At 45.3% G+C, this 122,103-nt stretch overlaps 2 protein-coding genes and 1 long non-coding RNA gene across 3 annotated transcripts in view; 2 read left to right on the top strand and 1 right to left on the bottom strand.

Moving 5' to 3' along the window:
• The first annotated feature begins 9,514 nt into the window (after positions 1–9,514).
• Positions 9,515–55,941, top strand: LOC122930812 (interferon alpha/beta receptor 1-like). The gene is made up of 11 exons (XM_044284429.1): positions 9,515–9,716; positions 22,561–22,678; positions 24,741–24,907; positions 39,984–40,114; positions 41,357–41,510; positions 41,802–41,907; positions 43,444–43,616; positions 44,977–45,137; positions 47,623–47,764; positions 51,257–51,411; positions 54,685–55,941. Exons 1-11 carry the CDS (start codon positions 9,647–9,649, stop codon positions 54,886–54,888), a joined length of 1,581 nt encoding a protein of 526 aa, XP_044140364.1. The 5' UTR covers positions 9,515–9,646; the 3' UTR covers positions 54,889–55,941.
• A 2,815-nt stretch (positions 55,942–58,756) lies between these two features.
• On the bottom strand, positions 58,757–62,671 carry LOC122933016. The gene is made up of 2 exons (XR_006388367.1): positions 62,316–62,671; positions 58,757–62,170 (listed from the first exon to the last, which is right to left on the bottom strand). It is a non-coding gene; the product is annotated as an uncharacterized LOC122933016 (long non-coding RNA).
• Positions 62,672–118,138: 55,467 nt separating this feature from the next.
• LOC122930811 (interferon alpha/beta receptor 1-like) overlaps positions 118,139–122,103 on the top strand; it is a 35,306-nt gene continuing 31,341 nt past the window's right edge. Inside the window, exon 1 of the mRNA XM_044284428.1 lies at positions 118,139–118,399. Within this exon, the coding sequence (XP_044140363.1) occupies positions 118,318–118,399 (82 nt within the window). The 5' untranslated portion in view covers positions 118,139–118,317. The remainder of the gene's footprint in view (positions 118,400–122,103) is intronic.

Here is a 122,103-nt window from a genome sequence, read left to right as displayed (position 1 = left end):
GGCCTTAGGGACCAGAGTAATTTTTTCTTTTTGCTTCAGGATTCTGGAGGTCACATTCTTTTTTATTAAAGGCGTTGTCTCACTTCAGCAAATGGCCTTTAACATGTAGAGAAAGTTAATACAAAGCATTGACTAATGTATTGTGGTTGTCCATATTGCCTCCTTTGCTGGCTGGGTTCATTGTTCCATCACATTATATAGTTCTCGTTTCCATGGTTAAGACCACCCTGCAATCCATCAGTGGTGGTCGTGCTCGCACACTATAGGTAAAAGCACTAGCCTATGTGCTCTTCCACGGTCCCAACCACCAAAGAGGCTGGCGCTATTTCCTATATTGTGCAAGCACAACCACCACTAATAGATTGCAGATTGGTCGTAGCTATGAAAATGAGAACTGTATAATCTGATAGAAAAATGAATTCAGCCAACAATGAAAGCAATATGGACAATAATAATACATTAGTACAAACCTTGTATTAAGTTCCTCTAGATAATAAATTTGCTGAAGTGACACAACCCCTTTAGAGGGGTTGTTCCATGAAAAATAGTCCACAGTTTTCAAACCAGCTCCTGTATCTGAATACTTTTGTAATTGCATGTAATTAAAAATTTTGCATAGCTGCTGAGCTATTCAATAAAATGTATCTGTATAGCGCCACCTTCTGTTTGTTCTGTTTCTAATTTCTTTGACCTGCTCACTGAGATGGCCTTACATGCTCAGTTTCATCCTTCAACTGCCTTCTGAGCTGTGATAGGCAGAGCATGGACACGCCTCCCGAGCTGCAGCGGAAAATACACGCCCCTGAGCTTCCAACTTGATATAAATCTAGCAGAGCCAATGAATGAGGAGATCTCTGGATCCATGTGAGGTACAGGGCTGGTTCTAGCTTTGTTAGAAAGACGGTGACATGTACTGTATGATGTCTGATTTTCATTATTTACATTATTTATGGGATAACCCCTTTAAGTATAGGATGATCTATTTATATGAGGCCTTTTTTTATGTTTTATTTTGCTATTATTTTTGGGTACGTATATTTTAGTAATTAACTCTTTCCCAACTAGCACCATAATAGTACGGCGCTGGCTCGGTCTTTAAAGATGGAGCCCGCTCCTGAGCGAAGCAGGTACCATAGCAGCGGGTGGGCTGCTTTTTTTTTTATAGCAGACATCCGCAGCTAGTGTCCGCAACCGGCAGTAATGCCGATTACGGACATTTAACCCCTCAGATGCCGAGGTCAATCCTGACCATGGCATCTAAGCTCGTGAAACACCGGAAGCGCGCGCTTCCGGTGATGCTTCGGCTCCCCCGTGTGGCGATCGGAGGAGCCAGAGCGTGCTTGCAGCAGCCCCGTGTTTGTGAATGACAGAAGCCTGCTGCATAGTGTTTCCTATTTTATCACTATCAAAACGCAAGAAAAACTATACATATAAGGTATAGAAAATTTATATTTTTGCTATTTTTTGCCCCTTCCCACTACATCATATGCAATATTAAATGGTGGCATTGGAAAGTACAACTTGTCCTGCAAAAAACAAACCCTCATATGTGAACAGACAGGTTCTGGAAAGGCAGGGAGCTCAAAACGAAAATGCAAAAACAAAGAAACCTCTGTGGTAGAAAGGGTTAAAAGGAATGTGTCATCAGTAAACAACCTGCTGTTTAAATCACTTTTTTATGTTTAACACATTTTAAATCACCTCCTGACCTCCTCCGACCATTGACTATAAACATCTGGGTGGTTGGGCTTAATCTCTGATTGGCGCCACAGATACTTTACTGCAGTTAACTTATTCTAATCCTGCCTGTAATGATATCACCTCTGTGTATAGATAAGGCAGGATCCTCCATTCACTATAGGTGATTGTCAGAGCTTATCTATTATTTCCTTGTACAGTCCTGAGCAAAAGTTTAAGACCACTTGAAAAATGGCAAAAAATCCTATTTAGCATGGCTGGATCTTAACAAGGTTCCAAGCAGAGCTTCAACATGCAACAAGAAGAAATGGGAGTGAGACATTTTTTGAGCATTCAATTTAATGAAAACAACTAATAAACTGAAACAGGCTTTTTCAGCTGATCAAAAGTTTAGGACCACACCTCCCAAAAAAAACTACCCCCCCCCCCCCCCAAAACAGAAATCCAACTTCCAAACATGAACTCAGTAATGAGTAGCTCCCCCGTTATTGTTTATCATTTCCAAAATTCGTTTCGGCATGCTTGATGCAAGAGTTTCCATAAGGTGAGTGGGAACATTTCTCCAAGTGGTGAAGACGTCCGCACGAAGGCCATCTACTGTCTGGAACTGTTGTCCATTTTTGTAGACTTCCCTTGCCATCCATCTCTAAAGGTTCTCAATTGGATTTAGATTAGGGGAATACGCAGGATGGGCAAAAAGAGTGATGTTATTCTCCTGGAAGAAGTCCCTTGTCCTGCAGGCATTGTGTACTGTAGCGTTGTCCTGTTGAAAAACCCAGTCGTTACCACACAGACGAGGGCCCTCAGTCATGAGGAATGGTCTCTGCAACATCTGGACATAACCAGCGGCCGTTTGACGCCCCTGAAGCTCCATTGTTCCACTGAAGGAAAAAGCACCCCAGACCATTATGGCGCCCCCTCCACTGTGGCGCATAGAAAACTTCTCAGGTGGGATCTGAATGTCCCATGTTTGGTGCTCTCTTCCAAAGTCCAAATGAGCAGTTCTGTGGCGTTCAAGGAGACGAGGTCTTTGAAGACGCTTTTTGTTTTTGAAGCCCTTCAGTCTCAGATGCCGTCTGATGGTTATGGGGCTGCAGTCAGCACCAGTAAGGGCCTTAATTTGGGTCGAGGATCGTCCAGTGTCTTGACGGACAGACAATTGGATCCTCCGGCTCAGTGCTGATGAAATTTTTTGGGGTCTTCCACTTGACTTTTTTGTTCCATAACCCTCAGGATCATTTAAGAAATTCCGACTGTCTTACTGCGTCCCACCTCAGCAGCGATGGCGCGCTGTGAGAGACCCTGCTTATGCAGTTCAACAACCCGACCACGTTCAAAAAGAGAGAGTTTTCTTTGCCTTTGCCATCACTACATGTGACTACCTGACAGAAAATGACAATGAATCCACATCTTTGCACAGATTTGGCCTTTTAAAGGCATGTGGTCCTAAAATTTGGATCAGCTGAAAAACAGCCTGTTTCAGTTTAATCGTTATTTTCAATTAATTGAATGCTCAAAAAATGTTTTGTCTCACTCCCATTTCTTCTTGTTGCATGTTGAAGCTCTACTTGGAACCTTGTTAAGATCCAACAATGTAAAATATGATTTTTTGCCATTTTTCAAGTGGTCTTAAACTTTTGATTAAGACTGTACAATGACCTCTGCACAGGTCACAGAGCATGCCTAGAAAAGTCTCCCATAAAAGTTAACAGGGTCCCCTCTAGACCATTGTGTCCCACGGGGCTGCCGTAAAGCAATTTTCTTGATGCCTTCTAAATGCCATTAACCACTTCAACCCCGCTAGCTAAAACCCCCTTCATGACCAGGCCACTTTTTACACTTCGGCACTACACTACTTTCACCGCTTATCGCTCGGTCATACAACTTACCACCCAAATGAATTTTACCTCCTTTTCTTCTCACTAATAGAGCTTTCATTTGGTGGTATTTTATTGCTGCTGACATTTTTACTTTTTTTGTTATTAATCGAAATTTAACGATTTTTTTGCAAAAAAATGACATTTTTCACTTTCAGCTGTAAAATTTTGCAAAAAAAACGACATCTATATATAAATTTTTCGCCACATTTATTGTTCTACATGTCTTTGATAAAAATGTTTGGGCAAAAAAAAAAAATGGTTTGGGTAAAAGTTATAGCGTTTACAAACTAAGGTACAAAAATGTGAATTTCCGCTTTTTGAAGCAGCTCTGACTTTCTGAGCACCTGTCATGTTTCCTGAGGTTCTACAATGCCCAGACAGTAGAAACACCCCACAAATGACCCCATTTCGGAAAGTAGACACCCTAAGGTATTCGCTGATGGGCATAGTGAGTTCATAGAACTTTTTATTTTTTGTCACAAGTTAGCGGAAAATGATGATTTTTATTTAAAAAAAATTTTTTCTTACAAAGTCTCATATTCCACTAACTTGCGACAAAAAATAAAAAATTCTAGGAACTCGCCATGCCCCTCACGGAATACCTTGGGGTGTCTTCTTTCCAAAATGGGGTCACTTGTGGGGTAGTTATACTGCCCTGGCATTCTAGGGGCCCTAATGTGTGGTAAGTAGTTTGAAATCAAAATGTGTAAAAAATGACCTGTGAAATCCTAAAGGTGCTCTTTGGAATGTGGGCCCCTTTGCCCACCTTGGCTGCAAAAAAGTGTCACACATCTGGTATCGCCGTACTCAGGAGAAGTTGGGGAATGTGTTTTGGGGTGTCATTTTACATATACCCATGCTGGGTGAGAGAAATATCAAGTTGGCATTTGACCAAGATATTTTTCTCACCCAGCATGGGTATATGTAAAATGACACCCCAAAACACATTGCCCAACTTCTCCTGAGTACGGCGATACCACATGTGTGACACTTTTTTGCAGCCTAGATGCGCAAAGGTGCCCAAATTCCTTTTAGGAGGGCATTTTTAGACATTTGGATCCCAGACTTCTTCTCACACTTTCGGGCCCCTAAAAAGCCAGGGCAGTATAAATACCCCACATGTGACCCCACTTTGGAAAGAAGACACCCCAAGGTATTCAATGAGGGGCCTGGCGAGTTCATAGAATTTTTTTATTTTTTTTGCATAAGTTAGCGGAAATTGATTGTTTTTTGTTTTTTCTCACAAAGTCTCACTTTCCGCTAACTAAAATTTCAATCTTTCATGGACTCAATATGCCCCTCACGGAATACCTTGGGGTGTCTTCTTTCCGAAATGGGGTCACATGTGGGGTATTTATACTGCCCTGGCTTTTTAGGGGCCCTAAAGCGTGAGAAGAAGTCTGGGATATAAATGTCTAAAAATGTTACGCATTTGGATTCCGTGAGGGGTATGGTGAGTTCATGTGAGATTTTATTTTTTGACACAAGTTAGTGGAATATGAGACTTAGTAAGAAAAAACAAACAAAAAAATATATATATTTCCGCTAACTTGGGCCAAAAAAATGTCTGAATGGAGCCTTACAGGGGGGTGATCAATGACAGGGGGGTGATCACCCATATACACTCCCTGATCACCCCCTGTCATTGATCACCCCCCTGGTAAGGCTCCATTCAGACGTCCGTATGATTTTTACGGATCCATGGATCGGATCTATGGATACATGGATCGGATCCGCAAAACACATGCGGACGTCTGAATGGAGCCTTACAGGGGGGTGATCAATGACAGGGGGTGATCAGGGAGTGTATATGGGTGATCACCCCCCTGTAAGGCTCCATTCAGACGTCCGCATGTGTTTTGCGGATCCGATCCATGGATCCGTAAAAATCATACGGACGTCTGAATGGAGCCTTACAGGGGGGTGATCAATGACAGGGGGGTGATCAATGACAGGGGGTGATCAGGGAATCTATATGGGTGATCACCCGCCTGTCATTGATCACCCTCCTGTAAGGCTCCATTCAGACGTCTGTATGTGTTTTGCGGATCCGATCCATGTATCCGTGGATCCGTAAAAATCATACGGACGTCTGAACGGAGCCTGACAGGGGGGTGATCAATGACAGGGGGGTGATCAATGACAGGGGGGTGATCAGGGAGTTTATATGGGGTGATCATGGGTGATCAGGGGTTCATAAGGGGTTAATAAGTGACGGGGGGGGGGGGTGTAGTGTAGTGTAGTGGTGTTTGGTGCGACTTTACTGAGCTACCTGTGTCCTCTGGTGCTCGATCCTAACAAAAGGGACCACCAGAGGACCAGGTAGCAGGTATATTAGACGCTGTTATCAAAACAGCGTCTAATATACCTGTTAGGGGTTAAAAAAATCAGATCTCCAGCCTGCCAGCGAACGATCGCCGCTGGCAGGCTGGAGATCCACTCTCTTACCTTCCGTTCCTGTGAGCGCGCGCGCGTTCACAGGAAATTTTGGGTATCGCGGGGGGACGCGTATATGCGTCCACCCAGAAGAGCAGGGCCGCCGGCAGGATGCAATCCTGCGTACGGCGGTCCTGTAGCGGTTAAGAACAGCTCAGGCAAGATGGCCGCCCCCGTAATCATGTTCGGGAAAGATGGCCGCCCCTATAATAATGTTCAGGAGATAGAATAAAGAAATCTATAATAAGAAAATAAAAACTGATTACAAAAAAAAGGATATGTGTTACTATGTGATTTGAACTTTTTTTTCACCATTCGCCAATCAATTTTATATAATGCAATATATTGTTACTATGATGATACCCAATATGTATTTTTTAGTTGTTATTTTGGTCCTGTTTTATATTAAAGTGTAATATATGTATTAATTTTGCATTTATTAATTTTTGTATGTATTAATTTTTTTTACATTTATTGTACTCATTTTCTTACTTTATATATTTTTTTTTAAGGGGCTTGTCCACTGAAGTTAAAGGGCTTTTCTGAGTAATAGTTACCTCTTCTTAGGACAGGTCATCATGAGATTCAGCCTGTGCCCTCTCTGACCATCTCTGCTTCATCCTTAGCCACCAGGCTGGCATCATCACTTGCCAGGACGCGGGCACAGGTAGATCACCTTGCTGCAGTCGAAGTGAGCTCTTGAAGTCTCTCTCAGGATGGTCCTGGGGTTCTGCAGATGCAGTGACTTTCTCTTAGGTTGCAGTACTCTGCACTGAGGTTGGGTGATGCCCACATCTCAGGGTATGCAAGGGTGAAACATACTGCAGATGTGAAGAGATAATGCTCTGCAGGATTGTGGGCCAGGACTTTCCCTGCAAAAGAGTCAATGCATGTGGATTAGATAATGATGTTTCAAAGAACACCAGACTGGTGAAATGCTCTGCAACTTCTGTATCCAGTCCAGATAGTGTTCTACATCCAACCTAGAGAGGCAATTCTCTGCAGGTAACATCTGCCACATTATCTGTACTCAGAGAATTATCACTGTATTATCTGGGGTGTTACATAGGACTGCAGGTGACATCTACTGACATCTACTAAATTATCTGTACTCAGAGAGTTATCACTGTTATATGTGGTGTTACATAGGACTGCAGGTAACATCTATTACATCATCTGTACTCAGAAAGCTATGACTGTTATATGTGATGTTACATAGGACTGCAGGTGACATCTACTACATTATCTGTACTCAGAGAGCTATCAATGTTATATGTGGTGTTACATAGGACTGCAGGTAACATCTATTACTTCATCTGTACTCAGAGAGTTATCACTTATATGTGGTGTTACATAGGACTGCAGGTGACATCTACTACATTATCTGTACTTAGAGTTATCACTGTTATATGTGGTGTTACATAGGACTGCATGTAACATCTATTACATCATCTGTACTCAGAGAGTTAGCACTTATATGTGGTGTTACATAGGACTGCAGGTGACATCTACTACATTATCTGTACTCAAAAAGCTATGACTGTTATATGTGATGTTACATAGGACTGCAGGTGACATCTACTACATTATCTGTACTCAGAGAGTTATCACTGTTATATGTGGTGTTACATAGGACTGCAGGTAACATCTATTACATTATCTGTCCTCAGAGAGTTATTACTGTGTTATCTGTGGTGTTGCATAGGACTGCAGGTGACATATATTACATTATCTGTACCCAGAGAGTTATCATTGTGTTATCTGTGGTGTTACATAGGACTGCAGGTGACATCTGCTACATTATCTGTACCCAGAGAGTTATCACTGTTATATGTGGTGTTACATAGGACTGCAGGTGACATCTATTACATTATCTGTACTCAGAGAGTTATCACTTAAATGTGGTGTTACATAGGACTGCAGGTGACATCTGCATTATCAGTACTCAGAGAGTTATCACTGTTATATGTGGTGTTACATAGGACTGCAGGTGACATCTACTACATTTTCTGTACTCAGAAAGCTATCACTGTTTTATGTGGTGTTACATAGGACTGCAGGTGACATCCACTACATTATCTGTACTCAGAGAGTTATTACTGTGTTATCCGTGGTGTTACATAGGACTGCAGGTGACATCTACTACAGTATCTGTACTCAGAGAGCTATCACTGTTATATGTGGTGTTACATAGGACTGCAGGTAACATCTATTACATTATCTGTACTCCGAGAGTTATCACTTATATGTGGTGTTACATAGGACTGCAGGTGACATCTACTAACTACATTATCTGTACTCAGAGAGTTATCACTGTGTTATCTGTGGTGTTACATAGGCTTGCAGGTGACATCTGCTACATCATCTGTACCCAGAGAGTTATCACTGTTATATGTGGTGTTACATAGGACTGCAGGTGACATCTATTACATTATCTGTACTCAGAGAGTTATCACTTAAATGTGGTGTTACATAGGACTGCAGGTGACATCTGCATTATCAGTACTCAGAGAGTTATCACTGTTATATGTGGTGTTACATAGGACTGCAGGTGACATCTACTACATTTTCTGTACTCAGAAAGCTATCACTGTTTTATGTGGTGTTACATAGGACTGCAGGTGACATCCACTACATTATCTGTACTCAGAGAGTTATTACTGTGTTATCCGTGGTGTTACATAGGACTGCAGGTGACATCTACTACAGTATCTGTACTCAGAGAGCTATCACTGTTATATGTGGTGTTACATAGGACTGCAGGTAACATCTATTACATTATCTGTACTCCGAGAGTTATCACTTATATGTGGTGTTACATAGGACTGCAGGTGACATCTACTAACTACATTATCTGTACTCAGAGAGTTATCACTGTGTTATCTGTGGTGTTACATAGGCTTGCAGGTGACATCTGCTACATCATCTGTACCCAGAGAGTTATCACTGTTATATGTGGTGTTACATAGGACTGCAGATGACATCTATTACATTATCTATACTCAGAGTTATCACTTATATGTGGTGTTACATAGGACTGCAGGTGACATCTACTACATTATCTGTGCTTAGTCATCACTGTTATCTTTAGTATTACATAGGACTGCAGGTAGTTAAAAAAGGGGAGTGTCCCCAGTTTAGGGCTCCCTATACCTAGCTTGCACCAGCAACCCATGCTACGCCACTGCTATAGAGACATTTGTTTCTTCCATTAATATTACCCCCACCCCTTTTTTTTTACCCCATAATGGCCCGATGCAAAAATACTAGATGGCGGACGTCTGAATACGGCCTAAACTGGGTGTTTTCCTGGGACTGATTGGAAGCACTGTGACATATAATAAAGTGGTGTGGGTAAAGCCTCCTCTGCCTAGTCAAAACGAAACCGAAACCCTGCATAGTAAACCTAGAGCTTAATTTGCTTGCTGTCCCTATCTTCGCCGCCATTTTCCCGGAGCCAACTCCATACACTACAATTTATGTTTTGGCTTCAACAAGATGGCCGCTGCCTCAGAAGCCGGAAGACACAGTTGTGGGAGGCTGTGGTCGCACTGGTCGGAGTAATGAGACTAGAAGAGTGGCTTGTGATGTTAGTCATAGCGAAGATCCGAGGAGGATGAGGAGAGAAAGACATGGCGCGGCCGCCCATCACCCTCCTGCTGCCTGTTATCTGCATGGTCGTTATGGCATCTGGGGAAGAAGGTCAGTCACATTGAGAATGTATGTGGAGTGTGAGTGTGCTGCCCGGCGCCCACTGTACTGCTGCCAGTGCCTGCAGCGCCCCCCTGTGACAGTGTCTGCTCCCCATTTACTACAATAGTCTGTTGTAATCAAACTCTGCAAACTGGATTGGCTGTCCGTACCAACCAATCAGATTGCGGCTTCCATTCTGTAGTCTGACATAAGAAAAAAATGAGGTGCCAGCTGATTGGTTGCTGTCTTCATTAAACATGGTTTTAGTGACGTAGTCGCCCAGCTTTCTTGTGTTATTTCTTAACCCTTTCATGACCAAGCCCCAAAAAGGCCTGAATGTCCAGGCAACTTTTTGTGCACGTGGCAGTTTAGTGACTGTAGCTTTTTTTTATTTGTTTGATTACAAAAAATTTTTTTTTTTATTGACACTGGACTTTTTATTAGAATTTTATTTTTAGTTTTTTCGATTTATTTTTTTTCCTTTAGTTTTTATTTTGGAGGAAAACTGCAAAATTTTATAAAAAAGTATATATATTTTTTTTTAATTATAGCTTTTTATTTCTTAAATATTAAAACAGACGCAAAAATTAATTATTGCAATGGGTTCCCTATTTTGTGACGATCGTTTTCATATGTAACATGCAATGGTGACTGTTTCTGTTAGTGACTGCATTCTTAATAAAAAAAGAAATAAGTATATATATAATTTTTATTTCTATTTTTTTTTTTTTTACTTTTTTGGGCACATATGTCCCCCAGTAAGTCATTAAAAGACCTCTGGAGAACACTGACTTTAAATTTTTTATTTTTTCACTGTTTCCACTGTAAAGCCTCATTCACACGTCCACGTACGTGCTCAAATCCGTGAGCAGGTGGTCAGTGATGCTTCCGTGAAGGATCCGTGTTGGGTCCGTGTGTTCGTTTTTTTGCTGTCCATGTTTCACTGACCCTGAACAGCTGAAAAATAATTTTCAAACCTTCTCTTCTTAATGATCCGTGAATCATGGTTGGCATCCTTGTTGTATCCGTGGTTTTCACGGACCCATAGACTATAATGGGCGTGATGAATCCGTGAACACGGAAAAAATAGAGCATGCATGCTAAAAACACGGACCCACGGACAGTGCTAAAACACTGATGTCTGAATACACACATTTAAAATGAATGGGGACGTGAGCTGTCCGTGAAACACTGACGTGTGAATGAGGCTTAGGCTACTTTCACATTAGCGTTTTTGTGGCTCCGTCGTGGATCTGCAAAAACGCTTCCATTACAATAATACAAACCGCATGCATCCGTCATGAACAGATCCGGTTGTATTATGTCTTATATAGCCAAGACGTCTTAAACACCATTAAAAATCAATGGGGGACAGATCAGTTTTCTACTGTGTCAGAGGAAAACGGATCTGGATGGCTCCACTTCGCATTGCATCCGCACTTGCTTGCGGATGCGATGTGATTTTAACGGATGGTTGCTAAGAGATGTTGTTTGTAAACATTCAGTTTTTTATCACGCGTGTGCAAAATGCGGTAAATCGCCTTAGAAGTATGGTATAAATGAATGGGGTTGTCTGTGTGTTTAATACTGATGGCCTTTCCTCAAGGTGGGTCTTCAGTGCCTGGGACCCCCGCCGATCCGCTGCTGCACTGCTTGAGGTTGCAGACCGCTGGTCTACAGAATGTCTCTTCCCCCTCAGTTTCTTAGCAGCTATTGGAGAGAATTGACCTATAGGGAGTCCCTCATCAGACCCCAGGACTTTTATCGGCTGCTCGGTCACAGGGTCTTGTTGGTTGCACAAAGACATTAATTTGCAAAACCTTTTTATTTAACTCAAGAATTGCTCCCCTTCACCTAAAATGGGCCCTAGACACCTGCCTACTAGTCAGGCCGGCTCTGGGCTGTACCAACATCTACAGGTTTTGTGACATATTGACAATGGCTTGCAAAACAATTCACCCCTCTGGTATTTTTCTGGTATTTGGTGTTTCAAGAAAGGTAGGAATTCAGTCTTCTGAGAGAGAATGGTCAAAATGTGCTATTTCTGCATTGATGACATTATAGAGGAGACTGGTAATGGTTTCCGTGCATGAATAGCAACCCCATAATGTTATGATGTAAGCCTATGTAATATACAGTCAGGTCCATAAATATTGGGACACCAACACAATTCTAACATTTTTGGCTCTATACACCACCACAATGGATTTGAAATTAAACGAACAAGATGTGCTTTACCTGCAGACCGTCAGCTTTAATTTGAGGATATTTACATCCAAATCAGGTGAACGGTGCAGGAATTACAACAGTTTGCAGATGTGCCTCCCACTTGTTAAGGGACCAAAAGTAATGGGACAGAATAATAATCATAAATCAAACTTTCACTTTTTAATACTTGGTTGCAAATCCTTTGCAGTCAATTACAGCCTGAAGTCTGGAACGCATAGACATCACCAGACGTTGGGTTTCATCCCTGGTGATGCTCTGCCAGGCCTCTACTGCAACTGTCTTCAGTTCCTGCTTGTTCTTGGGGCATTTTCCCTTCAGTTTTGTCTTCAGCAAGTGAAATGCATGCTCAATCGGATTCAGGTCAGGTGATTGACTTGGCCATTGCAGAACATTCCACTTCTTTCCCTTAAACTCTTTGGTTGCTTTTGCAGTATGCTTTGGGTCATTGTCCATCTGCACTGTGAAGCGCCGTCCAATGAGTTCTGAAGCATTTTGCTGAATATGAGCAGATAATATTGCCCGAAACACTTCAGAATTCATCCTGCTGCTTTTGTCAGCAGTCACATCATCAATAAATACAAGAGAAGCAGTTCCATTGGCAGCCATACATGCCCACGCCATGACACTACCACCACCATGCTTCACTGATGAGGTGGTATGCTTAGGATCATGCGCAGTTCCTTTCCTTCTCCATACTCTTCTCTTCCCATCACTCTGGTACAACTTGTCCTTGGTCTCATCTGTCCATAGGATGTTGTTCCAGAACTGTGAAGGCTTTTTTAGATGTCGTTTGGCAAACTCTAATCTGGCCTTCCTGTTTTTGAGGCTCACCAATAGTTTACATCTTGTGGTGAACCCTCTGTATTCACTCCGGTGAAGTCTTCTCTTGATTGTTGACACACATACACCTACCTCCTGGAGAGTGTTCTTGATCTGGCCAACTGTTGTGAAGGGTGTTTTCTTCCCCAGGGAAAGAATTCTTCGGTCATCCACCACAGTTGTTTTCCGTGGTCTTTTGGTGTTGCTGAGCTCACCGGTGTGTTACTTCTTTTTAAGAATGTTCCAAACAGGTGTTTTGGCCGCGCCTAATGTTTTTGCTATCTCTCTGATGGGTTTGTTGTGTTTTTTCAGCCTAATGATGGCTTGCTTCACTGATAGTGACAGCTCTTTGGATCTCATCTTGAGAGTTGACAGCAACAGATTCCAAATGCAAATAGCAGACTGGAAATGGACTCTGGACCTTTCATCTGCTCATTGTAACTGGGATAATGAGGGAATAACACACACCTGGCCATGGAACAGCTGAGAAGCCAACTGTCCCATTACTTTGGGTCCCTTAACAAGTGGGAGGCACATATGCAAACTGTTGTAATTCCTGCACCGTTCACCGGATTTGGATGGAAATACCCTCACATTAAAGCTGACAGTCTGCAGGTAAAGCACATCTTGTCCGATTCATTTCAAATCCATTGTGGTGGTGTATAGAGACAAAAATGTTAGAATTCTGTCTCTGTCCCAATTTTTTGGGACCTGACTGTATATATAACTGCAATTTACTCCTCCTCAGGCAAAAATTCTCCTAAAAAATGGTAAGAGGAGTATTTTTACTCTTCCGGAAAAAATGGTAGTGCGACCTCTGTTTAAAGGGGTTGTCCACTTTTTTTAATATACACCCGGCTCCCCCGCTGATCAGCCGTTTGAAGAAAAAGCAGTTCTCTTACCAGTGCAGCCTGCACTTCATTGCAACCGCAGAGATGAGCAGTGTAATTACAAGAAGCTGTCCCATTTACTTCAAGGGGACAGCTCCTTCCTATTGAAGTGTCTACTACAGAGCCGTCACATGGAGGTGAATGGGCTGTGGGCACGATGTGCGCACAATGTATGCCGCTCTGGGACATATGGCCCGCTCACGGACCGTATGTCTCGAAAGGAATGGGGTCGTGTGCATGAGCCCCTAGGCTGATGTCATCAGTAAGTATATAAGGCAAGCTGGACAGATTTTGATAAAGTGATCTGTTATAGTGCTATCAGTTTTGAAACTTAAGAAGGATAAACGTCTATGTGTTACCGATCCAGACAATTTCTGCTACATGTGGCAAATACACTACTTATGATCAGTGCAAGAATCTGACAAAGCGAGTGCGTCTTTCTTGCAAGTGTTACTTTGACTGTAAAATTGGAGATCAAGATAAAAGCTGGGCACCTCATGTTTGTTGCTTTGTGTGTTAACGCACTGGTTGAATGGTAAAAGGAAAGGAATGGTTTTTGCAGTGCCTATAGTTTGGCTTGAGCAGAAAAAATTCACAGAATATTCAAAGAGAAACAAGTCACAAGTTGTGTACCCTGACTGGGAGTCTGCTCTTAAACCAGTACCACATGATGTAGAGAATCCAGTGCCTGCCCCTCCCACAGCAGGAACGGCAATTGAAACAGACGGTTCTGATTCTGATGAAGAAGATGTTGATTGTCACAATGTATTTCCTGATCCAGAACAACTGGAGGATCAGCCGCACTTGCTGAGCCAATCAGATTTAGATGATCTGATAAGAGAACAGTGCTCCAGACTAAAAAAAATACCTGGTAGCCATTGGCTACTGAACTGAAAAATTTAGGAGCCAAATCTAATTTTTAGTCGCCAAATCGAAACCGAATCAAAATTTTGGTATCGTGACAACGCTACTCCGATCAGATCGGCATAGGGTTGTTTTGATACCAAAATTTTGATTCGCTTTAGTCACCATAAAGTATTGCGATACTCAATACCGCGCAAAAAAAAAAAAAAAAAGCCGCGTGCATTTTGCATATTATGAAATGTTCGGCCCATAATAGAGCAGTCCTATCCTATTTTTTGGGGTGACAAGGTGACTAAAAAATGGTGAATGCTCACCGCATAGGAGATTTTTTTTAGAATTTAATAGTTTGGACAGCGCTATGTAATATGTTTATTTATTCTTTATATATTTTATATGTAAAATTGGGAAAGGGGGGATTTAAACTTAATATTTTAGGGTACTTTCACACTAGTGTTTTTCTTTTCCGGCATAGAGTTCCGTCCTAGGGGCTCTATACCGGAAAAGAACTGATCAGGCATATCCCCATGCATTCTGAATGGAGAGTAATCCGTTCAGGATGCATCAGGATGTCTTCAGTTCAGTCATTTTGACTGATCAGGCAAAAGAGAAAACTGCAGCATGCCTGAATGCCGGATCCAGCATTTTTCCTATAGGAATGTATTAGTGCCGGATCTGGCATTCAAAATACCAGAATGCACCCGCACTAAATCCGGACCCATTCACTTCTATGAGCGGTGATTTTCACACATCACTTGTGCGTTGCGTGAAAATCGCAGCATGTTCTATGTTGTGCGTTTTTCACGCAACGCAGGCCCCATAGAAGCTAATGGGGCTGCGTGAAAATCGCAAGCAAGTGTGGATGCGGTGCGATTTTCACTCATGGTTGCTAGGATGAAAGTCTATTCACTGTATTATTTTCCCTTATAACATGGTTCTAAGGGAAAATACTAGCATTCTTTAATACAGAATGCTTAGTAGAAGGTCAATATAATAAACATTGGTGGCGCAGTGCGGCCCCCAACACCCCAGTATGATAAACACTGGTGGCGCAGTGTGCGCCCCCAATATAATAAACATTGGTGGCGTAGTGCGCCCCCCCCCACACCCCAGTTTGATAAACATTGGTGGCGCAGTGCACCCCCCCAATATAAGAAACATTGGTGGCGCAGTGTGCCCCCCCCCCCCCCCCCACTCAATATAATGAACATTGGTGGCGCAGTGGGCAGTGCCAATGAGGGTTAAAAAAATCAAATAAAAATTAACTCACCTCCTCCAATTAATCGTCTCCTGTTCTTTCTTCATGACCTGTCAAAGGACCTGTGGTGACATCACTGTGCTCATCACATGATACATCACATGATTCATCACCATGGTAATGGACCATGTGATGAGCTTAGTGACATCACCACAGGTCCTGAAGCAAGAACAGGAGACCGGCAGCTACTCGATCAACTGGAGGAGGTGAGTTAATTTTTTTTCAATTATTCTTTAACCCTCATTGGCACTTCCCACTGTGCCACCAATGTTTCTTATACTGTGGGGGGGGGGCACACTGTGCCACCAATGTTTCTTATGTTGGGGGGGGGGGCACACTGTGCCACCAATGTTTCTGATACTGGGGTGTTGGGGGGGGGGCACACTGTACAGGGAGTCTAAGAAAGAATCGAATGAGTCACTAACTAAGGCCCCATGCACACGGCCGTGTTTCACAGCCGTGTGCGGGCCGTGGAACCGCGGCCTGGATCCCTCCTGAGAGCAGGAGCGCACAGCGTCACTGGTTGCTATGGCGCCGTGCGCTCCCTGCTGCCGGCACAGTACAGTAATACACTGGTATAGATCATACCAGTGTAATACAGTATTGCGGCGGCAGCAGGGAGCGCACGGCGTCATAGCAACCAGTGACGCCGTGCGCTCCTGCTCTCAGGAGGGATCCAGGCCGCGGTTCCACGGCCCGCACACGGCCGTGTGCATGGGGCCTAAGTCGGATCTTTAGTTCTTTCCACCTGTGACTCATTCGATTCTTTCTCCCTGTACTTGTCAGTGACTCAGAGCTGCTAGTGCTTGCCTTGCCTCAGCTCTGATTGGTTGGTGGGCGGGGAGGGGAGGGGCTGGCAGAAGCAGCTTCCACTCTAGGATCAGATTACACTCCTCCCAGCCCCTCCCCTCCCTGCTGCCAGCGGCTCTGTGTGCTGTGACCGAGCTGACTGAGACTGAGGAGAACATCGGCAGCGGGGCAGAGAACTATCAGCTCCTGTGCCCGCTGCTGTTCTACTGCAGAGCTGCCGCGGAGGGTCTAGTCGCAAATGGCGACATAACTAAAAAGTCTTGTCGCCATTTGTATATTCTAAGTCGCATTGGCGACCATTTTGGTCGCCATCTGGAGCCCTGGAGAACTGTCATTATCTAAAGAAAAGTCAGAACTGCTAGCCTCTAGACTTCAGGAATGGAATTTGCTACAATGAGGCACCACAACTTCACATATTCGTCATCCACACACCAAGTTAGCTGCGTACTATGCAATGGAAAGCGATGTCTGTTTCTGTACTGATGTAAATGGTCTTATGATGGAGTTGCATGATGCACATGTTTCTTCCGATGAATGGAGGCTATTCATAGACTCTAGCAAAACACGTTTGAAAGCTGTCTTGTTGCACAATGGTAACGAAAAACCATCTGTTCCATTGGCTCATGCGGTTGGAGTGAAAGAGACCCATGCATCAATGGAGTTAATTTCGGAAATGATCAAATACTCAGAACAAAAATTGAAAATTTGTGCTGACCTGAAAGTGGTAGCACTGCTGCTTGGCCTACCGTTAGGGTACACAAAGCATATGTTTTTCTTGTGCCTATGGAACAGTCGTGATGACAACAATCATTACATAATGAGACAGTGGCCTCTCAGAGTCGGGCACACAGTGGGTCAGTACAATGTACAACACAAATCACTGGTCGATCCACTTCAAGTTCATCTTCCACCTCTTCACATTAAACTCAGTTTAATAAAAAATGTTGTAATTGCACTTGATCGTGATAGAAATGGTTTCCAGTATTTGAAGGAGAAGTTTAGCACACGGAAAACTGATGCCAAAATAAAGGCCAGGATTTTTATTGGCCCCGAAATCAACAAACTAATGCATGATGACCCATTCAGAACAAAACTCAACCCTCTGGACCTTGTAGCATGGGATGCATTTGTGCTCGTAGTGCAGAACTTCCTTGGGAACAGACGAGCTGCAAACTATGCTGAATTGGTAGACAACAAGCCTACAGCACATGAACAACTCGGCTGCCGAATGTCATTGAATGTGCATTTCTTACATTCCCATCTTGACTTTTTTCCACCCAATTTGGGACACGTAAGTGACGAACCTGGAGAGCGGTTCCATAAAGATATTTCTACAATGGAGAACAGGCATCAAGGCCGCTGGAATCCCAACATGATGGGGGACTACTGCTGGTTATTGCAACGGGAAAATGTGACCGTTCACAAACGCAAAAGCAGATGCCTGAAGCAGTAACCGTACTGGGCCGTGCTCAAGTAAGACATTTAAACTGAAAAACGAGACTTTCTGAAATTTTGTTATTCCATTACATTTTCATGCACTGTTTACTACGCAAACTGATGTAGATCAGGTAATTGTTGGAGTAAAATCCAAGTGCTTCACTCAGTCAGGCGTACTTATTACTTATGCAGAGCTACATTTTGTGACGTGTTACAACAATTCTGACTTCAGATTTGTATTTCGCACACTCGATTTAGTATAGGACAAATGGTTTTTGCCCAGTAGCAGACGAAAAGTTATTTTTTTGTTGTTGCGTGTTTGGGTTGGATTTTTAAATTCCATTTTGCATTCAGGGTGCTTTGCTAGAACTTGTGCCAAATTTTTCAAAAGCCGCCCGTTGATACATTTTGCACATTTTTAAACTTTTCTCTACAGCTGTGACTCCTGTCTTTTGGATGCCACCCTCATACTGGAGTAAGGGTGCAGTCCGACTGGCTGTGCATGGCCAAGCCACTCTCATCTGTAGCAGCGAACGGCCTCATAACTTTGCGTTAAAATGGTGCAGCCAGTGACTGCCGCTAGTAGACTTTAGGGCTGCAGCTAACTATTATTTGAATAATCGATTAGTTGCCGATTAATTTCTACGATTAATCGGCAAAAACGACAAAATTACAAAACAGAGGTTTATATGATCTTACTTGAAAAAATATGTTCAAAGGCCATATTAAAACAAATTGTGGACGACACTATTATGGGGGATCTGTGGACGACACTATTATAGGGGATCTGTGGACGACACTATTATGGGGGATCTGTGGGCGGCGTAGTTATGGAGAGGGGGGATCTGTGGACGGCGTAGTTATGGAGAGGGGGATCTGTGGGCGGCGCAGTTATGGAGAGGGGGATCTGTGGGTGGCGCTGTTATGGAGAGGGGGATATGTGCATAACAGTGCACAGATCCCTTTCCTCATAACAGTGCACAGATCCCCCTTCCCATAGCAGTGCTATACACAGACCCCCCCTCCCCATAGCAGTGCCATAGACAGATCCTCCCCCCTCCCCATAGCAGTGCTATACACAGACCCCCCTCCCCATAGCAGTGCCATAGACAGATCCTCCCCCCTCCCCATAGCAGTGCTATACACAGACCCCCCTCCCCATAGCAGTGCCATAGACAGATCCTCCCCCCTCCCCATAACAGCCCCGGCCCCGATGCTTATAAAGTCGGACTAATCACGTCTGCATCTTTATTTTACCTTTTTACAACGACGCTCCTGTAACAGCCAGGCAGAGCGGACGGCGGCGGAACGTCACTCACTCACGTGACGCACCTGCTCCGCCCACCTCATGAATGAAGGAGGCGGAGCAGGTGCGTCACGTGAGTGAGTGACGTTACGCCGCCGTCCGCTCTGCCTGGCTGTTACAGGAGCGTCATTGTAAAAAGGTAAAATAAAGATGCAGCGACCGCCCGCCCGCATAGCAACGAATCGGCGATTATTCGATAACTGGATTCGTCGACAACGAATCCAGTTATCGAATATAATCGATTACATCGATTAATCGTTGCAGCCCTAGTAGACTTTGCCTGGCTTCTCCTGGCAAACCGCACTGTTGTGGGTTGTTTTTTTTTTTTTTTCCCCCATCTTTGTTTAAAAAAAATAATTAATAAAAAAGTCATTTGATAAGTCTGTTGAGTGCCTAAGGGCTCATGCACACGACCGCATCATGTTTTGCGGTGCGCAAAACATGGATGCTGGCCGTGTGTGTTCTGCAATTTTTGGAATGGAATGGGCAGCCCATGCTAGAAATGCCTATTCTTGTCTGCAAAACGGACAAGAATAAGACATGTTCAATTTTTTGGGGGGGGTCACAGAACATTGCACTGTCCGCAAAAAATGCTGCTCTGGTGACCCAAACAACGGCTGTGTGCATGAGCCCTAATTAACATCGCTAACCCCTTGCACTGTGCAGTGAGAGAGTAAAAACACAAAAATGTCACTTTTTTTTTTTTGTTTTTACACAATAGTGAGAGGCCAAATTTGCTCCCTTTTTTTTTTTTTTTTTTTTTACAATGATACAGTTCCCCCTCCCCATAATTAGGGATGAGCGAATTTCATATTTTGAAGTTCGTGTGCGGGTTCATGTTTTGGTATTTACTGAATTGCGTTATGTATTCCGTTACCACGGACCATGACTGAATGCCTTTAGAGGAATTCCGTTACTCATTCCGTCATAATAGAAGTCTACGGCCTGCATAACAGATCCTTCCTCTCCTGCATAACGTAAATCGGACGGATCCTTACCCATAATGCATAGAATAACTTTTTATAAGCTTTTTCGGGTTAAGGACCTGACAAGAGGGGCTCCAGCGTGTTTGAACCAGTAATTATAGCTATTATTTTTACCCCTTGGCTGCCATTTAGCGATTTATTTATAAAATATATATATATATATATATAATTTTATTTTTTTATGCAGACAACCTCTTTCATGCGATTTAACACTATTCTGAGCGGAAACGTCCCAAATGCTTTCCTGTTCAGAAGTTTGTGGCTGTGGTCCCTTCCGCTAACAAGCATATTAGAGAGAAGGGTAATATCTCCAGCCTGAACCTGCGCACACTTTACTGGTATCATGTTTTTTAGAGTCAGTGGTTAGTAATGGCAGATAAACGGCGACGAGTGTGCGCTGTTACATAGCTGCTCGTGCAGCCGACGTACTGAACATGACAGGAGCTGCCAGGTAAACCACAAAAGTGGTTTAGTTCCTCTCCTGCTGTGTAGTGTATATGGTATCTTTTGGCACGGCCTTAAAGGGGTTGTCCTATTGAGACATCTTAGTCTGATCGTCGGGGGATCTGGCTGCTGAGGCCTCTGCTGATCATGAGAACGGAGGCCCATACTCCCCCATTTGAAATGAGAGGCCCCCCCATAGTGTTGTATGGCACAGCGGACATGCTTTGTGTCTACTGCTCCATTCAAATGCTGAGCACAGGCCCCCGTGATTGGCAGGGGCCCCCAGCAGTCAGACACTTATTCCCTATCCCTTAGGCCTTACGTACACAACCATATCCATTTTGCGGTCCGCAAACCACAGATCCGCAAAATACGGATGCGGTCCTTGTGCCGTCCGTGGACTTCAAAGCACATGGATGCGGTTATGTGCATGAGGACCTTGATAAGGGCTCATGCACAGGACCGTATGTATTTTGCGGTCTGCAAAAAACGGATCCACAAAAAAAAATGCGGATGACGTCCATGTACATTCCGTATTTTGCGGAGCAGAACAGCTGGCCCTTAATAGAACAGTCCTATCCTTGTCCGTAATGCGGGCAATAATAGGACATGTTCTATTCTTTTGAAGAATGGACACACAGAAATGGAATGTACATGGAGTAACTTTTGTTTTTTTGGCGGACCCATTGAAATGAATGGTTCCGTATACGGTCTTCCAAAAAAAAAAAAAATGAAGGGACACAGCAAATGTGTTTACGTGCATGAGCCCTAAGACCGAGATTTGATCCTCTGACAGTATTTTAGCTGAAAGACAGACAAACCGATAACTCGTCTACTTCCTGTGGCGGTACGGATAACGATGTCCTGCGATTGTGTTTCCTGTCTCTTCAGCGGTTTCTTGCCTTGGCCAGATCTATTCCATACTCTGCGTCCTGTTCCGGATTCTCAGACGCAGTATCGGAGGACTCTGCTACAGTGGAGCTAAGGTTAAAGGGGTTGTGGCCTCTCACTAGGATACACCAACAAAATTAGATAGGTGCGGGTCCCCCAATGTGAAGGAAAGTCCACCGCGCATGCACGGCCACCCTGCATTCACCACTCTAGGAGTTCCAAAAATAGCTGAGTGCTGGCTCAGCTGTGTCTGGCAGTCCCATAGACGAGCAGTGGCCGTAAACACGCTCTACATTCCCTGCTATGGGACTTCCGAAAATAGCCGAGCATGCTCGCTGGGCTGTTTTTAAGAACTTCCATAACGGTGAATAGAGAGCGCATGCGCAGTGCACTCCTTCACTTCGTTCTAGAGATAGGTGCGGGACCCTGAGGGGGGAGATATCCTGTGCCATCAAAGTGTGAAATGAGACAACCCCTTTTAAAGGGGTATTCCCATCCGGACATTTATGACTTATTGACAGGACCTAGAGTTATCTCAGGAACGGGGCCTTGACGTCCATGAAGAGCACACTGCACATTCGCGGCCACCGCCATGGAATTTCTACAAATAGCGTATCCAGCGCTTGGCTATTTTCAGTAGTCCCATAGCAGTGAATGGAGAAAGCCAAACATTTGCGGTGTCCTGTCCATTCACCTTGGGGCCCCTGTATTGTGATAGGAGCGGGTCCCATAGGTGGGACTTGTACCTTTTGGACATTTATGGAATGTGACGTATATTTTCGCGCTCCTTCACAAACAGATTCGAATCAACAGTGGTGGGAACCATTGTAATATGTATACCACGGGGGTCAGGAAGATGCATAAAATAATCAGAAAGGGAGTAAAATAAAAATAAAAAATCATTACCCTTATTATTTTGCAGATCCGGGAACAATCACCATTCGCATCACAAAATCTGTTGACGGCTTTTCAGCAACGTGGTCCTGGGATGACCATTGTCTGGAAGAGGACGACGTCGCCTTTACAGCTGTTTATAAGAAGTATGTTGTCATCCCTGTTATATCTGTTATAGTCTGGGGGTGAAAACAATGGTGACTTTTTTTTTTTTAAGCCACCCCTTCTTTTGTGTTGTGGGAGGGGCTACGTGAATTAGACGGTGTGTGCGCCATTTTTTCTTTACAGTCGTGTTACACTTGATGAAATCTGACCTAGTGTTCTCAAATTTTATCCACAAAAAAATTCATGCAAAATGCGGTAGGTCCTCCTGTAGAAGGATGAAACTTTTTGTGGTGCCACCCATAGGTAGCTTTCCTGTAAGGCCGTCTATGACCCATCATAGGGTGTGGAGACATGACTAGGGGTAGCAGCCAAGTGTAGACATCAGCGTTTTGGAGGTTTTGCACCTCCTTGTCTGGGTCAGATTTCTTTGAAGCATCTATAGAAAAATCCACAAAAAATTAAAATAAAAAATCTCGAACTCTTGCAGTTTTCACACTGGCCCCTAGAGCAGACACCATCCGCTGACACTTCCTGTTTTATCTGGCGTGTCTTCATCCTGTCTAGTCTAAGGGGGTAGATTTATAGAAATGGGTGTAAAGGAAAACAGGTTTAGTTGCCCATAGCAACCAATCAGATTTCACCTTTCATTTTACAGAGCTCCTTTGCAAAATGAAAGGTGGAATCTGATTGGTTGCTATGGGCAACTAAACCTGTTTTCCTTTACACCAGTTTGGATAATTTTTACTATATGTTTTCACTACTTATTAGTTGGCTAACTTTATGCCAGAACCATGCCCCTGAATTTTGGTACATGTAAAGCCACGCCACCTCTACCTCTAAGCCACGCTTCTTATCCCTGCCTTTGTCAGCCAAGGCAAAAAAAAAGCTGCCGTACATTCCCTTCTTTAGAAATCTGGCTCAATATAAACCAAGATTCTGGAGCATTTCTAATAGCCCTTATTTTTTAGTTATTTGGGAAAATATGTTGATCTATCCTCGATATCAGATCCGCAGGGATATAACACCCTGGGACTCCCATCAATCAGCTGTTAGAAGGGAATGGGCGCTGCAGCCTCTTCCTAGATCAGTGATGTCACTGTACGTCGGTCACGTGGCCTCGCTCCTGCTCAGCCCCCATTTAAGGGGGCTCCATCAATGGGGCTGAACTGCAGTACCAAGCATTGCCACTATATGATGTACGGCGCTGTGCTTGGAAAGCTGCCCAGATCCCATTGTGCTCAACAGAGCTTCGTTGAGCGCAGCAACTCCCTGAAACAACTGATGGGTGGGGGTGCCGAAGTCGAACCCCCGCTGATGTGATAATGATGACCTATCCCGAGGTTAAGTCCTCATTATCTTTTCCAGGATAATCCTGGAGACGTTCGCTTTAAATCAGTTAAGGATTATGTCAGAGCCCTTTTTGTCCCAACTGGACAGCTCCTGACTTTAGTTCCTATCCGGATGTTAGGACATCGTATATGGGGTTCCACCTTCAGGACTTCCTTCCCCTCTATGTATCAATGGTGACTGCTTAAAATACGTGCCCCATTCAGAGGGACTAATCTTGCGGTTTCCAAGCATAATCCATGTTGGGAATGGCTGAGTCCATTCTCGATGTGGTTTTAAATCCACGTGGGAAAAAAATGAAAAACAATGGGACGTGGATTTGCCACGGTGAAAATTAAGCCGGGAGAGCACGCCCTTAGGATATAACTATGGGTGACCTGTCATCCTAAGAATGGGTCATCTGTAGGTACAGAGGTTCTCCAACCCCCATGGTAAAATGAAAGAAGGGCGCAATGCATTTAAAATAAAAATGAAAGCCACTCACCTGTTCACTCGTGTTCCTTCCCAGCACTGAGGGTCCCGTCCCCTGTGGGCTAGAACTTGGCTGTCCCTTCTGTGACCACGTCCACCCATGCAGTCATTGACTGAGCCTCTGTGGTCGTATGCTGTTCAGAGACGTCACCACTGATGCCAGTGAATGGCTGCAGCAGTGCACGTGATCACAGACTGGATATCGCACTTGTGGTCCACAGGGGGGACAGGACATTGTAAATTCATTTTGGTCCTTATTTAATTCATTTTTACTTTGTTGTTAAGGGTGGGAGCGCCAGACAACGAATCACAGGAATGTGTGATCACTGAAGATTGCTTCTGCAAGATCCCCCCCGATCTACTTGATTACAGTCATAATTATACTCTACTGATCTCGGCTACAGCACCTGGAGAAAACCTGACTAACTCAAAAGACTTTGATCCCAACTGTAGTGAGTAGATCACCTTCTAAATCTCGCTCTTCTTTCTGTACATGAGATGTTCTGTTCCCATTGTCATAGTCTACACAGTTATAAATGAGCAGCAGTTTGTGCTCCTGAGCTGCTCTTCCTGTAGAATCTATGGTATTAAAGGGGCTATCCCATCAATATAAAACGTTTTCTTTTTTTACTCATACATTTGAAGGACTTTTTCTTCCCTTTCTGTGGGTGGGCAGCAGCACCTCCCAGTATGAATTGCAATTAGTTCTTGTTAATCTGTTCATTACCTGCATAGAAAGTAGTCCCTCACATATAGCCCAAGAGATATGTATGATATGTAATGCCCCTTCCCCCCTCGTTTCTCCACTGTCTGTAGAGAGATATAGCTACAGTCAGGTCCATAAATATTGGGACATTGACACAATTTGTAACATTTTTGGCTCTATACACCACTACAATGGATTTAAAATGAAACAAACAAGACGTGCTTTACCTGCAGACTGTCAGCTTTAATTTGAGGTTATTTACATCCAAATCAGGTGAACGGTGCAGGAATTACCACAGTTTGCATCTGTGCCTCCCACTTGTTAAGTGACCAAAAGTAATGGGACAATTGGCTTCTCAGCTGTTCCATGGCCAGGTGTGTTATACCCTCATTTTCTCGTGCATGGCATTGGGGGACACAGCACCATGGGTATATGTCCAACTACCACTAGGAGGCGACACTAGACATAAAAAAGTGTTGGCTCCTCCCCGTTGGGCTATACCCTCTCCACAGACACTAGGCAGATCAGTCTTGTTCTAGTGTCCATAGGAGGCAGACCTGGCCTGCTTTTTTGTGCAGGTCGTCCTGCTACTTTTTTCTTTTATTTTTTCTTTTATTTTTTCTTCTCTTCTCTGCAGGTTCCGGCCTGCGGCAGGGGTGGCTCCATCGTGTTCCACTTTAGTTGCCCCCCTGCGGGCGCGTACTCGGGTACCTGGCAGCCACCCAGTCCCCAAATCTGCTTCCGCAGTGGAATTCCGGCACTCCCACGGTTCCCGTGTTGAGTCCGCCGAGGGGGTGGTTACTGCTGCGCCTGAAGACGTCTGAGGGTGAGTATGTTAGATTAGGGTCTCCCACCCTCCTTCCCGGGCCTGGGCACCTTCCCTCCTCTCCTCCCTTCCCGCATACCTAATACAGCTCCATTGCTGTGTGGGAAAATGCCTTGCCTCTGATACAGCAGGTTGTGGGTTCAGGCCCCAACAGACACTTTTATCTCTCAGCTGTATCCTGGCCCCAGAAGCCCCCTGGCCTTCAGTTTTTCACTCTCTGGGGGTCGCTTCTTCTGTTCTCTCCCCCACCTGGCCCCCGTTCGTCGCGGCTGCTCTGGGGCACTATCGTGATCACGGCCATTCGTCCGGCCTCGCTCCACTAATTTAGTCCCCGGCTTTTCGGGCCTACTAGGCCGCAACTCCCCGCCCACTTTCTCCCTTCCCGGGCTTACTCCGTCCCCTCCCCTCCGGGGAGGGAGCCTGGGAGGGGCCTCTCCTGCCTGCCAATCCAGCCCCAGGTTCCCTCTCTCTCAGAGGGGCGCTTCTTCCTCCGGCTGTCGGCTCCTGCTCTCTCCGGTCGCCATCTTCTGGTCTCCTGCTTGGGGTGCGCTGCACAGTTACTGGGGTTTGGTAGGCAGTCTCTGGCTGAATTTCTCCGCAGGCTCTTTTCCCTCCCTCCCCTCTCTATTGCTGCATTCTCCTGCAGCCCTGCCACCTGCTCTATAGCTGCTGCAGCACCTCTTGGGGGACGTGACATCCGGGGACAGATAGGACAGCCCTGCTGCTCTATGGTGTTCTCCTCTCCCAGCCTCTCTATCGGATCGCCACGTATTTCACGTGCGTCCATTGTCTACGGAGGTTTCTATGTGGTCGCCTGCATGGTGGTACCTACCCTACCCAGGTTTGGTACCCCTCTAGTGGACTTTCGTATGGCGCTCTCCTGCCTGCACAGGTAATTACCGCACAGGTAGGGCAGCTGTCACTGTGCTTAACAATGGTATCTCTGGTACGTACGCCCTCGTAGGCTGTACACGACAGACCTTCCTGGTTCCCCTATCCAGGGGCTATGTTCTGGGCTAGCTGATAATTCAGACAGACGCCACTTGTAGGGTTGGCAACCCTTCTCGGCCTCTAAAGGTTCTTTTGTAGTGCCTGTACAAGAGAATACAGGCCAGCTTCTATGCCGTGGCGATTACATCTGTCTGTTTCCAGCCGCCTTGTTACTTTCATTGGTAGAGTTCCTACACCTACTCCAGATGCTGTAGCCATTTCTCCTGACTGGCTCTATGGAGTCTATGGTGTTCCATGCGGCACTATTTCCCCCTTCCGGGCGAGATATACAGGCCGCCTTCAATTGCCATAGCAATTACAGCTGTCTGTTTCCAGCCACCTTGCTCCCTTAACAGGTAGAGTACCTACACCATTTCCTGATGCTGTATCCAGTATCCCTGGCGGGCTCTATTGTGTTCCGTGCGGCACTATTTCTCCCTTTCCGGCGAGATATAGAGGCCACTCTCAATTGCTGTTGCAATTGCCTCTGTTTGGTTCTAGTGGGCACCAGGCTGCCGCCTTGTTCCCTTCATGGTAGAGTACCTTCTCTGTCTCTAGAGGCTGTTGCCGTTACTCCCGTCTGGCCTTATGGTGTACCTTGCGGCACTATCTCTCCCTTACCGGACAAGATATTGAGGCCATCTTGTATTGCCGTGGTCACTGTACCTACCTCATCATAGTGTGCACCAAACAGCCACCTTCCTCCCTTCTTAGGTAGAGTTCCTGCACCGTCTCTGATGCTGCAGCCGTTACATCCGTCTGACTCTATGGTGTACTATGCGGCCCTGTTACCCTCTTTTCTGGTGGAATAGAGGGCCTCCTTCAGTTGCCATTGCACTTACTTAATTGTGGTGTGCACCTGTCGTTCTTTGTGGTACTGTGCGGCCCTATTTTCCCCTTCCCGAGCGGAATATAGGTACCTTTGCTAAGGGCAGCCGTTGCACTTCTCTGGTCCTAGGGTGCTCCATGCAGCCACATCGCTCTAATCTTAAATCTAGTACCTCTACCATCTCCAGATGCCTTACCATTGCACCTCTCTGGTCGTATCTCTACACTACACAGACGTATTTCTACCTTACAGGTTGAGGACCTGCTCCCTCCAAATGCAGTCGCATTCCCAGATGCTGTGGCTTTGTTTCCACTCTCCTTAGAGTGCAACATGCAGCCACTTTACCTCGGTTTTAGGCATGTATTTTTAGTACCCACATGCTGGGCCCTATGGTGCAATCTGTGGCCCATACAGTTTCTGTATTACTGGGTGCTTCCTTCCCCGGGCTCGAATCTGTGCTGCGGATGTTGGTTACTTCCCTTTTTGTTTTTTCCAGACATCTGCCACTCCGTTACTGTCATGCTCCTTGTACTTCTCAAGGCACTGTCCACAACGGCCATCCTGTTTCAGCATGTACATGGTAACTGTCACGGATGATCCGTGAGAATATTGAACTGTCCTCCCAATATTATCAATATTACTCTGCCTTATTAAACAGTAATTATTTCCCTAGGCCCCAGAACCTACAATTTGATTATTCAGAGCGTCTCCTTCTGTCCTTCTGTTGTACCCAGAGAACAACATAGTCCTTTTGTTCAAGTCAGTCAATAGATGCCCAGCAGATAACGCAATTACAGCTGGCTTCCTCAGGTTGACAAAAGAACTTCCCTTCCTGAAGAGATATCACAGCTAGGTGTGAAGACTGCACCTGGGGGGGGGAGACATTTGGTGTCGCTGCCATAAGGGGTCTGTAAGCTGGCTTGCTGCAGACAGGCCGGCACCAAGGTTTCCCAGACTGCAACATGAATCTGAGATATGATTTTTACCTTTTTAAGAGAGCCCATGCATCTTACGGACGTAAAAATTACATCATCGTGTCACTCAGAATTCACTGGACGTTTACATAGGACAAACATAACTCTAAGATGTGCCCAGGTAAAGTTATGGTGTTACCCCATCATAGAACCAGTTATAATAGTAATATTTGGTATCCCTGAACTCCATATTTTGTGGGGAATGTGAATATGTGCTTGTTACTTGTGTACAGCGGAGACATCCCGCGATATGGCACATGCCATATTTCAGAACTGACATTCACCTCAGGAATACAGCCTGCCCAGCAGGCGGACTCTCAATTCCCCGCCTTGATTCTAGGACCCTTTATAACACAGACCTAGAATCTGCTAAAGGAGTTCTCCACTTTTAACAACACCTAAAGAGGGCCTCAGCCAGAGAACCTGTGGGCTGTAGGCATATTCGGATTATTACACTGGACAAAGGTTTCTTGGACTTTACCCCTGCAACGGACTATTTCACCAACAGACATCTTTTCTGCGGAAACTAAGTATTTTCTTTCTTTTCTCTCTTTTTGTTTATTGGACTATACTTTCCTTGATTATTGTGTTTAATAATTACTGTGCATCGTGATAATTTGTATTGTATATAGATATATAATAAATGACCTCCAAGTCATTTCTCTAGCCATATGCCTGTTTTCAAACACTGCAAAAACTTACCCTAGCCTCTCCGAAGAGAAAGCTACTCGGTTGTGTTATCTAGATAGTGGGGTCCTTGCTCCCATAAATTGTGAGGTGGTGGCAGTTAAACTACCCTGTGTGTAGTTCCGGTCGCAGTTCGTCGCACGCTTACTTGCGGTCAATCGGAGGTCCACTCCCTGTGCTTTCAGCCTATCGACTGTACGGACTCAAGTTAGACTGTCGGTGTGCTGAAAGTGGCTGGGAGGCCTGTTTGCGGATTGACCACTAGGGGCGCTGTGACGGTTTCGTGACATATTGTGGCCGCGGCGGTCGCAGTTCGTCACATATTGGTAGGCAGCTACTGGGATTCTTTTTTGCATGTGTTTAGAACATCTGAACAGAGATTAACTAATTTACCTCTGTCAGAACCAAACCAATTTGGTGGTGGTGTGGCTGAGTGCAATACATTTATCTGTGTGTACAGAGAGACTGTGTAGTCCAGTACCCTCCCCGAAATCTTGTTTTCTTTATCTATCTTTTATTTGGTGTGAAAATGTCCGGGGAATACAAGGAAATGGCTTTGGCAGATCTGGAAAATCTGTGCCAAGAACGGGGCATTGAAGTCGGTCGCAAGACGAAGACCGACCTGATAAAAGACTTGTTCCGATGGGATAACCAACAACTGCGGCTGTTGGATGTGTCTACTGCGGGAGACACCGGCCCATCTGACTCAAGTCCTGAGGAACCGGAGACTGAGAATCCTGACTACTCGGAGGAGGAACATCCTGCGGGCCCTGTTGGCCCCCCAGCGCAGTATTTCAGTACGGATCCTAATTTTTCTTTAAGTACTCGCCCGGAAGCGGCCAGTACCGGACTATCTATTTGTACGGACCCTATGATGCAGCAGGCCCTCCAAAAACTAATGGACACTGACCCGGTAAAGTACCTGCAGTACATGGCGGAGCGCGAAGAACGCCGAGCTGAGAGGGAGGCCGCTGCTGCAGAAAGCCAACGTCGGCATGAACTGAGCATGGCCAGAATACATCAACCCAGCCGAAGCTCATCACCCAACTCTCCTGCGGAAGGAGCAGCATCACACGTGAGTGCAAAATTTAAATTTGCTCCCATTGAAAAGGACACTGACATAGACTTGTTTTTGCGATCCTTTGAGAAAGCCTGCCGTCAGTATCGTCTGCCCCAAGAGCAGTGGGCCAGACACCTGACACCCCTGTTGCGCTACAAAGCGCTGGACGCGTTTGCGGAGTTATCCATGGAGCAGGATGAAGATTATTCCGCCATAAAAGACGCTATCATTGCTAAATACCAGCTGACCCCTGAAGTCTATCGGAAAAGGTTTAGGTCCTTACAAAAGGATCGTACTGACTCTTATCCGGATGTGGTCAGCAGCTTACGCACTACATTCCGGCAGTGGACTTTAGGCCTAACAAAAGGGTCTTATGACATCCTAGAGGACTTGATGGTGCTAGACCAGCTTCTTTGTATTTGCCCTGCGGATGTGAGACAATTCGTGCTAGAACGGAAGCCTGCGTCAGCAACCGCTGCTGCAGACTTAGCTGAGACTTTTGTAACAACCCGAGTGCCCGATCTGCGTAAATCTGCGCCATCTCCCTGGAGAGGAGGTCCGCCCAATGTCCGGGCAGACCCCCCTGCCTCTGTGGGCCGTCCACCACAGAGACCACCAAGTGCAGCTACTGCTTCCAGACCTGGGGCACCTAATGGAATCACCTGTCACTACTGCCGCAAGCCTGGACATATGAAATTCAACTGTCCTGAGCGGAGACAGCCACAGCCAGCATCTGAACCACCTGTACCTCGCCCATGACAGACACAGCCAGCCAGCGCATCCCAGCGTGAACCATCATCTTCAACTGTTTTGTTCGCCGGTGGGGAGGAGTTTCACCCCATCACCAGCAATCACCAGCTTGTTACAGTGAATGACCAGCTAGTCACCGGTTTCCGGGACACGGGAGCCGATGTCACCCTGGTGCGTCCGCACCTTTTTCCCACAAAGGACATCATCCCAGACAAGTACCTCACCCTCACTGGGGTGGGGGGCACTCTTTCTCACATTCCCCAAGCCCGAGTTTCCATCGACTGGTGGGTGGGTGTTCAATAAAAGGTAGTTGGTATCCTAGACCAGCTACCAGTTCCTGTTTTGCTGGGGTCCGATCTAGGCAAGCTGGTATCCTATTATGAACCCGCCACGAACCCCTCGGGATCCCAGGGAGGGGGTCCGCCCTCTGCCCCCACCCAGGTGCTTGGCACCCGGGGGCAAAAGTCTGGGGGAGGGGGGTTGAATGTATCCAATATTAATGTTGATGATATGCATGACGTACCTGCTAATGTGATTTCTACATGTGATATTGAAAATGCTAATCTGCCTTGCTCCGAAGTCATACCTGTCCTAGCTGTGACTCGGAGTCGGGCCCCCCAAAACTTGAACTCAGAACAGGAGGAAGAGGCTCCGGTCTCCTCCCACTCCTCTGACCCCAGGGAGGGTGACTGTCAGCCACAGGCCTCGTACGCCACGGGCCAGCTGGCTGAAACGGATCAGGCGGCCTTCGAGCACGCACTTCAAACCGATCCTAGCCTCGAGGGTCTCAGAAGACAGGCTGCTGAGCCCCTCGCGGATGGGGCCGGGTTCAAAGTGTACTGGGAAGGTGGGAAGTTGTATAGTGAGGCGATACAACCCACCGAAGGCGAAATGACCGTGAGTACCAAGTCGCTTGTGGTACCTAGTGCCTTCCGGGGGCATGTGCTGAAATCCGCACATGACATCCCCTTGGCAGGGCACCTAGGAATTCGCAGGACACTTGACCGTATTCAGGGGCATTTCTACTTGCCTAGAATGAGGATAGATGTCATCAATTATTGTCGCTCCTGTACGGTTTGTCAGAAGGTTAAACGAGCTGGGAATCCGCGCAGGGCTCCCCTGTGTCCACTGCCAATCATAAGTGAGCCATTTCACAGAGTGGCAGTCAACATAATTGGACCTCTGCCCATTCCCAGCCGCAGCGGCAAGAGGTACATCTTGACGCTTGTAGATTACGCGACTCGCTACCCCGATGCGGTCGCCCTCTCCTCCCTGAGGGCAGACAAGGTAGCAGACGCGCTAATTTCCATATTTTCCCGTGTAGGGTTCCCTGCGGAGATGCTCACAGATCAGGGACCCCAGTTTATGTCTGAACTGATGGATGCCCTGGCGGCAAAGATCCAGATGACGCACCTCGTCTCCAGTCCATACCACCCGCAAACCAACGGCCTCTGCGAGCGCTTTAACGCGTCATTAAAGCAAATGCTGGCCACATTCGTTGAGTCGCAGGGTGGGGACTGGGAACGGTACCTGCCTCATCTGCTGTTTGCCTACAGGGAAGTACCGCAAGAGTCCACCGGGTTCTCCCCGTTTGAACTCCTGTATGGCAGGAACGTCCGAGGGCCACTACAGCTGATGCGAGAGACGTGGGAAGGCAAAGGTGATCCCACGGATGTCTCTGTAGTGGATTACGTCCTGAAGTTCAGAGACAAAATGGAGTCACTCTCTGCCATGGTAACGGAGAATCTGGCCCAGGCCCAGGCCAAACAGAAACTATGGTACGACCGTACCGCGGGAGACCGGGCATTTGAAACTGGAGACAAGGTCTATGCCCTTCTCCCCATACGGCACAATAAGTTACAGGCGGCATGGGAGGGGCCATACACCATAGAGAAGCGTTTAAACCCCCTGACATACTTGGTGAACATGGGGGGTAGAAAACAGAAGGCCTTTCACATTAACATGCTGAAGGCTCACCACGATAGAACCCAGTATGTACTCCCAGTGTGCAGCCGGTTAGAACAGGGTGAGACAGACCCTCTGGTAGATCTGCTGGCTGACACCCGGGAGACGGACGGGGACATAAATGTCAACCCGCAGCTCTCCCCGTCCCAGAGAGAGCAGTTACAGGAGGTGTTAGGTCGGTACCACCGGACCTTCTCAGGTATCCCGGGACGGACCAATCTGGTCGCTCACCGGTTAGATACCGGAGCACATCCCCCCCATCAAGCAATCCGCATATCGCGTCTCTCCGGAGGTGCAGGCGGACATGCAGCGTGAGGTGGGGGAAATGCTAGAACTGGGGGTCGTTCAGCGGTCCTGTAGTCCATGGGTGGCACCCGTCGTCTTGGTACCCAAGAAAGACAAGACAACGCGGTTCTGCGTGGACTACCGGAAGTTGAACGCTGTAACCACTACGGACGCCTACCCCATGCCTCGCATCGATCAGATGCTAGATAAGCTGGCGGCTGCCAGCTATCTATCAATCATGGATCTGAGCCGGGGGTACTGGCAGATCCCTCTTGCCCCGGACGCGCGGCAGAAGTCGGCCTTTATCACTCCCTTCGGGCTCTTCGAATTTACGACGATGCCCTTTGGAATGAAAAATGCGCCTGCCACGTTCCAGCGGGCTATGAACGACCTGCTGGAGGAAATGCAGCCGTTCGCTGCAGCATATTTGGACGATATTGCGGTGTTTAGCCCCACCTGGGAAGAACACCTCAAACATCTGTCCCAGGTACTGCAACGGCTGGCTGCAGCCAATTTGACAGTTAAGCCAAGTAAGTGTCAGATCGGCATGACGGAAGTCCAGTATTTAGGGCACCGAGTGGGAGGGAACACCCTGAAACCGGACACGGGAAAGGTTGACGCCATCTTAGCGTGGCCTCGGCCTATCATCAAGCGACAGGTTCAGGCATTCCTGGGGACCGCGGGCTACTACAGGAAGTTTGTACCGGCCTATAGTGCCATCGCGAAGCCCCTGACGGATGCCACTGGTAAGAAGCACCCGAAAGTGTTTATGTGGACCCCTGAGTGTGAGAACGCCTTCCGGGCCTTGAAGCAGGCGTTAGCTAGCGCCCCTGTGCTTCAAGCCCCAGATTTCAGCCGTTGGTTCATAGTGCAAACCGACGCATCAGATTACGGTCTCGGCGCTGTCTTAAGCCAGGTGGATGGAAAAGGGGACGAGCATCCTCTTCTGTACCTGAGCCGGAAACTTCTTCCCCGAGAAGTCTCCTACTCAACTACAGAAAAGGAGTGTCTGGCGATTGTGTGGGCCCTGCAGAAGCTTCAATCCGATCTGTACGGCCGCTCCTTCACAATCATTACGGACCATAATCCTCTCAGTTGGCTGAACCGTACTGCGGGGTCCAACAGGAAGCTCCTACGTTGGAGCTTGTCGCTGCAGCAGTACGATTTTACCATCCAGCACAGGGCAGGCAGCAGACATCAAAATGCGGATGGCTTATCCCGGTGCAACAGCGATCCAGACCGATCAGCGCAGGTTAGCGGCGACGCCACCCGTCTTGCGGACGGATGTCTAGCCACAGACGCGGGGGGAGGTGTCACGGATGATCCGCGAGAATATTGAACTGTCCTCCCAATATTATCAATATTACTCTGCCTTATTAAACAGTAATTATTTCCCTAGGCCCCAGAACCTACAATTTGATTATTCAGAGCGTCTCCTTCTGTCCTTCTGTTGTACCCAGAGAACGACATAGTCCTTTTGTTCAAGTCAGTCAATAGATGCCCAGCAGATAACGCAATTACAGCTGGGTTCCTCAGGTTGACAAAAGAACTTCCCTTCCTGAAGAGATATCACAGCTAGGTGTGAAGACTGCACCTGGGGGGGGGGAGACATTTGGTGTCGCTGCCATAAGGGGTCTGTAAGCTGGCTTGCTGCAGACAGGCCGGCACCAAGGTTTCCCAGACTGCAACATGAATCTGAGATATGATTTTTACCTTTTTAAGAGAGCCCATGCATCTTACGGACGTAAAAATTACATCATCGTGTCACTCAGAATTCACTGGACGTTTACATAGGACAAACATAACTCTAAGATGTGCCCAGGTAAAGTTATGGTGTTACCCCATCATAGAACCAGTTATAATAGTAATATTTGGTATCCCTGAACTCCATATTTTGTGGGGAATGTGAATATGTGCTTGTTACTTGTGTACAGCGGAGACATCCCGCGATATGGCACATGCCATATTTCAGAACTGACATTCACCTCAGGAATACAGCCTGCCCAGCAGGCGGACTCTCAATTCCCCGCCTTGATTCTAGGACCCTTTATAACACAGACCTAGAATCTGCTAAAGGAGTTCTCCACTTTTAACAACACCTAAAGAGGGCCTCAGCCAGAGAACCTGTGGGCTGTAGGCATATTCGGATTATTACACTGGACAAAGGCTTCTTGGACTTTACCCCTGCAACGGACTATTTCACCAACGGACATCTTTTCTGCGGAAACTAAGTATTTTCTTTCTTTTCTCCCTTTTGTTTATTGGACCATACTTTCCTTGATTATTGTGTTAATAATTACTGTGCATCGTGATAATTTGTATTGTATATAGATATATAATAAATGACCTCCAAGTCATTTCTCTAGCCATATGCCTGTTTTCAAACACTGCAAAAACTTACCCTAGCCTCTCCGAAGAGAAAGCTACTCGGTTGTGTCATCTAGATAGTGGGTTCCTCGCTCCCATAAATTGTGAGGTGGTGGCAGTTAAACTACCCTGTGTGTAGTTCCGGTCGCAGTTCGTCGCACGCTTACTTGCGGTCAATCGGAGGTCCACTCCCTGTGCTTTCAGCCTATCGACTGTACGGACTCAAGTTAGACTGTCGGTGTGCTGAAAGTGGCTGGGAGGCCTGTTTGCGGATTGACCACTAGGGGCGCTGTGACGTATTGTGGCCGCGGCGGTCGCAGTTCGTCACAGTAACCATATCTGGCAGGGGTGGGCCAGCCCAACCCCCTCCTCCACCTTGTCGGTCTAGTGCTATTTCTGGTGTTCCCAGTATAGGACGGATCTGATCTGATGGGTGGTCCACATACAACCACGCTCCCTACACCATGGCCAGGTGGTTGTTGGCTTTTGTGCTAGGGTTGCTCCTGCCATCCCTATCAAATACTACTGTCTGCTGCACTCCGCGTTCCCCATGTTATAAAGGAGTACCCGCATTGTTTTCTATTACAGGGCGGACCATTCCTGGTGGAGTACAGTGATCCCCACTGGATCTTCTCCGTGTTGGGGTACGTAGCTTGTTCTGCACCGGCCGCTGCAGCAGTTTTTTGGCCATCTCTGGATTTCCTCCCTTGCTGGACGTACTCCCTGATGAGTTAGGGACAGAGCCACTGAGCGCCACACACCTGCCTGGTAGGTGAATTTTCTGCTGATTGCTCTGGCATCGGACAGGGTTCCGTAGTTCCTTCTGGGTCCGGGTGTACCCTTATATTCTCTGCTTAGTTGTACTGTCTAACAGAGGGCAGTCCCCTGGGACCTTGCTATTGTCTGCGCCCGTCTGGTACTCTCTCCCCCTGGGAGTCTTCTGTATGTTGGTCGCAGCTGGTTTCTACATTTCGTAGTCACTCCCGTTTCTTTTATGGCGACTTCGCCAATCCTTATGCATATGGGTGTCTGTTGTTTTAGGGGTACAAACCAAGCCGCTGTACTTGCCCTCCCCAGGACAATGTATGCAGTTTGCTAGCCATGTTCATAGTTGTCCATGGCCAATTCCTTCCCATATGATGGTTCTTTTCATTTTTTCTTGGATATTCTGGGCTGATTGTTCCCCTTGCGGGTTCCAATAGCCTTGTTGACCTCTTGGGATTTGTGATCTATCTTCCCATCCTCCCACGTCAAGTACCTGGTGTTGAGTGGTTTAGTGCTACGGTCTGCATTCCCACCTTATGGTCTCCTTCGGGAGGGACTTCCTCCTGTTTGTAGAACCTTCATCCTTAGTCTGTTGGAAGCGCTCTCCTTCTCCTCCCATGTCTCTCAGTCTAGTGTGTCCCGGCTGAGTTTCCTGGGCCTGCATCTCCCTAATACTTCATTTGGCGGAGTTTCTCCGGTCTTGCGCTTTTCAGCGATATTTTGTGTTCAGAGGCTCGTTCCTCGTCCCCTGTTTTGGGATGCAGGGCTTATCTTATCTTATCTTTTTTCCTGATGTGAGCCTTGCTATGGCTCCCCTCACTCCAGTGTGCCCCTGCTGAGATTTCCTGGGCCTGCATCTGGTCGCCTTTTTTCCCTGATACTTCATTTGGCCGGAGTTTCTCCGGTCTTGCGCTTCTCAGCGATATTTTGTTTTCAGAGGCCCGTTCCTCGTCCCCTAGTTTGGGGATGCAGGTCTTATCTTTTCTCTTTTTCTGGTTTTTACTTACAACCCCCTTTCTTTCAAAGGGTTGGCGATTTCCCTTAGCGCCTTTGGGATTTTTTCCTTTCAATTTCATGCCCCTGGCCAGTCAGGGGTTGGCCTCAGGGTGTTTGTGCTTCACCTGAGACTATTAGGAGGTTATGTGGCTCCAATACGCGATGCTGTCCTACTTTCTCTCCAGCCTTCGGCTGAGCTCGGTTTTCCACTTTGCCTTCTCCTTGCATTTGGGTCGTTCTCCCAGGCATTTGTCCTGGGGTGCTGGCAGTCGTCACTGTGGCTTCCTTGTTTTTTTTTTTCCCGGTTATGTGGCTTTCTGCCTATTCCGTGCTTTCTCCTGTTGGGTCACATGGTTCTTCCGCACCTGTATGCCCAACAGGTGGCATGGCTGTTCTTTTCCCACCCTCGGGGACTGCTTTGGGACGTCCCATGGTGCTGTGTCCCCCAATGCCATGCACAAGAAAATTGGATTTTTTTGTACTCCCCGTAAAATCCTTTTTTCGTAGTAGGCATTGGGGGACACAGATCCCACCCTATGTTTTTACTTTTACTTCCGTTTCTCCGGGCTGGTCTCTTGATCTTTCCCGGTACGGGAGTTGTTGGTTCCTTGCCTTTTTTCTCTCTCCTACTGCTTTTGGTACAAACTGATCTGCCTAGTGTCTGTGGAGAGGGTAAAGCCCAACGGGGAGGGGCCAACACTTTTTTATGTCTAGTGTCACCTCCTAGTGGTAGTTGGACATATACCCATGGTGCTGTGTCCCCCAATGCCTACTACGAGAAAAGGATTTTACGGTGAGTACAAAAAATCCAATTATCCCAATTACAATGAGCAGGTAAAAGGTCCAAAGTTCATTTCAAGTGTGCTATTTGCATTTGGAATCTGTTGCTGTCAACTCTCAAGATGAGATCCAAAGAGCTGTCACTATCAGTGAAGCAAGCCATCATTAGGCTGAAAAAACAAAACAAACCCATCAGAGAGATAGCAAAAACATTAGGCGTGGCCAAAACAACTGTTTGGAACATTCTTAAATAGAAGGAACACACCGGTGAGCTCAGCAACACCAAAAGACCGGGAAGACCACGGAAAACAACTGTGGTGGATGACCGAAGAATTCTTTCCCTGGTGAAGAAAACACCCTTCACAACAGTTGGCCAGATCAAGATCACTCTCCAGGAGGTAGGTGTATGTGTGTCAAAGTCAACAATCAAGAGAAGACTTCACCGGAGTGAATACAGAGGGTTCACCACAAGATGTAAACCATTGGTGAGCCTCAAAAACAGGAAGGCCAGATTAGAGTTTGCCAAACGACATCTAAAAAAGCCTTCACAGTTCTGGAACAACATCCTATGGACAGATGAGACCAAGATCAACTTGTACCAGAGCGATGGGAAGAGAAGAGTATGGAGAAGGAAAGGAACTGCTCATGATCCTAAGCATACCACCTCATCAGTGAAGCATGGTGGTGGTAGTGTCATGGCGTGGGCATGTATGGCTGCCAATGGAACTGGTTCTCTTGTATTTATTGATGATGTGACTGCTGACAAAAGCAGCAGGGTGAATTCTGAAGTGTTTCGGGCAATATTATCTGCTCATATTCAGCCAAATGCTTCAGAACTCATTGGACGGCGCTTCACAGTGCAGATGGACAATGACCCAAAGCATACTGCAAAAGCAACCAAAGAGTTTTTTAAGGGAAAGAAGTGGAATGTTATGCAATGGCCAAGTCAATCACCGGACCTGAGTCCGATTGAGCATGCATTTCAATTGCTGAAGACAAAACTGAAGGGAAAATGCCCCAAGAACAAGCGGGAACTGAAGACAGTTGCAGTAGAGGCCTGGCAGAGCATCACCAGGGATGAAACCCAGCGTCTGGTGATGTCTATGCGTTCCCGACTTCAGGCTGTAATTGACTACAAAGGATTTGCAACCAAGTATTAAAAAGTGAAAGTTTGATTTATGATTATTATTCTGTCCCGTTACTTTTGGTCCCTTAACAAGTGGGAGGCACATATGCAAACTGTTGTATTTCCTGCACCGTTCACCTGATTTGGATGTAAATGCCCTCAAATTAAAGCTGACAGTCTGCAGGTAAAGCACATCTTGTTTGTTTCATTTCAAATCCATTGTGGTGGTGTATAGAGCCAAAAATGTTACAATTGTGTCGATGTCCCAATATTTATAGACCTGACTGTATGGGACTGTTCTGCAGTACCAGGCAAAGCCACAATCGTATGTACGGCGCTGTGCCTGTCTATAAGGTTTGTTGTAATCTTTATGCTAAATCATCGGCCATCATGTTTTTTTTGTTTGTTTTTTTTTTTTTTAGGAATGGAACCTCCACCTGAAATCCATGTGAAATCCATGGATGCGTTGGTTATTCTATATATTTCAACCCCAGGTAATCTAGGTGAAGAAGAATATAACTTAAGTCTCAGAAGAAATGATTCCACTGAGGAGGTAAGTGGCCCTCAGGGTCTTGTACTTGATATGAGCATCTGTCAGCAGATTTGTACCTATGACACTGGCTGACCTGTTACATGTGCACTTGGCAGCTGAAGGCATCTGTGTTGGTCCCATGTTCATATGTGCCCGCATTGCTGAGAATAATTATGTTTTAATATATGCAAATGAGCCTCTAGGAGCAACGGGGGCGTTACCATTACACCTAGATGCTCTGCTCTCATTGTAACTGCCGTGCCCTCTGCACTGTGATTGACAGGGCCAGGTGTGATGAAATTTTTTTTTTTTTTACTGCCTAGTCCTGTCCATCAAAGTGCAGCGGGCGTGGCAATTGCAGAAAGAGCAGAACCCCTAGGTGTAATGGTAACGCCCCCGTTGCTCCTAGAGGCTCATTTGCATATATTAAAACATCATTTTTCTCAGCAATGCGGGCACATATGAACATGGGACCAACACAGATGCCTTCAGCTGCCAAGTGCACATGTAACAGGTCAGCCAGTTTCAAAGGGACAGAACTGCTGGCAGATGCTCTTTAATATGGTTGTCCACCTATTTTTAAGTGATTGACTGACTGCCTCACAGGGAGCAGTGCTGCAGTGACACGCTCAGTCCACTACAAAGTAGATGGAGCCGTCTGCATCCGGCACTGGAGCTATTTCTGAATCCATGAGAATCGACCATCACTCGAAGGTGTATTCCCATCTGGGACATTGATGGCACGTCGCAAGCATATTCTATCAGTGTCAGATAGGTGCGGGTCCCACCTTTTAGGTCCTGCTCCTATCTCCAGAACAGGGCCTCTAAAGTGAAGGGAAAGCAGCCATGCATTTGTGGCCACCCTCCGCTCCTAGCTTTGAGGGTTCCGAAAATAGCCAAGTGCTGGATATGAAAGCATCGCATGCTCAGTGTTCTCTCCTTCACTTTGGGGGCCCCGTTCAACTGGTGGGATTTGCACCTACCTAACACGGATGGCATATCCTGGCGATATGCCATCAATGTCCCACATGGGAATACCCCTTTAATGAAAGAAAGGAAGCAAACGGACGTTCAAGTTACCTACATGTAACACCCCATGAACGGGGCCGCCATGTAAATCCAACTCGCCGTTGTTGTTGCTGCTCCTGTTATTCCCAATTTTACATTTCTCTCCTATATTAGAGTATTGGGATTATGTCTACAATTCATACAATAATGTAATTATCATAAAGCTTAATTGTTATTATTTATTTTAATTTTTAGAAATCTGAATCCATCAGAGTGCGCAATTATATAATTCCACCCAATGCCCTCTCTCCGGGGCAAGTGTATTGCCTGAAGGTTAATGTATATAACATTTTGACAATGGCCTTTAGTCCATTCAGCCCAGAAGAATGCTTCACGGCGCCTGCTAAAGGTAACGTGTCCCGTTTGTATACTAGACTTGCCTTTCTTTTTGTACCACTACTCGGAGGGGAACCTTTTATATGTAGTGTTTTATCATTGCCAAAATATTTTGTACTGAGGGACTTGTATTCAAGACTGGAGACAGGTGATGGAGCTCGGCGGTAGATCCTCCTTCATTTGGGTTTTGCCACAATTCCTAAAATCACAGATGAGAAAACCACGTCAATACCTGGGACTAGCCATAGTTTCCCTCTAATAAAGGCCACACGTTTCTCAGTAAAGTCCTTCTCTTCTCTTCCAGCACCGCCGAATAATCTGAGGATGGAAGCGCTGGACTCAAGATACCTGCTGAAGTGGGACTGGGATTTTGATCAATCTCCGAATGTCACGTTTTCTGTGGAAAAGTGGTAGGTGATCAAAAAAAACATCACCTGGTAATAAACAATTGAAGACTTATCTTTTATCTTTCTGTGTTTCTAAGTCACAGAGATTTTGATATTGATGGCCTATCCTCAGGATATCTGACTGGTGGGAGTCATACTCCGGGCACCCCTGCCAATCAGCTGTTTGAAGAGGCTGTGAGACACTCTTCCAGTGCTGTGGACTCCTTGGAGCATACAAAGCACAGCGCCGTCCATTGCATAGTGGTTGTGCTTGGTATTGAGTAACTAGTGTAGGTACTGGCACAAGGTGAAGGCATTGGTGTAGATACTGGCACAGGGTGGAGGCATTGGTGTAGTTACTGGCACAGGGTGGAGGCACAGGTGTAGTGGCAGGCATAGGATAGAGGCGCCAGGAGAAGTGACTGGCACAGGATGGAGGCATCTTTGCAGTGAATGGCGCAGGGTGGAGGCGCCAGGGCAGGGGCTGGCGCAGGGTGGAGGCGCCAGGGCAGGGGCTGGCGCAGGGTGGAGGCGCCAGGGCAGGGGCTGGCGCAGGGTGGAGGCGCCAGGGCAGGGTGGAGGCACCAGGGCGGAGGCGCCAGGGCAGGGTGGAGGCACCAGGGCAGGGGCTGGCGCAGGGTGGAGGCGCCAGGGCAGGGGCTGGCACAGGGTGGAGGCGCCAGGGCAGGGGCTGGCGCAGGGTGGAGGCGCCAGGGCAGGGGCTGGCGCAGGGTGGGGGCTTTGTTCTAAAGGTTGGGCAGATAGATGAGCCTGGCTGCTGGGTTCAGGATAGATTGGAGAGGGGAGGGGAAGACAATTAGTAATTAGTAATGAGTTACAGCAATCGAGAATGGATCAAGGCAGTAAAATACAATATGGATTCTGGAGATGTTCCTGAGGTGCAGGTGACACGAGCAAGTGAGTGATTCAGTATAAGGAGTAAAGGAAAGCTCTGATACAAGCATAACCCCAAGACTATGGGCGTGCTGCCTCATTATAGTCGTACCACACATGGAGATGGAGATATCAGGTTTAGGTAGGTTAGTAGATGGCGGAAACACTAGAAATGCGGTCTTTGAAGGATTAGATTTTAGAGAGAACAGCGGACAGACAGTCACTGGTGCTACCACACTGCCCCATGTCCTCCTCTGCGTTGGGCCCCCCAGGGATGCCGGGCCCGGGGCTACCGACCCAAACGACCCTATTATAATCCGCCACTGTAGGGCACGGGTGATGTCATATAGTTGGGTGTCATCCGCATAGAGATGGTGCCGAGAGGCAAATCTGCTGATAGTCTGTCCGATAGGGGCTGTGTAGAGAGAAAAGAGGAGAGGACCTAGGACTGAACCCTGAGGGACCCCAACTTTGGATACCAATTAATATATATATATTTTTTTAAAGAGATTATTGGTGCAGATTCCTACCTGACCTGTATGTATTGAGACCCGCTAGATAACAGAAGCTTAGACACGGACACACAGTGTGACTGCCGCCTGATATGAATATCTCATCCACTTGTATGAATGATGATGAACTAATAACAGTCCCCTTTGTTTTCAGCCATAACTATGATGGCCGCTGCACTAAAGTAAAGGGATGTGAAAATATAACCGCTACCCGGTGTCGCACAGCATTGCCTTTTAAAGGAGACCATATCCTCCGCGCTTCTGTCTATGACAGCCAAAGAGGAGAAAAAAGCTCAAGCGTTATACAGTTCTCTCCATACTATGATAGTAAGTGCGGTCATCAACATCTCGTAATGTAATGGGAGGGCACAGACAAAATAGGGCAGGTTTACTAATCCTTTAGACGTATAACCTGAGACTGGCGGCCTAGACCGCCACCTGATTTATCACCGTGGCTCATGCTAGATAATCTCTGTCGACAGGGACGGGCATCTCGCCTGGCCCTGTCAATCTCATGCCTGCAACGTTGCTCTGAGGAGGCTCTGCTATCTGGGTAGCGCAAATGCCGACTGTGCATGCGCCGATGCGCTTCCAGGTGTAACCAGGCGTGTAGTTACCAGAGTTAGTGCCCGAAGATAGTGATTTTTTTCACATAAGCTGAATTATCCTGATCCAAAATACAAGGAACGATCATGGGTTGGTGCAGGACAGGTTGTGGGTCCAGCTTATGTGGCTAGTGATATCTTTATTTATTTATTAGTAATTCTAATTTATTAGCCTTAAAGGGACACTGACAGGCCCGATAAACATATTTAGTTATTCCTATGCAGTCATAGGTCTATTAAAGTGTATTCCAATCACATAAGAGTACCCCCTGTCCGCATTGTAAACCATGTAAAAACAACTTTATAATCATCTATCAATCACCTTTCTTTATGCCCAAGGGGCGTTTTTTCACATTTCTCTATGCCCAAGGGGCGTTTTTACTCCTACCTTTGTGCCCAACCACGCCCTAACTGTCGCTTCCTAGCACCGCCCAGCTCATTATTATTCACTGCGCTGGGCGGCTTTTATAGTCGCTGGCATTGAATAAGGGACGCAGGCGCACTGCGAGTGAGGGTGCCCGGCAAGTTATCCAGCGCATACAAGTGAGTCCAATGCAGCAGGAGATCCTGGCATTGAACTCACTTGTACCTTCTGCGCGTGCGCCGGCTAACTTGCCTGGCACCCTCACTCGCAGTGCGCCTGCGTCCCTTATTCAATGCCGCCTGCGCCGGCTCGGGAGGATCGGGGACTGTAAAAGCCGCCCAGCGAAGTGAATAATAATGAGCTGGGCGGCGCTAGGAAGCGACAGTTGGGGCGCGGTTGGGCACAAAGGTAGGAGTAAAAACGCCCCTTGGGCATAAAGAAATGTGAAAAAACGCCCCTTGGGCATAAAGGAAGGTGATTGACAGATGATTATAAAGTTGTTTTTACATGGTTTACAATGCGGACAGGGGGTACTCTTATGTGATTGGAATACACTTTAATAGACCTATGACTGCATAGGAATAACTAAATATGTTTATCGGGCCTGTCAGTGTCCCTTTAATTCAGTGAAAATTAATTAAACTTATTAAAAATTGGCAGGTTTAAAAAAAGGTAACCAAATGGATGTGAATGGTTGCGATATCTCTCTCTCTGACAGCGCATATCGGGCCGCCCAAAAATGTGACCATGCGTATTGTAAACAAGGAACTGTTCATTGATGTGAGTGCGCCCGAAGGATTCAAAGATGAAGATATAGATGGTCTCTGCGGCTGGCTGACCCACCTGGAATATTGGACCAATTCAACCCACAATTCGGAGGTAAGCTTGCTGATGTATAAACAGGAACATGATCTCTGTACTCGCATACAAAGTCACTGTGCTGCCTTTTGAGGTGGCTGTACACATGTGAACCTGCTTACTATCTAATGTCTACGAAGCCTTCCAAAGGGCTACAAGAGCAGCTCCCTGGCGGATTCAAGGTGAAGCAGAGAGCCTGATAGTCTGTACATACATTAAAACTGAAAGCTATAGAATAAAAAAGTGTTGAAATTATTTAAGGGGATTTTCCAGGCCCCATCCTAAGGATAGGTCATTAATACTTGATCAATGAGTGTCAAATTAGCTTTGCCTGGTTGATTAGGGTGGATTTGCTGATTGTTGAGCCTTTATATATCCAGACCTAACCCCATTCTGTTTGTTGGATATAGCATTTGCTAGCTGCTTTTCCTTCCAGATATTTTGTACTTTGTTCTGTATCCGGAATATGCCGATTTTTAATCTTGTTTAGTTTACTTTTTTCTGTGTATTCTGGGACCTGTAGTTTCACGATCTTTCTTGCGGTGTCTGGGATTTGTTTGTTTGTTGTGCTGTTGTATTGTCCAGAACGTGAATCGTGTGATGTAATAAGTATGAACGATTCAAAGACGAGCGACAAATCGATCTTTCAGCATGCTAAAAAATGATTGCTCCTCGTTAATAGATCCGTTCATATAATATGGAGTCCTCTACTCGCTAACCATCTCGTACATGCCTTTTGACAAGGCATCTGTCCCCCATATTTACATGTGATGACGAACGATTAAAAAGCAAACAAGTAACGACCTCAAGTACGAACGATTATGTGTATAATAAGCTAAATTTTCGTTGTTAACGATCATTTATCTTGATCTGTATGACATCTGCTGGTGTAACATTACCTTTAGGGAGTGGGAGAGTAGAAGTCCAGTTCTGTGGTCTGTGTGCAACCAGCTTTGTAAGCCCGACTGAGAAGATGTCAGCCAGGACAGGTGTTCTTTTATGTTTCCGATCTAGGAGGTGGCACCGGAGGTGTCTGGCAAGAGTTAGGCTACTTTCGCACTAGCGTTCGGGGCTCCACTTGTGAGTTCAGTTTGAAGGCTCTCACAAGCGGCCCGAACGCATCCGTCCAGCCCTAATGCATTCTGAGTGGATGCGGATCCGCTCAGAATGAATCAGTCTGGCAGCGTTCGGCCTCCGCTCCGCTCAGCAGGCGGACACCTGAACGCTGCTTGCAGCGTTCGGATGTCCGCCTGGCCGTGCGGAGGCAAACGGATCCGTCCAGACTTACAATGTAAGACAATGGTGACGGATCCGTTTGAAGTTGACACAATATGGCTCAATTTTCAAACGGATCCGTCCCCCATTGACTTTCAATGTAAAGTCAAAACTGATCCGTTTGCATTATCATGAACAAAAAAAAAAAAGGTTTTTTTTTTGTTCATGGTAATGCAAACGGATCAGTTCTGAACGGATCTAAGCGCTTGCATTATAGGTGCGGATCCGTCTGTGCAGATACCAGACGGATCCGCACCTAAACGCAGGTGTGAAAGTAGCCTTAGGGTACTTTCACACTAGCGTTTTTCTTTTCCGGCGCTGAGTTCCGTCCTAGGGCCTCAAATCCGGAAAAGAACTGATCAGTTTGATCCTAATGCATTCTGAATGGAGAGCAATCCGTTCAGGATGCATCAGGATGTCTTCATTTCAGTCTTTTTGACTGATCAGGCTTTTCAGAAAACCGTAGCATGCAGTATTTTTACCTCCGGCCAAAAATCCTGAACATTTTGACTGAACGCCGGATCAGGCTTTTTTCTTATTGACTTGCATTAACGCTGGACCTGGCGCCGTGTGTTCAGTCAAACCGGATCCGGCTTTTGCATGTTAAACCCGAAAAATGTGGAAAAAAAGTTTGTCCATGAATGGCGGATCAGTTTTTTCCAATGCATTTTTACATTGTGATCAAAATCCTGATCAGGATTCAAATAAAATCAGTTTTCACATGTTTTTCCGGATCCGGCGGGCAGTTCCGGTGTCGGAATTGAACGCCGGATTTAAACAATGCTAGTGTGAAAGTAGCCTAAAAGAGTTTGTCTGAACTGAACTTACCTGCTACAGCGAAAATCAGGGACAAGGAGTACTGCATCAGCTGAAGGTTTTCAACTAGTTTGTTCAGAGCGAAAAAGTGACAATCGTTTTCCAAACGAGAAATGCGCTCTGAGCAGTTGTCACTTCCCTCCCCCCCACTGTTATCTATGGAGCCTGTAAAGCACAAGATCAGCATCTGTCAGGCACCAGTCATGGCTGTCAGATTAGGAATCATATTTATCTGACTAGTGTCTTATGTGTTAGGCCTGTATTACGTGAACATATTATCTGACCAATATTTGTCTAATCAGGCCAATAGTTGGTGTGTGTGTATAACAAAAGATCTGTGGGTGTAATAGGCTGTCTGACTAATGATTGGTCAGAAAATCTGTCGGTGTAATACAGCCCTTACCCTGTGTTATAGGTAACAGTTAAAGAAGAGAAGCGGCCATTTTTTAAGATCGAGTCCCTGGAAGAGTCAACCACTTACTGTGCAAAGGCAAAGATGAAGTGCGAAGACCGTGACAGGAGCAGCCTGTACAGCCAGGTTTATTGCATCACAACAGGTACATAAAGAAAAAGAAGAAAATTCAGCTCTCTCCGGTGAAAAAATGAAAAACTTTAATCCAGCAAGTTTAAAATCCATACAGGTGTACAAATAGCAGTCAACGCGTTTCAGACCTCAGAGAAATATGGGTCCTTCCTCATGACAAACGTGTTTATGAAATGGGAGCTCCCTCTTAAGTAGCACAAACTATCCCCAGGCTGATAGGTATCACCTGGGAGGTGGAGACCCAAGGGGGCGTTCCCATGCACATGACACAGAAGAAAACCCTTTTTAATCAAGGGCAAACACTAGCAAAAAGGAAAAAAAAAAAAAAGAGAAAAAAGGAAAAGAACCTTACATACAGGTAAATTAAATCACGATGGCTACTTTCACACCTGCGCTCGGAGCGGATCCGTCTGGTATCTGCACAGACGGATCCGCACCTATAATTCAAACGCTTAGATCCGTTCAGAACGGATCCGCCCGCATCACCAGGAACAAAAATAAAAAATAAAAAAATATGTTTTCTCTTTTTTCTCCCTTCTCCCCGGCAACGCAAACGGATCCCGCCCGACCCCACATCGAAAGTCAATGGGGGACGGATCCGTCCGAAAACCGAGCCATATAGTATCAAATTCAAACGGATCCGTCCCCACCGACCTCCACTGCAAGTCCGGACGGATCCGCCTGCCTCTGCATAGCCAGGCGGACACCCGAACCCGAATACTATGAGCTTTGCTGAACTTGTCCATTGTAATTTTCTTCAAACTGGTACTAGGGATGAGGGGGGTCATGTTAATACCTCTGTGTCCTTTAAAACACATAATAGGGATTTTTACCCTATTCAATCTCGTTCAATTGCCTTAGACAAATACCAGGAATTGGTTGAAAAAGAATTATGTCTTTTGCATGATACTTCGAGGACACAGAGTTATTCCAACATGACCGCAGTGGAAAAAATTGCCTTGCGTGATCTAGGAGCAAGGGAGGATATCATCATTAAGAAGGCAGATAAGGGGGGGTCAGTAGTTGTATTGGATAAGGGCCTGTATGGATCCCTTGTCACCACTATGCTGGATGATACTAATGTTTATGTTCGCTTGCCCTATGACCATTGAGGAATTTTCAATCAGAAATGAAGAAACTCCTGGACTGTGGGGTATCATGTGGCTGTCTTAGTGTTAGGGAGAGGGAATACATCTTTGTGGAACATCCTATAGCACCTATTTTTCATGCTTTGCCTAAAGTCCACAAGGATGTATTCCCCCCACCCCTCAGACCCATTGTGGCTGGTATCGGCTCATATTCTGAGCGATTTTCTGAGTGGGTGGACTCCCTATTACAGCCCCTGAAACCACACATTCCAGGGTTTCTTAAGGACACTAGGGCGGTGCTACAAGCCTTTGCTGAATTTAAGTGGAAGGATAACTACTCGTGGATAACAGCGGATATTACATCCCTATACACTAATATTCCCCACAATTTGGCCATCATTGCGCTGAGGTGGTTTTTTGAATACTACAGTGACTACACCCAGACTTTGAGGGAATATGTTGTCCACGTGGTGGATTTCCTCCTCAGGCACAATTATTTTTTGTTTGGTGAGAATTTTTATCTTCAGGTGTCGGGGGTGTCGATGGGGGCTAAGTTCTCTCCCTCCATAGCTAATATATTTATGGCATGGTAGGAGGGATGCTTTCTCCTCATCGACACCCTCCCACTCCTGGACCACCTACTCTGGTATGGACGTTACATTGATGACCTGCTGATGGTGTGGTCTGGTGATGTGACGTCCATACCGGAGCTTATGAAATATTTTAATTCCAAGGTGGATGACATACAATTTGTTTTTCATACTCACCGAACTGAGATACAATTTCTGGATCTGTGCCTGAGGGGGGACCCCTCCACCAGTGCAGTTAATACACTAACTCACCGCAAACAACTAGCAGGTAATACCATACTTCTGGCCAAGTCATGCCATCCCTCCCATACTATCCATAGCATTCCTAGGGGGGAACTTATACGTGCCCGTCGTAACTGTTCCGATCAGAGAGCTTTTGAGATAGAAGCCTCTAATATTACTAATAGACTGTTACGCAGGGACTATTTACAGCAGGATATACAACACGCTAAAAAAATGGTTTCACAAATCAACAGACAGTCATTGATTTTTCCGGAACAGTCCCAGGCACGCAGACCACTAGTGAACTCCACTCACTGTCAGCAAGCAACTTATTTTGTGACACAATATAGCCAAGAGTTCTCTTGCTATAATTTTGCCATATGTAAAATTATGAAGAAATATCTGAATATACTCAATTTTGATAACGAATGGTCTGATATTGTGTCCAACGGAATTAAATGTGTAGCCAGGAAAGCACCCACCCTGGGTAATATCATTAGTCCCAGCTTTTTTTCAGTGTCCAAAAAACCACAAGCCATCTGGTTACAGCATAAAGGGAATTTTAAGTGTGGTCACAAAAAATGCATCTGTTGCCAACACATGACCACTGAGAAAACGTTTAAGTCCATGAACAACGAAAGGGTATACAATATTCAGTCCTATATTGTAATACCAAGCATGTGGTGTATCTTATTACATGTACACTGTGTTCCTTGTTGTATGTGGGCTGCACCACCACTCCTTTAAAAAATCGGATCCGCAGACACATTTCCGATGTGCCTCATTATAAGGACCGGAATGTCTCTGCGGTCAGCCTGCATTTTGCAGTGGTACATGCTGGTGATGTATCCCACCTACAGGTTAAGGGCATAGAAAGAGTTTTTTTGCTGCCTAGGGGGGGAGATCACAGGAGGAAACTCCTTAACAGGGAGGCCTTCTGGATCTTCCAGTTAGAATCTCGCCAGCCCTGTGGGTTGAATAGACGCCATGATCTCATTTTACAGTACTAATGTGGGATCGTGCCGTCTTTTTTCTTACACACATTCTTTGCCATTAGTATTTTTGCTCTCTTTGTATTTGTATTTTTATATATGATCACAGTTTTAGGCTACTTTCACACTGGCGTTCGGGGCTCCGCTTGTGAGTTCCGTTTAAAGGCTCTCGCAAGCGGCCCCGAACGGATCCGTCCAGCCCTGATGCATTCTGAGTGGATGCGGATCTGCTCAGGGTGCATCGTTATGGCTCCGTCTGTCCTCCGCTCCGCTCAGCGGGCGGACACCTGAGCGCCACTCAAATCTGCATCAAATCCCCAAGTAAATCCGCAACATACTTGTCAGCTCCGATTTAAACTCTGTTGAAAGTAGTGGACAAAATCCCCAACTAATCTGTAAGGCAATCGCCGTGCTGCAGATTTGAAAGTCTGATCCGCATGAAGAAATCTGCAGATGGGGATCGGAACATCCCATAAACGTGTATCATACTGTACTTTACTGTGGATATGTGGTCTGGAATCTGCCCTGCAAATCGGCGAGAAATCCGCAAAGTGTCATCTTTATTCAGCCTTGTTCAGATGAAATAAACGTGTCGTCTTCTCCTTCCTCCTAGATCCCAAGTCCTATCTGTTCGCATGGATAATCGGATGCACCATTGTGGGAATCGTCCTAATATCATTCGGTCTCTACATCTGCTTTTGTCCCTTAAAACGTTGTATAAAGCATACGTTCTTCCCATCCAACAGACTGCCATCAAGCATTGAGAAGGTAAGAGACTAGATAAAGAGCAGAGGAAGCAACCTGTCGATGGGACTACTGGAAAGAGCCAAGGCATCCATAAAAAGTGAATGGAGCGCCAGCGCACATGCTCGAACTTCTGTTCCAGTCATTCGGGGGAACAGGATGCCCATTCTCTTGATTGGTGGTCAGATCCCCACCGAGCAGATACTTATCCCCTGTCCTGTGGGAGAAAATTTGTAAATTTGCATTATTGAAAAATCCCTTTAAAGGGAACATTTCACCATAAAAATGCAGTGTAATCTGCAGACACCATGTTATAGAACAGGAGGAGCTGAGCAGATTGATATATAGTTTTGTGGGAAAAGATTCAGTAAAATTTGTATTTCATTGATTTGGATTGCTGCACATTCTGGGCTTTGAAGTCCAGGAGGCGGTCCTATCAGTGATTGACAGTTCTCTTTATATACACCGTCATAGAGGGCAGGCTGTTGGTCACTGAATATATATATTTTTTTGTGGAATTGTTTTCATGGTGTTCCCCGTGTGGTAAAAATAACGTAATTTTATTATGTGGGTCCGTACATTGATGATAGTGTCACATTTCTATGTAGTTTTACTATTTATTTATTTTACTATTTATCTACTATTTATTTGTTTTTCTCTCCTCCTGCAGCCTGTCAGCTCTGCAGCTGCTCCCTCTCCTCCAGACTGAAGTGGAGGGGGACAGCTGTTTATCTGCCCATATCTCTAGTTTGGCACCAGCTAAAGATGTGGGCTTTGTACTGCTGTAAGCCAGGACTGTCCGCTTTCAAACAAGAACAGTTGCATGTTTCTAGCTGCTGCCATTCAGGAGATAGCAGCATCTAAAGCAGCCCTTCCCCTCCACTTTCTGCCCGAGCTCAGCTAGGGCAGAACAGTTAACTGCTTTTCCCACTGCCCGAGCTGGACGCGGGCAAAACAGTTAGGTGGTTAAAGGGAATCTGTCACCAGTTTTATGGTAAGTTAACTAATGGCAACATTAACTAGTGACAGATCACCTTAGCAAAATGCTGGGTCAGTTTCTTTAATTGACCCAGCCATTTTGCCAAAATCTTGTACTGAACAGCTGCAGCGCATGCCGAACGAGCCCCCATATTCATGAGCGTCTGGCTTTCTCCGGCCATGTGCTGCTGATTCAGATAGAAAAAAACCTGTCAATCAGACTCATTGGCGTGCACTGGAGATGTTAGGATTTAAAAGTGAGAGCAGCAATAAAATGGTGACGGATTCCCTTTAAGTACAGAAAAAAGGATTCTGAATTTTTTTTTTCTTCTATAACAACGCCTATAACATTAATCACAGCATCTGAGAGCTTTTCTGGAAAAAAAAAATAAGAAAAAAAAATACCTCCATTCTGTATGTGACAATCGGAGAGCAAGTATGCCTTCTGATTGATAAGAAGGGGGTGATAACATGAACAAAGTTCATGTTATCCCCCCCCGACATCCCTTTGGGGGGGTCATCTGAAGTTATATAGGAAGGAGAGGAGGATCACAGATCCTCCTCCTCGCCCTGCATGCTGTCGGCATGTTCCGCACTGGCACTCCCTTGTAAGTATAAGCAGCTCCCTCTACATTCTGCTATAGCTTGGGCTGGTAGTCTTGGCTTTAAAGGGGTATTACCATCACAGACAATGGAGGCATATCGCTAGGATATGCCCCCCATTGTCTGATAGGTCTGACCCACACCTGCAACGAGAACGGAGCGGGGAGAGTTGTGGCTGCTCTCATACAAGTGAATGGGAGTGCACTGTGCATGCGCGGCCCCTGCTCCCATTCATTTCTATGGGACAGATGGAAATAGCCTTCACTACTTTCCCCGTTCTGTTCTCCATGTAGGTAGCGATATGCCCTCATTGTCTGTGATGGCAAAACTCCTTTTAGGCTACTTTCACACTGGCGTTTTGGTTTCCGTTTGTGAGATCCGTTCAGGAGGTGGACATTAAAACGCTGCTTGCAGCGTTTTGGTGTCCGTCTGACGAAAGGGAGCCAAACGGATCCATCCTGACACACAATGTAAGTCAATTGGGACGGATCCTTTTTTACTGACACGATATGGCACAATAGAAAACTGATCCGTCCCCCATTGACTTTCAATGGTGTTCAAGACGGATCCGTTTTGGCTGTGTTAAAGATAATACAAACGGATACATGCGGTTGTATTATCTGAACGGATGCATTTGTGCAGATCCATGACGGATCCACACCAAACGCGAGTGTGAAAGTAGCCCTAAATGTGGACATCTTTGAATGCATTTTATTTTATTGTTGCATTGTGTTTCCTATAAATCTAATAAGAATTCAGCTTGAGTGTATGAGCGGTCATGAGAGATAACGGTTACCGAACAAGCCATTAGAGATGCACTCATGGATATTAATAGGAAACTGACAGGGCAGTCTGCACTATATGTGAACTTCTGCAGACTGTGGAAGAAAAATGGTTGGAAATTTCATTTTTTTTTAAATATAAACGCCAATTTAAAAAATGCTTTTAAGACCAAAATAACAATGCAGTAATAATAAATAATTAAATTAAATACATTTATTTAAATTTAAATAAATTAAACAAAAATGCACCACAGGGTCCATAGTCTTTAAAAGAAGACCAGGATCACAGCTCTAGCTGCAGTCTAGCCTGAGCTAGAGCCTTTCATATCGGCTTTTTCCGCAGTGTCAATACTGCCCCGACTAAACAATCTTGTCCTTTTTCCAAGCACCAGTAGTGATGCGTTAAAGAGGGTGTCCACTTTCTGGTTACTTTTGACCAATGTGTTTGTAAGATGACTAGATGGAACTGACTAATATAGCCTTTGTTGAAATTGTGCACCATTTTCTACCGTTCATTAGGTATTTCCCCTTTGTTTGTCCACACAGAGGTCCTGTCCATAAGATGGCCGATGATGGAGGGTCATGTGACCAGGCAAATCACCTCCATTCCAATACACAGCACCTGCCATCTATAGTTGCACTGTTGGGAGTTCAGTGCAGTGTATTAGACTGAAGGAGACCTCAAATGGAGGTGATTTGCCTGCTCACATGACCCTCCATCAGCGGCCATCTTTGTGGACAGCACAGAAGCAAGGAGGCATGATTTCTGAAATATGATAAACAGGACAGGATATCAACAAAGGCTATATTAGTAAAGCGATATAGTCATCTTACAAACACACTGGTCACGAGCAGTCAGAAAGTGGCCAACCCCTTTAAGGGGTTGGTTAATATTATATTTGACTTGAAATTGTGTTTTTTGTTTTTTTCCCAGGGTTTTGGAGAGTTGCCATTGGATTGTATCAAGCATCCATTTTTACTACATGAAGAAGAGACCATGGACCAGTGCTACATTGTCCAGAACTCCCATACAGAATGTTTGGTGCAGGATAACTCCTCTCAGGACAACAGCCAGGAGTCTGGAAACTATTCAGACACGGGTCAAACCACAGGGGAGGCTGGAACGTGTGCCCAGTGATCCTTGGGTATTGGGCAAGTTATAGCCATGGTTGGAGACTGGAGAGTTGTCCTGCTTTTTCTAGAGGCGATGATGGAGGAGGTCCATGACAATTTTGCCACCCAGGACAGAAGAGCTCCTTCACGCCCTAACCATGATTCTGTGGCCCATTTCCCACCTCCTTGTTGATAACCATGCAGATCCTCTGGAGAGGGGAGAGTCGCACAGGTTATCGATACCCAGTGGTAGACATGATGGAAATGACTAGGGCTGTGCCATGGGCCCTGTAGCATCCTCGTGGTCTACCTCTGTGGTACTTGGATACAAACACATTGACTTTCGGGGCACAAACTTTTCTTGGTGTTACCATGTAGTGACAAATGTATCACCACCTCACCTTGCTATCGGGTGCACCGATTTGTCTGCAACACAAAGTAGAAGAAAGAAGGGTGAATGGCCAGCTTACACGTCTTAAAATCAAATTTAGACTTTATTAGAAGGTACCAATGCTTGCGCGTTTCGACTGAGCACAGCAGTCTCCGTCATAGCAGGTAGTGAGGTATGGAAACCTTTGTACACATGACTGTCATCTCATGCCAGTTATATACACAGGCCACCGATCACCCTTACATACAAGATCGGTGAGTCCTCTTCTACACTGGACAGTGTCTAAATACTCCCAACATTTACTACTGGCGGAGGGATAAGCAGGCAAGTCATTGGCGGAACAACCCCCAGTAAATTCATGTGGGCCACGCCGATTGTTTTCCTTTACTTTTTATCATTGTATAAATTTTTTTAACCCCTTAGTGACCACCCATACGCTTTTTTTTTTACAGCGGTCACTAAGGGGCCTTGGGCCGTTTTTTGATGGCGGTCCAGTCTAATTGCTGCAAGGGTCCCCCGTATAGGAGTGTCGATCTGGGCTGTTTAACACATGCCGCGGGAGAGTGGACTCCCATCGGCACCCCGCAAATATGATCGCGGGGTGCCGATGTGTGTGTGAAGGCTGGCAGGGGTCTGATGTAGGCCCCAGACCAGCCTTCAGTAATTTCCAGCAGGCTGCACATTTCTGGCGCAGCCTGCTGGTCAATGTTAGAATAGCATTGCCATTAAAAGGCAATGGATTATAGGGATAGTGCATTGCATTTTAATAGCAATCAAAATACTGTCTGTTATAGTCCCCTTGTGGGACTATTAAGTGGTAAAAAAAGAAGAAAAAAAACATTTATTAAATAAAAATTCCATTAAAAAAATTACGCAGTTTTTTTCCATTGAAAATCCGCTTTTCAATGAAAAAAATTGCAAAAATAAATAAATCTCCCCCATATGTTTGGTATTGCCACGTTTGTAACGACCCGGACTACATAAATATCACATAAATTCTTCTCTACGGTGAATGCCGTAAAAAAATAAAAAAATAGACAGAATTGCAAATCTTTTCTTAGTTGCCACCGAAAAAACTTAATAACAAGCGATCAAAAAGTGCCATTTACTCCAAAATGATACCAATGAAAAATAAAAGTCGTCCCGCAAAAATTAAGCCCTCACACAACTCCATAGAAAGAAAAATACTAAAGTTATGGGTCTTGGGAAGCGGCAATGCAAAAACATTTTTTTCTTTAAAGTATAACTGTCATTTATTTCTTTATTTTTTGGGGTATTGGATTGTGGTGATTAATATCTCCTTGGTGGCCCTATTTAAACTTTTCACTGTGTATTCAATTACCCCTTAATTCCACAGTTTTGTTCCCTGTACTGCCTACATTTACCTGTGCTTAAAATCAGGTTGCTATGCAGGTCCTTCTATGTGTTGAAGGGCGGAGGATGCAGAAGCAGGCAGCGTGCAAGGTCAGAGTACAGACAGGCAGGGACTGTAAGTAAATGATTAAAGCCAGGTCCTCCCCAGCAGCTGATAACAGTGCCTGGGCTGTGTGCACTTCTCCCTGTCCCTGCGCTTGGCAGATGCTCCCTCACTCAGCAGAGCTGGAGAATGCAGAGTGGAAGCAGCGCAGACCAGGGAAGGGAGATCTGCCGTCTGCTCAGTGTATAAATGAAAGCAACATGTGGCAAGAGGACCCCTTTGTGCTGCAGGAGATTAACCCTTTAGGGGGAGGGCTCTGGTTACTGACACTTTTGGGAGGCTATTGCTACTGGCTAGTGAGGGCAGGCGGGATTAGCCTCAGGGTGAGGGCAGTGGCGGCCATCTTAACTGAATAGTGAGATTGCAGTTTTATGCAGACTGGTTGCTAAGGGCTGAATCTTATTAAATATGGGGTAAGTCAGTCTGATAGTAACTGATTCTGGAATATCATGTTATTAGTAACTACATATATGAAAATGTAAATTAGGGTCTAAATTTTCTTGCAAAAAAAATAAACTATATGTATTTGGTATCACTGTAATCGTACTGACCCAGAGAATAAAGATATTATGTTATTTATACCGAAAAATGAACGCTGTAAAATTTATAACGTAAAAACGCAGTGGCAGTATTGCTGTTTTTCCCATCTCCCTCCCAGAAAGAGTTAATAAAAGTTAATCAGAAAATTATGTGTACCCCAAAATGGCGCCATTAAAAACTACAACTTGTCCAGCAAAAAACAAGCCCTCATAAAGCTATATAGACGAAATTTTTTTTTTTCTTAGAACGCGACGATGAAAAAAAAACAAAAACGCTTGGTCAGTAAGGCCCAACAAAGGCTGGTCACTAAGGGGTTAAAGGGGTTGTCTAAGATAGAGACTCGAGCAATGGCCCAGAATACTATAAAATAAAAGATGCTTACACACTTGCCACTTTTTCAAGCTCTGGAAGTTCAGTCCTTTTCCCGTTGTTTGTTTACTTGCAGGTTAACAGTATGTGACTGCTGCAGCCAATCACTGTCCTGAGTGGTGTACCGCACCTGACCACTGAGGACCGTGATTGGCAGCGGCGATCTTGTTATATACTTACATGTCACAGTCTGTAAACAAACAGCCAGAAAAGGACCAGACTGTTGGCGCAGAGAGCAGCGCTGGAGAAAGTATGTAACCTTTTTTTAAAATTTCTGAAGTGTTTTGTGGCGCACAGTGCCATTTTTTGACACATAAGTGAGTTTTGCAATTTCTGTTACATAATGTAGACATGTAGAGATGAATGGCATCCCTTAAAGGGGTCTTGTCATGAGATATGTTGCAATGAAACCGTCTCACCTCAGAAATGTGCGCTTGACAGTGGAACATCATGGTCCCATCTTCCTAGGTGCTGCCATTCTTGAGAAAAATTGGTTTCTAATATGCAAATGAGTCCCTAGGCCCACCGTTGCACCTCGTTCCTCTCGGAGGTTCTACTCGCTGATCTTCATGCTGCGCCCCCTACCACTGAGTGACGGGGCCAGGCAACAAAGACGTATTTACACCTGGCCCTGAAGTATTGTTGGAACTCATTCATACTCGCATACAACACGTACACTGTAAGTTAGGTGGCTGCTACAATTGTTCTCAGCTGCATGGCGGACTTCTGCCCCATGCCCTTATGGTCAACTCTAAGTGCCAGTTCACATGGAGGTTTTAGGTGCTGATTTTGGAGAGTCTCTGCCACATCAAAATTGGCTCCCAAAAACGCCTCAAAACAGCCTCCCATACATTTCAATGGGAAGCAACATTTAGTTTTTTACATGTGTAGAAAAGAAGCAGCCTGCCCTGTCTGAAGGCAGAATCGGCACTGAATCTCCCATTGAAATAAACAGTTGAAAAAACAGCTCCATGAAAGTCCACAGGTTTTTTTCAACTTTTTCACCCGTGAAAATTCAGCTTTGTATTGAACACCCCAAAAAAAATGATGCATAAAAAAACACGAAAAAATTCACGCTGAAAAAAGTGGATTCTGCGCTAATGTTTTTCAAAATCAGTCGTGTGAGCTTTTGACCACACAGCTATGTCATTTAGAACTTCTAAAACTTAAAAAGGAGGGACGTGGCCAGCAGCCAAGATGGCTGGACGTATGCTAGTGAAGCTCCGTGGCTGGAGCTACAATTCTGGACAAATCCTGGTTTTAACAGGCCATTTAAAAGGCAAAGGAAGACCCCTGACTAAGCCCTACTGAATACAGAAGAAGTCGCTTATCGGACATTTCCTGCGGAAAGCGCCGGGAGATCTGCATCGGGAGCTGTGTGGGGAGCAGGACCACGTGAGCAGCGAGCGCACAACAAGCGGCAGACCTGAGATGTAATTGAACACACCAGACCTGGTGAGGTGTACAGGTAGAGGAGCGGGCGGCGGGAGACAAAATACTCAGAGCAGTAGGAGAGAACCCTGCATACCCTGAAGGTCCCCTCAGTTTCCCACAAGTCGGCCATTTTGGTGGTTCACCTGCGGCTAGAGGAAGGAGCACAGAGCATAATAGGCTCCTGCAGCACCAAGTCGTTTACCACCTCCCTATTAAGTGTAGACACAATCCTATGTGTATAATCCCTGGATGAACAACTGGGGGCTAGCTAGCCTGATATACAGTTTGAAGGGTAGTCACAGAGGCATAAGACAACTCCAGGATAATATCCCCTGGCAATTCTGACAGTCTTACTACACAAGACAATATAGAGCACCACCTAAAGTACTGGATCCAGCTTCACCTGCACATTATCTTGATATATGGGGCCGCAAAAAACGCAAAGCGCCGCTGAAAAATGTAGAGAATTTGCCAGACAACCAGATGACGGTGCACGGTCACCTTTACCACAGCGGAATGTGCATACCAGGGCAAGCACCGCTTCAGATGCTCCGGCCTCTACAAATCCTCCTGAAGGAGATAATGAAGAGCTCACTCTTAAACAAGTATCAGCTAAAGTCTTGGAAGCTATGACTGCGTGTAAGACCTCTCTCACAGGGAAATTAGACGAAGTCATGATTGACCTGAGACTACTGCGTCAATATTTGCACAACCTGCGAGAAAGAGTTCAACACACTGAAGAGCGCATATCACACATAGAAGATACTACCGCTTCGGTTCCCAGATCCATCTCCGAGCTTTACACCAAAGCGGAGCTCTGGAAGCAAAAAGCAGATGACCTAGAAAAGACTCTGCAGAAACATTAGAATCATCGGTTTGCCAGAAAGAGCAGGTCGGGCATCAGATGAGTTTATTGAAAAATTGATAAAATAACTTTTCCCAGATGCACATTTCTCTTTAGCATATGTGGTGGAAATAGCTCATAGAGTACCTGCAAAACCACCCCCACATGGGGCCCCACCCAGACCTATGCTAGCCAGGTTTCTCAACTGCAAAGACAGAGACAAGATACTGGCCCTAGCCAGAAGATGACAAGAAATTAAGTATGACCGCCAGAGTGTCCATCTTTCCAGACTTTTCCATGGAATTGCAGAAACATGGAGCCACCTTTTATGGAGGTCAAGAGACACCTGAGAGAAGCCAACATTTCCTACTCCATGGGTTATCCGGCAAAACTCAGAGTGGTGGACGGCGATAGAGCTGTGTTCTTCACCTCACATGGAGAAGACTCGGAATGGCTGACCCTACGGAGAAGATCTCGGCACTACCCAGGAACAGATCTAGGGCCTAAATACCTGCATACACTTATTTGAATGGCGATATCATTACTGTAGCCACACACTATCATAGGCAGAGGCATCCTGGTCCTACTGGCCAATTCCCTGGACTGAGAAACCAGTTCAGGCCCAACACTATAACTGCAGAAATTGCGAAGTTAAGAATTTTTTTTTATTTTTTTTTCACGGTTTATGATAATTATGCATTATCAGATAATTATAGTTACCCATACAACACTGTTATATGCATATATACCTACTCATTATGTGCTACTCCAGAGAACATGTATTTGTTCTGGAATCCATGGCTGAGCTAAAAATCTTCTCGTGCAATGTTAGAGGACTAGGTACTTCGCAAAAGAGATCTATGGTGTTTGCTTTTATTAGAAACTCTAGCCTCAAATCTTGTGTCTTCAAGAGACGCATCTTATTGCTAGCACTTCTCAGGTCCTAAAGAAACCCTGGGTTCAGTGGGCCGCACACTCTTACCAGACCTCCTCTTCAAGAGGGGTATCCCTGTTGGTACACAAACAACTACCCTGGGAGGTAAAGGAACTAGTCATTGATTCAGAAGGCAGATATGTCTTTGTTCACTCCCCCCCCCACACTCGACGGCTATTTTTGCGGCTGCCTATCCACATGCCAAAGTAATATGTATGGGAGACCTAAACATGATGTTAGACCCCTCTCTGGACCGCTTTCTAGATGAGGCGGTCCCGACAGGTGTGGGGAACCCCTCAAGACTCAACAGGTTCCTAACAGAATTTAGATGGATTGACCGTTTGGAGGGCTAAACACCCCAGAAAGAGAATATACTCCTGTCATAGTAGTAGCCATAACTCTAACCAGGATAGATTTTATGTCCCGCACTCATAATATCATATGAGTGCGGGACAATTGTCCCACGGGCGGCCCGATGCGCACAGCATCATAGTAACCTATGATGCTGTGCGCACGATGTATGCCGCTCCGGGACATATGTCCCGCTCACGGACCATATGTCTCGGAGGGCATATGGTCGTGAACATGAGCCCTAAGAGAAAGGACACGAAATGGGCGTAGGCTGGGTGCTGCAAGCTGAATCTCCTATTTTGCTGTATACTCTTTGCAATTGTGGTGAATGCTGCGATTTTGAAAAAAAAAATTTTTTTTCCAGTTTTGGTTAGGATTACTGAGCATATGCCGATGGTTGAATGTACGGCACAGGCATGGGTTTACAGGGTCAGGTGAGAGGATCCTGATGCCACCCACCCCTCTGAGAGGACACTGAGGGTGCAACCCTTGGTGCACTGAAGGCATCATTTGCATATAAATAAAAACACTGGTGGGGGTCATTTATCAAAGAGAAATACGCTTAAATTAAGTGCATTTCTGGGGCAGGTTGCAGCGCAAAGATTGCAGATGGCAACGCAATTTGCGACTTTTCCACGCTCACGCCAGGTCTAAAATGGTGGGCGTGTCATGGAAGGGGACAGGACAGCAGGCCCGTCTCCTTTACCATTTTCTACGCCTGTTTTAGGCGTAGAAAATGGTCTAAATGTAAGAGGCTTTATTAACACCGACGTCTAAAACGCTGGTCTTAATAAATGTGCCCCACTGTTTTCTACACAACGGCACAACAGACTTTAAAGTGACCCTCTGGTTAATGGCAGAAGCAGCAGCGGTGCCCCCTGTGAATGCCCCCTTACATGGTGCCCTTCTCAACTTTTCAGCTGCAGTTATGCCAATTCCAAAATGGCCACGCTTCTTCTCCGACTACCTAATGCAGTGTTTCCCAACCAGCGTGCCTCCAGCTGTTGCAAAACTACAACTCCCAGTATGCCTTGACAGCCTTTGGCTGTGCGGGCATGCTGGGAGTTGTAGTTTTGCAACAGCTGGAGGCACACTGGTTGGGAAACACTGACCTAATGCACACTGTGCCTATGGTAGTCCAAGACACTTCCCGCTGCCCTCGGATTGGCCAGCATTCTCGTGTGAACAGCTGGCTAATCTAAGAGGCCGGCGAGACAAGGAGGAAGTGTCTTGGACTGTCAGTGCACAGCATGGATCATGTAGTAGAAGCCGTGCAGCCATCTTGGACCAAGAAGGTCATCATGTAAGTGTTCTGTTTGTTCCTTGGTTAATGTGAATTTTATTTCTTGACCTGGAGGGTTGCTTTAACAATACAGCCCCTTGCAGACGAGCGTTTGTCACGCTCCGGTCCTGACCTCCCAGCACTGCCGGGGTCACATAGCATTATATTGATTTATGATGCTATGTAATCCTTACAGTTCTGGACTGTATTGTATAACACTGACTGCGTTATGTCAGTGTCATCTAATACATTCCAGAACTGTAAGGGTTACATAGCATCATAAATCAATATAATACTATCCAATCCCAGCAGTGCTAGGAGTCCAGGCTGGGAGCTGCGCTGCGGACTCGCAGGGTGACACGCACTCGTCTGCAAGAGGCCTAAGGGTATGCTTGTAATCAGCAGGATCGGCCCTAGCAGTCAATATGCTTGGTTTAAATAGAGTTGATCCTGCTGAGAGAGGCTCTTTAAAAAAATATGTATTTATATTAGGATGTCCTGTACATAGGTTTTGTATTTGTATGTGATATTACAACATGCTCACCAAAAATGTGTAAATAACTTTATTTTTATTTTTTATATTGCTTTTGAATATATTTGTCAATAAAAATAACCAGTGTGATATTCTGTATCCATTCCTTTCCTTGCTATCAGGCTGAAAGACAATGCGGAGGGCAAATAAACATGGCTTGTCCATGGACTGTGTCAGGGACTGCAACTTTGCTTTATTTTAAGTGAATGCAATAGCAGAAACCCGATGGACAAGGTGGAAAGCAGCCATGTGTTTCTAATTTCATACAACAAATTTGGAGGATATTCCAGTGACAAACCTTAACGGGTTTATCCAGAATTTTGATATTGAAGGCTTATCGTCGGTATAGGCCATCAATATCAGATCGCTAGGGGTCTGACACCCTGCACCCCCTGCTGATCAGCAGTTTAGTTGTAGTAAGAGAGAGAGAGCCATGTACAGACTCTGTTGTGCTGGCGAACCATGCGTGCCGCATCACTCACCACTAAGGTCCTTTTATTCCTCGGTGGCTCACACCTGCTTGCTATTCCCTGGTTGCTGGTAGAGAACCTGGCCACCAGCGTCCGTCATGCATCTTTTCTCACAGCATGAGGCCAGCTTGTCTGTTCAGCCACGCTCCCAGCACCCGTAGGGCATGTGCCTGCCCCTTTTTTAACTCCTATAAGGGCCAGCAGCCGCCAGTCCCCATCTTCACCAGCTAACGACTGGCAAGTTGAGGGTGTTTTACACGCCTTCCCCATGAGGAGAGTGTCTGAGCTTTAGGTAATCTAGTCAAGGAATAGACATTAGACCAGTGGAAATCTGTGCTTTGGTCTGATGAGTCCAAATTTGAGATCTTTGGTTCCAACCACTGTGTCTTTGTGCGACGCAGAAAAGGTGAACGGATGGACTCTACATGCCTGGTTCCCACCGTGAAGCATGAAGGAGGAGGTGTGATGGTGTGGGGGTGCTTTGCTGGTGACACTGTTGGGGATTTATTCAAAATTGAAGGCATACTGAACCAGCATGGCTACCACAGCATCTTGCAGCGGCATGCTATTCCATCCGGTTTGCGTTTAATTGGACCATCATTTATTTTTCTACAGGACAATGACCCCAAACACACCTCCAGGCTGTGTAAGGGCTATTTGACCATGAAGGAGAGTGATGGGGTGCTGCGCCAGATGACCTGGCCTCCACAGTCACCGGACCTGAACCCAATCGAGATGGTTTGGGGTGAGCTGGACCGCATCTCTGGGAACTCCTTCAAGACTGTTGGAAGACCATTTCAGGTGACTACCTCTTAAAGCTCATCAAGAGTGTGCAAAGCAGTAATCAAAGCAAAAGGTGGCTACTTTGAAGAACCTAGAATATGACATATTTTCAGTTGTTTCACACTTTTTTGTTATGTATATAATTCCACATGTGTTAATTCATAGTTTTGATGCCTTCAGTGTGAATCTACAATTTTCATAGTCATGAAAATAAAGAAAACTCTGAATGAGAAGGTGTGTCCAAACTTTTGGTCTGTACTGTAGGTGTGCTCTTCTGTTTGCTTGTGTACTAACCTCTGACTATTTTATGACTTTGACCCTCTGCTGCCTGTCCTGACCATAGCTTGTTTACCATATTGACGCTTTGCTGCTTTCCCTGATCTTGGACTCGTTTTTACAGACTCGCACGTACTCTGCTCAACTTGACCTTGACCTGTTTTCTGACTGCCAGTATTGCCTGATCTCTGGTGCTCTGCACTAGTATCTCTGACTCTAGTGGGTCAGCTGTCAACTACACTGAGACTATTCCAAGAGGTAGTGACTTTGTGGCTCCCTGCAGTGAAGTCCACATCCTTGTATAGGGGGTTAACGGGTGAAAAAGGTTTGATACTACCATGCAAGACGAGTCAGGAACTGTAACCTATTGACTAACTTTACTATCCTCGAGTTGTGGGACACAGTGATACTTTTAAAGTCTTTTCACCTGAGTATAATGGAAACTGATAAACAGATCGCGTGAATCATTTGTTTGTTTGAGAAGTTTTGCAAGCTCCGTCTTGTAAGGAAAGTATGGACTGCTGTGGAAGGGCTTCATACATCAGCAAGATCTTTTAAAAATTCAGTTTACTCAAAGCATTTATTAAAGGGGTTTTTCAGGTGTTTAACATAAATATCAGATCAGCGGGGGTCCGACACTTAGCACCCCCACCGATCAGCTGTTTGAGAAGGCATTTATTAAAGGGGTTTTTCTGGGTGTTTAATATTGATCCTACCAATACCAGATTGAAGGACATTCCCCAACGATGAGCTGTTTGAAGAGGCTGCGGTGTCCCAGTGAGCAATGAGGCCTCCTTACAGCTTACCAAGCACAGCATCAGGAAAAGAAAGTAAAGTACAGCCCCCATTAGACAGACTCGGGTTCCAGGATGCACATCTTCTTAGGGGCAATAACGACAAAAAAACGGAAAGATGAAGACAGCATCCACTAGTACCGGTGATGACGTTCTTTAATCCATTAAAAAATTGTATTAAACACCCAAATACATGCAACCTCATCACCGCTACTAGTGGATGCTGTCTTCATCTTTCCGGGGTTTTTTGTTGTTACCAAGCACAGCACTGTACATTGTATAGTGGTTGTGCTTGCAAGAAAAAGGGGGTCAGTCAGCACATCTCAATGCACAGGTGCACACTGCCATGGGTAGAAACATGAAGAAAAAAAAAATACAATGCAACAGCACTTATAGAGATCGCCTTGACGTTTGGCAGACGGGCCCAAATAATTTTGTACAAAATGTATTTGCCAAGAATATCAAATTTACAGAATAAGCGTAGCATTAGCACCAGAATATTTCCTATAACTGGCATTTTTGTACTTTACTTGGTTTGAAGAGTGCTGCTGCATTGTAATTTTTTATTTTTATTTTTCTTAGTGGTTGTGCTTGGTACTGCAGCTCGGACTTATTCACTTGAATGGGACTGAGCTGCTCCCAAACCATGTGACATGGGGAAAAAATCTAATAAAAAATCTAATCAAAATGTCTTATGTACCCCCAAATTTTACCAATAAAGCTACAGCTCGACAACCACAAAAAAAGGCCCTCGCATAGCTCTGTAGATGCGAATATAAAAAAGTTATGGGTGTCTGAGTATGACCATGGCAATCTGTATTTTTTTCAAAGGTTTTTATTGTGGTAAAACATAATAAAAAGAACAAACCTGATAATTACCCTGACTCTCAGAATAAGGTTGCCGTGTATAGTGCCCAGCGAATGTAGTTAAAAAACCCAACACACACACACACAAAAAGTCAGAATAGATTTTTTTTTTTTCAATCTGACCCCACAAAGAATTTTATTTTCCTATTTTTCAATACATGAGGTAAATATCACAGTACAGAAAAGCTCCTATGCTAAAACTTCACGTTCATTGGTAGTTCTAAGAATAGGATTTTTTGTGCTTAATTGTAGTTCATTGGGGGACAGAGGAGACCATGGTATAGCTGCTTGCCACTAGGAGGCAACACTAAGCTGAAAAGTGTTAGCTCCTCCTTTCAGCCAGTGGCGTACATAGAGACGTAAGGGCCCCATAGCAAGGATCAAACCAGCCCCCCCCCCCCCCCACAGGACAGAAGGGTTTCTGCCTAAACCCCTTTTAATGCCCCTTAGGCCATTTTTCCACTGCCTCATTTGCTTAAAGTTGTTCCTTTAGACGGTAGAGTCCTGACCAAGTTTTCACCTCCAGTAGAAGAGGAGATAATCCCAACTAAGGGCTCTTTCACACCTGCGTTATTGTCTTCCGGCATAGAGTTCCGTCGTCGGGGCTCTATGCCGGAAAAAATCCTGATCAGGATTATCCTAATGCATTCTGAATGGAGTGAAATCCGTTCAGGATGCATCAGGATGTCTTCAGTTCCGGAACGGAACGTTTTTTGGCCGGAGAAAATACCGCAGCATGCTGCGATTTTTGCTCCGGCCAAAAAAACTGAAGACTTGCCGCAAGGCCGGATCCGGAATGAATGCCCATTGAAAGGCATTGATCCGGATCCGGCCTTAAGCTAAACATCGTTTCGGCGCATTGCCGGATACGGCGTTTAGCTTTTTCTGAATGGTTACCATGGCTGCCGGGACGCTAAAGTCCTGGCAGCCATGGTAAAGTGTAGTGGGGAGCGGGGGAGCAGCATACTTACCGTCCGTGCGGCTCCCGGGGCGCTCCAGAGTGACGTCAGAGCGCCCCAGGCGCATGGATGACGTGATCACATGGCACGTCATCCATGCGCATGGGGCGCTCTGACGTCATTCTGGAGCGCCCCGGGAGCCGCACGGATGGTAAGTATGCTGCTCCCCCGCTCCCCACTACTACTATGGCAACCAGGACTTTAATAGCGTCCTGGCTGCCATAGTAACACTGAAAGCATTTTGACGACGGATCCGTCTTCAAATGCTTTCAGTTCACTTGCGTTTTTCCGGATCCGGCGTGTAATTCCAGCAAGTGGAGTACATGCTGGATCCGGACAACGCAAGTGTGAAAGAGGCCTAAGACTGGGCCCCCTCTTGCCCTGGGCCCCATAGCAGTCACATAGTCTGCCGCTATGGTAGTTATACCCCTGCTCTGTTATACCCCTCCTGCAGACACTGAGCTAATCAGTTTGTACGAAAGCAATAGGAGCAGCCAAGAGAAGCCAACAGAAACCAACTGTAAGAAAGAGAGCTCGAAATGGGTCAGAACCAAGAACATGTGGGACCCATCATAAAGAACCAGCAATGTACTTTCTGGGTGGGAGTTATGTCCCCCAATGAACACGGGAAGAAAAACGATTTTACAGGTAAGCACAAAAAATCCAATTTTATCACTCGTATCATTGGGGGACACAGAAGACTATGGGACGTTCTAAAGCTTTACCATCAGGCGGGAACAAAAGACAAGAATAAAACTAAGGCTGGCAGTAAGGTTCAGCACAGAAACGCGGGATAAGAATGCACATGAAACCCCCGATTAGGACAAGAAGCTCATGTAACAGGAAGGCCAGCCAGAGAGAGAGCGTAGAATATGCAGAAAACAAGGATAGCCCAGCTAAACAAAGCCCAAAGACTCGGGAGACTTCAGACGATGTGGATAGCAGCACAGAATATCCACATGGAAGAGGAGTCAGACCTAAGAAAGACAACCGAGAGACTACAGAAAATGGAGTAGAGAGGAGACCTAGCGAGGGCCAGAATGCTCATAAGGAAACTGATCCTAGAGGACCAGAACCATAGGAAAGCAACCCAATAGTTATCAACTGTGACAATATGGGATGAGAAGAAAACTGAAGTCTGTGAAGACTGCCAATAGGCAGCTTGTGAAGGAGCAGTGCCGAAAGAAACCAAAGAATCTCACTATGTGGATTATTGATTGGAAGGAGACCGACTGAAAATTATGTCCAGATATTGAGGACCCCAGAACTCTTGCTGTGGCAGATTTAGTCTCCTATGGGAACAAAGAAGGAGGAATGACAAAAAAAGAAAACCTCAAACTGCACGCCCGGCAACCAGAAAGGAAAGAACACTCCAGAAGGATGATGATGAAGAAGTCTGGGCTGGAAATACAGGGTGTCTTTCTTGAAAATAGACCCTGCGAGAAACTGAGGGAGGTCTACCCAATAGAAATGGGTCTCTAGAATCTAGGTACATATGAGACCCACTCAAACCTAGCAACAGGTGGACCTAGATAGAACCTTACCAAATGTGTAATTATCAGGAAGGGATATTTCAACATAGGAAAAACATGGTAAATCTGGAAGGAATCAACTGGGCAGATGGCAGTGGACCGGTCCTGGAAAGACCTCTCAGGTAGAATAAGAAAAATCTGTGTACCGATTCCTTAAAGAAAAATGGAGAATAGCAACTCCCAGCATGAGAAGAGGATAAAAAATGGTGGCATATAGACACGCTCATCGTCAATGTCCTACTTTGGCATTTCCCCGATACCATAAATACAGGGTCTATATCAACCTTGTGCTCTATTAGAGCTGATCTTAAGAAGTAGGGTTTCCCTGTGTTGTCCAGGATTGGCAGGATTCAGACAATCGAAGTAATAGTATTGCCAAGCCTTCTCTACCTCTTTCGTTCCCTGCCAGTGCCCATGACGAAATTACATCAGGAAATTTCCTGCTTTATCTAAGCGGCCTAAGGTTAAACTCCCAGTGATATTTTTGCATACGTGGCTTGGAGGCTTTTCTTTGCCTAACTTTATTAGATACTGTCTGGCTACCCAGCTTGCCCAGTTTTTGTTTCACACCAAGTCAGGAACCACTAGGTGGATTAGGTTGGAGTCCGATCTAATAGCCCCTACCCCGTGGATAGCTCTGGTATGGAGTACGGACCGCATTCCATCCAATATGAAATCTAGGTCCCTTCTTCCATTCTATACCATTCAATTGTGGCGATCAGTTCGTTTAAGCATAACCTGGGGGGCGTGGCCTGAGCGCAGCATGGACGGACGTGTTTAGCTGAGCTCCGTCTCTGAAGCCCTGACTTTGCTATTATCCTGAACCTACCGACCGCAATCATATCACCCACGGAGGAGAGGAGATCGGGACGCTCCCGTAAAACAGGGATGGCACGAAACAAGGCGCAGTCGGCGACCGAAAGGCTCAGAGTTTGCCAGGTCTGACCCCCAAGATGGCGCCAGTCCTGGACCGCGTGCACAAGCGGCTTCCTCCCGGAGTGCGTCTCCTGCTCCTAGTGAGGACGACATACCAGACGCCGAACCTTCACTTAAGCAGGTGACCGAGCAGCTGCTCCAGGCGATAGCTACCTGTCGTTCCTCTTTGTCCGGGAAGATCGAGGAGGTGAAGATCGATATTGGCCTCTTGAGACATGACATGCAGAATATGCGTGATCGCATTGCAGAGGTGGAAAACCGTGTGTCCACAGTTGAAGACCAGCTGAACCCATTGCCGGGCCGCTTGATTGAATTGGAGAAAAAGGTGGACTATTGGCAGCAAAAATGTGACGACTACGAAAATTGTTCGCGTCGCAACAATCTGCGCATAGTGGGACTCTCTGAACGTGCAGAGGGGAATAACCCTTGCGATTTTGTGGCAACATGGCTGCGAGCCACTTTCCCTGATGCTGTCTTCTCCGCTGCCTTTATTATCGAGAGGGCGCACAGAGTGCCTGCTAGGCCTCTACCACCCGGAGCACCACCGCGACCATTGCTGGCTCGTCTCCTGACATCGGCGGACCGCGACCACATTCTTCAACTGGCTCGTCGCAAGCAAGAGCTGCGCTTTGAGAATGCAACGATTATGCTCTTTCCGGAAGCGCAGAGCAACGTTCACAATGATCAAGAGACGTCTCCGTGATCAAAATCTTCCGTACTCTATGGCCTACCCGGCCAGACTACGGGTAGTGGACGGGGACTCCATTAAATTTTTCAACAATCCTGCTGAAGCTGTGGCCTGGTTGGACGGACGGCCGCGCCCAGCAGGACCACAGAGATGAACGTTATATGTTCCGTTCTCGGTGCTATCGCTTACACAGGTTTTTTCTATATAACGCTAATGTACCTTACCCGTTCTATAGTATATTGCTATACCTGTTAATGTTCTATGCCATTTGATGTACAGCTCCTTTGCTAAGGAGGTGGAATGGTTTGATTGCTGATACAAATGTGGGGTCCTCACCCCCAGATAGCTATATTTAGGCAATGCAAAGTCAGGGCGCAAGCTTTTTTCTTTCTTTATTTCACTACAGTGCAAAAGGTTAGGTTAACCAGTAGCACACCCCGTATATTGTTGTGCCACAGGATTTACCGCCAAACATCTCGATGCATACTGGCGATGCCCTGGATGTTTGGAGCTAGATCCAATTCTAGAATGTTCTTTATGGAACTGATGTTTGCCATCTGTTTTTTACTAGTTCGTAGCTACTTTCACATATTCTTCTATGTACCAATATGCTATGTGGATGACCTGCTGAGATATGGCGGGAATAGGCAGCATGTGGTTGTGGGTGGGCGGGGATCCTTTTACTTCACTGTGTCACAATGGCAGAGATGCGGCTGGTGTCTTGGAATGTCAGGGGCCTTGGGAGTGTTAGGAAGCGAACTATGGTGTTCTCTGCGATTGGGAGGTTTAATCCTCATATTCTATGCTTACAAGAGACCCATCTACTTCATGATAAGACCAGGAGATTGTGTAGGCCGTGGGTTCAATGGTCTAGTCACTCATGTTACTCCAATTTAGCCAGAGGAGTGTCTCTTATGGTTCATAAGTCTCTAAGATGGGAGGTTGAGAAACTACAGGTGGATAAGGCAGGTCGGTTCATTTTTGTAGCAGCATATATTAACTGTGTATTATATGTTATACTGGGAATTTATGTGCCTCCCCCCTCCTCCCTGCAAGTGATGCATCAGGCGATATGTTTTGCCGCCACATTCCCCACTGCAAGGGTGATTTGCATGGGGGACCTTAACATGACCCTGCACCCCCAGTTAGACAGATTTCATGGGGCGGGACTAGCGCAGGACACATCACAGACGGAGTCATCCTTGTCTAGACTGATGGCAGAAGTGGGGTGGGTGGATCTGTGGCACCTTATGCTTAAACACCCAGATGTTAGGGCATACTCGTGCCAGTCCGCGAGTCATCACTCCCTGTCCCGCATCGACTATGCCTTTGGTAGCTCCACTGTGGGTTCACTCTCCTATCAGGTGGAGTATGGTACTAGAGGAGTATCAGACCATAGCCCTATACTGCTGTCCATACAGATGTCCACTAGGGGTGTGGGCCGCTCCATGAGGGTGCATCCCTTCTGGCTTACACTGTTTCCACCCTCGGATTGTATCCCAGACCAATTATCTATGTTTTTGTCCGACCATGCCGCCTATATAGATAAGTCAGTAGTATGGGAGACGCTGAAGGCCTATTTGAGGGGGTGTCTGAGAGATTTTCTATCTCGTTTATTAAATGAAATTCTGCCAAGCAGGAGAAAGAATTAGCTGAGGACTGCGCGGAGAAAGAAAAGGCTCAGCGCAAAATGTTTTTCACTAAACAATCCTTTTTTGAACTGGGCAATCAATCTAGTAAGTTGCTGGCACATATCGTTCACCAGAATCAAGCGTCTCCTGCTATTCTGCGCATCAGAGATGGGGTGGGCACTGTGGTTGTGGAACCAGAGGCTATTGCTCAGCGCTTTAGGGAATTCTATCAAGATCTGTACGAGGCCCGTGCTGATTACACCACAGAATCGGTTAATACCTACCTGCAGGAGCTAGACTTTCCCAGGCTTTCACAGGAGTTAGCTCACTCCTTAGAAGGTCCAATATTGGAACAAGAGATAGTAGACGCCATTAAAGCCTTAGCGAGAGGGAAATCCCCTGGCCCAGATGGGTTGCCAATAGAAATTTACTCTAGATATGCTGAGCAGTTGGTGAACCCCCTACTGCAGATGTACCACGACTCTTTCTCAAAGGGCGTCCTACCGCCTTCATTGTATGAGGCTACTGTTGTGATACTGCTTAAGCCAGGCAAGGACCCGACTGAGTGTGGATCATATAGACCCATACAGTCATGTGAAAAAATTAGGACACCCTTTGAAAGCATGTGGTTTTTTGTAACATTTTTAATAAAAGGTTATTTCATCTCCGTTTCAACAATACAGAGAGATTAAAGTAATCCAACTAAACAAAGAAAACTGAAGAAAAGTCTTTTCAAGATCTTCTGTAAATGTCATTCTACAAAAATGCCTATTCTAACTGAGGAAAAAGATAGGACACCCTCACATGTATTCCCTCTTAAATTGGCTCAGATCTCACACAGGTATATCACACCAGGTGCACATAATTAGTAGATCGTTACTCTGCATGTTGAATGAGGCTTGCCCTATTTAAACCTCAGACATTTAGTTTGGTGTGCTCCTGACTGTTGAAGTGAGAGTGAGCTCCATGGTGAGAGCAAAAGAGCTGTCAGAGGACTTCAGAAAAAAGATTGTAGCAGCCTATGAGTCTGGGAAGGGATTTAAAAAGATCTCAAAAGATTTTGAAATCAGCCATTCCACTGTCCGGAAGATAGTCTACAAGTAGAGGGCTTTCAAAACAACTGCCAACATGCCCAGGACTGGTCGCCCCAGCAAGTTCACCCCAAGAGCAGACCGCAAGATGCTAAAAGAGGTCTCCAAAAACCCTAAAGTGTCATCTCGAGAACTACAGCAGGCTCTGGCTACTGTTGATGTAGAAGTACATGCCTCTACAATCAGAAAGAGACTGTACAAGTTTAACTTGCATGGGAGGTGTGCAAGGAGGAAACCTTTGCTTTCCAAGAGAAACATCGAGGCCAGACTGACATTTGCCAGAGATAAAGTTGACAAAGACCAGGACTTCTGGAATAATGTTCTTTGGACAGATGAGTCCAAAATTGAATTATTTGGACACAACAGCAGAGGACATGTTTGGCGTAAACCAAACACAGCATTCCAAGAAAAGAACCTCATACCAACTGTGAAGCATGGAGGTGGAAGTGTCATGGTTTGGGGCTGCTTTGCTGCAGCAGGACCTGGTCAGCTCACCATCATAGAATCCACGATGAATTCTACTGTGTATCAGAAGGTGCTTGAAGAACATGTGAGACCATCAGTTAGAAAATTAAAGCTGAAGCGGAACTGGACCATGCAACATGACAATGACCCAAAACATACTAGTAAATCAACCAAAGATTGGCTGAAAAAGAAGAAATGGAGAGTCCAGATTTGAATCCCATTGAGATGCTGTGGGGTGACTTGAAAAGGGCTGTACGTGCAAGAAACCCCTCAAACATCTCACAGCTGAAAAAGTTCTGCATTGAGGAGTGGGGTAAAATTTCCTCAGACCGATGTCGAAGACTGGTAGATGGCTACAAGAACCGTCTCACTGCAGTTATTTCAGCCAAAGGAGGTAACACTCGCTATTAGGGGCAAGGGTGTCCTATCTTTTTCCTCAGTTAGAATAGGCATTTTTGTAGAATGACATTTACAGAAGATCTTGAAAAGACTTTTCTTCAGTTTTCTTTGTTTAGTTGGATTACTTTAATCTCTCTGTATTGTTGAAACGGAGATGAAATAACCTTTTATTAAAAATGTTACAAAAAACCACATGCTTTCAAAGGGTGTCCTAATTTTTTCACATGACTGTATCTCTGCTGAATTTAGACTACAAAATCTTGGCTGAGATTTTGGCGCAGAGGTTGAACGGAGTTATAGGGAATCTTATACATCCTGGCAGGTCTACGACAGACAATATCCGCAGGGTACAGGTTATAACGCAGATTGGCCTTCAGTGGAATGGCCCTACTTATTAGCATCCCTGGAATGTTTTGGGATAGGCCCCACATTTATTAAGTGGATTTCAGTATTGTATAAACAACCATCTGCTGGTATTCTGGTGAACGGTATGTGCTCCGCGAACTTTAATTTGAGTCGTGGGACTAGACAGGGATGCCCGCTGTCGCCATTGTTATTTGCCCTGGCAATTGAGCCCCTAGCTATTCGAATCGGGTCTGATGAGCTATACCGGGGAATATATATAGGAGATCAGGAGGACAGAGTGGGACTATACGCGGACGACATGATACTGTTTATGTCAGAGGTGGAGACTACGCTGCCTCGAGCTACTCACCTCATTGAAACATTTAGCCAGTTTTCTGGTCTCAAGATTAACTGGACTAAATCTGTTCTGTTTCCGTTGTATTCCCTGCCCTCATCCTCTTTGGACACGGAATTGCCTATAGTGAATGAGTTCAAGTATTTGGGAATTCACATTACTAAGGATGCGGCATCCTTCCACACCCTCAACATACAGCCTCTCTTGAATTATAGTGCAGACAAATTCAGGGTCTGGAGTGGGCTCCCCTTGTCGGTCCCTGGGCGAATTAATTTGATCAAACTGATAATTTTACCTAAATGGTTATATGTTTTAGAGCACGCTTCCTTCTTAGTGCCTAAAAAGATATTTCAGCGTTTTAGATCCCTTCTTTCTCCATTCATATGGGGTAATAATAGACGTAAATTGTCCATTGACAGGCCCAGGGGGGAGGGTGGCATGTCCCGGCCTGATCTCTATTTGTATTACCTGTCAGGACAGTTGAGGCACTTACGGTCATGGATCTCCTCGGATGGCACTCTAGCTAGAACCGAAAAACATTTAGCGGTGTTTTTGGACATTACATCATTATGGCCAGTGCTGGAACAACCTAAATTGTTTGGTCGACTACTTCTACCTGTACATAAGTTAGCTGTACAAGTTTGGGAGGCTGGTAAGAAACTACATTCTCACACAGGGCTATTACCTGAGGTACCTTTGTGGGACAACCCTATGTTTCCCTCTCTCCGTACAGGGATAGATGAGCGGTTCTGGGATAATCACGGGATTGGCATTTTGGGAGATTTATATCCCAGCAATGTATTCAGCTCTTTTGAGCAGTTGAGGGATCGTCATGGTCTCCCTAGAACAGCCTTCTTCAAATACCTTCAGGTACGACATGCAATGAACACCCACTTTGGAAACACTGTAGTATCTATCTCTGACTACCCACTGATAGGCGTCATACGCTCCCAAGGGATTTATCTCTGTCCTTTATACCCACTTGCTGAGTACTAAAATGCATGGTGCTCCCCTCTTGGTTTTATCTAAATGGGAAACACTAATGCCAGGTATTACTAATGAATATATTGGAATCCCCTTTGCAGGTTTCCCCATCTATTAATAATAGATTTATTCAGCTATGTATTGTGCACCAAAGTTATCTATCACCCATGCGGCTCCATAGGATAGGCAAGTTGACACACTCCAGGTGTCATAGATGTGATACAGATGGGGCAAATTTCTGGCACCTTATATGGGAATGCTCATACATACAAACCTTCTGGTCTGCAATTGTAAGCTTCATCAATACACTCACGCAGCCTGCGGTGGCACTGACCCCACAGGTATGCCTGTTCAGTATACTGGATGAAGAAGTTTATCCTCATCATCATAGAATTTTCCTGAGGGAAACACTATTCCTGGCTCGTAAGGCTATCGCGATTCGCTGGATGGGTGGTAGACGACCTTCTATTAATCAATGGAAAGTGCTAGTGAACAGTGTGGTGTCCTAGGAGAATGTTGTATTTAAGAATAGGGGTTGCCCCCAGAAGTTCAATAAAGTATGGGGGTCTTGGTGTTCATCCATGCATACAATTTATTCAGCTCCTAGATTTTCAGACAACCTTGATGCAGTGTTAATGTGATTTGCTTATGCTCATGCCGTGACCACATGTTCTGCCCGCCATGATTGTTTTGCACATGCTTTACAAACGTGAATTATAGCTTTGTTGCTAATATGTATAAGGTGATGTACTTGCTTTGCTCCACACCTGTATGTCTCATTGACTTTTATGAACATTTATGTCACCTGTACTTTTTCTAATGATTCGTTCAATAAAACGAGTAAAAAAAAATAAAAAAAAGCATAACCTACAGTTATTTTTTGCAAGTTCCATCTTGTAAGAAAAGGATGGACTGTTATGAAAGGGCTTCATATACAGTATTAGAGCAGATTGCATAAATCATTTATTTGCTTGAGAAGTTTTGCAAGACCCATCTTGTAAGGAAAGGATGGACGGTTGTGAAGGGCTTCATATACAGTATCAGAGCAAGATCTTTAAAAAATTCAGTTCACTCAAGGTATTTATTAAAGGGGTTTTCCGGTGTTCAACATTGATGACCTATACCTATCCTGTATTTTTTTTCTAAGGTTTTTATTGTGGTAAAACATAATTGCCCTGACCCTCACAATAAGGTTTTGTGTATAGTGCCCAGCGAATGTAGTTAACACCACACACACACACTTCCTAAAAAAAATATAAAAGTTTCATATTTTTTTTTTAACCCAATATTTTTTTTTCTCCCAAAACATGAGGTAAATATCACAAAAACAGGTGTGTCTGCAGCTCTCATCTGTGTTCCTTTGCAATGAGCATGGAAAGTGCTGGCAATCATGAATTCAACAACTTGGAAAAAGTCCAGCTTCAATTGCCAAAGTAGAAAAAGGTATCTTTATTTCAGCGACTTTGTAAAAATAACAATGTCCTGATATTTTTACAAAGTCGCTGAAATAAAGATACCTTTTTCTACTTTGGCAATTGAAGCTGGACTTTTTCAAGTTGTTTGAATGAGGTTAATATCACAGTACAGAAAGACTAGGAAGGGAAAGCGATTATAGAAAGGATTGAATCCCATTCACAGTCGTGGGGTCCGCCCTGTAGAGATTCTCAAAGTAGTCATAAATCACCCTGCTGACCCCTTCCCATGAGGGATGGGAACAACCAGTGGACACTTCTGTTAGAAGAGTAATTGGATGGGAGCCTGGCCGCGGACTGGTATGGCTGTGTGAGACTGAGCTCTCCCGCCACACACACTCATATAGCCTGGAATACCTCATTTTTCATCTGAAAATGGGCAAAGTTGGCTGGCATCAACAGGGAGAAGGCAGAGGTCCTGGGAGACCAACAACAAACCAAGCGGGTGTCGCTGAATTTTTTGAAAAGCGCCATAAACAGCCCACCACATCTCCCTCCAAGATGGCGCAGGACCTCGGCTCCCAGTTAGAGCGGGAAGAGGAGAGAGCCTCGAGCAGTGATGAGGACTCAAGCCGAGAGAAGACACTCACGGCAGATGTGCTGAAAGAAACCCTGCTGCAGGCTCTTAGGCCGGTAAGGGAAGATCTTGCAGATATCAAGGCAGACCTTCAGGCCATTGGCACCTGAACAGAGGCCTTGGAAAGTACGTGCCTTAGCCTCACTTCGCATGCAGAGACCCTGGCAGCCAGATCCACGCAATTAGAAGTGCACGTTAACACTGCTCTCACCCTGATCGAGGATCAGGAGAACAGGAGCCGCAGGAGAAACATCCGATCCAAGGGGATACCAGAGTCCTGGGTAGTGACGCTCTCCCCAAAGTTGCCCAGGAAATATTTGCAAACCTGCTAGGCCCTGAACGTGCAGACAAATTGTTATTGAGCGTATACATAGGTCTCTCCGACCCAGACCCAAACCCAAACCCAACGAGGCACCCAGAGACATCATATGTGGCTTATTGTCATATGTAGACACAGCCTTAATACTACAAACGGCGAGAGAAGCTCCTATACATTTATGGTGAAGCTGAAGTCGCCCTATATCAAGACATAGCACCATCAACGCTGCGGAAACGCAGGATGCTAAAGCCTCTGCTAGACCAATTGAGAGCAATGGACTTGCAATACCCATGGTTGTTTCCCTTTGGGATCTCTGTGTTAAAAGGCAACAGGCGCATTATAATAAAGACCCCATTAGACCTTGAAGAAGCGCGGCCGAAGCTAGAGATTGATCCGATTGACATACCTTCCTGGTCACTTGAGATGGATGTGGCTGCTTTGCCTCCCTTGCCCAGCCGGGAGGAATGGATCACCGTGACCCATCCAAAACCCCAGAGATTCAGATCGTCTAGAGGAGCTTCGTCTACACCACATCGCTGACAGCAATCCACGTGTGCCGATTTTCATACCTGAGATGGACAATCTCCTCTCAAGCTGACACCTGATCGTTGAGATGAACTAGTCCCCTGCCAGCGTACAGCGTGTGGATTGCCATATGAGGACACAGATGCATCCTTCATTTCGCGCCTGGGACACGTACAGTATTATGATATATATGCCTTTCCGTAACTTATCCATTATCTCCCCTTCATGCATTCTCAACCCCACCCACCCACCCGCTCCCGCTGAGCTCATAATGTTTATATATTCTCCAGTCATGCCTCCAATCGAAGAACTGATGATCCCAGGAACCGGCATGTGACGGTCTAATCTACGCAGTTTTTAACTAAACTCCAGGGGGCGCTTTATACAATTGATTGCATAACCTGCATTTGAACGTAATACCATGATTGTTTTTGAATAGATCTTCCGTCTACTTTTCCCCTCCTACCCACTTTTTACCCTTTATTCTTAGTTGTCCCTAGGTACCTCAAGCTAAATGTCCGGATGGTCTTTTACCACCTCTGGCAGGGTCCTGTTCTGATCTGTTTAAAGTGTGCAGTAATGTTTTAAATGTTCGGATCACGTAGGTCAGTTTGAAGGGTGGGGCGCACTTACCTAACAGACCTATTTTGGTCATTGGTGTAGCTATCATTTAACTGAATAGTCCACACCGTTCTAATCAGCTGAGTAATGGCATTCCTTAACTGTCCCATCACTGGCATCTCTAAATGGGGTCCCCCCCATGTGATAGGTTCTTTGTTCTATACTTTCAGACGTTAGCTTTCTGAGTGCTATATGGGTGTGTGCCACAGGTCAAGGCACACCACTCAAACTGACCGACTCCCTATCATATACAATCGTATATAATTTTCATTTCCCCCACTTGGCCTTCTTAGGTCAATCTACTTTACATTGAATTATCAGAATTATTGATTATTATCTCTTCTTCTAGTTCCTTCTAGGTTTTACTGTCTAGAACTTCTATAGTCTTCTCTCCTTCCTCTCTTTATACTCACCTATTCTTAGTTTTTCTTCTTTATCCACTTCCTTCTCCCTCTCCCCCCATCTATTTCACATCTCATAGAGGGCGCTGACTATACGCTACTGGCTGAGCTTTCTCTTGTAGATGCTTGGCGCACCTGGAACCCCTCCGCCCGTGACTACTCCTTCTTTTCTCATGTGCACAACTCACATCAGAGACTTGATTACCTACTGGTCCACAAGTCTCTATTAGCGAGCGTTACAACCACAGGTATCTCTGTTATCTCAATTTCAGATCATGCACCGGTACACTTGTCCCTCAACATCTCGGGACTCCCGCGCAAAACATGTCGATGGAGGTTAAATTAATGTATACTAGAGAATACTACAGCTTTTGAAGATATCAAATGCCAGTTAGCTAGTTACTTCGTCCATAACGTAGATTCAGGCCCTACTACACCTGTAGTTTGGGAGGCCCACAAGGCCTTTATTAGAGTTTTTTTTTATCTCCTGGGGGTCCAAACTTAAAAGAGACAGGCAAAAAGAAGTTGATACCCTATTGGAAAAGATAGCAGGGTTAGGCTACTTTCACACTTGCGTTCGGAGCGGATCCGTCTGGTGTCTGCACAGACGGATCCGCTCCTATAATGCAGACGATGGGATCCGTTCAGAACCGATCTGTCTGCATTATATTTCAGAAAAAATTCTAAGTGTGAAAGTTAGTCAGACGGATCCGTCCAGACTTTACATTGAAAGTCAATGGGGGACGGATCCGTTTCAAATTGAGCCCTATTGTGTCAACCTCAAACGGATCTGTCCCCATTGACTTACATTGTAAGTCTGGACGGATCCGTTTGCCTCCACACAGCCAGGCGGACACCCGAACGCTGCAAGCAGCGTTCAGGTGTCCGCCTGCTGAGCGGAGCCCAAACGCTGCCAGACTGATGCATTCTGAGCGGATCTGCATCCACTCAGAATGTATTGGGGCTGTACGGATCCGTTCAGGGCCGCTTGTAAGAGCCTTCAAACGGAACTCACAAGCGGAGCCCCGAACGCTAGTGTGAAAGTAGCCTAAGAAAAGGAGCATAAGCGTACCAGGTTATTAAGCACACATTCTGAACTTAAGGCTTTGAGAGAAAAACTAATTTCGGCCCTCCAGAGTAAATCAGCTAAGGCATACCTCCATCATAGATATACGCTATATGCTCATGGAAACAAAGGTGGGAAACTTATGTCCTCCCTCCTAAAAATAGAACGAGCGAAACAGCATATTCATGAAATCACTGATCACTCAGGGACAAAGACCTCATCTCCCCTGGAGATAGCAGAGGCATTCCGGCAATATTACTCAGCCCTATATAATATTGAGAAGGAATCCCCTTCAGGCACTGTTACCTCCAAACAAGAGATAATTGATGGCTTTCTGAGGGACTTGAACATGTCAAGCCTAGATAAGGCTATGGATGATTCTCTCTTAACTCCAGTGACTGAAGAGGAGATATAGTCGATCATTTCCTCTTTTCCCCTGGGTAAGAGTCCTGGCCCAGGTGGCCTGCCTTTGCTCTATTATAAAAAGTTTAGCAAAATCCTGACACCCCCAACTCACCAAATTATGTGCGTCCTTATTGAAAGGAGAATCCCTACCCAAACAGTCTCAAGAGGCTCACATTACGCTTATCGCTAAGGAGGGCAAAAACCCTGTGGAATGCCGAAGCTACAGACCTATTTCCCTTCTCAACATAGACATTAAAATTTGGGCTAAACTTATTTTTACCCGGATTAAGGTTCTGCTTCCGCATCTCATAGGGGAGGAGCAATCCGGATTTGTCCCAGGAAGAGAGGGAAGGACTAATACTGCTAAACTTCTGACAGCTATACAACACGTTCACTCCTCACACACCCCAATGGTCCTTCTCGGTGTAGACGCCGAGAAGGCGTTTGATAGAGTAAGTTGGGTGTTTCTGGAATCTACCCTACTCAAATTTGGATTTCCAACCCCTTTCTTGAAAGCGATATTTACTCTATATTCTCAACCGTCAGCTTCTATAATAGGATTAGTCAATGAGCACTTATCTTCTCCTTTCTTGATCACGAATGGCACGCGTCAGGGATGTCCACTGTCCCCTTCGCTGTTCATTCTGGCAATGGAAGCCATGCTACCATGCGTCAGACAGCATCCCCTTATCAGTGGAATTCCGACTCTCAAAGGTGAGCTTAAGATGCTAGCATTTGCTGATGATCTACTCTTTCTACTAACTGACCCCATGAATGGGCTACCTGCGCTAGTAGAGATCTTTGATAGGTTCAGTGAGGCCTCAAACTTTAAAATTAACATTTCAAAATCAGAGATTTTAAATATATCACTTAACAAGCAACTCACCCGATTACTCAAAACTGCTTCTCCTTTCGCCTGGGCCACATCCACCATTAAATACCTAGGAGTCCATATTCCACCTAATCTATCCAAAATATATGACACCAACTTTAAGCCTCTTTTGAAAGATGTTCAGTCAATCTTAACAGAGTATGACATACCTCTAATTTTGTGGATCGGCAGGAAAAATGTTATACAAATGTATGTAATACCCAAGATAACATATAAATGACAGATGCTCCCAATCGCACTGCCCCAATCCTTTTTTAAGTCTATGAGGTCCCTCTTCTCAAGATACTTGTGGAAATTAAAAAGGCCGGGTCTGGCTCACTCATTACTATCTAAAACTAAAAACAAGGGGGGACTGGGTTTACCCGATGTTCAGACCCTATATAAGGCAATACAACTAAGGCAATGACTGAAATTAACCTCTATTTCTGATTATAGCTCCAGGAGGGCAGGAGTGACAGACATCCTAAAAGAGGACTCGCTCACAAACTTGTGGATTCTCCCGAAACCCAATAGTCAGAATACTAAATCTGATGCTGGTTTATTGATCTGAGGTGCCTCACACACCTGGGGAACCCTTGCCCCGCATCTTGCTCCAACACCTTCACCGCTGCTTCCTGCTAGTTTAATACCTGTGGTTGTAGGGAAAGACTCACCATCCTTTAGACCAATGTGGGATCATCTAGATCATCTTTCAGTCAGGGAGTTCCTTGCGGACGGAGCTTTCCAGATTTAGCGAGTTTGAAGAAATATTTACCAAGATTTTCACTTGCATTCTTGCACATAGCTCATTTTAATAGCTGCTGTAGATATTTTATATGTAGATTCTGCCCGTTTAGGGAACTGACGACCTTTGAGTCCTCTATAATAACCCCTGAAGACCGTGAAAAGAAGCTATCGAAACTGTTGTATATTTGTAGAGATATCCTTGACACGGGCACACCAGGGTATATTGCCTCATCGGAAAAAGAACTGAACATCACCTTGACAAATGCTAAAAAATCACACATACTTCAAAACTCTCATGGATATTCCAGGTGTGTTCGGCTTCAGGAATCCCACTACAAAATTGTCTCTAGGTGGAATAAGACACCTGAGTTCCTTTACACCCATGGCCTATCTCCCACAAACCTATGCTGGAGGTGCAAAACACAGATTGGGTCGCTCACCCACCTATGGTGGTCTTGTCCTTTAATTAGACCTTTCTGGGAAGAGGTGAAACGAGGGACAAGTCCCTGGTCCCTTTGAGATGGATAGATACATCGCCCCCCCCCCCCCCCCCCCACGGTGGATCAGTGGCTGGAGAAAATAGGCTAAATCTGCAGATTTGAAGAGATGTGCAGCAGATCGTCTAGATCCCACCATAAATTCCTCTTGACTTGGAAGCCCTGGCTGTCTTCCTCCTACTGCCCCCTGGACAAGTAACATCTTCAGTAGTTAGAGCAGTTCAGTACTGCACTACGCTTAATTGAGATGTCCCCCCCCCCCTCTCCTTTTTTTTCTCCTCCTCCTTCTTATTCTTTTTCTTTCTCTAAATCACTATCCTTTCTCTTTACTCTGATATTGCTCCTATGTGCTTGCATTGTAAATTATTTGGATGTACCTAACTTCCTTATATTGGCCATGTGATTGTTTGCCAATAAAAACATAGTTGACCAAAAAAAAAGAGTCATTGGATAGCATTTATTCCGTTAGTGTACTAAATGAGCAAAGAGAAGTAGGATGGGCAATCCTCCATAGGTCACAAAGCATAACATTCTCCTTTAGGAATGAAATGTCTTGTGAGATTGGGATTGAGAATGTGTGAGATGTGGACTTATCTAGAGAGAGGTTCAAGACACCATTGAAGTCACCTCTTCTAATTAGACTGGGGTCCTTTCTAGCCAGGAGCAGGGACTTTGTTGATTTGGGACATAGACATTTAGTAGGATGTATAGGACATTTGTTATCTCCCCTCCCTATCTACCAACTACTCTTCTACTGAAAGTGGCAGGCCTCTATGGAATAAAATGGCTACACCACTCACTTTAGAAGTATAGTTAGCTGAGTAGCAAGAACATAGCTAATAGGCCTGAAGCATAGCCCCGGAGCATCTCTTCCAGTGTGTCTCCTGTAAGAAGACCACATCTGGGCGAAGTTGCCGCAAATAAATAAGATCTTGGCCAACCACTGATTCGGGTATACCCACAAATTACAGATTGCTTCTGCGGTCACAGTTTTCGAGATCCTACAGTTTTTTTCCTTAGAGCGGATTCTGTAGCGCAATGTTGTGCAAGATGCATCTAGCTTCTTATCTAGCATGGGCATAAGCCGACGTGACACCTATTGAGCCACTGATGTTGCATGAAGGTCATTTGTATCCTGTTGGTCATTTGGACTGTAAGAGGGAGACATGTTTGGTGTTGTTAGGTCCTCTCCAGGTGAGAAGAGGTACCCTGAGTACTGAGTAGCCTTTATTGTAGCCTGGGGGGGGGGGGGGGGGTGCATTGCATTGTGGCACTTGTTCCAGTGCCGGTACCTTCGGGGAAGACAGAAAAAAGGTTCCTCTCGTTGGTCTCCGTGTATGCTGCAAAAGATTGGTAGAAGTAATCCAACACCGGCAGGGATGGTAGCAATACAGATGTGGGATTCAGAGGCCAGCAAGAGAAGTGGTTTTAAGACATGGCCATGCTCAAAATAGGATATTTTTATAAGCATACTAAACTCTAATTGCGAGAGGTACATGCCTTATAGGAATAAAAGGGTAAGGAACAAGAATAAACTAATGTAGATAAATAAAAATGTAAAGGGAGCAATATAAATCACTAAAACAGGAGGGTAGCGAATGTATGAAATATTTTTTCCCTACTGTATTCACTGAGGAAAATAAACTGTCCGATGAAATGCAGAATGTAAAAGTAAATTCCCTATTAAAAGTGCCCTGTCTGGAGTGGCCTAGCCAGCATGGTGTAAGGAAGCAGCTATGCAGTGCTCCAGAGGAATCCTGAGAAAATCCTGAGTTCACCCAGTATTAGTTACACCATCAAACTCACAGCCTGTGCCATACAGCGTTTTGACTTGGGGAGAAGAAGAGAGAGGTCGGCAGTAGAGCTGCCCCGCCGGGGACGGTGCGCCGGTACAGTATACGGCGCTTGAGTGGGGAGCTGCGCTACGCTAGGCAGCACTATCCCTTACCTGGCCTGCACTATCCCTTACTTGGCCTGCTTGCCGTCCGGCGTCCCCGGGGACACTGTCAGTAAGCTGGTGGAGCGGTCTATGAAGAGGAGGGGACGGAGGTGGAGGCGGGGAAGACACGTGGCGGGCGCCAATTTGGATGAAGGAAAGCTTGGGTAGGCCCTGCTGATTCTCTGTAAATAGAGGGAAAAAGGACCACTCTGTGAAAAGCTTGATGAGGGGATACCTAGGACTCCCCCCTCCAGTAATAGAAGCTAATGTGCAAGTTACTGTGCCCTGGGAGAGATCTATTCTCCTAACTGCTGTGGGGAGTGTGCCCTGCCCAACTTACATCTGTTGTGCCCAAATCTCTCCTGGATAATATCTTATATCTAGTGGATCAATCCTGCTAAGCCTACAGTTATACTAGCCCAGGTTCTCCTGATTCCACCTGCTGCCGTCCAGCTATTTGCTTTCTATTGATACCATTCTGGGGACTATCCTGTGAAGATTGATTGCTGTGCTGGCAAAGCTTTTCTCATATTTTACTATTCCGCCTGCCGTGAGGTTCTTATATGGGCCGTAAAACTGCCACATCCGTTACTTCTCTTGTCGCGAAAGTGTTTATGGATGCCATGAGTCAAACAGATCAAGGAGACAGAGGGTCTCCTCCCTTAGAAACCTCAGCCAAGGCCTCTCAAATTATGAAAGTGATTGCCACGTGCCAAGCAGAATTGACGGCGAAAATTGATCATCTTCAGTCTGATCTCAGCTGTCTGCGGCATGACTTTGACAAAATATGTGGAATAACCACTGAGGTGGAACGCAGATTGAGTGATGTGGAAAATATAACCAGAGCGGGCGATACTGACTTTAGACAACTGCAGCAGCAGGTCAAGATGTTACAAGCCAGGGCTGAAGACATGGAAAACCGCAACCGACTAAATAATATTCTAAATAATATTCGTATACTGGGTCTGCCAGAGCGGGCTGAGGGATCCACACCAGAAATCTTTGCAGAACAACTGATTAGAGACACTCTACAGCTGATTACCCTATTCAATTGCTTCGTTATCGAAAGAGCACATAGGGTCCCTTCCAAACCTCTACCTGCAGGAGCCCCTGACAGACCGTTTATTATGAAGATCCTGAATTACAGAGACAGAGATGCCATACTGTTAGCTGCCCGACAGAAGGGTAACAATGCCTATGAAAATGTTCGGTTGTCCTTCTATCCGGACTTCACAGCAGAGGTCCAAAAGAAAAGGAAGAAATTCATTGAGGTCTGTGCACGATGTAGGGAGTGGAATATAAAATATGCAATTATATATCCCTCTTGATTGCAGGTGCAAGATGGTGACACTCAATAGTCCATTAACGCAGCCGGCACTACCGAGTGTGTATAACATCTAATCAACCCTTAAATGCACGAGAAAGCTGGGTACTTGCTTGCATCTATAGACGTGGAAAGCTTGTATACTAGAATCCTGCAGGAACTGTGTGTGCAGCGTATCCACGGTGCTCTGGAGGGAGTGAAGAGTATAAGGATTTCGGAACGCAAGCTCTGAGATTTATTTTCACACATAATGCATTCAGGTTTGGTAATAAGTGGTACCGTCAGCTTTCAGGAACTGCAATGGGGACCCCTGTCTAGTGCACCTTTGCCAATTTATTCCTAGCTGCTTTTGAAAAAAAAATTGTATTCACCATTGATAATCTGTTTGCCCAATACATTAGGTTATTTCTTAGCTACATCGATGATGTGTTCATGATTTGGACAAGGACAGAGGCGCAGTTTTGTGAATTTGTGGAGTTTTTGAATACTGCTAATGATATGAATATGAGATTTACTAGCCAGATTCATCATAGCGAATTAAACTTTTTTTTTTTTATCAAAAATAATTTTTATTGATTTTAAATAAAACTATCAATAAAATACACATTTGTACATAATAATCAAGATCCTGTCAGTCATTTACATGGACAGATGACATTACAGAGTAATACAGAGATTTTGTTAAATAACAAATTTAACTTTCACCCAACTCCCCCCCCCCCCCCTCCCTAGAGTTTGTCTTGCAGAGAGATGATTACACCACCTTTCTCTCACTGTATTTTATTAAACATTTCACAAAGGATGCCATATCCACCTAAGATAACAATAAGTTGAATTGAGGCAGGGTTAAGGCAGGGTTTCTCAACTCCGGTCCTCGGGACCCACCTACCAGTCATGTTTTCAGGATTTCCTTAGTATTGAGCAGGTGATATAATTAGTGTCAATGCATCAGGACTTACCACAGGTATTCATTCTGTGGGATAGTCTCAAATCCAGACTGGTAGGTGGGTCCCGAGGACCGGAGTTGAGAAACCCTGCATTAAGGACAGTTGTCCTCTCAAACAATCCCTAGTCAGTGCCAACGAAGCTAAGCTTCCAGATTCAATCCAGCCCTGCCATATTGACCAAAATTTGTTTGGGCATTTCCTTTTGACATATACCCCTCTTTCAAGATTGTCGGGAAGTAATAATTCAATAAAGAATTATTAATTATGGTCATAAAAATAATTAACCATAAACAAATTAAATTTATAAAATTTGTCATAAATTCTTAAAATCATGACCTGGGGAATTGTACACAACCTAATTGATACAATTCACATCTGAGTCCGACTATTTCCTCAGATAATAAGTTCTTTATGACGTTAATGATAAACATGTAGTTCTGCAGTATACAATAATACACAGGTTTATTGGTTACAAGGTTATAAACATATATAAGTAAATAAACACAATGATACATGCAAATTAATATATATATATAATATAAAGCATTACAAGCTTAAAGGGAGTCTTTCACCTAAAATGACCATTATACACCACAAACATGATGATATCCATTACATTCCCCATATTATAATCTTACCTTTCATATTGCTGTCCGTCGCCTATTCTCTCTTAAAAACACTTTTATTCCATATGCTAATCAGGTTCTGAAGGTGCCCAGGGGCGGCGTTTATGCGGCCGGTGCCCAGGCTCCACGGCGCTGTTCAAATCAAACCCCTCCCCTTTCACCCCTCTGGCCCGCCCTCGGTTCTTGAGATACCATCCTCCAGTCAATGACAAATCCGGCGCCTGCGCACTCCATTACCCACTAGGGCAGAGGCAGCAGAGCGTTTAATCCGCATGCGCCGGCCCGATCTAGCCGGCGGAAGTAAACTGCCAAAATATCGGGATGTACGGGCTGGCGCATGCGCATTAAACGCTCTGCTGCCTCTGCCCTAGTGGGTAATGGAGTGCGCAGGCGCAGGATCTGTCATTGACTGGAGGATGGTATCTCAAGAACCGAGGGCGGGCCAGAGGGGTGAAAGGGGAGGGGTTTGATTTGAACAGCGCCGTGGAGCCTGGGCACCGGCCGCATAAACGCCGCCCCTGGGCACCTTCAGAACCTGATTAGCATATGGAATAAAAGTGTTTTTAAGAGAGAATAGGCGACGGACAGCAATATGAAAGGTAAGATTATAATATGGGGAATGTAATGGATATCATCATGTTTGTGGTGTATAATGGTCATTTTAGGTGAAAGACTCCCTTTAACAATACATGTGAGTGGAAATAACTTGTCACATTATAACCAAGCTATTAGGTTAGGATATCAAAATAGGAACATAATTTATATACATCACTTCTGTTCAGAGGAAACCTCATAACATCAGGATGGGCATGTCTATATAGAATGCTAAATACATTCCGCCCCCTTCTAACCAACTACAACATCACATGACTCCCAGAATGGGCAAATCCATTCAAGGCTATAGCTTAGAAGAGATAACTGTATCCTTCCGCCCCATCCTGGACTATTTTCACACATATAACTTTGTTAAGACTATTAAGACAAATAACAGGGATCTAGGATCTTTGCTAGACCATATCTTAAATTGGAAGGACTTGAAATAAGTCTTTCCTGTGGGAACCCATCACTTAGCTTGGCGAAGAATGTTCTATCAATATATATATATATATATATATATATATATATCAAAGCAATCATTTAATGCTTTGCTAGATTATGAGTCTTGATTCTTCTGCAGGTAGAATGAAGCCTCACAATATCCTAAGACTACATCACAATATGGAGATGAACAATTAATTTATTTATTTATTTATTCGCCAATCTAGATGGTATAATTTCACCCACACTATCAAATTAGTCTTAATAAAATGAAATATCATTTTCTGTCTCTTACCAAGTTCTAGTAGGAATCTCACTTCTGCTTCTAGGAAAGCTGGGTGGTCCATCATAGCGCATCTCACCGCCATGGTTTCATCTTGATGGCCCCCTCTAGAGAGCTCAACTTATCCTTTCTTTTTTGTGTGGTTTATGACCCCAAACTTATCAGTTAGATACACCTTCCTAGTTTGGAACTTTCCAATCATTGTCGGATGGGCGTGACCATTGATAAAAAATGTATCATCATAACCTTACCCAGAATGCAGTTTTGCTACTGTTGTAATGTCACCTACTCATACCTAGGTGGCACTGCTGTATAAGCTATTTGCATCATAGTATAAAGGGTTAACTTATGTAAGTCTGAATAAAACGTATTTTATACATTTGACCTTAGAAGCTTTAATTCAAAGCTATAGGGATTAATTCTGACACTTGTAGTAATTAGAGACAGTCTCTCTGAATGTTTCTCACACTGTTGATTTATGGACCATAATGATATGAATGGCCTTGTTTTCTCACAGAGATCTCAGTACCTCCTGTCATACCAAAGATGTGATTCATTGTTACAAAACACACATCTTTACAGACACTCTTTTAGAGACGAATATTCTCCTAATGAGAAATATATATAATATACTGGATACATGTTGTCTTCATAACATATAACAATATAATATAAAGTAATATATATATACAGTACAGACCAAAAGTTTGGACACACCTTCTCATTCAAAGAGTTTTCTTTATTTTCATGACTATGAAAATTGTAGATTCACACTGAAGGCATCAAAACTATGAATTAACACATGTGGAATTATATACATAACAAAAAAGTGTGGAACAACTGAAAATATGTCATATTCTAGGTTCTTAAAAGTAGCCACCTTTTGCTTTGATTACTGCTTTGCACACTCTTGGCATTCTCTTGATGAGCTTCAAGAGGTAGTCACCTGAAATGGTTTTCACTTCACAGGTGTGCCCTGTCAGGTTTAATAAGTGGTATTTCTTGCCTTATAAATGGGGTTGGGACCATCAGTTGCGTTGTGGAGAAGTCAGGTGGATACAGTCTGTAGATAGACTGTTAGAATTTGTATTATGGCAAGAAAAAAGCAGCTAAGTGAAGAAAAACGATCGTCTGCGTATAACGAGACTCTTTCAGCCCAGGGCCCTATTGGAAATCCCTTCCAATCTGAGGAGGTACGTAAAAGACAAGCTAGGGGCTCAATTGCTATTGCAAATAATAGGGGAGATAAGGGGCAACCCTGCCGTGTGCCCCTATGCAATGGAAATTGATTGGAAAGAATCCTGTTTGCCCTAATCCTTGCTAGCGGGGAGTTATACAGTAATTTGACCCAAGAAACAAATTCCAGGCCCATGACCTCCAAAACTTCCCATAGGTATTCCCATTCTATGCTGTCAAAAGCCTTGGTCGAATTGAACTTTTTGGATGTAAAAAGTAGGTGTGAAAGATGGCGACGTTTGTACGACCATCCTTAGAAAACCCACCTCCACGAATTCCTTGCTGAGGTATGATAGTTTCCATCCTCCCCATGTTAAAAAGGCAGTCCCCTATGGGCAATTCCTCCGTTTGAGGAGGATTGTCTCAGACAATAATGAGTTCATGGAGCAGTGTAGAGACCTCAAGTCTCGGTTCTTGCGGAGGGGTTACCCTGAGGGTGTCATCGATGCAGCTTATCAAAGGGTTTGTGGATTGAAGCAAGGTGAATGCAGCAAGAAGAACAAGAAAAATGGAAAAATTTGAATGAGCAGGAATGTCCTCGGGCTGTATTCACATTTGACTATACACCTATGGCTCCCCATATTAGGAGAGTCATCCTGAATAACTGGCAGATGCTAGTGCAGGATGAATCTCTTAAAGCTAAAACTGTGATTAATTCCATCATAAGTTTTAGGAGAAGTGGTACCATAGGCGATGCCATTGTTAGACGTAATCTCCAAACAGGAAGTCGATTGGTTAGGAAAATGTGTCCCTAATGGCAATTTTGCATGTGGTAAATGCCTTATGTGCAGGTTTATGTACAAATCCAAGTATCTTAGAAAAGGGGGAGTTGAACATCCAGTTAAAAGCTTCATATCATGCAAAACGCAGTATGTGGTGTATGCCATTTTTTGCCATTGTGGAAAATTCTACATAGGCAAAACTTTTAGACTCCTAGACATTAGATTTAGGGAACACAAAAAGTCTATAGGATTGGGAGCTACACGTTTGATTCATCACGTACATGCAGAGCATGGAGGTAATAAACATGCTCTGATATGTACAGGATTGGAGGTGGTCCGCATGCCTGCAAGAGGAGGAGATAGGAAGCGTCTCCTCCTGCAGAGAGAAGCGACGTGGATTATCAAAACCAATGCTACGGGTCCGTTCGGATCTAATGATAAGAACGATCTTGCTGTCTTTGTGTAAATTGCTTTTATGGGTTAGATTGGTTTGATACACAATTCACTGCAAACAATGCACCAAAATGATACGCAACTGACAATACTAGCCAATTCCTCAGGCCGATGTTAAAGGCTGAGAACTTTGCCAATATCTTCCAGTCAGGAACATATCGGAGCCCCTCGTGCACCACGTCACGGTCTCTCAGCACGCATGGGGTCCTACCACTAACCTGCCCGTGGTGTGTGAACAGGGTCTGAACAGTGCTAGAAACCAACTCACAGCCAGGCTCTCCCATGCCTCCATAGTGGTATCACCAATGCACTGTGAGGTAGGATAAAGCTGTCACCCGCACCCACAACAGACCATGCGACACAGAAGCTGCCAGGTGCAAAAGAATGTTACCAACAAAATAAAGTGGCACATTCCATACACATAAAGACAAAAACTCACTGAAAAAAGTGGCCTAAATGGGTGGAAATGCTCCAAACCCAGACACTGCGGCGTATCTATAACCGGGGGAGAAATTCCTCTGCATGCGGTCTGCAGATAACGGCAATCCCCAGCAAAAAATGCGTACAATGGAGGATGTCGGGGCGGACCGCATGCGCCACAAGAACATCTTACACAAAATGATACATTGTGCAGATGAAAAAATATATATACACGAATCACTGCAAAAGATGCACCAAAATGATACGCAACTGACAATACTAGCTAATTCCTCAGGCCGATGTTAAAAGCTGAGAACTTGAGGAATTAGTTAGTATTGTCAGTTGCGTATCATTTTGGTGCATTTTTTGCAGTGAATTGTGTATGTACAGTATATATTTTTTTTATCTGCACAATGGATCATTTTGTGTAAGATCTCCTTGTGGTGCATGCGGTCCGCCCCGGCATCCTCCATTGTAAAATAAAACATGTGATGCAACAGCTCACTGCAAACCAAATAAAGTACAAAATAGCATAGTAATGGCATGTACTATGCTAATAAGTTAGAGATGCTTGGTAAATCATTTTGTACAAAATTATTTGAGCCCGTCTGCCGCACGTCAAGGCGATCTCTGTAAGACGGGTTCCTAACACTAAATACTACCTGTTATGTGCCATGACGGCTACCATACACTTCAGGGAGTGTAGGTTCCACATGCATGCTGGGCCTGCTTTAATTTCCGTCATTTTTGGTGCCAAAATGGCCCCCATTAATATCCAAGGAATGCAGATACCAAAATGCATGCCGGGCCCACTCCACACTGGCATTTTGGTACCTGCATTCCTTGGATATTAATAGGGGCCATTTTGGCACCAAAAATGATGGAAATTAAAGCAGGCCCAGCATGCATGTGGAACCTACACTCCCTAAACTGTATGGTAGCCGTCATGGCACATAACAGGTAGTATTTAGTGTTAGGAACCCGTCTTACAGAGATCGCTTTGACGTGCGGCAGACGGGCTCAAATATTTTTGTACAAAATGATTTGCCAAGCATCTCTAACTTATTAGCATAGTACATGCAATTACTATGCTATTTTGTACTTTATTTGGTTTGCAGAGAGCTGTTGCATCACATGTTTTATTTTACAGTCTTGTTCTCAGCCATAGCAACGTGCCCCTGCGCTTTGGGATGTGCTGACTGACCCCCCCCCCCTTTTTTTCTTGGCATCCTCCATTGTACGCATTTTTTGCTGGGAATTGCCGTTGTCTGCGGACCGCATGCGGAGGAATTGCTCCCCCGGTTATAGACACGCTACAGTGTCTGGGTTTGGAGAATTTCCACCCATTTTCAGTGAGTTTTTGTCCTTAGATTGGTTTGATACATGATTTGTCTGAAGATATGCATTAGTTTTTAATTGTATCATTAATTGTTCACCTGTATATGGTCATGTGACTGGAGAGGAGGGGGGTGAGGTATATCTCACGCCCCGACCGGATCATTGTAGGCTTGACAAAGCAAAAGGTGCGTGAAACGGCTGTTGGCTGACCTCTTTGTGCAGTGCCTGTGTCCGCCCTATTTTAAATGTAGAATAAAGCAGCGGAGAAGATAAAATGGTGATTGCCGCTACTTATTTCTCTAACTTTGAAGTTAAGATGGTGACACTGTCTGTTTCTTCGAAACCACGGAAGCAGCAGCAGATTGGATTGACAGGCGTCTGGATGTGAGACCTTGTCGCAGACGAGCTATCGGTTGTGGTGTAAATATGAAAGACTTTCTTGAACTGTTGTCTCTTCTTCCTTAAAGGGGTTATCCGAGTTATTTTTTTGTTCTTTCTATGTCCCTAACTGGGCAAATGTAACAACTTTCCAATTCACTCACTTTATCTCCGGTGGCTGGTTTCTCAGATTTCACTGAGGGTCACATGACCTGTGATGTCAGCTTCTCTCCCTGCTCTGATAAAGGTCGTTTACAAGCCTGTAAACGAGACGTCACTGTGCTGGCCACGCCCCCCTTCACTGCCGTCTACTCTCTGCTAGGATTCTTAACCCCGTCAGCTGCACAGCTCTGCAGGCAGGGAGACAATGCTGGGCACTGGAGCTGACATACTAGAGAGAGCATTACACAAGAAGGTAGGGGGGAGATCCTGTCTGTATTAGCAGTGTCATTATACAGCTGGGACATGTAGTTCTACACATGCAATATGCTGCAGAGTCTCCCAGCACTCAGGGCAGCTCTTGTATTCACTCCCTTGGCAGTGTCATTATACAGCTGGGACTTGTAGTCCTACACATACAACATGCTGCAGAGTCTCCCAGCAGGCAGACCTGTCACTCAGGGCAGCTCTTGTATCTACTCCCTTAGCAGAGCAGGGGGAGGGGCAGAGATTGTTGTTATTGCATGTAAACAAAGGGCCAGAAGAGAACCAGGGAAATGAGGGGGGAAAAAAAATATATTTTTTGGCATAAAACTTGCTTAGCTCAGTTATATATCAGATTTTCAGTGCTATATTATTTTTATTTCATAACTCGTACAACCCCTTTAAGTGCAGTTCCTATTTTCTGTTCCTCTTTATTATTGGAGTCGGAATCCACAGCTGAAACTCCAAAAAATTAGAATATTGTGCAACGTTCATTTATTTCAGTAATGTAATTTAAAAGGTGAAACTAATATATGAGATAGGCCTCATGCACACGACCGTTGTGTTTCGTTCCACAAAATGGGGTTCTGTTGTTCCGTTTTTGTTTCTGTGCGTCTTCCTTTATTTTTGGAGGACCACCAGACATAAAGGAATGTACAAGAAAGTCTAAGACAGGTTTGCCATGCAAATTATAGGAATAAAACAGACGCACGGACGCGGAGGACAATCTTGTGTGCCTCTGCGTTTTTTAGAGGTCCCATTGACTTGAATGGGTCCGCAAACCGTTTTGCGCGGAAATAATAGGACAGGTTATATATTTTTTGACGGATCACGGACGCGGATGGCAAACGGTGCACTATCCGCATTTTCAACGGCTCCATAGAAATGAATGGGTCCGCACCTGAAACGCTAAAATCAGTGGAACGGACGCGGAAGCAAACAACGGTCGTGTGCATGAGGCCATAGACTCATTACAGGCAAAGCGAGATAATTCAAGACTTTATTTGTTATAATTTGGATGATTATGGCGCACAGCTTATGAAACCCCAAAGTCACAATCTCAGGTCCCCTTTGCTCAGGGGGTACGGAATAATTAGCTGATTAGAGTGTGACACTTTGAGCCTAGAATATTAAACTTTTTCACAATATTCTAATTTTAAGTTGCATTACTGAAATAAATGAACTTTTGCACAAATTTTTTGAGTAATATGATTGTTGGGTGACAGTGTTCTGATATGTATGCACTGTTTGTTGAGGAATTGTTCTTTTTATCTTTCTAAATGCCCTGCCTGTATGGTGTAAATATGCACCTAATTTGGCCCGGGGTAGTATTATACCCAGGTTGTTTCGGTTACGGGTTAAGGCTCAACCATGTTGGGACGGATTGGGCGAGGAGGGAAGGGATGGGTTTTAGTTCTGTGGCTGTTTATGTCAGTGTGTGTGGCTGTGAATGTCTGCTCCTTCACGGGACCTGGAGACTTGATTATGTTTTTTTGGTGGGTACCGTATTTGGCATCAGTTAAGCTGATATGTTAGGGGTCTCAATAATCAGATTAAACGTTCACTGGTCTTCAACTACTTAAAAAGCTATAATCCCAATATAATTATATTACAGGAAACGCACCTCCGGGGCCAGAAGGTCTTGGCTCTTAAACGCCCCTGGGTGGGATCCGCATATCATGCAGTATATTGCAGTTATGCAAGAGGAGTTTCTATTCTAATTGCCAAAAACCTTCCTTTTCAGGTTATTTCAGTTCAATTAGATGTCTCTGGAAGATATGTGATTTTACATGCCAGTATTAGAGGGATGCAGTATCTGGTTATAGGCCTCTATATACCATCCCCATTCTGTAGGGAAATTCTTGATTCTATTATGAGCAAAGTCGCAATGTTCCCAGCAACTCCCTTTATCATTATGGGCGATTACAATGCCACTTTAGAACCACTAAGAGACGGGTTGTTTCCCCAGGCTTCTCATAATAAGTCTCTTTTACATTGGGTGGAAGCTCATGGTCTAATAGAGGTATGGCATCATCTTCATCCTACCGATACACAATTCTCATGCTACTCATCTTCCACGGGTTCTTTGTCCCGTATAGAATTAGCCTTTGTCTGTAGGGATTTACTACCCTATATCAGAACTAGTGATTATCTACCTAGGGGTATTTCGGATCATGCCCCCCTTCTCCTGATTTTATCCCAGCCATTGGACCCCTCTGATAGGTGGTGGCGCTTGAACCCAATGTGGCTTGATGTTCTACCAGTGGAGAGTGGCTGTCATGAAGCTATAGAACACTACTGGAAAGAGAATGAGGAGGGGTCTTTGAACCCTCTGCTAGAATGGGATGCCTTTAAGTCAGTGATGAGGGGGGCGTTAATCCATGCAATAGCATCATATAGCAAGGAACTATGCATAAAACGGAATAAGTTAGGGACAGCAGTGTTTGACAGGGAGCGAGAGTTTTCAAAGGACCCGAGTAGTGAGAAGCAGAGTGATTGGCTTGAAGCACAACTCCTATTCTGCCTACTTCTTACTGACTATACGCGAAAGAAACTCCAGGCTCAGATGCAAGCTGTTTTTTCAGATGGGGATAAGAATGGTAGGGCTTTAGCGTACTTGGCTGGGATTAAATTCCTACACTTGCATGCGAAGATAAGGGGGCCTTGGCGGCACACATCACGGACTCTGAGCTCTAAATAGCTATTGGATCCTTATCAGCGAGGAAGGCTCCGGGACCAAGCGGCTTTTCGGCTGAATGGTACAAGTTATTCTCTAAAGAGCACAGAACCAGACTTCAGAAGCTTTTTGATTATGCGTTTGAGCAAGGCTTCCTACCTGATTCTTTTTCAGAGGCGACAATTGTGGTGATCAACAAACCGGGAAGACCTCCGGACCAATGTAGCTCCTACCAACCTATCTCGCTCCTGAATCTTGATGTTAAGAGTCTTGCAAAAATACTGGCGATGCGACTGAGGGAGGTAATCCTTTCCTTAGTGGGGTGGACCAGTCGGGTTTCATGCCGGGGAAAACTACTGTTATAAACTTGAGACGTTTACACACTAATCTACAGGTTAGTCACAATAATCAGGGTATGAGGGTCCTGGCCTCATTAGATAATGAGAAAGCTTTCGACTCAGTGGAATGGGAGTTTAGAAACGGATGGGTTTTCCTAGGAAATTTTTGCACTGGTTACAGTTGCTCTATAGGTCCACCACAGCGAGGGTCGAAGTAAATGGGTATGTTTTGGATTCCTTCCCTCTGGGAAGGGGCACCAGGCAAGGCTGCCCCCTCTCCCCCTTGCTGTTTGCATTGATAATAGAGCCCTTATCCATACACATTTCTTCCAACTCATATATAGAAGGCTGGGAAGTGGCTGGCATCACAGAGAAACTTTCTTTATATGCAGACGACATGTTGGTGTACCCAAGCAATTCCTTAGATTCACTCTTAGACACTGTAGACAAATTTGGTAGTTTCTTGGGTCTCCGGGTGAACTGGACCAAGTCGAGTCTTTGCTTAATCGATGATTTTGATCCAGTTCACATTTCACAGCAATCCAAACTCCAAGTAGGAGAGTAGTTTAAATATTTAGGGATCGATATCCACAGGCAGGTTGCAAAATTCTACCAACTTAATGTCATTCCCAACCTGCAATATATCGCTAAGAAAATAGAAGCGTGGGGGAACTTGCCATTAACTTTCATAGGTCGTTATAATGTTATAAAAATTGTTCTCCTGCCTAAACTATTATATCTTTATAGAGCAGCTCCTGTAGCGCCACCTAAGAAACATTTTGTTTGCATGGACAGAGTGTTCACTCTCTTTTTGTGGCTTAAGTCATGTCCCAGAATAGCGAGACAGACCCTTCAGGCACCTTATACACCTTCAGGCCTAGCGCTGCCTAACCGCTCTATGTACTATGCGGCTGTACAGCTGAGCTACGTGGCGTGCTGGATTAGAGCTGGTGCGAGTATTACAGGAGTGATGTTGAAAGCTGCTTTAGTGGGTTCTTATGAGGCCATTATGAACTTAGAATATAGGAAGGGGGCCGGCTTTACAAAATACTATACCCTGATGATGGCTGCTACGGTGGCAATTTGGGTTAAATGGGTGAATGTGTATATAGTTAAAGAGAATGGGGAGAGCTGTGAGCTATGGAGAAATAGGGATTTGACAGAATTGTTTTTACTGGCAGATTTTGAATTTTGGCCCAAGAGGGGCCTTTGATACCTTACACAACTTTACGACAGGGGTCTATTCAGGTCCTTTACCAGTCTGAAACAGGAATTTTAATTGCCCCAATACTGCTTATATACAGTGCTGCCCATAATTATTCATACCCCAGGCAAATTTTGACTTAGTTACTTTTATTCAACCAGCAAGTAATTTTTTGACGGGAAATGACTTAGGTGTCTCCCAAAAGATAATAAGACGATGTACAAGAGGCATTATTGTGGGAAAAAAACATTTCTCCGTTTTTATTTACATTTGAGCAAAAAATGTCCAGTCCAAAATCATTCATACCTCTCTCAATAATCAATAGAAAAGCCTTTATTGGCTATTACAGCAAACACTTCCTATAATTGCAGACCAGCTTTTTGCATGTCTCCACAGGTATTTTTGCCCATTCATCTTTAGCAATGAGCTCCAAATCTTTCAGGTTGGAGGGTCTTCTTGCCATCACCCTGATCTTTAGCTCCCTCCACAGATTCTTAATTGGATTCCAGTCTGGACTCTGGCTGGGCCACTCCAAAACGTTAATGTTGTTGTCTGCTAACCATTTCTTCACCACTTTTGCTGTGTGTTTTGGGTCATTGTCATGCTGAAATGTCCACTGGTGCCCAAGGCCAAGTTTCTCTGCAGACTGCCTGATGTTGTCGTTGAGAATCCTCATGTATTGCTCTTTTTTTCATGGTGCCGTTTACTGTGATTAGGTTCCCTGGTCCACTGGCTGAACCCCCCCCCCCCCCCCCCCCATGTTTGACAGTGGGGATGGTGTTCTTTGAGTTGAAGGCTTCTCCTTTTTTTTTTTTTATAAATTCTTTATTTAAGTTTTCATTTTCATTTTCATTTCCAAGTACCAAGGATCAGTGCAGTCATAAAACAGAGAGTGAACTGAGATCACAGAGTAGAATGAAAATATAACAAATGACAACTGATAAGCAAAGAGGCAGAGTACCCGATGGGTTACTACGCCGGCATATGTGGAAAAATTTGAAAAAACTGGGTCACCGACAGACAAATAATGTAAATGAGAAAAAAGAAAGGATGAAATAAGTAAAGAAAAGGGAAAGGGGAGGGGGAAGGGAAGAGGGAACGGAAAGGCAACAACAGACCTCACTCTCACGGCTGTGCTAGAAGTGTTCTGCATTCTGCGGAATCATAGAACTCCAACCAATGGCTCCAAGTTTTAGTAAACCTCTTCTCAGTGCGCCTTAATGTAGAGGTGAGATCTTCCATTCTCATGGTCTCCTGGATTTTGTTGATCCACATGGAAACAGAGGGAACAGTTGGTTGCCTCCAGAGAGACGGGATACAAGCTCTTGCAGCGTTCACCAAATGTCTAACCACCGACCTTTTGTAGGAGGAGAGAGGAATCTCGCACTGATGGAGTAGGAAGAACCCCGGAGTCTTAGGGAGAGTATGTGAGGTGAATTTAGATGTAATTGACCACACCGAGTCCCAAAAACCCGAAAGACAAGGACAGCTCCAGAATGTGTGTAGGATAGTGCCTCTCTCCGAGCCACAGCGCCAACATAAAGGCGAGGTATGCGGAAAAATTGAGTGAAGTCTAGTAGGGACCCTATACCAACGGGACATCAGTTTGAAACCAGCTTCCTGGACATTGCTGGCAATAGATGTTTTGTGAACGCATGTGTACAATCTTAGTCTCTGTTCCGATGAAAGTGTGGAATCTATATCCGCTTCCCATTGAGAGATAAAGTTAGGAGGGGGTTGATTGGTCGGATTGAGTAGTAGGTTGTACATTCGAGAAAGGGTGTGGCGCGACACGCCTGATTGGTCACATAGAAACTCAAAGTCAGTCTTTTCACAGACATAGGACTCTGCTGGAAGGAGAGTAGCCATGAAATGTTTAAGTTGACGAGACTGCCAGGGGTTAATGGCAGGGATACCCGACATCTCCGAGACTTGTTGGGGGGAAAGCCACAAATTCGAGGCGATCAAATGATGGGCCCTGAATTTGTTGCAGTTCACCAAAGCTCGAAAGGGACCGTGTTCCATCCCAGGGGGGAATTGTGGATTACCCAAAAGAGGGAACATAGGAGAGGGGGAAGGAGAGATGTTGGGGTGATTCTGAATGGAGGAGAAGACCTTCAGGGAGGGGCCTATGGTTGGGTGTAAACGAGCATCAAGCGGTATGTGGGTGTCCAACCATGGAGTAGCCGGCAAAGGAGTAGACAGAAAAGACTGTTCGACCGAGATCCATTGTTTATAGGCTCTGTGTCGACACCAGTCTACAATTCTGAGGAGATGAGATGCTCTGTGGTATGAAATAAAGTCTGGTAGCCCTAGTCCACCTTCTAATTTAGGCCGAAAAAGTGTCGATCTAGCTATTCTGGACGGTTTGCCGGCCCAGATAAATTGAGACAATATCTTCAAGAGATTGTGAAAAAAGAGTCTAGGAATATGGACCGGAAGGGCTTGAAAGAAGTAAAGGATTTTTGGTAATATGTTCATTTTAAATATAGAAATCCTACCAAACCATGAAAACGTGTTTTTATGCCACCTATCTAGGTCAGACTTTATGGCCTGGAGAAGAGGCGGGTAGTTAACCTGGTAAAGGTCAGAGAGTGTGGGGGTCAAGAATATTCCAAGGTACTTTAGAGACGAGCGTGCCCATTTAAAGGGGAAGTTCTCGGAAACCGACGTGACCGTGGCAGACGGGAGATTAATGTTTAAGGCTTCAGATTTCTGATAATTAATCTTAAAGTTTGAAAGGTGGGCGTATATTTTGAGCTCCCTCATCAGGTTTGGGATGGTAACCCTCGGGTTGGTGAGGAAAAATAGGAGATCATCAGTGTAGGCTGCGACTTTATGTGAGGTCCCAAGTATCTGTAAACCAGCAATATCTGGGTTCCCCCTAATGTGACATAGAAGCGGTTCTAGGCATAGAACAAATATTAGAGGGGAAAGGGGGCAACCCTGTCTCGTTCCATTGCGGATGGACAGGGGCGAGGAAAATTGGCCATTCACTTTGACAACTGCCGTGGGGTTGGAGTAAAGATTAATAATTCTAGACATCATCTTCTCGCCTAGTCCAATATGACGAAGGGTTGCAAACATGAATTTCCAATTAACCCTGTCAAATGCCTTTTCGGCATCAGTTGACAGGATTAATGTCGGGGTCTTAGAAGTAACAGCCTGGTAAATCATGTTTATTGCTCTCGTCGTATTGTCCCGGGCCTCTCTCAAGGGTAAAAACCCAGTTTGGTCTAGATGGACTAATTTTTGGAGATGAGGCAGGAGGCGTGAAGCAAGTATTTTCGAGAACAATTTTAGGTCCACATTAATTAGAGAGATGGGACGGTAGCTGTGGTATTGTGTCGGGTCCTTCCCTTCCTTGGGGACGACTGTAATGTGTGCTCTAAGGGTATCATTAGGGAGAGAACGGGTCGTATCAAATGAGTTAAAGGCAGCTAAAAAATGAGTGGATAAAACGTCCCCAAATTGTTTATAGTAGGGTAGCGTGAGTCCATCTGGACCAGGAGCCTTCCCCGTTTGGGAATCTTTAATAGCAGCCTGTAACTCAGTCAATGATATGGGAGACTCTAGTGTCGAAATGGCCTCCGGGGGGAGAGAAGCAAGGCCCGCAGACTCAAGGTAAGTCCTCAATGAGGGCATTGTTTCGTGGACGGTAGACTGATGGGGGTCCTCCAAGTTATACAATGTGTGATAGTAAGATCTAGATGCTTCTGTTATTTCCCGTGGTAGGGAGACCTTAGAGCCAGATGGAGTAGACACATGTGGAACGTAAGAGCAAAGCCTAGTTTTCCGCAGAGCCCGGGCTAGGGTTCTACCCGGTTTATTCCCATGTTTGTAATAGTGTCTACGGCATTTGACTAAGGTCGCTTTTGCTCTTGAGAGGCAAAGAGAACGAACCTGGTCTCGGAGTTGTGTGAGCTCAGCTCCCAACTGCAAGTCCAGGGTCTGTTTGTGCTGTTGCTCTAACACGTGGATGCGTAAAAAAAGGGAAGTTATTTTTGCCGCTCTTTTCTTTTTCAACTGGGAACCTAGTTTTATAAAGGAGCCTCGAATAAAGCATTTGTGGGCCTCCCAAATAGTAAGGGGATCACTCTCTGGAGCCACGTTAGTCTCGAAGTATTCAGCTAGGTCCTTCCGTATTTCAGAAGAGACCTGTAAGTCTTGTAGAAGTGAGTCATTTAATTGCCAATGCCAGGCCCTGGCTTGGTGGGATGGAAAAGAAAGCGATATGGAGATCAGAGCATGATCAGAAAAGGTTATTGTGTCGATCTCCGCCCTAGTGAGAAGGTCTAGTCTAGCATGGTTCAGAAGGAAATAATCCAACCTGGAGTAGGAATTGTGAGGGTGGGAAAAGAATGTATAGTCTCGGGATGACGGGTATAAAATGCGCCATGGGTCTGTAAGTTGCTGGGAGAAGAGGAGCTCTTTAAGCTTGGAAGTGGTGGAGTGGGGATAAGAAACTTGACCCTTGGAGGAGTCCAGGCGAGGATCTAATACGATGTTATGGTCACCTCCGAGAATCAAGAGGCCCTCGGTGAAATCCTCCAAGGCTCTAAGGGTCCTAGTCAAGAAACTAACCTGTCCTGTGTTAGGGGCGTAAACAGACGCCAATGTAACTAAAGTACCAGCTAACCTTCCCTTTACAAACAGGTACCTACCAGCTCCATCAGTGCGAGAATCAATCAGGTCCCATGAGATTGCGTTGGAGATAAGGATTGAGACTCCTTTCGTCTTAGAGTCAGGGTCCGAACTGTGGTAAACATGAGGGAAACGTCTATCGAAGAGCCTTGGAGTAGAAGAGGAGCGGAAATGAGTTTCCTGGATAAACGCCACATGAGCTCTTTTTCTCCAAAGGAGACGCAGGAGAGAAGATCTCTTTTCCGGCAGGTTCAAACCCTGTACATTAAGGGAGACTAATAAAATATCAGACATATTGAATAACAAGTCATACAGAGCAAAATGAACACAATACTTTCGTGAGAGAGAAGTGAGCTGTCAAGGGAAGGGGAGGGAAAGAGGGACTAGGGAAGGGAAAGATAAAAGGGAGAGAGAAGTGGAGAGAAAGAATGGACGGGTTCTAGCTATAAGCAGAAGCAGCTGCTATAATAAAAGTAACTGTGAGAGGCCTATCCAAAAAAAAATATTAAGGAAAGGACCCACAGTGCCCTAGTCGGGGAAGTAGAACGGATGGCGCTTAGGGGAAAGATGAAACCTAATCACAAGGAGAACGCCTAGTGACCTAAACATGAGGTGGAACATGTTGCATCTGGGAAACCCCTTCCTAAAATGTAGAGTGGCATGGACAGGGAAAAGGGGAGAGGATAGATGTGAGATATTACACCTAAAAGACAGGTAAGATGAAGGGAGCACAGGAGGGTAACATAGAGGCTAAACGAAAACCAAAGTCGCAAGACTGTAAACAACATCAGGAGTTGAAGGGACGCGGATTGGAGATCATCATAGTCCCTGTCAGGAGTCCAGGTAGGAAAAGTTGATGGAAAGGCCCAGGAACAGAGACATGAAGAACTGCCCAGCGAAGACCCTTTCAACAATGCAGGCGGAAAGTCTCAGTAGTAGGGATCAAAATGGTGGATCAGCGGGGAGACGGTGGAAGGCGCCGTGGAGGCTGGTAGCGGGGCCTGGAAAGGTGGCCGCGGAATGAGCCGGAACGGCCAGGAGATATGCGTCTCGAGAGAGAGGAGATGCTGATCTTCTTGGGAAATCCGGACCTTGAGGCAAATCCTGCAAAAATGAGGGTAATGTCCAATCCGGAACTGTGAATGGACGGATGTCAAGGAATCTGAATAAAACCTGAAGGTCAGCCGGAGAGCGGACTTGCATAGATTGGCCGTCGGGGTATCTGACAATGATGTGAAACGGGTGACCCCAGCGGTACGATGCTCCTGCTTCTTTGATTGCTTCTACAGAGGTCTCACCATTCTCCGCATAGATAGGGTTAGGCGAGAAACATCAGGCAATACAGTAATCGGAATGTCTTTATAGAAAAGATCCTTCTTTTCCCAGGCTTTGCGCAGGATACGCTCCTTTACAACGTAAAAGTGAACCCGGCAGATGACATCACGTGGCCTATCCATGTCACGATTTCTGGGTCCAGCGGTTCTGTGAACCCTGTCAAGCTCGATCGTAGTTTGAGGAGGATCGTCCAGGATCGAATTAAAAATGTCGACCACAACGGAGTGCAGCTGATCGTTGGGGACCGATTCTGGGATGTTGCGGATCTTAAGGTTGTTCCGACGGCCCCTATTCTCCACGTCGTCAAGATGTAACGAAAAGTCCTGCAATTGAGAGGTATGTGCAGACATGGCCGCAGAGTGAGAATGAACCACAGCGGCTGTAGCTGCATGTTCGTGTTCTAGTGAGGATAGACGGTCGTCCAATTGTTGAACCTCCGTACGGACTGCCTGCAGGGCCTGGGCTTGCTTGGCCTCAATGCGAGACACTTGAACCTCCAGGTCAGATTTCGTGGGTAACGCCCGCACCATCTCCCAAAGTTCTGCCAGCGTGCGGTCGATGGAGGAAGGGGGTGGGGGGAACCCCTGAGACTCCTCTGGATGCTGTGACAGCGATGAGAAGATAGCAGGTATATCTTGACTGGGAGATTGGGTAGCAGGGACAGGTAACATGTGGCCCTGAGTGAGGTTAGGATTCCTCAGAGATGGCGGCAACACCCCAGTGGCACCCCTGGAGGGGCTAGCGATAGGAGTGCTGGTGTGTGCACTGTACTGCTCAGGGGTTTGTGTAGACCCGTTTGCTGAAACGGTCGCCTGGTGAGGAGAATAGGCACGGGCATGCAGGCCCCCGTCTTTAGCAGGCCCTGATCTAGCCTGAGTGGCGGTACCTGGAGGATCCGGCTGATTCAAAGCTGGGTGGCGCAGAGAAGGATCCGGTCGGGTGTCTCGCAGGGAGGCCGGAGCTGAGTGAGTAGGATTCTGTTCACTCAAGCGGTGTTCTCGTGGGAGAGGGAGCTCCGGTGCTTGTGTAGGTGAAAACGGCTGTGCCGCTGGCCGCAGCGAGGAAGAAGCGGCCGCCATTACAGGAGACTCCCAGCCTCCTTGCTGGTTAGATCGGAGGAACCGGCCAATGGATTGTGCAGGGGGGACCGCAGGTTGACTCCTCGATCTTCTCCCCTTAGTCATGGCCAGAAAAGACAGCTAGGAAGGCGATCCGTGCTAGTTCTCCTGAGGCAGGTCACGGAGCTCTCCCTACATGCGTCCTCACGCCGCCATGCCGAAGCCACGCCCCCCTAAACTCGGCTTCTCCTTTTTTACACCAAATTAAGGAAACATCATTGTGACCAAACAATTAAATGTTTGTTTCATCTGACCATAACACAGAAGACAAGAAGTCTTCTTCTTTGTCCAGATGAGCTTTTGCAAAGGCCAAGCGAGCTTTTGTGTGCCTTATCTGGAGAAGTGGCATCCTCCTTGGTCTGCATCCGTGGAACCCAGCAGTGTGCAGTGTCCATTGGATTGTCTGCCTTGAGACATTGCCACCAGCAGAGCCCAGATTCACCAGGATGGCCTTGGTGGTGATCCTTGAATTCATTTTCACCTCTCTAACTATCCTCCTGGCCAGCACAGGTGTCACTTTTGGCTTCCGACCACGTCCTCTGAGATTTTCCACAGTGCGCAACATCTTGTATTTTTTTATAACACTTTGCACTGTAGCCACTGGAACTTGAAAACATTTAGAAATTGCCTTGTAGCCCTTTCCTGACTTGTTGAGCAGCCACAATGCGCAGCCGCAGGTCCTCACTGAGCTCCTTTGTCTTAGCCATGACTGTCCACAAACCAACTGCAGAGAGCTGCTGTTTTTCACCTGTTGAGTTGATTAAAACATCTGTTCCCAATTAATCAGGGTAATTAGGATGCTTTAGAACAGCTTGGACTATTTGGAATGGTAAAGAACTTTGGATTTTCCCACAGACTGTGACAGTTTGTGAAGGGTATGAATAGTTTTGGACTGGACACTTTTTGCTCAAATGTAAATAGAAACTGAGAAATGTTTCGTTTCCACAATAATGCCTCTTGTACGTCGTCATATTATCTTTTGGGAGACACCTATGTCATTTCCCGTCAAAAAATGACTTGCTGGTTGAATAAAAGTAACTTTAAGTCAAAATTTGACAGGGGTATGAATAATTATGGGCAGCACTGTCGATATTTTCAGCTCAGACATGCTTGTCATGCTTAATTTGGTAAAGATCCGTTGAGACTGGAATGTGGCCCTATTGAGGAGGTGGTAAGGAGGGCTCAGCTGGCCAAACCGGTTTTGACCTTCTATGCGTCATTACTGGCTGAGCAGGACTCTCCAATTGACAAGTCTTTTGTTAAGTGGAGGTTAAGCAGCACTCCTTGTTAGAGGGTGGGCAGTGCTCAGTGGTAGAGGTACATCTAATATTTATCAAAGAACCACGGCACTCTATAGCTGCTTTAAGTTGCTTGTTTTATTTCATGTGAGAGAACTTAGCCGCATGTGGAGATCCACTGTTGTTAGCGCTAGCGATCAACTCATTCAGGTGAAATGGCTACATAGGGTATACTATACACCAGGTGGACCGTTTAACATGTGTAAACTGCCCAGTCCTTAGTGTACGCGATGCGGACATGAGAATGGCTGTTTATTGCATATGGTGTGGCATATCAAGGTGCGGACTGGGAACTGAAAGTGGTCACATGTTGTAGGTGGGTCCAAATTGAAAGAAGGTGGAGCAACACAAGTAACCCGGGAAAACAGAAGTAGGAAGGACAATAGAAGTATGTGGCCAGCAATATCGTAGTGCAGCACAAACTACCACCCCAGCAGGACCAAATATCACAGTGCAGCACAAAATACTGTCGCCTGTGCCTCAGTATTCAACTGTAGCACTGTCCTAAAGATGGCGGTACAGTAAAATTCAGGATGAGAACCTGTGGCCGCTGGTCGGGAATTTAAGTACCTGATTTTCCTAGCATAAACCCCTTCTCAACCAGCGTCAGGTCTTTAACCCCTTTAGGACACAGCCATATTTCACCTTAAGGACCAGGCCATTTTTTGCAAATCTGACCAGTGTCACTTTAAGTGGTGATAACTTTAAAATACTTTGACTTATCCAGGCCATTCTGAGATTGTTTTTTTTTGTCACATATTGTACTTCATGACACTGGTAAAATGAAGTTAAAAAAAATAATTTTTATTTATAAAAAAAATACCAAATTTACCAAAAATTTTTAAAAAATTGCAAATTTCCAAGTTTCAATTTCTCTACTTCTATAATACATAGTAATGCCTACAAAAATAGTTATTACTTTACATTCCCCATATGTCTACTTCATGTTTGGATCAATTTGGGAATGATATTTTATTTTTGGTGGATGTTACATGGCTTAGAAGCAAATCTTGAAATTTTTCTGAAATCTTCAAAAACCCACTTTTTAGGGACCAGTTCAGGTCTGAAGTCACTTTGTGAGGCTTACATAATTGAAACCCCCCTATTCTAGAAACTACACCCCTCAAGGTATTCAAAACTGATTTTACAAACGTTGTTAACCCTTTAGGTGTTCCACAAGAGTTAATGGCAAATGGTGATAAAATTTCAGAATTTAGATTTTTTGGCAAATTTTCCATTTTAATCAATTTTTCCAGTAACAAAGCAAGGGTTAACAGCCAAACAAAATGCTATATTTATTGCCTCGATTCTGTAGTTTGCAGAAACACCCCATATGTGGCCCTAAACTACTGTACGGGCACACAGTAGGGCGTAGAGGGAAAGGTGCGCCGTATGGTTTTTGGAAGGCAGATTTTGCTGGACTGTTTTTTTTGACAACATGTCCCATTTGAAGCCCCCCTGATGGACCCCTAGAGTAAAAACTCCATAAAAGTGACCCCATCTAAGAAACTACACTCCTCAAGGTATTCAAAACTGATTTTACAAATGTCGTTAACCCTTTAGGTGTTCCACAAGATTTAATGGAAAATAGAGATACAATTTCAAAATTTAACTTTTTGGGCAGATTTTCCATATAGTTTTGAAAGGCAGATTTTGCTGGACCGTTTTTTTTGACACAATGTCCCATTTGAAGCCCCCCTGATGCACCCCTAGAGTAGAAATTCCATAAAAGTGACCCCATTTTAGAAACTACGGGATAGGGTGGCAGTATTGTTGGTACTAGTTTAGGGTACATATGATTCTTGGTTGCTCTATATTACACTTTTTGTGAGGCAAGGTAACAAGAAATAGCTGTTTTGGCACCGTTTTTATTTTTTGTTATTTTCAACATTCATCTGACAGGTTAGATCATGTAAAATTTTTATAGAGCAGGTTGTCACGGACGCAGCGATACCTAATATGTATACAATTTTTTTATTTATGTAAGTTTTACACAATGATTTCATTTTTGAAACAAAAAAAATCATGTTTTAGTGTCTCCATAGTCTGAGAGCCATAGTTTTTTCAGTTTTTGGGCAAATATCTTGGGTAGGGTATAATTTTTGGGGGATGAGATGACGGTTTGATTGGCACTATTTTGGGGTGCGTATGACTTATAATCTCTTGCTATTACACTTTTTGTGATGTAAGGTAAAAAAAAATAGCTTTTTTTTTACACCTTTTTTTTTTTACGGTATTCACCTGAGAGGTGTCACCGCCAGATCTCTGAGAAGTTCTGATAGACGTTCTTCAGTACCTACTGCATGATGTTCTTTTGTTTTGGTTTCGCTTTGACATCTCTTCTCCCTCTCCCAGCTGTCATCTATTAGCAGTGATTGCCTCCCTTTATATCCCCTCCCATACTGCCTCACTTTGCGGTTTATACTACTTCCTGGATTGTGCTCACTGCTAGAAGTTTGCTACTGCTGCTTTCTCAGATAAGTCTTTCCCTTTATTTGTGTTTTCCTGTTGGCTTGATTCTAGGTAACCCTGACTCCCTCCGTTTTAAGTGCAGGGAGCCGGTGGTCGTGTCCCCTCACTATTATAGGGTTTTCAGGTGTCACTCAGTCTAGGTACGTGGACAAGCAACTTTCTATCACAGAGATCTTTGCATGGGCTGAGCAGTCAGGGAGAGCTATAGGGCTTTTATAGGGCTCACCCTTTTGTTCCTTAGTTTGGGATCAAGTCAGTCGGATCATTATTTACGTCTTGTTTTTTGCAACACCATCCGTGACAAGGGGTTAGGTCATGTGATTTTTTTATAGAGCAGGTTATTACGGACGTCGCGATATCTAATATGTATACTTTTTTTATTTATGTAAGTTTTACACAATTATTTCATTTTTGAAACAAAAACAAAAAAATCTAGTTTTAGTGTCTCCATATTCTGAGAGCAATAGTTTTTTCAGTTTTTGGGCGATTATCTTAGGTAGGGTCTCATTTTTTGCGGGATGAGGTGACGGTTTGATTGGTACTATTTTGGCGTACATACAACTTTTTTATCACTTTTCTTACCTTTTTTGGGAAGTAAGGTGGGCCAAATTTCAATTTCATCATAGTTTTTTATTTTTTATGGCGTTCACCGTTCGGGTAAAGTAACATGACCGTTTTATAGATCAGGTCGTTACGGACGCGGTGATATCAAACATGTGTAGGGAATTTAACTGTTTTCATTTTTAATCAGTGATAAATGTGTTTTTTTATTTTAACTTTTTTTTTTACCCAGACCCACTTGGTTCTTGAAGATCCAGTGGGTCTTATGTCTGTATAATACAGTACAGTACACTATATAGTGTATTGTACTGTATTTTACTTACACTTTGTCTGAACAGGTCTATGCCTTTAGCACAGATCTGTTCCGCACCATGGACAGCAAGATGCCTGAGATGGCATCCTGTTGCCATGGGAACCTTCCCCGTCAGGGACCGCGGGGATCAGAAACTGCAGAAAGCGCAGCAAACCGCAGGTCTGAATTGACCTGCGGTTTGCTGCGATCGCCGACATAGGGGGGTCACAGGACCCCTTGGCGCATCTAGCCAAGGTACCTGCTCAATGATTTGAGCAGGCACCGGGTTCCGATCACCGCCCACCGGTACGTCATGTGTCCTGAAGAGATTAAAGATGGCGCCCGCTCCATAGCCGCAGGATGCCTGCAGTTTCATACAGCAGACACCCGTAGCTCATGTCCACGATCGGCGATAATGCCAGTTGTGGGCATTTAACACATAAGATGCCATGGTCAGTTCTGAGCATGTGCAAACCCAAAAGCGAGAGCTTCCTGGTATTCTCTGGCTCCCCCGTGCGGCAATTGGAGAAGCCAGAGCTTGTTTGTGTGAGCCCCTGTCATAGAGAATGACAGGAGGCTGCTGCACAGTGTTTCCTATAAAGACCTTGCCTGTGGCAGGGCTCCATAGGAAGATAGTACATTTCTCATAGACCCCAACACTAATGCATTGGAGTCTATGAGAAAAGCAATCTAATGATTGCTTGTTATAGTTCCCTATGGGAATGATAAAAAAAAAAATTTGAAAAAAAAGGTTCTAAAAAAACTGAATTAGGCTTACCGATAATTCCTTTTCCATTAATCCACCATGACGGAAAAATAGGAGATTGACCCCTGACCTCTGTAGGGGCAGGAAAACAGAGAAAGATTAAAGGGATTCTGTCACCTCGTTTTAGGTTATAGAGATGCGGACATGCACAGCTAGATCGCCGCTAGCATGTCCTCAATATACCTGTCCCATAAAGCTGTGTCCTTTTATTGTGCTTAAAATGAGCCTGGTAAGGTACCCAAGGGGCTGCACTAACCTTCTTCGTGCTCAGCCACGCCCCCCTGTGAAGGAGCCCAGCACCGCCTGCGTCCTCCGAATCTCCTTCTTGCTCACAGTTAGATCGCCGTAATCTCGCGATGCGCGAGCTCGCGCATGCGCAGTTCCTTCCCTGAGGCTGATGCCAGCACAGGGAAGGAACACAATACCGGCACTGCGCATCCGCGAGCTCTTACCAGGCTAATTTACATATATATAAAATCATTTTTTAAGCACAATAAAAGCACACAGCCCTATAGGACACGTATATTACGGACATGCTAGCGGCGATCTAGCCGTGCATGTCCGCAGCTCTCTAACCTAAAATGAGGTGACAGAATCCCTTTAATTGCCCCCGCCCCCCCTACCCACTTCAGTGTTTAACAGATTACTATAGTACCCATCCACCTTATTCATATGTACACCCATTTTTATTTTTATTTTTTCTTAGTATTTCTTCATACTAATTTAATTTAAAGGGTTTCAGTCTCCAGAATTAACCCTATTAAACTGGCTGACGCGTCCTTCACTCACTGCGCCTATTTATGGGACACTGAGGAGAACTCGAAAGTCAATCAACGTGACCTGGTCGTGCCAAAGGGTGAGTAGACCGAGCCTTTAGGTGCTGAAGCAACGCCCTAATAGCAGCTAGAGGCTCATTAGCTTATTTTAAAAGTCTTTATTTTAAGAGAACGGCGGCAGGCAGGGAGTTATAAAGCACACTGTTATGTACTGCTTACATTGGCACATCGCTATTGTCAGTCAGCTACATAACGTTATTTCTCATGACAGAAACCCTTTAAGGGGAAGCTATAGCTTAGAGGATATTCCTACCGAAGGATAGTTCTGAAGATCCTGACAAGTCGAGCCTATAATGCTTAATGAAGGTATGGACTTTGGACCAGGTCGCAGCTTTGCATATCTGCTCCAATGATGCACCCATTTTTTCTGCATAGGATGAAAAGACTGCCCTGGTGGAATAGGCCCTAACTTTAACCGGGCATGAAAGATTTTGAAGTCGGTAGCAGTCATAGATCGTTTGCTTTATCCAACTAGCGATAGAGGCCCTAGAGGCAGCCTTCCTCTTATATTTCCCTCCAAACTAGACTAACAGGTTGTCAACCTTCCTTCTTTAGACGCCTCAGGGTATCTCAGCACAACACATCTGACATATAAGGAATTAAATTCCTCCCCCCTTAGGTTTTTGGGGTTATTACAGAACAAAGGCAGCACTATAACCTGGTTTCTATGAAAGTCAGAAACTACCTTTGGAAGGAACCCTGGATCTGGTTTAAATATTATCCTGTCATCCAAAATGCTTAAATGTGGATGTCTGATAGAGAGGGCCTGAATTTCCCCTACTCTCCTAGCTGATGTAATTGTGATAAGGAAGGCTGTCTTGAATGAGAGCATTTTGACTGAAGCATCCTCCAAAGGATCAAAGGGGCTTTTTGTTAGACCTTGTAAGACTATGTTTAAGTCCCAGGTTGGGATTCTAGGTCTGAAGAAGGGTCTCAACCGGCCCGCTGCTCTGAATAACCTTTTGATCCATCTGTGCTCCGCTAAATCTGAGTAAAAAAAGATGCTTTGGGCTGCAATCTGCACCTTCAGGGTTGAAGGATGGAGGCCTAAGTCTAGCCCTTGTTGTAGGAAGTCCAGAATTCTCTGTATATTTGGAGCTGACTGATTTATATCCTCTTGTCCCCACCAGGAGCAGAACTTCTTCCAGATTTTTAAATAAATCGCAGATGTAACTTTTTTCCTACAGGCCTTGAGTGTGGAGATGACCTTCTCTGACAACCCTTGGCTTTTTAAGATTTCCGACTCAGGATCCAGGCTGTCAGCCTGTACAATTCTGGACGTGGGTGTATTAATGGACCCTGAGTCAGGATGCCCATCCTAAAGGGAAGGACCCAAGGATCTGATACCGTCAGATTTTTGAGAATGAAAACCAGCTTCGCTTTGGCCAGAATGGTGTTTTTAGGATAAGATTTGGTCTGCCTTGTATAATTTTCGGGATAACCTTTGGAATCAGTTGAAACGGAGGGAACGCGTAGGCCAAGGTCCAACTCCAACTCTGGGAGAAGGCATCTATAGCCCAAGGGTTGTCTCTTGGATACAGGGAGCAGAATTTCTTCACTTTCGCGTTTACCCTTAAGGCAAACAGATCTATGACTAGAGAGCCCCATCTCTCTTCTATCAGGCTGAATGTCTCTGGATTTAGCGACCATTCGCCCTGGTCCAGGGTTTTGCGGCTCAAAAAATCAACCACCAGATTTTGGGAGCCTTTTTGGATGCACCGCTGATACTGATTTTACATTTTCCTCGACCCATGAAAATATTTTTCCTGACAGCTTCATTAGTTGTTTTGATCTCGTTCCGCCTTGTTGTCTTAAATAAGACACCGTTACGTTGTCAGATATAATTTTTACGTGATGTCTCCCATACAGCCTTTAATTCTCTGTAGTTTGACGAGTGATCTGACATAGCTTCCGGCCAAAAACCGTGAAAAAATGTTCCTTCTATATTTGCTTCCCAGGCTGTTTTGCTGGTATCTGTTTGAATTTGAATAAACTGAGTCTTCCGCCAGGTCACTCCTTTTAGTAGATTTGTTGACTGGGTCCACCATGTAAGCGACTACTTTACATGCTGTGTGATCAGGACTTTTCCGTCTAAGGATGCCTGTCCCAGCACCTCAGTAGCCATACAGTGGGATGCGAAAGTTTGGGCAACCTTGTTAATCGTCATGATTTTCCTGTATAAATCGTTGGTTGTTACAATAAAAAATGTCAGTTAAATATATCATATAGGAGACACACACAGTGATATTTGAGAAGTGAAATGAAGTTTATTGGATTTACAGAAAGTGTGCTATAATTGTTTAAACAAAATTAGGCAGGTGAATAAATTTGGGCACCACAAAACATAAATGAAATCAATATTTAGTAGATCCTCCTTTTGCAGAAATTACAGCCTCTAAACGCTTCCTGTAGGTTCCAATGAGAGTCTGGATTCTGGTTGAAGGTATTTTGGACCATTCCTCTTTACAAAACATCTTTTAGTTAATTCAGGTTTGATGGCTTCCGAGCATGGACAACTCTCTTTAAGTCACACCACAGATTTTTTATTATATTCAAGTCTGGGGACTGAGATGGCCATTCCAGAACGTTGTACCTGCTCCTCTGCGAAAATGCCTTAGTGGATTTTGAGCAGTGTTTAGGGTCGTTGTCTTGTTGAAATATCCAGCCCCGGCGCAGCTTCAGCTTTGTCACTGATTCCTGGACATTGGTCTCCAGAATCTGCTGATACTGAGTGGAATCCATGCGTCCCTCAACTTTGACAAGATTCCCAGTCCCTGCACTGACCACACAGCCCCACAGCATGATCGGACCACCACCATATTTTACTGTAGGTAAAAGGTGTTTTTCTTGGAATGCTGTGTTCTTTTTCCTCCATGCATAACGCCCCTTGTTATGGCCAAATAACTCAATTTTAATTTCATCAGTCCACAGCAACTTATTCCAAAATTAAGCTGGCTTGTCCAAATGTGCTTTAGCCCACCTCAAGCGGCACTTTTTGTGCTGTGGGCGGCGAAAAGGCTTCTTCTGCATCACTCTCGCATACAGCATCTCCTTGTGTAAAGTGCGCCGAATGGTTGAACGATGCACAGTGACTCCATCTGCAGCAAGATGATGTTGTAGGTCTTTGGTGCTGGTCTGTGGGTTGACTCTGACTGTTCTCACCATTCGTCGCTTCTGTCTATCCGAGATTTTTCTTGGTCTGCCACTTCGAGCCTTAACTTGAACTGAGCCTGTGGTCTTCCATCTCCTCAATATGTTCCTAACTGTGGAAACAGACAGCGGAAATCTCTGAGACAGCTTTCTGTATCCTTCCCCTAAACTATGATGGTCAACAATCTTTGCCTTCAGGTCATTTGAGAGTTGTTTTGAGACCCCCATGTTGCTACTCTTCAGAGAAAATTAAAAGAGGAGGGAAACGTACAATTGACCCCCTTAAATACTCTTTCTCATAATTGGATTCACCTGAGTATGTAGGTCAGGGGTCACTGAGCTTACCAAGCCAATTTGAGTTCCAATAATTAGTTTTAGAATCAATAAAATGGCAACAGTGCCCAAATGTATGCACCTGCCTAATTTTGTTTAAACAATTATAGCGCACTTTCTGTAAATCCAATAAACTTCATTTCACTTCTCAAATATCACTGTGTGTGTCTCCTATATGATATATTTAACTGACATTTTTTATTGTAACAACCAACGATTTATACAGGAAAATCCTGACGATTAACAAGGTTGCCCAAACTTTCGCATCCCACTGTAGTTGAAGAGTTCTGAAGTGGACCGACGCATGATGTTAATACACCTAGGAGGCTCATCGCCTCCCTGATGGAGCATGAGTTTCTTTTTTGGAATTTTTGGATCTTCCCTCTTAAGTGCACTGCTTTTTCTTCTGGAAGGAAAGAGGACTGTATTTCCGAGTCCAGGAAGATTCCCAAGAATTTTATACTTGTCTGGGGAAGAAGACATGATTTTTTTTTTATTTACTATCCATCCCAGATTTTCCAGCAAGGCTAGGAAGGAATTTAGGTCACTTTCCATCTGTTTTTTTGAATTTTCCAGTATTAGGAGGTCGTCTAAATAAGGTATTATTATTAGACCTTGGTTCCTTAAATGAGCTACCATTTCCACAACTATTTTGATAAAAACCCTGGGGGCCGGGGAAATACCGAATGGGAGGGCCATAAACTGGAAATGACAATTTTTTCCTGTACTGTCTCTTAGCGCAAACTTTAGAAACTTTTGAGATTGTTGTCTGATCGGTACATGGTAATATGCATCCTTCAGGTCGATTGTGCACATTAGCGCGTTCTTTCTTATTAGAGGGAGTGTGGACCCCAGAGACTCCATCTTGAACTTCCTGCATAGGATGTTCTTGTTCAGTCCTTTTAGATTTATTATTGTTCTGAATGTCCCATCTGGTTTGGCCACTAAAAAGAGAGTAGAGTAGAATCCTTATTTTTCTTGAGAAGGGGGAACCTGCGTAATTGCCCCCAGTTTTAACATTTCTAGGACGCCCTTCCAAAGTCTTTCCCTTAGCCGTTTGACGATGGGGATGTGACCACATATTTGGGGGAAGAGAGTAGAACTCAATCTTGTATCCCTTTTCCACTATGTCTAGAACCCAGGGATTTGATGTGATTACCTTCCCCTGAGAGAACCCCCTCAGTCTTCCCCCAATCCTGGCGTCATTGCTTGTCACTGGTTTTATTTTGGTGATTAAGGATGAACCCCCTACCTCGACCGCCCTTTGGGTAGCTCCACCATCCCGATTTCCCTTTTCCCCTATAGGGTCTATCTCTACCTCCATAGGGACGAAAGGAAAAACATTTCCTCAAAGTTTTTTCTTCAGGAAAACCTTTTTTTCTTATCCGTTGCTTTTTCAAGGATTTTGTCCAAAACTGGACCAAAGACATACTCTCCTGAAAAAGCGATGGAACAGAGTTTCATCTTTGAGGTCTTGTCGCCGGACCTTGACTTCATCCATAAAGCCCTTCTAGCGGTATTTGAGAGTGCTTCGTCTTTAGCAGAGAATCTAACTGTCTCCGCTGAAGCGTCGGCTAGGAAAGCAGTGGCTGATCTGAGAAGGGGTAAAGAATCTATTATTTCCTATTATTGTTTTTGTTTTTTAAGTGACCCACGAGCTTATTGAGCCACAAGTACATTGAGCTCGCCACGGACGTCGCAGTAATGTTGGTTTTAACGCTGTACATGGCAGCTTCCCAAGATTTACGCAGGAGCCTATCTGCTTTCCGTTCCATAGGGTCTCGCAGCTGGGAAGAGTCTTCAAATGGTAGGGAGTTTTTTTTTGTTTACCTTAACTTACCTGCACGTCTATCTTGGGTATATTATCAAATAATTTGGATTCAGAGGGATCAAACAAGAGCCGATTTTTGAATTCTCTCGATATGCCGAGACGTTTTTCTGGATCAGACCACTCGTCAAGGACCATCTCTTTTATATTTTCATTTATGGGGGAACACCTTTGACCTTTTGGTTCTTAAACCCCCACACCTTTCTTCCTGTATGGAATGCGGCTTCTGGACCTCCTCAATGCCCATTTTTCAGAGGAAAAATATAATTTTTTTGCGCCCTCCACAATTTCCCCCTCTGAAAGGGGATCGTCGTCCTCCCATTGCCTAGAAGGCTCTGGGTCATCCATTACATCCTCGCAATCAGAGGAGGAAGGGACCGCTATTTTTTGTCTTTTAGGGGGAAGAGAACCCGGGCTGGATTCTTACAGCGAAGCCAGGGAGGATCTAACCTCGTCATGGATTATTGTTTTTAATTCCTCCTTCATAGATGGTTGCTCCCCTCTCACAATACTTGAAATGCATTCTCTGCACAATTGTTTGGTATATTGTTCAGGAAGCTTTTTGAAGCAAGAGATACATTATTGTATTTTGCAGAATATGAAAAAATAAAACTTTTTTTCCCCCAAGGTTTTTATTATTTTATCAAGTAAAACTATAAACTATACATATAAGGGTCTCTGTCGGGTCTATGACCAGTCCACCAGTACTGCAGATGCCCAGTAATGAGAGGACTTGTAAGGGGCCACTGGCTGGCACTAATTCCTTGACTGGCAATATTGTGGATAAACTGGTTGACCACAATATGGAGGAACTGGTTAGCAACGAGTTGGGGCGAGTTTGTATTTGTTTTGGGGGCACTGCGGCATCTAAAAGGGAGGCATGATAACATGTTACCATAATCCCCTCCACTTTACTCATCTCCACATAAAATAGTCATAAGGAACACAAAAACCTTGTCTAAAAACTAGGACGTACATCTTTTTAGTTTGCTCCTGTCACTGTCTCCGCGGCCATGTTCCCGAAGCCTGCTCAATACAACACAGAGGTTTTGACTTCAACAAAATGGCCGCCGAGTAGAGTACCGCTTCTAACAAGGGTCCTTGTCTGAACTCCATGCGCCGTAAGGACCAGGAGATGTCACAGGCTCCCGTGACCTGCTTCTGATGTGTGGGAGGACACACGCCTGGAAGAGGATGACGGCGGGTTAGAGGAGAGTTTCCCAGGTGATCGCAGATGCGAGGAGGATGAGGGAGGACATAGCGGGGCGGCTCGCCGCCATCCTGCTGCCTGTCACCTGGGTGCTCGTTAAGGCAGCGGGGTCAGAAGGTTAGTCACACTGAGAATGAGTGAGCTCGGAGTGTGAGTGCGGCCCCCCCAGTGTCTGCAGCGCCCCCTGTGCGTGTGTCTGCCCCCCCCCCCCGTGTCTGCCCCCCCCCCCGTGTCTGCAGCGCCCCCTGTGCGTGTGTCTGCCCCCCCCCCCCCCCCCCAGTGTCTGCAGCGCCCCCTGTGCGTGTGTCTGCCCCATAATGAACCACAACCAATCATATTGCTGCGTCCACTCTTCATTTAGAAAGTAAAATCCTCTGCGCACCCGCCATGTGTGAACAGTCTCAAGGGGGCAGGACAAGTACAGAAGAGAATGGAAATACATTGACAGCTGCAGCAGAAAGGACATGCCCCCCGAGCTGTGCTTGGGAGAGAGGTGCAGCAGAAAGGACACGTCCCCTGAGCTGTGATAGGGAGAGAGCTGCAGCAGAAAGGATACGTCCCCTGAGCTGTGATAGGGAGTGAGCCACAGCAGAAAGGATACGTCCCCTAAGCTGTGATAGGGAGAGAGCTGCAGCAGAAAGGATACGTCCCCTAAGCTGTGATAGGGAGAGAGCTGCAGCAGAAAGGATACACCCCCTGAGCTGTGATCGGGAGAGAGCTGCAGCAGAAAGGATATGCCCCCTGAGCTGTGATCGGGAGAGAGCTGCAGCAGAAAGGATATGCCCGCTAAACTGTGATAGGGAGAGAGCCGCAGCAGAAAGAATGCACCTCTGAGAAAGGACACGCCCTCTGAGCTGTGATAAGTAGGGAACTGAAGCAGAAAGGACATGTCTGAGCTGCCAGCTTTAAAAAAAAAAAAAGGAAGGCTACATGCTCGCAAACGCAGCTTTAAACAACAGACACCTGAGGCTAATGTTGATAATGCCGATCACAGACATTTAACCCTTTAAATGCCACGGTCAGTTGTACCCACTGCATCTGAGAGCTGAAAACCAGGGAGTGCTGCGCTTCGGGGCTTGGCTTCCCTGTGCGGAGATTGGGGGAGCCCCGAGGAAAACCAGGGCTTTTAGAGCTGTAGTTCCTATGTAATTCCTGCAGGTGGCAGCGCTCTGTAAGAACAGAGCAAATCCAAATCTACAATGGATCTATTGATAAAGGAAATTGAAAATAAAGAGTGTGGGGTTCAGGGCGCACTGCGCCACCAATTACTCTAATACTGGGGGGGGGGGGGGGCGCACTGCGGGTGCAGCAGCAGAATCACACAGTCGGCACCCGACCTGTATGCGATCCGCGGCAGTTAACCCCTCAGATGCGGCACCCAGTGCCCTGTGCAGGTTATGTGATTCTGCCACCGCACGCGCCTCCTGTATCTGTATTAAACGTTAATTTTAATTGGAGGTGCAGTGCGCCCCCCCCCCCCAGTATTAAAAACAGTCCCTCCTCCGCCCCTCTCTCCTTATTGGCAGCGGCACAGGGGGGAGGGAGAGAGTGACTGCTTCTCCCCTGTGCTGCTGAGGGAACATGGCGCGCGCTGACAGCAGCGCGCTCCATGTTCTCTGATACTGGGCTGCGCAGTAGTATTGATAAAAGGCAAATCCCGGTACCGATACCGGGACAAAAGTATCGATTGGGTATGGATATTTCGATACCCGCAACAACAACCCTCATAGGTACAGAATTTGAGCTAACCAGACATGATATTAAATGAGGAATACTCGGGTACAATTTCAAAATGAGCGGCAACAAAATGTGACAACTTCAGTTCCAGTCTCGGTATATGAGATAAACAGGCATGCGCAGTGCGTGGGCACAAGTGAGGAGCGAGGTTAAGTCCTGGCGCACGCGCCTGCATGAGATTCGTACAGGCAGGCATGCGCAGTGAGGAGATATTGGCGTGCGAGATGTCTAAGTTCTGGCGCATGCGCAAAATAGAATAGCCAAGTGCGGGATCTTAACAGCGTATTATAAGAAAGGGGAGAGAATGAGGGGGCGAGAGGTAAGGACTCGGCGCGGCGCTGCCCTATACCAGACAGCGCAGCGAGCTCCGCGGAAGCAACCGTTGGAGGGACCAATAAATGACGTCACCATAAGAGCAATGTCTTCGCCGGTCCCGTGTCTAACGCTGCCTGGTTCCCCCGAGGACAGTGTAACATGTCGGGGGGGGGGGGGGGGGGCAGTGTTTATTTGGTGTTTTTAGAAGAAAGCGGAAGTAGCGCAGTTAGGCAGGCAACATGAATACGATGATCACAATCCGGTGTATATAAGAGATTAACCACGTCACGGCCGAGGACACAACAGATTCTCTATAAATATGCCGATAATACTCACAGCGACACTGCACATTTTTTAAAATATTACTCTCGTATCTCGAGAGATTCTAACAAATGAGAAAAAATAAAAGCTAAGTTTCGTTTTAATTAGTGGGTAAAAACAGGGCGATACCCGGTCTATTGGGAGATATGTTTGATAAAATACGCCCATCACCCACTAAAAGGGTCATTTGGTATTTGTGTGCTATGGCACATGGCACTTCCACATTGAATCACGGATGTACGCTTTCTGTGACCGCCCCCGCATCCATTGACTTTAACCCCTTCAGTACAGGAGTTTTTTTGGTTTTTTTTTTTCCTCTCTGTCTTCACATAGCCATAATCTTTTTATTTTTCAGTTCACATTGCTTGCTTTGCACTTTCTAATGCCACCACTTAATATGGTATGCAAGGTGGAATTTTTTTTCCCAAATGAGAAGGCATTGGAAAAAAAAACGCTATTTCACCACAGTTTTACGGGTTTTGTCTCTACGGCGTTCCCTATGCGGCAAAACTGACCCATGCCCCTTCATTCTCTGAGTCACTTTGAGTGCAGTGATGCCACATACACTCACCTAAAGAATTATTAGGACCACCATACTAATACGGTGTTGGACCCCCTTTTGCCTTCAGAACTGCCTTAATTCTACGTGGCATTGATTCCACAAGGTGCTGATAGCATTCTTTAGAAATGTTGGCCCATATTGATAGGATAGCATCTTGCAGTTGATGGAGATTTGAGGGATGCACATCCAGGGCACGAAGCTCCCGTTCCACCACATCCTAAAGATGCTCTATTGGGTTGAGATCTGGTGACTGTGGGGGCCATTTTAGTACAGTGAACTCATTGTCATGTTCAAGAAACCAGTTTGAAATGATTCGAGCTTTGTGACATGGTGCATTATCCTGCTGGAAGTAGCCATCAGAGGATGAGTACATGGCGGTCATGAAGGGATGGACATGGTCAGAAACAATGCTCAGGTAGCCCGTGGCATTTAAACGATGGCCAATTGGCACTAAGGGGCCTAAAGTGTGCCCAGAAAACATCCCCCACACCATTACACCACCACCACCAGCCTGCACAGTGGTAACAAGGCATGATGGATACATGTTCTCATTCTGTTTACGCCAAATTCGGACTCTACCATTTGAATGTCTCAACAGAAATCGAGACTCATCAGACCAGGCAACCTTTTTCCAGTCTTCAACAGTCCAATTTTGGTGAGCTTGTGCAAACTGTAGCCTCTTTTTCCTATTTGTAGTGGAGATGAGTGGTACCCGGTGGGGTCTTCTGCTGTTGTAGCCCATCCGCCTGAAGGTTGTGCGTTTTGTGGCTTCACAAATGCTTTGCTGCCGACCTCGGTTGTAACGAGTGGTTATTTCAGTCAACGTTGCTCTTCTATCAGCTTGAATCAGTCGGCCCATTCTCCTCTGACCTCTAGCATCAACAAG

Source organism: Bufo gargarizans, chromosome 3 (genome assembly GCF_014858855.1).
Source record: "Bufo gargarizans isolate SCDJY-AF-19 chromosome 3, ASM1485885v1, whole genome shotgun sequence".
Classification (NCBI taxonomy): Eukaryota; Metazoa; Chordata; class Amphibia; order Anura; family Bufonidae; genus Bufo; species Bufo gargarizans.
This window is presented reverse-complemented; position numbering and strand designations above follow the sequence as displayed.

Bases quoted from the DNA above. Each gene is read 5' to 3' on its own strand.
- LOC122930812 (XM_044284429.1), top strand. From the start codon at position 9,647: ATGGCGCGGCCGCCCATCACCCTCCTGCTGCCTGTTATCTGCATGGTC. The intron at 22,679-24,740 runs GTATGTTGTCAT...TTTGTTGTTAAG, and splicing joins TTTACAGCTGTTTATAAGAA to GGTGGGAGCGCCAGACAACG. The intron at 43,617-44,976 runs GTAAGTGCGGTC...TCTCTCTGACAG, and splicing joins GTTCTCTCCATACTATGATA to CGCATATCGGGCCGCCCAAA.